Genomic DNA, 109,690 nt, shown 5'->3' on the forward strand with positions numbered 1-109,690 from the left:
TATCAATTTTTATATTCTTCATACTCATAACACACCTGGTTTTCCACAATTTTGCACACACAGCAGTTATAATAATTTGAAATAATTCTTTATCTTTATAAGGTATGTTATTTTCTATCAAGCCATACATAATAGTAATATAATTGACATCTATTTTAAGTCCAATATCTTTCATTATTGCCCAGACTTGCTGAGCTCTATTACAATCCATCAATAAATGTTGCTGTGTTTCATCCTCTGAACAATTAATCATAGGACATTTTTTCGTCTTTACAAAGCCTGCCGACAGCAATCAACCATCTTATGTCTTTCATCCCTTCTGGGATGATAGTATTTTTTTTGTTTAAAATGCGGACAACTTCCGTACACTGATTGCTATCTAACAGCTTAAACTTTACATCACCACCATATCGTGCATCATTTATTTTTTGAAAAATCATTTTACATGTTAAACCATTCCAATCCAGTTTCAAGTGTTCATATTGGGAAACAAAATCACCGAAGACTAATTTATATGTTGGGCCCTGTCTGGCTCTTCCTATTCCTTTTTCCGAAAGGGCTAGATCACCAATCCAGGGAGCTTTCCTAGATATAGCCAAATACATATTCTTGACAAAAGCGATTTGGAGTCTGCAGCCCAATTCCACAGCTCCAAGGCCTCCAAAGTTCCTTCCTTTGAACAGGAGTTCCCTTTTTGTGACTTCGCGTGTTGTTCCCCATACCAAATTTACACAGGTCTTATTCATTTTAATAATTGTTTTATGGTCCGGAGGAAAAATATTTGCAAGAAACAAAACTTAGACATTATATATGTTTTAATTATATTTATTCTTAATTTATAGGTTGTATTTTTATTTTCCCATTTCTGAGTTTCTTCTTTGATTACTCCAAGTTTATCTTGCAAATTTATTTCACTACAGTTCTCATTACAAATAATTAGGCCCCAAATTTTTTTTTCTTGTTTAATTTGAATATTAATGATTTCTTTCGTTTCCGACCCAAACTGTCACGCCGCCACCGGCGTGACGGTCCATGCTTTTGTTTTGTTATCCATGTTTCCTGTTTTACTTTGAAAACCCTAACTCTCATCTCACCCCAGGTCACTTGCCCTTCCTGCCGCTCCATAATTACCGGTCCCGCCCTTGATTATCACCACCTGCCACCAATCACCTACAGCAATAAAAGCCACCTGCATTCTCCCCTCCGTTGCCGAAGTGTCACAGTCAGTGCATGGAAGCGTCACACAGTCCTTATGTCCTCGTTCATGGTGCCAAGTGGTTTTGCCTTGTTTTTGTGCCTTTTCCTCCCCAGTGGAGCGCCTTTTGTTACCCCTTTTTCCTTGTGCCCTTTTTCCTCCCTAGCGGAGCGCTTTTCGTTGTCCCCAGTACCTTTTGCCTGTTTTTTTTTCCTCACTAGTGGAGCGCTTTTTGTTCTCCACTTTTTTGCTTCCCTGTTCTCCTCTCAGCTTGAGAGGAGACACTTGTTGGCCGGAAATAAACCTGTTGCCTTTGTGCCCTACCTTTTATCCTGCATCTGAGTCCTACCTTACCTCGTCGTGTCAGTACACTTCGGCCAGCATGGACCCAGCAGGCAAGGTCGAGGCTGCACTGCAGAGCCAGGAGGCCCGGCTCGACAACCAGGACCGGATCCAGCAAACCATGCTGTCCCAGACTGGGGAATTGACCAGCCAGGTCCACGAGCTGGTGAGCCTCTCACGGCGTCGAGCGCCAGCTCCCACCGGACAAATTCCTCAGCCTGAGTTCTCCGTACCGACCACGGCATTCACCGGGGTAGGATTAAGACTGGCCTCCCCAGAACGATACTCCGGTGAACCCGGGCGCTGTCAGACTTTCCTCACGGAATGCGACATTCATTTCGAACAATTACCACAGGCATTTCCCACAGCCCGGTCCCGAGTGGCCTTCATGGTGTCTCACCTGACGGGACGGGCCAAAACCTGGGCGACCGCGGAATGGGCCAGGGGTTCCTCGGTCTGCCAAAGCGTACAGGACTTTCAAATCGCTTTGCGCCAAGTCTTTGATCCAGAGAACAATGACCGAGAGAAGGCACGAGCATTGAGCCGGCTTCAACAAGGCAAAGAGTCTGTCAGCGATTTACGCTGTCCGTTTTCGAACACTGGCAACGAACAGTGGCTGGAACGCCATAGCTCTTCAGGACCATTTCTTGAAAGGACTCTCACCTGCCATTCAAGAACTTCTGATCCCCGTAGAACTCCCCACGGACTTGGACGCTTTGATTTCCCTCGCCATCCGCACAGATCATCGTCGCCAGGAGCTGGCTAAGATCGGCGGACCTCGAAGGAGGGAGGAACCCACCCCCTGGTCACGGCCACCGGAGGCCGGAAGGCCGCAACCCATCCTTCCTTCCCGACCTGAACCAGGAGAGGTGGGCCCCGCCAGAGAGGAACCCATGCAACTGGGAAGGGCTCGGCTTACGCCTGAGGAGAGACAGCACCGCCGCCGAGAGAGCCGTTGCTACTATTGTGGTGGTCTTGGACACTTGGTGGGATCCTGCACCACGAAGGGCAGCTCACCGGTGAGTTCTCCATCACCCCGACCCGCCAAGAACCACAGACTCACGCAAATTCAGATAACCCACCACAATGTCACCACCGACCTGTCAGCCCTCATCAACTCCGGATCCGACGAAAGTCTCATGGACTGGGAGCTCGTAAGGCAAATACGAGCCTCCACCGAACCCCTTTCCTCGACCATCCAGGCTAGAGTGCTGAATGGCAAGGAGCTCTTCAAAATCACCCACATCACTGAACCTCTGGAAGTCCGAATCGGACCTCACTTCGAGACTCTCCGCTTCCACGTTTTTCATGCATCATCCCCCACTTTGGTTCTGGGCCATCCTTGGTTGCGTCTACATAATCCCAGAATCGACCGGAACACTGGAGTCGTTCTGGAGTGGGGAACGGACTGCATCTCTCACGGGTTGGAACAACCCGCACCCCGAAACTCCACAGCCCAGGTTCAACAGGTGACTCTCGTCCCACCGGCTCAAGAAGAGTACCCGAACCTGCACACTGTTCCCTCCTGCTACCACCACTTGCGGGAGGTCTTCAGCAAAACCAAGGCCATGACACTCCCTCCACACCGACCATATGACTGCCCGATCGATTTGATTCCCGGTTCCTCATCCGACCGTCTTCCTCACCTGCTGGCGCAGGCTTTTTCTTTGCGAGTAAAAAGGATGGATCCCTACGCCCATGCATTGATTACAGTCCTTTGAACGACATCACTGTTAAGAACCGGTACCCCTTGCCCTTGATGTCCTCGGTGTTCGATCAGCTGCAACAGGCTAAGATCTTCACTAAGCTCGATCTCCGGAACGCCTATCACCTCATTCGGATCCGCGAGGGAGACGAATGGAAGACGGGCTTCAACACTCCTCGGTAGGGGTGTCAAAAAAAAATCGATTCGGCGATATATCGCGATACTACATCGCGCGATTCTCGAATCGATTCAATAATCGGCAGAATCGATTTTTTTTTTTTTTGTGATATTTTTTTTTTTTTTAGGATTCACACCTTGAGCATGGAAGAATGTTATATGAACGGCACATTAAGCCTTAATATTTTTATTTTAATGCTGTTCAAACATGAAACAGATTACAACCTCTATAAGACTGAAATTTCAGATAAATAATACATTTTCATATAAATCTTACACTCTACAAGCTTACTGATTAGTATTTTCTAAATATGAATGAAAAAAAAATCGCAACAATCGACTTATAAATTCGTATCGGGATTAATCGGTATCGAATCGTGACCATTCGTATCGGGATTAATCGGTATCGAATCGTCAGGTACTAGGCAATTCACACCCCTACTCCTCGGGGACATTATGAGTACCTGGTCATGCCATTTGGCCTCACGAATGCTCCAGCCGTCTTCCCGGCCATGATAAATGAGGTACTCAAGGACTTCATAGATCACTTTTGTGTACGTTTACTTGGACGACATTTTGATTTACTCTCCTGACCTAATGAGCCATCGAGACCACGTAAACAGAGTACTGCAACGTCTTCTGGATCATCATCTGTACGTGAAAGCTGAGAAGTTTGTTTCACGTAAACACCATCTCCTTCCTGGGATTTATCGTTTCACCAGGGAAGGTGGAAATGGACTCGGACAAGGTCAGCGCCGTACGAGAGTGGCCCACGCCGGACTCTCGGAAGAAAGTTCAACAGTTCCTCGGATTCGCCAACTTCTACCGTAGATTCATAAGAAACTTCAGTACCATTGCCGCTCCCCTACACGCTTTGACCTCCCCACAAGTTCGTTTTTTATGGAAGCCGAAAAGGCCTTCAAAGACCTAAAAGCACGCTTCACCAATGCCCCAATCCTCAGAGTTCCTGACCCCAAACGCCAGTTTGTGGTGGAGGTAGACGCCTCCAGTATTGGAATTGGGGCGGTACTGTCCCAGCGTTGTCAAGAGGACGGCAAGACACATCCCTGCGCATTCCTCTCACGTAAATTATCCAAGGCTGAACGCAATTCCTCAGTCGGAGATCGGGAGCTTCTCGCGGTAAAAGTGGCCCTAGAAGAATGGAGACACTGGCTGGAAGGCGCTGAACTTCCTTTTGTGATCTGGACCGATCACCGAAATTTGGAGTTCTTACGCCAGGCAAAAAGACTCAATCCTCGACAGGCCAGATGGTCCTTGTTTTTTTTAACCGCTTCGTGTTCTCCCTTACTTACAGACCAGGCAGCAAAAACGTCGAGGCGGATGCGTTGTCAAGAGTCCACGAATCCGAGCCATTGGAAGCCGAGCCTGAGACCGTCCTCCCCCGGGACTGCAAAGTTGGAGCCATGAGATTGCAAATTGAGGACGATGTCAAGGAGGCACTGCGCAACGTCACTCCTCCCACGTCTTGTCCACCACGTCGACTGTTCGTGCCTGAAGAGCTAAGGTCTCAGGTGATACACTGGGCTCACACATCACAGCTTTTTTTGTCATCCTGGAGTCCGCAGGACCATGTATGCTGTTGCCCGGAGATTCTGGTGGCCGGCAATGGAAACCACGATAAAAGAGTACGTCGCTGCTTGTCCAACTTGTGCCCGCAACAAGACTTCAAATCAGTCCCGGATGGGCCTTCCCCAACCGCTACCAATCCCATCCAGACCATGGGCAGAAATATCATTGGACTTTGTGACCGGACTACCCCTATCCCATGGTAAAACCACAATTCTCACCGTTGTTGACAGGTTCTCCAAGATGGTTCACTTTATCCCACTATCCAAGCTCCCATCCGCCAAAGCTACAGCCGACATCATGATCCACCACATATTCCGGTTTTATGGTTTCCCTCTGCACATCGTCTCCGACCGTGGACCACAGTTCGTCTCCCGCTTCTGGACACAGTTTTGTAAAGCCCTAGGTGCCAAAGCCAACCTGACGTCTGGATACCACCCTGAGGCCAATGGACAGGCAGAACGATTAAATCAGCAACTCGAAACCGGACTGCGATGCCTTGTCTCCCAGAACCCGACCACCTGGAGCAAGTACCTGGTATGGGTCGAGCTTGCTCACAACTCATTGCCCACATCTGCCACAGGTCTCACCCCGTTTAAATGCGTCCACGGCTACGATCCACCATTCTTCGCTGAACTGGAGGAGGAGGCAACGGTCCCCTCGGTCCAGGCCATGATCCGTCGGTGCCACAAAGTCTGGTCGGCGGCCCGGATGGCGCTTCAACGCCAGGGAGACCGGGTGAAGAGGGCCGCCGACCGGAAAAGGAGACCGGCACCCGAATACCGCCCAGGCCAGCGGGTGTGGCTATCAGCCAAACATCTCCGACTCAAGGTACCATGTCCAAAGCTGGCCCCGCGATTTGTGGGGCCTTTCCCAGTAACCAAGTCCATAGGTCCCGCCGCCGTTCGACTCCGCCTGCCAAGATCCCTCAGAGTTCATCCAACATTCCACATCAGTCAAGTCAAGCCGGTCCACGAAAGCCCACTTGTGCCCTCCGAACCCGACCCACTCCCCACAGAGATGATTGAAGGCGGCTCTGTTTACAAGGTCAGGAAACTCTTAGATGTGCGTAATCGGGGCCGCGGAAGACAATACCTTGTCGACTGGGAGGGGTACGGCCCGGAGGAAAGACAATGGGTCCCCTCCCGGTTCATTGTTGACCCCTCGTTAATTGATGACTTTTACTCTGAGCACCCTGACATTCCTGGGCCGTTGAGGGGGGGGTACTGTCATGCCGCCACCGGCCACCATGCTTTTGTTTTGTTATCAATGTTTCCTGTTTTACTTTGAAAACCCTAACTCTCATCTCACCCCAGGTCACTTGCCCTTCCTGCCGCTCCATAATTACCGGTCCCGCCCTTGATTATCACCACCTGCCACCAATCACCTACAGCAATAAAAGCCACCTGCATTCTCCCCTCCGTTGCCGAAGTGTCACAGTCAGTGCATGGAAGCGTCCCACAGTCCTTATGTCCTCGTTCATGGTGCCAAGTGTTTTTGCCTTGTTTTTGTGCCTTTTCCTCCCCAGTGGAGCGCCTTTTGTTACCCCTTTTGCCTTGTGCCCTTTTTCCTCCCTAGCGGAGTGCTTTTCGTTGTCCCCAGTACCTTTTGCCTGTTTTTTTTCCTCCCTAGTGGAGCGCTTTTTGTTCTCCACTTTTTTGCTTCCCTGTTCTCCTCTCAGCTTGAGAGGAGACGCTTGTTGGCCGGAAATAAACCTGTTGCCTTTGTGGCCTACCTTTATCCTGCATCTGAGTCCTACCTTACCTCGTCGTGTCACAAACACCTTCAGATTTAGAATGGTTTAACATGGCCCCTGATGCAGTTTCATACAATTTTAAATGAGCCGTTAAAATATCCATCTCATGATTATCTCTAATAACAGTAATGTCATCAGCATATGCAGTTGCTACTACCCTGTGAGCATGTCCCACATATGTACCGGTAATAATAAGCCTTTCTCAACCATAGGTTTATAAATGACTTCCCTTAGAATAGAGAGGTTGTCCCACATAACACGTCCTTTAACAGCACATGTCTGTTCTCTTTCTATTATTTTATCAAGTATATCATGAAATCTATTCATTATTATTTTGGCTAAAATTTTATAATCGATATTCATTATGGTCAGGTGTCTAGTTATTCACATCTGTTTCGTCTCATTTTTTATATAGCAAGCACATAACACCTTCATAAAAGGTATCGCCCAAACATCCTCTCTCTAAACCCTCATTTACCATACTGGTAAATAAGTCCACAAAATCATCTACAAACAATTGATAAAATTCCGAGGGGAGGCCATCAGGGTCCGGGTTTTTATCAGTATTAAGTTGTTTTATTGCCTGGATCACTTCATCTTTTTGAATTTCACCAATTAAAGAACAGAAATCCAAATTTCTATTTACAGGATTGTTTTTTAAAAAGGTTTGCATTGCTTCAGGCACACAATTTATTGCCTTATAGGAATCTATGCACAATTCTCTAATTGAGAATCGTTTCTCTTTTTTAGTGTTTACTAATTTACCATTTTTATTCTTTATTGAGTGAATAAATTTGCTTTGTTGCTGTTTCTTCATCATATTAATATATGTTGTATTTCCTCTATCATCGGTATTGGCTTGCTTATATATATTATACAACAGTTCATTATTCATACAATCTATTTGTGATTTTATATCTAACATATCTTCATCAATAGTCCTATTTTTATTTTGAACTAGATCAACAAATTTATGTACTAATGTTATGTATTTTTCATTTTTAAGTTTATTTAATTCTTTACATTTAAATTTAAAAAAATCTTTCACTCTATACTTCAATACTTCCCATAGTTTGATGTTTGATTTTGTTAAAACCTTTAACTGAATTATTTTATTAATTTCTTGTTTTAACTCAGCTATTATAGCTTTATTTTGAAGACATTGTATATTTAGTTTCCAGTAGCCTCTGGGAATAGAGGCCACAGTGGAGATGAGGGTGGTAACCAATAAATGATCGGTAAAATCACATAAGACAGTAGCGTAATTTTGAACTCTAAAATGTGAGGAAACATATGCACGATCGATACGCGTTTTAGTTTTAGAATCATATCTTGTAAAATCATTTCCCAAGGGGTTAATTCTTCTATACACATCTATCAAATTAAAACCAAGACATGTATCTCTCAAAAATTTTCCTTCATGACTCAGGTTAAAAGCAGTAGTACAGACTCTATCCTTTTCTTCAGTTACAGTGTTAAAGTCTCCACATACTATCACTTTAAATCCAACAAACAAAAGCTCTCCAAGTTTCCGAAAAATATGAACTTTCCCACTCTTGTCCTGGGGGGTATACAGGTTTATAATCCTGTATTTCTGCCCTCTATAATACAAGTCCAATAATAAAAGCCTTCCCGGAATAACATCTCTCCTTCTATATATCTCGACGTCGTGGGTTCTAAAAAATATTCCCACACCATCAGCTTTGCTTTCACCAATAGATATTGCACATTTGCCCTTAGGCCATAATTTCATCACTCCCTCCACATCAGTGTTTGTTTTCAATTGAAGCTCCTGTAGACATAATACATCAAAATCAGTTTTCATCAGATAGTCCATCTTATATTGTCTGAACTTCTGTGATTGAATACCACGTACATTTAGTGTTGCGATTTTTAGACAGCTCATGATGCAAATAAAATGTAATTTAAGGAGTAAGCTTATCATCTAGGCGTTTTTCCTTATTTTTGGATAGACACTTCTTTCTTCTCTTTTTTTGAAACCTTATCCTGAGTATCGCTTTGTGACACAAACATAGATGGTGCCGAAAACTCAGGAGTCGGGGAGAAAGAGCCTGAGTTGTTGTCTAAAGGTGTACTGACTCTCTGTGCCGCTGTCAAGTGACCATCACTTGATTGTGGACTAGGATTCTCGCTGGCACTCTCTAATTTCTATACATCATGATCATCAACACTTTCATTAATTATTAGACTATACTCGCTTTCATTACTTGAACTCGCTTCATTGGTAAAGGGAGAAAAATTGTCAATTGCAGGAAGTGGCTCAGATGATGAAGAATGAGCTTGGAAAGCAGATGACGGCTGACGCTTACCAGCACTGCAGGGTGGACGAGAAGCCAGATGTTGATCTAGAGCAGAAGCAGTCAGAGGCATATCCTGGAGGGAAGAAACTCGAGGCTCCTCCTCATCCTGCTGACGTGCAGGCTGGACACTGCGCTGATGTTGATGCTCTTCTGGGAGCTGATGAGGAGCGCCAGCGCGAGCACCTGATGACTGCTGAAGACTGTGGAGCTGGCCGCGAAGGTGCTGCCGTTGTTGAGCCCCATCATGGAAGGCAGGAGGCTGAAGACGATCCGCAGAGTGATGTCGATGCCGAAGCCCGTCGCGGGAAGCTGCTGGCTGAAGACCATCCGCGGACTGGACTCGGGAACGCTGAAGAGGCAGTGTCTGCTGCGAAGCCACATGCTGGAGAGGCTCAGGTTGGCCCCGAGCCCGTGACTGCTGAAAAGTAGCAGGTTGTGCACGAGAAGCTCGCTGCTCATTGCTCATTATCTGTAAATTTTAGCTTCTTAGCTCAATAGCTTCCAGGCCATGTGACCTATTGACCCCAAAGCAATGCTGCATCATAGTGCCATGTCTGATAGATGAAGCACACCTTTTAGTTTTTCATTTTAGACCTCCACTTATTTGTAACAATTTTTTTTCCTGTATATCTGTAAATTTTAGCTTCTGAGCTCAATAGCTCTAGGGCTATGTGACCTCTTGACCCCAAACCAATGCTGCATCATAGTGCCATGTTTGATAGATGAAGCACACCTTTTAGTTTTTCATTTAAGACCTCCACTTATTTTTAACAATTTTTTTTCTCATTATCTGTAAATTTTAGCTTCTTAGCTCAATAGCTTCCAGGCCATGTGACCTATTGACCCCAAACCAATGCTGCATCATAGTGCCATGTCTGATAGATGAAGCACACCTTTTAGTTTTTCATTTTAGACCTCCACTTATTTATAACATTTTTTTTCTTATCTGTAAATTTTAGCTTCTTAGCTCAATAGCTTCCAGGCCATGTGACCTATTGACCCCAAACCAATGCTGCATCATAGTGCCATGTCTGATAGATGAAGCACACCTTTTAGTTTTTCATTTTAGACCTTTATTTTTAACAATTTTTTTTTCTTATTATCTGTCAATTTTAGCTTCTGAGCTCAATAGCTCTCGGGCCATGTGACCTATTGACCCCAAACCAATGCTGCATCATAGTGCCATGTCTGATAGATGAAGCACACCTTTTAGTTTTTCATTTTAGACCTCCACTTATTTATAACATTTTTTTTCTTATTATCTGTAAATTTTAGCTTCTTAGCTCAATAGCTTCCAGGCCATGTGACCTATTGACCCCAAACCAATGCTGCATCATAGTGGCATGTCTGATAGATGATGCACACCTCTTATTTTATTTTTTTTCATTTTAGACTTCCACTTATTTTTAACATTTTTTCCTATAAATATTAGCATTTTTTGCTCCATAGCTTCTAGGTCATGTGACCTATTGACCCGAAACTAGTACTGCCTCAAAGTGGCATGTCTGCTCGATGACACACACCAATTTTTTTCTCAATTTCAACCTTTCCTTCATTTTAATTTACCGGTAACTTGATATTGTACATATCAATGTTATTACTCAATATCACCCCACAAGAGTGCATTCCCAGTGAAATTTGAATTGGTACTGTTATTGTGAAACATCTTTTGAACTATTAATAATAATAATAATAATAATAAATAAAAACAAGCATACTTTAAACTGCGTTTGAATTCAATTTTATTTTTGAAAACTGATCTTTTATTTTGAAAACCGAATGTTGTTCTCCATAACATTCTCCGTGCCAGCGTCTCTTCGAGCACACTACCGTAAATCCTAGAAAAGGGTGAACAGAAAAAATGAAGTGCGGCTGACTTGACCGCGTAAAAAGAAAAGGCGACTAGCTTTACCTCAGTGCAGCTCTCAAAGGGCCACGGTGACTATCACATGGTTGATACGAAGATTCTGTTCCAAATCATCCACTTTTTGTTCCAAGGCAACAATGCGTCGATCTTTTTCCTGTGTCTCTTTCTTTAATTGCCGTATTTCCTGAAGAAGTGGCTCAATGCTCTTCTTCATTTCAAGCAATTCGGCGACCATTCCACTGAGTTTTTCAAGAGAAGATTTTATCTCCTCATTCTCGTCAGCTTTTTCCGCCTGGCATTCTGCAACAATGTAGTTAAAAATCCCAATGCAAAAATCAACAAGTAGTTAGAATCACGAGCGAGTGCAGGAGCAAGTACAGATGCGACTTCCTCAACAGATGCATCCTTGAAGTGTTAAATGTCTGTTACAATATGAATCTTTTTTTAAAAATGAATAACTGAGCACCACATCATGAGATTTAGTATAATAAATGGATAATAAATACAAACCGAGTTGATACATAGAGGAATACAATTTATTATAAGAGCAAATTTCATGATACCTAATGCAAAAAAAAAAAAAAAAAAAAAGCCTAAAACTTCATCACTTTGCTATCTGGCATTTTAAAATGGATATATTTATATGTATGTACACTTTTTTTTTTCCTTGCCTTGTAAGGGCATGCTACAAGGACACGACCTCGACGTGTGTAACGAGACAAGAGGACAAAAGTCATTTTTTTCCGGCACAGGCGAGACGTAAGAAAGGAGCAGAGGAATTTACGAAGAAATGAACAGTCTTGAGTTGCTGCTATCCACAGGAAGTCTTAAGTATTCAGTCTTCACAACACAAACAACCCAAATCATGAAAATCATCATCTCATAAACATTTTTCAAAACCTTCTTCAGAGTTCCAAGCACTACAATACCGAGGACAATCAGGAACACTGAAAAGGAACATTAATACTACGTACTTGATTAAAAGTCTGATATTTTCTTGGAGAGGGGGGGGGGGGGGGGGGGGGGAAATCAAGACAACAGTGGTATTTCTCATAAAGAAAAATAAGATAATAAATCACAATAAAATAAACAATTAATAAAATGAGCAGGAACGAGATTTTTTTTAAAAAAAAGGATACTTTTGCAAGAACAAAGACATTGAGACAGATGTTTAATCATATTTTTGAAAAATTTCAGACTTTTTGGAGTATGTTTTTCCAGAAAAAAAAAAAAAATGAGGGGATTTTTTTGGGGGCGGGGTGGGGGTGAGGGGAGGAGTGAAATATAATATATATATTTTTAGAAGGAATTCTGATATTTCTACAAAAACTTAGTTTGAAATTTTAGATTTTGGAAATGTTTTCACAAATAATATGATAGTCTTAAACACGCTGGTTCATCACGTAGTTGTAATGTTTGCTCCATTATCTGACGACGAAAGAATGCAGAGAACTTCAAGTTGAATGAATAATGTAATTGCAATTTTTTTCTGACAAATTCCCTGAAACATTATTTATCTTTTATTTCTTGTGGAAAACATGTTTTAAAGTTCTCAAAAATATTTTTTTAAATTGATATTTTCCTGCTAAAAAATATAAGACCAAAATCTTGTAGAGCAATAATTGCTTTCCTTGTCAGTGTGGAGCTGAAGTTCCTCAGTACTACAAGACAACTTATGTGGAGAGCAGAATAAATAAAGAGCTGGAACACACAAAATAGAAGAAGAAGAATGGCATCACAGACAAAAAAGCCAGGCTTATTGCGGAGTCGTCCACTCCAAACAGTTCACTCAGGGCCCACTGAAAGAAGGGGGAAGCCCTCCTTCCCCATTCAGACACGCAGGATCTCCAGACAGTTGTTGTAGCAGATGGCGATCCAGTCGGGCTGCGTGGACGCCCACTGCACGTTGTTGATCTCACCCTCAGCCGTGTATGCCAGGATGGGATCCTCGATGGCGCGCGGCATCTGCTGGATGTCCCAGATCAGAGCCTGGTGGTCGTCGGCTACCGCGGGAGGAAGAAAAAGCAAAACGAGAGGTAGAAGAAGAAGTGGTTTTTACGTGTGCATGCACTCCTACACATATTTACTCCTCACATACAGGTACACAAAACAAAGTCCCACATACGCTTACAAAGCACACATGGGTGCAAAACAAATGCTAAACTGAGCGCGTGAGCACAGACTCTCACAACACCTACACATAATACACACAGTAGAAAGACAACAAAAAAAGTGTGTAGGTGTGTGATTTACCTGCGGTGCATATGTGACACGAGGAGTGCGGCGCCCATGCAATGCCATTGACGCAGGCGCGGTGGTTGTTGAGGCGAGCCACGGGCGTGCACGGCACACGCACATCCAGGATCACAACCTTTTACAAACAAACATGATGAGATTTGACGAGAGGAGCACTGACATCAAGCGTATGCACTAAAGCAATTCATGACGCTGGCTAAAAAGAAAACCTCATAAATATTTCGCTGGTGTCAGGCCAAAACTTCGTAAGTCACAATTGAGCAAATTTCATATTTTTTTTTTTCAAAAATCTACACTTTTGGTTATTCCACACGTGTGGAATTTTTTATTTTTTTTTACCAACTATTAACTAGAACGTCAGATACTCTGATCTGCTGAACGAATGAAGTGGTGGTTGGTGAGTAAGACTGACCTCCATGCCGTCCATGGCCATAGTGGCCAGGTAGTTGGGGTCCTGCTTGTTCCAGCACAGGCGCAGCAGCGGATGGTGCTGGGGGTCCTCGTAGATGATGGTGCTATGCTCCAGGTGCCGCAAGTCAAACATGCGTACCGAGCCGTCGGCGCCCACTGAGGCGAACATGTCGCGACCGCCGCCCGCCCGGCTGAAGGCGATGTCGTACACCTGCAGAGACGAGAATCCCAATTACACCACAGCTGGGCGATATGGCACCTCAGATTTGACGTTTCCCTCTGCACCCCTTCACACAGACAAATGACAGTGATTCACTCATTCACTCCCAGGCATTTTCACTGAAGCAGCCCCCTTTGCTCCTGACTGTTTTACTGGATTTTAACTGAGGCCCACAAAATATTGTGTTCTATTGCCATAAAAACATGGAACATACCAAAAGGAAGATTAGAGTCTGTTCTTTCATCAGGAAAAAAAAAGTATATTTCTATTTGTGTCCATTTTGCAGCAATTAGCATTAGAATATAGCCAAGTTTCATCATTATTCCCAAAGCTTTTTAAAATAGTGTGGAAAAGAGCCTTGTCCAATATGGCCATGGTTGATATCATACTCTGCTGCCACCTGCTGGCCGGATTTGTAATAACTACCATTGCTTCAATCATTTTCTTCAGTTTAGGGATGTCCCAATCCCAATCACGTGATCGGAAACAGAGTCCCGCTCACGTCATTTTCAGTTTATCGGTATCGTGAGAAAATGATCGGGGTTTTCATTTTTGGCAATTTTGTTTTCATTATTATTATTATTATTTTAGGGGCTACAAAGCAACAAAATCATCCAGCGGTAAACATATTGCCAAAAAACCCCGTTTTATTTATTTTTATTTATGATTTTGTGCACTTCTGATGGCACCCACCAAAATTACTGGGATGGTTTTGTTCAAATTTTAAAAAATAATAAATTTGGAAGCACTCCCCGCCAATACTTTGCCGAGGAATCGGCTCGAGACTCGGTATCGGCAGATCCTCAAAATCAGGTGACTCGGACTCATGCAAAACATGTGATCGGGACATCCCTACTTCAGTTTGTATGCACTAGCAATAAAAAAAAACATTTTAAAATGTTTAAATACGTCTTTGGGTGCGTGGTAATATTTCAAATAGAAAGTATTTATACACTTTGAGGAGCAAATGAGTTAAATATCTAAATCAGTGGTGGCAAACTGCGGTCCTCGAGGGCCGGAGTCCTGCAGGTTTTATAGATTTCCCTACTCGAAGTGCAGCTGATTCCAATTAACAGGCTTGTTATCAGGGGCTTCTGCAGAGTTTACTGGTGAGCTAATCATGAATCAGCTGTGTTGAAGAAGGGAAATATCTAAAAACCTGCAGGGCTGTGGCCCTCGAAGACTGGATCTCGCCACCCCTGATCTAAACAAACCGTTGCTGCTTTGTTTTTGTTCCTCCTGCTGGGATGATTGCTTTGAAGATGACACCAACCTCTTTGTCGTGGGCAATGAGCTGCGTCTTGACGTGTCCCGACACCAGGTTGACGCGGCCAAGAACCTGACCTGTCTCCAGACCCCAGATGGTGCAGGTGGTGTCGATGCTGGATGTGCCTGCACGGGTGGATTACGGTTACGGTTATTTCTATAACACTGCCCCTCAGATTCCTCTTCTTTTTCTTACCCAGCAGGTTAGGGTCCACCTCGTTCCAATCGAAGGACGTGAGCGGTGCACAGAAATCTGAGTTCTTGTTGTTGTTCAGCAAACATTCAAGACGTGTTTCCGTGTCACTAACCTGCAATGTGAAGGACATTTTTTTTAGTAGCTTCTTCCTATAAGGTAACTCTAACACCCGAATTTCCCCTCTGGGATAATTAAAGGATTCTCTTGTATCTGTTGCATTAACTTGGCTGTTTTCTTTTTCCTCAATAATTGGTTTGTAAAACATACTCATTTAGCTCTTTTAATAATTTACTGCATAACATAAACAGACCAAGAAAACAAGCATGTTGAGTTTGTTTGACGTACCCTCCAGATGCGCAGGTAGTCGCCGCTGGTAGCCAGCAGGTCCGGGTAGACCCCTTTTGTGTCTGGGATCCACATGATCTTGGTGGTGGGGTACGGGTGGTCAAAGGTGTTCCGGCACACAAACTCTGAGCTCTCCTCTTCCAGACCCACCAGCTGGACCTGAACACGCGCGCACACACACACGACAGGTTACACCATATGCACACAAAAACAATCGCCAATTATGTATAAATACTTCCTAATCTCTACCTACCAGTAACACCACCTAAAAACAGGGATTTCTGGAATGTCCCTAACATTTCAAGCAAGGTGTCATTTTGAACACTGCACCAAAACGTAAAGAAAATTCATATTGTCATTAAGTTACTAAATATTAGCAGGAAGATGGCAGCAGCTCTAGTAAGGTGAGACTAAAGCCATGTAATATAATTAGTGATTACTAGACCTACGATTATATAAATATATAAAAACAAATGCTTTTGCGACACATTTTTTTTCAAAATATTAACATAAACAGTCGTTTTTAAAAATAAATAAATTATTAGCTCACCACTAGATGGTGCTAGGGATCACTGAATGTCCCTTTAAAAGCACTCAATTTTAAAATCCTGACACAATAAAAACAAGATTTTCTTCAAAAACAACATGTTTGTGAACTTCCTCTATTTATACATTTGAACTTCAAATACAAATTCTGTAATGGTATATCAGCTTGTGGCGATGTGGGTAATTAAGCGCTTGCCCCTCTGAGGTCGTTCTTGCAATGAGTAGGAGTTGTAAACGAGCCGTTTTGTTTGAAGAATTGGACTGCTAAATCTTCATGAGTCACGTAAGACCACATTTGAGAAGTTAATACTGCCGTGATGGAGTTGAATTTGCTCTGCATTGATGAATTTTCCACATTCAAAGAATTAGAAGATGCGATTGCTGCATGTGAAAAGATGCAAAGTATGTCCTACTCCCTAATAATGCCGATAACAACCGATTTTTGGAGGCAAAACAAAATGAAAACTGTGAAACGAAACAGAAGGCAGTAAAGGACCAGAGGCGGTAAAGTAGTCAAAAATTTTACTCAAAAGCAGCGTTACTTCAAAATAATATTACTCAAGTAAAAGTAAAAAGTAGTCATTAAAAAATGTACTCAAGTAGAAGTAAAAAAGTATTCGCTGAAAAGAATACTTAAGTACTGAGTAACTGCTTGAACATTGTCTGATTTATTTTTTAAAAACAATGTAATCAGACAGACAAAAACATTCATTTTGTTAGGGGGAACCCTCTGTTGACACAAAAAATATCAGGCTATGAGTTTACAGGCGAGTAATCATTGAAATCACACATTCAGTTTAATTTGCAAAGTCAAATTAAGTTATATTAGAGTAGGATTTCTGGTAATTGATGTATTAAATCTGAAAATATTGCGGTCACTAAATTTCTGTAAATACCCATGCAGCATAACAATTAGAAACTTGTACTTTTTAGCCTAAATCTTTTTTGTTTACATATGCTATCATTGCTACATTCAATAAGATGTTATGTTTTCTTACCAGGTTCTGGCATTACATGGGGTCTAGTGTTTATCTGTTACCAAAAATATCTTTACCGTGAATAATTTGACACTTAGAGGCTACCGCCAATTCATGCCTCCATATAACGTGTCGCGATCGGGCCCGCCCACCGGGCCCGCGCCCAAGGCTTCCGTGCTCACCGCGGCGGCCTTCCTACTCGTCGCGGCCTAGCTTCCCCGGCTTAGGGGTCCGAGTGCCGGCGACATTTACGGCATTTATGGCAACAGTAAATAAAGTGTTTGCAAAAGAATCTATGTGAAAAGGTCCTTTTCAACACTTATGCCAGGTCAGACTACGCGATTTTTTGTCTTACACTGACAGTTGCGCTGTCACATTACCCGATAAAATCGCTCCGCGTCGTGGATGGGGCGTGTAGTCACACTACAAGTCTGAATGCGACAAGACACCAGCCGATCATCGCGTGTTGTCTTGCCAAGAGAGACGCGTCGGCACTGTTTGTCAGGGGGTTGGAACAGAAAGAAAGAAAAAAAAAAAAAAAAAAAAAGAGGCACGGACAGGGAGCATTTGCGTGAATGGAGCACGCATGGGACAAGTGTGATGTGAGCGCATTGCTTGCGCTCCCTGCTTCACAATAGTGTTTAAAATATGATTTAGTAGCCAACACTGTACTTTAATTTATTTAGGCCTACATGCGCCGGGTAAATATAGCCGATTTTGTTAATTAATTTGCAGGATGTCATCTTGTTTTATTTTATCAAACACTGAAATATTATAATGTTTGAGTATTTTTTATACTGCCTAATTTATTCATATTTGACTTGTTTTAGTACGGTGCATTGGATAGTACGCCACTCACTCGGAGGGGGGGGGGGGGGGGGGGGGGGGGGGGGGGGATTTCAAGTGAGAGGGCGGGTGACAAGTAAGGCGGCCAAGGCCTGGCCCAACTTCTATGAAAATGTGATCGATCCTCATTAAATATGTGCCCATCAATACTCATATGCCCAAATCTCTGAAATTATTAGAACAACAGTCACAATATGTATATATATATTTTTAGGTCCTCTATTCATGTCACCGTTCCCTGACGATGGGTTGCACGGATGCGTGTGCGCTCCATGCAGCTGCGGGGCGCTTCCCCCCCCCCCCCCCCCCCCCGAGTTGCACCTGTCTGAAGTCATCCCAAGAGATATCAAGGGGATAAATAAATAAATAAATAAATAAATACATAAATAAATAAATTAAAAGAGCTATAAAATGCTGTTCAGTGTGTGATTGACGTTTCGTTCCCTCTCGCTATTGGTCAATGCTGGGGAACCAAACGGACGGCGACGTAGGTATGTCACATTATGCGTCAAGACGAGCAAAAATGCTAACACGCTAGACTTTCGTCGTGACGGTCGTGAACCGTCCCGGACAACAGGCGACCAATCGTTGAACGTGTCACACTACACGGGCGACGCTACGTCAAGACAACCCAAAATCGTTTACGACATGCCCCGTTTGTCCACGACACGTCAGTCGGGCTAAAATCGGGCTGTTTTCGTATAGTCTGACCAAGGCATTAAGACAAATACCTGCCTAAATACAGCAAAAAGGGAATTTAGGTCAAACTTACCGCAACATGTTAACTCGGGTTCGATGTGAAATTTTTATATGCCGAAATGTCCGTTTATTTCGGCAGACACATAAGACACCGCATTATAAAGCTGTTATTCCGCACGGCGTGTAGGGGAAACATGGTAATTATATGGGGGGGAAAGAAAAAAAAAACGGCATCGAACGGACCAATCAGAAGCGAGCTACGTCCCGCCATCTACGTCGTTCAAGGATTGGCGACGTGTGCACCGCAGCCGGCCACAAGCTACGCGGCACGTAAAATTCATGACCGGCGTAGATCACATGATCATCAACATCATGGTCCGATCATGGTCATCAACGCGAGAGCAAACGTGGAGGCATAAATTAGGCTTGAGGAGGGGGACCCACGTTGCCTTTTCGGCCGATCCACCAGACGCTCGCCTTCGAGCCCCACCTCCAGGCCTGGTTCCAGAGGGGGCGCCCGGTTACCCGCATCCGGGCAAGGGAATACTAGATCAATTTGTCGTCATCATCATAAGGGGTCTTTTGAGCCATGCTTTGCCTGGCCCCTCACCTCGGACCTGTTTGCCATGGGTGACCCTACCAGAGGCATAAAGCCCCAGACAACATAGCTCCTAGGATCATCTGGACATGCAAACCCCTCCACCACGATAAGGTGATGACTCACGGTCCATTGTGGTGAAGAAGGAGCTGAGTCGAAAGGCGAAGCTCTCGATTTACCTGTCGATCTACGTTCCAACCCTCACCTATGGTCACGAGCTGTGGGTCGTGACCGAAAGAATCAAATCCCGGACACAAGCGGCCGAAATGAGTTTCCTCCACAGGGTGTCCAAGCTCTCCCTTAGAGATAGGGTGAGAAGCTCGGTCATCCGGAGGGATTTCGAGTCGAGCCACTGCTCCTCCGCGTAGAGAGGAACCAGTTGAGGTGGCTCGGGCATCTGGCTCGGATGCCTCCTGGACGCCTACCGGGGGAGGTGTTCCGGGCATACCACACCAGCGGGAGGCCCCGGGGACGACCCAGGACACGCTGGAGAGATTGTCTCTCGGCTGACCTGGGAACGCCTTGGGCTCACGCCGGAGGAGCTGGTTGAAGTGGCCGGGGAGAGGGAAGTCTGGGCTTTCCTGCTAAAGCTGCTGCCCCCGCGACCCGACCCCGGATAAGCAGTGGATGGATGGAAAGTGTGTCCTACTGCCCTATTACCCTGCTATGAGGGTTATGGTTAGTTAGGCTGGAAATACTGGATAAACAGTCTATTTTCAGTGGCGATAAAAAATGAAAACTTCGTCAAAAGAGAAGCGAGGCGGGAACCACGCCCAGTGCATGACTCGGTCCGGCGACTGACCAATCAGAGCCGTTCACGGCAAAATAACTATCAGGACAGTTGCCAGCCACTGCAAAATATCCACTGGTAGTGCCAACATTTGAACATTTATAAACTGGCATTTTGAACACACTTTACAACTTAAACAATTATTTCATCATTTTAAAATGTGATAATTAATTTAAATTCAGAGTAAAGTAACGTTATGTGACATTTTCTATTGAAACGACATGATTTAATTACGTATTGATGCTCCTCTGCACAAAACAACTAGCATTAGCACTAGCACTAGCATCCATCGCGTTACTATCTTTAGCCCGGTTTTTATTAAACGGCCCCCAGTGCAGCAAAAATAAATAAATAAAAATAAAATAAAAGACACCATGCACACACCTTGTTATTGTATTCTTCCACAAAGCTTCCCAGGGCCAAGCGAAAGCGTTTGTCCGGCCGTACGCTCCAGTTCATGGCGTAGACCGTCCATGGCGCCTCGTATTTGTAGATTTCTTTTCTCTTGCCGTGCAGCGACATTCTAGCGGAGCGGAGCTAACACGTCCGAGTTAGCTAACCGCGAATAAGTCTCTGCTCGGGAAACAACCACGACCACTTTTTTGTTTCAGCCCGTAAGAATAAGTAGTAGAAATTACAATAGTGATCGACGTCCTGTCGCGAAAACGGTACTATAATACAATACTACGGCCACTTTAGTCAACAAAGAGTGTCAGCCATAGCTCGTTCAGAACGACAAAGCACTGTCAGGTTAGCGGACTCCAACTGGATAACTTCCGGTTATGTCTTTCAACTTTACAAGCTATGTTTTGCTAAGTTCAATATTTCCTTCACACCAACAATTACGTTGAACATGCAGCTATTATTGACACACTTTATAAACTTTTTAGTAATCTCCCAGGAACATGTTTCCCTGCGTCAATTTTAATATTGCACTTGATTTGGTGTCACCTGTCAAGAGATTAGAAATTACATTTGAGGTGTAGATTTCAAAATAAAATATTCGCTCATCCTCTTTATTTTAGGTAAACCTTTCAATTTAAAAGGTAATTTTTTAGTATTCTGACTGACGTTTCATAATGAGGTGCTATTTAAGAGCCACAAAAAACGGCGTCTTCCGATGCAACTAACGCTACACGAACGAATGTGTGTTCTCTTGCTAACGTGACGTCAGCTCGCGTTGCTAACGTACACAAACTCTCGCGTTGACATAGGAAGTCTCGCCGCCTGAGTTTTACTTTGAGAGGTTAAATCCGTGTCAAGATTCTTCCAGCCAGCCGTTGCAGTAAATCGAGATATTTGGGGGCTGTTGAGGCCAGAAAACGGAACGCGAACTCAGCGGTAAGGTCCCGGTAAACTGTTACGAAGCTTGTTTTTTTTACTTTGAACATGGGATGGTGTCACTTTTCATTGGTGAGCTGGGGCTCGTGCTAGCTAGTTAGCATGCTAGTGGCAGGACTGGCTAATCAGAAAGTGATAGGGGGCGGGGGATGGTAGGGCACTGGGGTGTGCTTACATGAGGACTGGGGGTTGTTGTCCATGTGTCCAAGATTAATTGCTACGCTGTTGTTATATTAGTAATTATGACAACGTGTTTTCGTCGAATATGTTGCTACAGTGGCGCATGCGACACAATGTGAGAGCTTAAGTCAATTCGTCAAATGGGATCTCTGGTCTGTGAGCTGTCAGGTGACAGACACCTGTCTGGTCTACATGAGACCCCTAATCCGCTACTTAAAACTAAACGTTTAAAAACAACCTTAAATGCGGTCTTTTTTTTTTTTTAAATACTCCCTAACCCCAAAAAAGTCAATTTTAATGGGCCCCTAAACATTTCAAACATGGTATTTTCAAACATTCCCTAAATTCTTTTTTAAATGTTCGGATGTGACGTAAACATTTGAACGTCCCTAAACATTTAAAGCAAACTCATAATGTAGCCATTTTTGAACGACCTGAAAAAAAAGTCATGTTTTGAAATAATGCAACTTAAAATTTATAGTTGTACCTTGAATTATGAGCGTCCCCAACTATGAACTTTTGAGTTAAAAGGTGTCACTTGCTGACTTTTTTTGTTTGTTTGCTTTATTTCATGAGCAAACTTCACAAGTGTCTTGTGCAGGTTAGCAGAAAGCAAACGGTTAAAAAAAAAAAGAAGTTTTTTTTTTCTTTTCTTTCGAGTGTTAACATGTAACGAGCAACCACACTCGAAGGATTGCAGAAAAATATAAATGCAGTATTTGAAGATTTACATATATCACTTTTCTCCTTTTTGTTTTGTCAAAATCCTGCTCAGGCACTACCATGCGATATTTGCCCTTCCTCCTGCTGCCCCCGCTGCTACTCCTACTCCTGGCCCTGCCCGTCTCCAGGGGGCGCTACAATGACGACTTCGATGACGGTGAGGACCTGGCCGACTTCGACGACAACGACTTTGCCGAGTTTGAGGATATGAGCGAGGACGTGGCGCCCGAGTCGGGCACCGTCCCACCGCCGGCTGTTCGGGCCAGCCCTTTCTCGCAGCCTGACGAAGACGAGGATGAAGACGAGGCCACGGTGGAGCTAGAGGACGGCCAAGACGGTTTTGACGACTCTGATGCACAGGTAGGGTTTCCGTGTGAGGGAGTAGTGTAAGCTAATGTTGATAGAGTACAGTCCAGTCGTGTATGATCTGAATTGGTGTGTGTGTGTGTGTGTGTGTGTGTGTGTGGTTTCTTAAACTTGGATAAGAACGTTTCAGAAATTCTATTTAGTATAATTTCATGTGATGTGTTCCTCAGGATCAGGACATTTACAGTAAATATGACCAGGAGGAATTCGAGGGCATTGGTGACATGGATAAGACTGGCCACCCCATGAAAGACCCCCTCATAATCCATACGGTAAATCTTATTTAATGCTCAAAGCCTCCCCTCAGATTATTGCAGGGCTCTGCACTAACTTTTGCACCGGTGGCACTGGTGCTACCAACTTTTTCAGTTGATCGCACCATACAGGTTTTGGTTGCACCTTTTTTGAGGGAGATACAGCATGATTGTATTCGCTGAAGTAAAGTTGTCTCAATTTGCATAGCGTAGTTTTAGATGACGTAAAGATTGACATCGACTCAACATATAGCTGCAAAATATTTGACTGGAACAAGATTTGCCTGCAATAAAACAGGTCAAGTATTTTATATTAGCCTACTTTAAAAGAAAGTGAAAAACTAGAATGGAAGATGGAAGCCGAGACTAGAAGATGATTGGGTATTGTAAACAGACGTTGACTATTGATTGTAATTAAGTAAAAAAAAAAAAAAGTGATTTCACATCCATCATTCTTCTTAAAGTATGCCCGCTTTTATACAGCCTTTATTGTTTAGATATTTGCAATTATTAACAGTTCATGCATTCAGTCTTTTTTTTTTTTTTTCCCTGAGTTTGAAATGTCCAACAGTATTTGAATACAGCTCACGGCTCGCCCAACGCTGTCAGTTACCGTGGCTAGTTGCTAACGCTGGAGACTTGTGCGTATCATACAGTGACATACTAATTAACTTTCTTAGCGTCTTCAATTGACAATTATAATTTCGAGGTGGCGTTGTGTTGAAGTTGGAAGTCGACAGTCACTTGAGGACGAGTCGAGCTTAGCCGCCGTGAGCTGTAAGATGTCATGCGCAGTGCGTTAATTTCAAAATACAAGTAAAGAGGCAATTGAATAGACATCCATGTATGAGTAGGACGGCTTTCATTTTGAAGTTGGCTTCCGCAGCCCATTCCGTGGATGTACGACCCAAACTGTGGCACTTGATGCATACAGATCACCACTCAAAGATGTGCTGGCCCGTTGCACCACTCATTAAAAACATGTTCTCGCACCATGCGACTAGATTAATATTTCACCAGAACAGGTTGTACAGTTGGCCGCATTTGCGGGTGAATTGGTCGCAGTGTCGAGCCCTGTACTGCCATCTCTTGTCTTTCTTTTGCATGCTGAGTCTAGACGGCTAGAACGTAGACCCTACATACAGTAATCGTGCTGGATGCGCCCAATTCATAGGAGTCATTGTAGACACTGAAAAAAAGACAGTTGTACTGAAACAACTTTGTTTCCCAGATTGTTTATTATTTGCTCTTCAATATACCTTTAAATACAAAGTACAGACAGCTTTTTTTAAATCCGTCCATCCATTTTCTTAACCGCTTATTCCTAAATAAAGTTGAACCGACTACCCTATTAAATGTGATATGGTCAAAAATATGGGGAACCAAACTTTTGTGCTGGCACACTCAAAAAAAAAAGTTTGTTGCACCAGTGGAACCACTGCAAAACGTTGGTATAGCCCTGCTTTAGCCAGTCTCCTTCTCTTTGCACGCTTCCGGTGCAATAAGAGAGATCACAGTCTTGTTCTCTATGGATGTGTTTAGAAATGTGCTCCAAGTGCAATCTGCTCCTCCCCTAACATTCGTAAACGCAGAACATTTTTCAAAAGTGCCGTTTGGTTATGCAGACTGCCACAACAAAGGAATGACGTGCTCCGCGTTTGGGAGTACAGATGGAAACAGAAAAAATAGCTGATATAGTTGTGTGAATAATTTTGACAGAAATTTTTCTATGAGTTGTACAAAAATGCCGGTAATGTTCAAATAAAAGCAAAGCCTCTGGTGGGTTTTGTCTTCTTTTTAAGAAATATAAAAGCTGCTTGTTGAAGGTAAGCTTCAAGTTCTTACAGTGAAGTGTTTTACAAAAAATGTACTGCATCAGTGTTTGTCATACAAAACAATGCTATGGTTATTCAGGCAACTTTAATTCAGCAAATGTAGTCATGCTGTACCTCCCCAAAAAAGTGTGCACCGAAATCCTGTGCATTTTCGATCAACTGAAAAAGTTGTTCGTAGCAGTGCAAATGGTGGTAGTAACGCCCTGAATTATCTTCAAACATGTATAATACATAACAAATGGTTTTTAATTAATATTACGGCTCTTTAAGTAGTACATTTTTAATGCTGCCTACTGCCTAGTGCCTACTAGCCTGACCCTTGCGTGCAGTGTGCATTTTTTCCATTTATGGCGATGCTGCCTCATGGAGACTTTGTGATGCATACTTGGGTTTAGGTTCCGGCCCATCTTCAGAACAGCTGGGAGAGCTACTACATGGAGATCCTGATGGTGACGGGCCTGCTGGCCTACATCATGAACTACATCATCGGCAAAAACAAGAACAGCCGTCTGGCTCAGTCATGGTTCAACTCTCATAGAGAGCTGCTTGAAAGCAACTTCGCTCTTGTGGGTGAGTTGATCGTTTTCACTTTTTAAAATTTTTTTTTTTTTAAGTAATCTATTATGATGACGCAACAAACTAGTGTTTGTGCACACAGGCGACGACGGCACCAGCAAAGAAGCAGTGAGCACGGGGAAGCTCAATCAGGAAAATGAACACATCTACAACCTTTGGTGCTCCGGACACGTCTGCTGTGAGGGCATGCTCATACAGCTCAAGGTAAAGGACTGCATGCGCATGTGTGATAGTGTTTATGGTGTGTGTAGTTGGGCTGAACGATTAATTGCATTTGCACTTAAATCGCGGTTTGACAAAACCCGATTATGTAATCGTGAAAAGCTGCTATTTTAAATGTTCATTGAAACAGCGGAAGGAGGGAAAGGGGGAGGGAGCAGAAACGTCACCGCTGTAACTAAATTCTGGCGCCATAAGTGCATGTAATTTTGGTGAGGGTCTTTTTTTTTTTTTTTTTTTTTTTTTTTTTTTTCCCTTCCCCTGTCATCAGACCTTGAGACGAGTTTCTAACATGTTTAATCTGTTTGATCTTGGTTTTAAAACAACACATCACCATTGTGAGTTATGACTTTTCGGCTGCCATAGTGTCACTTTTTGTAAACTGATTGTACAAGCAACTGTGTGGCAGCAGCTGATAAATTCGAGTTGTCCTATATTTTGAAGCTAAATATGTCTGTATGTGGCCATATGTTGTGTCGTCCGATTTCATGAATGAAAATTAGGACGGACAAAATTATTGCTCGTCATTACTCACCATCATTTAGGTGCCGCCGCCGCAGCCTCTTGTACATGTATTATAGCATTGGTGAACTAATCAGGACAAGCTGTGAACAAACAACTCTTTAATGACAATTTGCCAGTAACTGTCAGCCACAACCACACCAGAACACAACAGCTACGAACGCGCTTAGCTTACCAAAACAAAAGTTTGTGTCCCTGTGGCCCGTCAAGACCATGGGAAACTACCTAAACCGCGACCCCACCCAAAGGATTGCTACAGAATGCTAGTTGTTTTTGAAACCAAATCGGTAAATGTTATGTCATATAAGCAGGTATAATTTTAATTTGCCTACACTTTAGCATGTGTGAGTTTACTGACTGGAGATTTCTATTTTTTTATGTTTTAACAGGAAAGGTTGCTGACCCTGGTGTAGTACACATGAGGGGGAGGGGGTGGGGTGTAGTTTAGTGACTTGACACATTTTACTGTGTATGTTGGTGTGCATGTGTTAACACTTAATAATGTTTTAAGGTGCATGTTTTTGTGCTTGCAGTTCCTGAAGAGACAGGACCTGCTCAATGTTCTGGCCAGGATGATGAGGCCCACCTGTGACCAAGTGGTTGGTATCAACCCAATAAGTGTTTGCACTTTTCCCACTACACACAGTGTAGTTAGTGGGAAAGTGCTAATAGTTGTGCTGTTGTCATATAAACGATGTGTCTTCCTCTATTTGTGTGTAGCAAATTAAAGTGACTCTGAATGATGAGGACATGGACACATTTGTGTTTGCTGTGGGCACCAAGAAGGCGATGGGCCGTCTCCAGAAAGAGATGCAGGACTTGGTAAATACCCTTTTCCTACAGTAGATGCCGTACCTTAATTGGTCGCCATGCGCGTCATCAAAATAAATAAATAAATAAATAAATAAAGAAAAGAAAAAAAATCTTAACGTTACATGAACTATCAACGGCAGCTGGGATTGTTGTTGTTTTTGTGTAGAGTGAGTTCTGCGGTGACAAGCCAAAGTCCGGAGCCAAGTTTGGCCTTCCAGACTCTTTGGCTATTCTTACGGAGATGGGCGAGGTCACGGATGGCGTGATGGATAATAAGGTGACCTTTGTTCAAATACTTAAAAAAATAAAAATAAAAAAAAAATTAAAAAAATAAAAATAAATAAATAAATCTATCTTTGCTTCTTTCCGTCATTCTGTGTGCTTGTATTTCACAGATGGTTCATTATATCACCAACCACGCTGACAAGATTGAGTCCATCCATTTTTCGGACCAATTTTCTGGTCCAAAAGTTATGCAAGAGTCAGTACCGTGTTTCTTAAAATCATTTTTTTTTTAAATAATTTATTGCTGTTTTGTTAGATATTTATATCCTGTGTTGTTTTTCAGGGAGGGTCAGCCGTTAAAGCTACCTGAAACAAAGAAGACATTGTTGTTTACATTTAATGGTCATCATTTATCCGCCTTTTACAACACTCCCTGAGGAGCTACGCTATTTGGTGTCATTGACATGGTCCCTCATTTGTTTTTATGTGTGTTGTGTAGTGCCTGGAATGGGCAACACTTCTCCCAAAGACATGGACGCTCTTCTGCCCCTCATGAACATGGTTATCTACAGCATTGATAAAGTCAAGAAGCTGCGTCTCAACAGAGAGGTCAATACACACACTCACACAGCAAACACATGCAACACTGAACACACAAACTACACGAGCACACAAACAAATCTACATACATATGTATTATGGTCACACAACACATAGAGTGGAGCGAAGTATTTCGTCAGTCACTAATTGTGCAAGTTCTCCCAACTACAATGACAGAGATCTGTAATTGTCGTCATAGGTACACTAAATAGTGAGACAGAATGCAAGTGGCTGACTAAGTACTTTTTTACCCCACTGTACACATGCAAAAAATACAAAAGAACACATGAATGACAAAAAAAAAAAAACAAATGTAGAATTAGCATTACACTACAGTCTTTCTGCTGTCCCCCATGACCCCGCAGGGTAAAATGAAGGCGGACCGCAACCGTGCCCGCGTGGAGGAGAACTTCCTGAAGCAGACGCACGCTCAGCGCCAGGAGGCCGCACAGACACGACGCGAGGAGAAGAAGCGGGCCGAGAAGGAGAGGATCATGAATGAGGAGGACCCTGAGAGACAGCGCCGCCTCGAGGTCCCGAGACAACATACCATGTTTTTAATATTCTGCATGCTGAAACATAACACAGTCACTGAAAATAATCATTGCATCCTCTTTGTTTTTTTGTCAGGAAGCGGCTCAGAGACGAGAGCAGAAGAAGATCGAGAAGAAGCAAATGAAGATGAAGCAGATCAAAGTGAAAGCCATGTGAAATTGGCCCATCACCGTCAACGATTGGACATTACAAAGGATGTTCTATTTTGTCCCTCCCGACCGCCAGATGGCGGTGCTTTAAGCACTGAATGTTCCTTTCGCGCATGCACGGTTCGAGTAATGCATACCAAATTAGTCACCTGTGACCCTAGAAGGGTACAAGTTCCGGTGTCACCCAAGGTTCGTTTCCTCTTTTCTTCTCGCGTGGCGTATTCATATGTCAAGACTCTATCGGTGACCCGGCACGATTGGTGACTCGCATGTGCAGAAGATCCCGCCAACTACGGCAACTTTACTAGAACAAAATACCTTTATATGCCTGCGCTATAGTGCGCGGTCATAATAACATGATACAACATTGAGAAAAAAATTTTAGATTCTTGATGCATTATAAAGAATCTATTTTAATTCTACAGGTTTTAAAGACGAGCGTTTTACTTTTGACCCCATTACATTCGTCATTGTGAGAATTTACATTTAGTCTGCAGTATTTTTATTGTCTTTAGAACAATGTGTGGCCAATATGATAGGATAGGTTTTGAGGGTGGGTGAGGCAGGGGGTCATTTAAAACACACACACGCCCCAGACTTACTGTAAAGTGCAACAATGCAGACTCACTATAATGTAATGAGGTCAAAAGTAAAATGTTCATCTTATAGGATTAAAATTTACTTAGTTACTTTAAAATGCATCAATAAGTTACTTTAAAATAAATCAATAATCTATGGGTTTTTTTTCCCTTCATATTGTATCGTGTTGTTACGAACGCGCACTATCGCTTACGCATATAAAGGTATTTAAGTGTGGGTGCCGTAGTTGGCGATCCAAGATGGTGGGATCTTCTGTGCATGCGCGTCACCGATCATGCAGATCACCGATGGTCTTGACAGCATACAACACATTTTCGAAGAGTGGAATGCTGCGTTCTCACCAAAAGTGGGGGAAGGCGTTTCGGCGCCGCGTTTGCATTGTAGTCAATGGAGTTCGCGCGCAACGGAACGAAAGTGCGGAGGACGCGGTTCGCTCGCTGGGACACGGTGCGCAGCAGCGAAAATCCGCACAATCGCATATTCGCCAAAGTAAAAAAAAAACAAAAAAACTTTTTTTCGCTTTTCGCCTCGCGACAGCCAATCGGCTTCGAGTCCTCTCTACTGTCACCCTTAGCGCAACAACAATGGTGAGCAAAGAAGTAGTATTCAAGTGCTGGTAAATCTGTTTACTTGCTAATGAACTGTACCGCAATGTTTATCATCCATGTCAAATGCCGGCCGCCCGATTGCCACTAAAAAAGCGAAAGTGCTATCACGTACCTCAAAAAAGGAGAAAATAGTGCTACGGCTGTTTAGTCCCAGGAAAGAAGTGAAAGTAGTTGGCGGTGCTCACTTTTTGTTGACTCGCTAAAGTGCTCCACTTCCTTGTTCACCAAGGGACAGCCCTCTTCCGCTCCGGTGCACACGAAAGCGCGAATGACTATCAATCGTTCCAAAAACACACTACGCGGTGAAACGCTTACGAAGGAAGCGTTCCAGTTCGCCTTTTCGGATTTGGTGAGAACGCAGCATAAGGATTTGTATTTATCCTCTTGACCGTGCCGCTTGGGAGCCTTGTGACCGAATTGGTCAGAGCTGCGTGGTTCGCCTCCAAAGGCTACGGCGACTGTTTTTCTTTCTTTCGTTTGTGACCCGATGTGGTCGCGTGCTCTAACCTCCCATGGGGTAAGGTTATTGACTTCTTCTATTTGTCTGTTTTGGCACTAATTGCCGCGTTTGCTGCGGTGTTTGTTTTTTCATGTGGCTAGCCTCGCGTTAGCGCCCTGGCTACCACGACGCGTGGTTTACCCTATTTTTCCGCCGCTGGCTTTGGCAGCGTTCGCGCACTTCTCCTGGTTTATTAGCGCCGGTTTCTCCGACGGTGTTACCGTTTGGTTGTTGCCATTCTTTTTTGTGCCTTTGCTGGTGAGAGCAGCGTCCGCGTCCCCGCTCCCGGCTTACAGCGTCGCGTTCCTCGCTTGATTGATTGGCTATCTTATTTACTTTTGTGCGTGTCCCGCCTGCGGTGCGCACCTGGCGTCGGCTGTGCAGGTTGCGTCCGCGCGCCTTCTCTCAGTTTATCGCTACTTTAAGGACTTGCTGTCTGCCCCGGCCCGCCGTCGGCTGCTTGTGTGGGTCTGCTGTGCAGGTGGCGTCCGCGCCCCCCTCGCTCAGCTTCCCACTGATCGCTGTCTGGGCTCCCTTGTGTTCGCGATGAAAGACTCCCATTGCTACGTGGACTGTGGTATCCTCTTTGAGGCCTCCAATGTTCTGGACGATTGTTGCCCAAGATGCCTTGTTTCTGACGGTGTCGGAGATGGACAGGCCTGCAATCCTGGTGTCAGTGACCCCAGCCCCCTGGGTCAACTGTCGTCCTCCCTACCAAGGTGCCGGAAACGTCTCGGTGTGTCTTCCGCTATGTCTGGTCCCCCCCCAAGAAAAAGGCGACGCAGCGGCAACTCGCTTTGGAGGAGGGGCGCCTACAGGCTGAGTTAGCAGAGGTGAGGTCTCTTCTGCAGGACTGTCACCCTCCCACCCTTACGGAGGTGCCGAGGCCACCTGCCCCGCCCGTGCCCTGACCGTCCGCCCCACCCATGCCGGTGCTTCTTCCGGACGGCATTTCCTTGGCGGCTTCAGCGTCCTTTTTTTCATGATGTCGACCATGACCTGGGGTCTGTGATTTTGTGACCGAACTCTGTCATCCGCTCGGAGCTCGTCCAGTGAGGCGGGGGATCATTCAATACAGGCTGTCCTGCGCAATGCCTTGGACCTCCTGCGTTTGGAGGTGCCTCCACAGGCTTAGTCGGCGTCTGAGAGCGCTTTCTTCCGGCGCAAGCGCCCTTCCTCTGCCTTTTCTGTCCCCGCGTCTGGGGACTATTTGCAGGAACTACATACTTGCTGGAGGGATCCTGGGGCTCTCTCCCGTCCTTCGGCTGATGGCCGTGATTTGGCAACTCTGCATGATGCTGCTAGTGCACCGGATGCCTGACGTGGAAACAGCTGTCGCATCCGTCATTGTGTCCCCCAGAGGAGACCCTTCGGCCGTATAAACATGAATGTGCTAGATATGTTTTGGAAATGGGTTATTTTCATTCCAAAATGATCAACTTCAATTTATCCTACTTGCCTACGTGTCTGTTCGGTGTCCTCGACCCCAATGTCGTGTAACTGACGACCTTCTCACACGCACCTATGGCGCTGGTGCGCGTGCTGGTCGCATTGGGAAGTCCTTGGCTCACCTCATGCTTGCTCTCTCTACGTCCCTGCAAGCGGACAGCATGGATGCTGCTGTGTCCTTCGGTGACGCGGCCCTCCAGGCTTTTGCCCTCATGACCAGGGAGCACGGCCGACTGATGTCCTTCCTAGTGCAGGCGTGCCGCCAGGTGTGGCTGGCGCAGTCCCCCTTGACGGAGGCCTCTAGAGGGTCCTCCGTAGTCTTCCTGTGGAGCCGGGGGAGCTTTTTAGTTCGGCCGCTGTGGGTGCACTGGAAAGGACTGTTAATGCTCATGAGCAGGTCTTCACTCTGTTTGTGAAGTCTGCTCTTGCGCCCCTGCAGTTTGTGGGCATGAAAGTGCTGCAGTACCTTGACGACTGGCTCCTCTGCGCGCCGTCGCGGGCTCAGGTGATCCAAGACACCTCCGATCTCCTGTCACGTGGCCCGGTAGAGCAATAGGGTCAACTTTCCCAAGTCCTCTCTGGTCCCCCCTCAGCGGACAGTCTTCATTGGTGTGACGTTGGACACCACGATTATGAGGGCCCACCGTGTCCTCGCCGAGTCGACAATGCTCTTCGCCTCCTCGCACTCTTTCGAGGGGGCAGGCTTTTGCCTTATGTCGCCTACTTGCGGCTTTTGGGCAAGCTGACGTCCATGACGGCTGTGGTCCCGCTGGGTCTGCTGACACTGTGCCCATTACAGAGGTGGCTGAATGGCTTCCACTAAGATGTCAAGTGGCACCGCCACCGGAGGCTCAGGGTGTCCCGTCGGTGCCTCCTCGCCCTGGCGCCTTGGAGAAACAGGGCTATTCTGTTGAGCGGTGTCCCGCTGGGTGTGGTCCCGGGCCGCCGCGAGACAGTCACCACGGATGCCAGCTTCACGGGCTGGGGTGCTGTCTGACAGCACAGAACGGCTAAGGGACGTTGGTCTGTGCACGACAGGGTCGATCACATCACCTGGCACTCATGCGCTTCTTGCCAGACCTGAGGGGCAGCATGTTCTCATACAGTCGGACAACACCATGACCGTGTTTCACATAAACCAGCAGGGCGGCGTCAGGTCGGTCCGCCCGACTGTTGGAAACCTCCTAGCACCTTCTCAAGTGGGCTGCTCCCCGTCTGGCCAGTCTACGGGCCGCCTATCTGCCGGGGGATCGGAACCAGCTCGCAGACTCTCTCTCCCGTCAGGGTCCTCCTCCGGGAAAGTGGCACCTCCACCCAGAGGTGGTACGCATGATTTGGAGTCGCTTCGGCACGGTGGAAGTTGATCTCTTTGCCTCTGATGACTCGACCCACTGCCCGCTTTGGTTTTCCCTGAGCGAAACCACCAGCCCTCTGGGTCTGGATGCAGTGGCACAGCCGTGGCCGGGGTGCCTCCTCTACGCCTTTCCACCGCTCCCTCTGATATGCTTGACGCTTCGGAGGGTTCTTCAGGAGGGGCACACACTGTTACTGGTGGCCCTCTTCTGGACGTGATTCCCCCTGCTCAACTGTGCTCCGGCGAGCTGTGGCGTCTCCCCGACAGGGAGGACCTGTTGTCTCAAAAGGGAGGTCGTGTTTGGCATCCCGACCCTCGGCGCCTCCGCTTGTGTTTGGCCACTGAAAGGCCCCGACCGCTGCTGATCAGCTGTGCAGAATCGGTCAGGCGGACCATCCTTAATGTGAGGGCACCATCCACTCCACTACAGTATGCCAACAGGTGGAAGTTGTTTGTGGCATGGTGCGGAGACAGCGGGGTGGACCCTGTTTCGTGTTCGGTCCACACCATCCTGGAATTCTTGCAGTCCCTCCTGGATAAGGCCAGGTCTCCGTCTACTCTGAAGGTGTATGTGGCAGCTATTTCTGCCCGACACGTCAGTGTTGATGGCAGCTCCGTGGGGAGCCATGAGCTGGTGTCCTTGTTCCTCGGGGGGGCTCTGCGTCTTCGTCCCCGCCCGGCTCCTCGGATACCGGCGGGGTATCTGCAATTGGTGCTGGACGGACTGTGCGGGCCTCCCTTTGAGCCCCTGGCAGGGGCGGACCTTCTGTGGGTGTCGCGCAAGACTGCACTCTTGCTCGCCGTTGGCCTCCGCCAAGCGTGTCAGCGAACTACACGCATTGTCGGTTAGCCCTGAATGCCTGCAATGGCAGCTGGATGGCGCCGGCGTCAATCTGTGGCCGAGCACTGCCTTCATTCCCAAAGTGTTGTCTGGCTCTCATTCTAACCAGCCTCTACGGCTTACACGTTGTGTCCCCTTCTGGTGAGGGCGGGGACAGGCCGTAATTCTTGTGCCTGGTGAGGGCCTTGCAGTGTTACATTGACGCTACGGCGGGCATTCGTACGTCTGCCCAGCTTTTTGTTTGTTATGGTGGTCCTGCAAAGGGCTCCGCTCTCTCCAAGCAGCGCTTGTCTCACTGGGTCGTGGTTGCCATTTGCCATTCCTACCTGCTTTTGGGCCGCCCCTGCCGTCAGGGGTGTGCTGTCACTCCACCAGAAGGTTTGCCACTTGGGCAGCCCTGAGGGGTGTTACCCTGGAGGATGTCTGTGCTGCTGCCTCATGGGCGACGCCTTGCACCTTCTCCAGGTTTTATAGCGTGGATGTCACCTCTCCCCATCCGCTGGGCGTGGTGTTAGGTCCTGCTGGGGCTGCTCAGTGAGGTGTGTGTCTGGGATCCCTCGCGACTACGCCAATATTAGTCATTCAGTACTTAAAGCACCGCCTTCTGGCGGTCGGGAGGGACGAACTAGAACGAAAGTTACTACTGTAACTACAGGTCTATGAGTCCCGGATGACCGCCAGGGGGTCCTGTCGCTCGGAATCTTCGTGTTCACTTGAGAAGATTCCGTAGGAAACTAACCTTGGGAACTTTGGAACACCCAGGGGTCACAGGTGACTAATTTGGTATGCATTACTCAAACTGCGTATGCGCGAAAGGAACATTCAGTGCTTAAAGCAATGCCTTCTGGTGGTCGTCTGGGACTCATAGAACCGTAGTTAACAGTCGTAACTTTCGTTTTTTCACCATCTTATCAGCACAACTCACTGCATAATCATATTTTTTGTCTTGGTGGGAGTTTAAAACTGCACCTGCTTTTAATTTTAAAGTATTGCCACGGGGCACCATTAATATGTAATAAATACAATCTTCAATGACATTTTAACTTATATCTGCTGTGAGGTTGCTTTCCTGCAGGCTGTTTCTAATGAATATCTGAGCAAAAGTCAAATAAATCAAAGTGCACTGGAGTCTGCTGTTTTGTTTCATTGACATGAATACATCTACAATTTAAGGAAGACTGAAAAGGGTGTGGCGGTGTGCTAAATTTAACCATTGTGTCAACACGCTGAACTAAATTTGGTGTCATCACACCACCACCCTGCCTCATGGACAACATGATCACATTACAATATATTGCATATTGTGGGAAAACCAAGCACTTGAGGTGTGTGTGTGTGTGTGTGTGGGGGGGGGGGGGGTGTATATATATACATATATATATATATATATATATATATATATATATATATATATATATATAAAATATGTATATATATAAATAATATAAAATGTGTTTTTCCGCTACAGTTTTCTGGCCCGCGATACCATACCGATACTTAAGGTTGTTTTTTTTGTTTTGTTTGTTTTGTTTTTTGTTTTTTTTTTCCTCGACATGAAAAAGCTGTCCGGCCATTGGTTCAGAGCATTCAAGGGCCAATAGGATATCTTCGATCGGCATGCAGTGAACATGTTCACATATCAGTGAATGTCGTGCACGAGCAAGACACAAGATGCTCGGGCTGGGAATCTTTGACTGTCTCACGATTCGATTCGATTACGATTTTTGGGTCTACAATTTGATTCAGAATCGATTCTTGATTCAAACGATTTTCGATTCAAAATTATTTGATTGACAAATGATTTCTGTTTCAATTTACAGATATACACAACATTGTCATGATCTACTCCAGTCTGTTTTGCAAGACAAAATGACAAATAGAAACATTAAAGTGTCTTTTTTTTTTTTTTTTTTTTTTTAAACATTAATTTTGTATTGTAAGTGACTTTTTCCACAAAAACAGCATGTGGGCTACAACTGCCTTTTCCCCTTCTGCTTCATTTCTAATTTAAATAAAATCGATTTTTGGATATTAATATCGATTCGATTAATAAATGAGAATCTCAATTATTTTATAAATCGATTTTTTGGCACACCTCTACAAGATGCTGCATCCAAAATCCTATATTAGCGTTGGAATTAATGGTACGGCATCATACTTGTGAGTACTCACCGATACCACTGTTTAATGCAGTATCGGGTATCGGTGAATCAGCCGATACCAGTATCGGTATCGGAACAACGCGCACACACACACAGACCCCCCCCCCCCCCCCCCCCCCAGCCGATTACATCGTATTTTTTCATTGTCAAAATTTACCCTAAAAAAAGTAGGGTCAAAATGATAAATAAATAAATACTCGCATGTTTAATTTGTATAATTTAGGCGAAGAAAAAAATACACACAGTCGTTAATTTAAAAATTTTGATGAGTTGAGATAAAATAGTTATGTTATTACAGTACTTCATTTTAGCAGATAGCCGCCAGAGGACGCTCCGCTGTTCTAGAAAACGCACATTCGATCACAAGTTAAATTGTGTTACTGGCATGAACAAAAACAATCAAAATAATAATCAAGTCGTTCAGTTATAAACATATCGCGATGAACAACGTCAGTGGATTGTGTTTTTTTTTTCCTAATACATCTGGCAGCTTCGGGCTTTTTTGATGCTTGTTGATTTGAAAACGCAGATTCGTTATAATTAATGCAAACAACATTTTATCAAACATAATTTTCAAGTCACTCACATAGGAACGTTTCGTCGATAACAGTTGTTAATTGGAATAATAACTGGTAGGTTTTTTAGCTTTTTATTATTTTTGAGTGGAAAGTGCGTGTGAGAAACTGCTGCGTTCGCTTACCCTGATGGAGAACAGGCGAGGCTTGCAGGTTTGTTACGCTATGGCCGCTCTCTCCACAATATTGGGCTTTTAGAGGGCAAAAACAACTCCCCGGTGTTCCGCGGGGGCTGGCATTTACATTAACTATCAACCGGAATGTTAGCGGCATCGTTTTTGCCCGCTACTTTCACTTGAGTGCGGGGCTCGGAGCTGTCTCGTTTGTGTTTTGGTGGGTGGACTGTGTTTTTCTTGTTACCCGGGCGGGCCTGGCGGCGGGCGGGCTGCTACTCTCAGATGAGCCCGCTCTAGGACTCTCGGAACTGGGACTTGCATTTTCGAGCGGAAATCCAACCCCACAGTCCCGGAAAGTCTTAGATAACACGGTCGCTGTTTATAATATGGTATATACCGCAGAGTGTGGCTAAAATGACCGGTTTGGCTTCCGAAGTTGACGCTTATGCTAAATTAGCACTAGCCGACGTCCGCGATAACTTGCCTTAGCATTAGCGAAAAAAAGCTAACTAATTTGCCGCCGTTTTAGGACACTAGAATCTCATATAATGTCATATTTATGCTCCGTTTGAGAACCCGGTTCGAGTGTTGTTCATTTCGAACTCTTATTTTGTGACAATAGGTCAACTTGGTGGCGTTTTGTCGCTGCGTGTTAGCATGTTAGTAAAGCTAGCTGAACTAACAAGTGCTCTGTGACGTAACTCGCTCATTGTTTTGACAGCGTCTTACTTGGAGCTTGCGAACGTCAGCCAAATATCACGTTGTTTGCGTTTCACCGTGTTTATTTACGATATATAAGTGGTTACTATTCACGCTTCATGCTTCGCTACGCTTCGTTGTCTTTAGGTTTGTTTGTTTGTTTTTGTATTTGCAGCACGAGTTGTATATCGTTACCCAGTCCAAAGCTGCGCACATACTGATACTTCTTTGTGGTTTTATCACTCGATACACACCATGTAAACATACTTGTTTTGGCAGCTGTAGGATGGATCAAGACAGCGGTGCAGACACACAAAAAGCTGTGAGTTTGCAGTGGAAGAGCTTCAAACTGGTCCAGGACCCGGCCACCAGACGGGTGGCACAGAAGATCTACAGATACGATGGAGTGCATTTCAGCGTGCCTGTGAGCATTTTACAATTTCACACGTGAATGTGACTAAACACAATTGAGTTACAGTGTGTGTGGTTCTACAGTATAACAGGCAGCATTCCCAATCAGTAACAAACTGAGCGTGAGGTCCAGAGTTGTTCACCTGGCTTTCGGCCTGAGACAGCTGGGGTAGGCTGCAGCTCCCCATTACATGATAAGCAGTTTAGAAATCTAGTTCTATAGACAAGCCTGAACTCACTACAAAAAAAAAACAAAACAAAACTTTGTGGGCCCTTGGTACTACGGTCTTACAAACATGCATAAATTCATCAACTTGACTCTTTTTGTCCGTCCAGTTTCCCATTTGTGTTGTGAAAGATAATAAGATTTTCATTTGGCACCATGATTGACTGCTGTTCTGGCTGGATTTAAGCATGTAGTATACTTAACAATGTAGTGTGTGATTGTGTAATCCCTTCTCCGTAACAGTGTATGTTGCGATCTAAGCTTAATTGTAGAAATTGTAATGAAAGACAACAGCAAAAAAAAAAAAGTACTAAAGTACTATTGAGGACATTTGCACTGCAGATCCCAAAATAACATTGCTGATACTATAAGTATTTTATGTTCTATAGTAATACTTTTGAGTTAATAGGCTCCTCCTTTTGCCTGACGTCTGCAGTAACGTTCTGAAGCTGCTACCAGTTTTTGGACGTGTGCTTACACTGCAGTGTAGTTGTTCACCGTACCAACAAAAAACAAAGTCTTGTTTTAAGTAGGTAATGCACGATAATGCTATTTTCAACCGATACGATAAACCAATAATTTAGAAGTGCCGATGACGATAACCGATAAATAAGTCCATAATTGTTTGCAAAATTAACTTGAATACAAATATACTTTTGAGTACTACTATAAGTCTAATAAATACATTGAAACATTGTATAAACTTTGCACAATGTTTCAATGTGTATATAAAGCACCATGAAGCTGAATTTTATTGATATGAGCCACAACCACAAGAGATGGACCAACATGGCATGTCTATAATTATTGCTGGATTTCGCTATTATCTGGTTTATCTGTTTGACGTCAAATTGGTCGATAATTGCCGATAATTATCGGCCACCGATATTATTGTGCATCCCTACTTTTAAGGCTGTGGCTTGGTTACACAACAAACAATATTTTCATGTTTAAAAATGGCATCCAATTAGGGCTGCGCAATATATCGAAAAAAATATCGATATCGCGATATTGGCCCTTGCAATATGCATATTGCAAAGACATGCAGTAAGTTTCAGTCCATGGGGGGACTGTTGGGGCACACCCTGCCTACAACATTTTACAGACTTGATTATTGTAATTCTTTGTATGTAGGCATTAGTCAGACTGCTATTGCCCGTCTGCAGCTTATACAAAACTCTGCTGCTCGTCTGCTTACTCAGACCCGTAGGCGTGAGCATATTACTCCTATCTTAGCATCACTTCATTGGCTCCCTGTGCACTATCAAATTAATTTTAAGCTTCTGTTGTTTGTTTTTAAATGTTTGAATAATCTTTCACCTCCCTATTTATCTGAGTTGCTTCACCCAGCCCACCCCGATTACTCTTAAGATCAGCTGACCAGTTGCTTCTGGTAGTTCCTAAAACAAGGTGGAAGCTTAGGGGTGACAGAGTGTTGGTGACTGTTGCTCCCAAGTTGTGGAATCAATTACCACTATATGTTAGACAGGCCACTTCACTCCTAGTTTTTAAATCACGTTTAAAAGCATACTATTTTTTTCTGGCCTTCAGCACATAGTAATACTGATATTTAAAGCAACAAACTAGCATGAATCTGTTTATATTATTTTATGTTTGGTGATTTCTAAGTATGTTCTTTTTTCTTTTATCTGGTTTTATTTTCCTATTTTATATGCAGCACTTTGGTTCCCCTGTGAATTTTTAAATGTGCTATACAAATAAAGTTGATTGATTGATTGATTGATTGATTGATATGGAAGTTTATACTTTTATCTGAATTTGATCAGTCGGCTGCTAACTAAAATGTACACCGGCATCCAATAGTTGAACATTATCGATGTAATTACAATTAAATAAGATTGTATTGCGTTTGCTTATGTTGCTGCATGAAAAAAAATGTAATTATTTCATTAGATAATAAAAATGGCATTTCTTTTGGTACATATTAAATATCGCAATAAATAATATAGATATCACTATATTCAGCAACTCTATCGCATATAGCATGATTTTCAAATATCGTGCAGCCCTATATTCAATCCAACTAGTATAAAATAATACTGGAGGCACTTTAAAACACTGTTTACCAATAAAGGTTCCATCAAGTTGGGATGAACGTTAGTTGTGTATGGGTCAGTTGCCGTCTGTAATTTGTTCGCGATTGTCCAGGTCCATCTAGTTCAGCTGCATCACTCAGGTGCTGCGGGTTTTAAATATGTTGCACTGACTCCAATACAATGTGTACAAAATGTCACCAGGACTCTGGATTCCCGCCTGTCGGTGAACTGCGGGACCCGAGACCCCGCAGATTATGGTCCAGGTATACAGAGATGGTCCTGCCGGTGCCAAAGTTTAAGGTGAGAAGGCCTCCACACATCCCAGAGCTACATTCATTCTGATGCGGCATCCCTGAATCGTATTCCCTTCTCGATTCACAGTTGGACGAGTTCTACGTGGGTCCGATCCCCCTCAAGGAGGTGACTTTCGCCAGGCTCAATGACAACATCAAGGAGCCCTTCTTGGCTGAGATGTGCGCCAAGTTCGGCGAGGTGGAGGAGATGGAGATCCTGTTCCACCCCAAGACCAGGAAGCACCTGGGCCTGGCTCGTGTGCTGTTCACCAGCACACGTGGTGCCAAGGACACGGTCAAGCAGCTGCACAACACCTCCGTCATGGGCAATATTATCCATGCGCAGCTGGACATCAAAGGTGAGCCTGGGGGGACTGTTGGGGCACAGCCTGCCTGCAACATTTTACAGACTGCTAACAAGAGTAATCCTGAAATTGCAATTCCAAGCACTCTGGGAATTCCAGGTTTATCGTGCTCACTATACATACAAACATATGAAGTCCAAATATTTTTTGTCTGCAGGCCAGCAGAGGCAGAAGTATTACGACCTGATCGTGAATGGCTCCTATACGCCTCAGACAGTCCCCTTGGGGGGTAAGGCCTTAGTTGACTGCCTTACGCCGCAGACACCTACACAGCAACAGTCTGATATGGTAATTGTCGTAAATATAATATCAATTTTATTTTATTTCCAAATTCTAACACGTCGTTCCTCTCCACGCAGTCTGATGACTTCCGGCGGCGGCTCTCCACTGAGTTGGCTGCGTTGGCGGCGGGCGTCCAGCAAGTCCTCAAGTCCGGTAACATCACTCCTGGTTCAGCGGATACCGGTTTCGGTGAGCAGCGCCTGGACACACCTGCCTCCTCGTCCGTGACAGGCTGTTACGCCTCGGGGTCTTCAGCGTCATCTCAGAGCGGAACACCGTACAGCTCCAGATCTGGGACGCCGTTCTCTCAGGAGTCCGGCTATTCTGGAACAAGGTGGGTTGTCTGCTCAAACTAGCAGTTCTAGCTCGTCAGCAGCGCATATGGTGCTGTTTTGATTTTCAAAAATCAAATTAATTTAAAAAGATTTTATAACACTAGCAGAGGGAATATGGTAATGGCAGTACTGTGCATCCCATTTAAAGTGTACTAATTGCAGGACGATTCCAAGACTTACGATTGTATAAGGATATATATATGTATATGTATGTATGTATATGTATATATATATATATATATATATATATATATATATATATATATATATATATATATATATATATATATTAGGGGTGGGACAAAAAAAAACGATTCGACCGAACCATCGGTCGTCAAGGGGAGCTAAACAACCGTATCGGTAGCAGACTTGTCAACCGATACAAAATCCGCCGGGAATCCTTAGATACATTGCTTGTAAAGCTGTGGACCGGATATCGCGTGGCTGTGAATCGGTTGCGAGTGAGGCTTTATGGTTTTCATAACAATAGCAAGAGTTCTGCACCGTGCTCTACTTGTTTTGTTTACATTTCAGTAGCAGCACTATTCAAGCTACTTCCATGTTTACAGAGAGCTAGCAAAGTAGCGCTCAGAGACGCTTCATTCCCCGGATGCTTTAAACATAATGCAAAGACGTTACGCACCTTTTTTGGGGGGGAGGGGGGCCGCCTACCGTCAACGCCGTGCTCGCGACACGGCATGCGCGCTCGCGCGCAGTCGCGCACAACGAATGACAACATGCAAATGGAGACAGTTAGCAGAAGCCGGTGCTGTACATCTCGGTATTTCCCATGGCTATCGAGTCCTCTCGGTGTACTTGTATGTCCCGGGCCGGCGTTGGTACTGCGCGCGAGCCAAAAAGAATAACTCCCGTGACGATCCAATGCATGGATTCAAACGACACAGGTATGCCCCACAGCCAACACACCAGCTAAGCTAAAAAGCACACTGCAAGTATCTCATTTCTCAGTTTGTGGCTCCCTGTCAATGTCTACAACTAGCATGAGCAGCAGGGAACTGAGACGTGCCCACAATTACGTCATCAAACTCAAAATGAACGACAGCCCAAAAAACAAAACAAACAGTAGTGATTCTGTGGTCATCATCGTGTCTCAGATTAAAAAAACAAAAAAGATGTCATACATTAACCAAAAATGAATGTGATGGCAAAGAAAAACAAAAACACACACTTTTTTTTTTCCAAGAGTTTTTTTTTTTTTTTTTTTTTTTTTGTGGGGGCATTGTTTAATTTTTTTTTAAAGCTACTGTATGGAGGATTTCCTCCCAAAATATCTTAACAGTAGCCTTTTAATCTGACCATTTATGACTAAAACATATTCTAATTAATTTATCAACATCTTAGCTGTTTACAATGGGTACTCCTACAAGCCTCTGGACAATATTATTTAGGAAGCATCCGGTCCAATTTGTTCGAATTTCCCGCCCTCTGTCTGCGGATGTGACGTCATGCGCGTTCTCGTTCATTGTGTTGTGGAGTCGCGAAGTCGGAACTAGTACAGCGTTTCGCTATAATGGAGTCTCAAGAGACCACCATCTGCATCTAGCGTGTCCCAGACACCAGCAGTTACTCCACGGAATGGTAAAAAAATGAAAACAATGTCAAGTGCCACGAAAAATCGATATTTGATAGTGACTAGGGATGTCACGATACCAGAAATGTAGTAGTCGATGCTGATACCATTGAAATTCCACAATTCTTGATGCTGTTTCGATACCACGGTAAAAATAGAAAATAAGCAATAAATTCCATGTACTTCAACATATACTCCTTTATTAGAAGTGAACAACAAACAATGAAACTGTGTGCTTAAACAGAACAATTGGCTGATACTGTGAAAAGATTAATAATATTGACATTTCAGTTAGTAGGTATAGCTTATTGACTATGAAAACAGCAGATGCTGTACTAATACACACACAGACAGACAGATTGCAAGCAGTAATTCACAGACATGGTGTGGTGAAACCCTTTTTTTTTGTGATAGCCGATTAAAAAAAAAATGCCAGAATGACAATAGATAGCCTATTATAACCGCGCGTGCGCACACGCACGCACACACTCAACAAAATAACAAATAATTTGATAAGTTTGGTATATTATTTCAGGGTTGTTTAATTAATGTTACTTTAGGTGATTCAGTAAATTAGCTGCCCGGCAACATGACCTAACTTTATTATGCGGGACAGACAAGGTTGAACATAACACTAACGTTACTTCGCCAAGCAGCTCATTTAGTATGGAGGTCAGCATACTAACGTTATTAGTTTACATATGGGCAACAATGATAACACGGGAATTCAAATGCACTCACCTTGAATTCTTTGTACGTGTCTCGATGTCAATCTTTTAGCTGTTTCGCTAAGTTGGATGTGTTCCCGCCCTTTCGTCTGGAAACGGTTTCGGCATCTTTTGCATACTGGTATTTGAGGGTCGATTATGAATCCCTGCTCATCAACCTCAAAACCAAAGTACTTCCATACGCGACTTTTGGCGTTTTTCTTCTCAACTAATTGAGGGCCAGCTGCCGCTGCAGTTGAAGACGACGCAGATGTGCGAGTATTGCCATGTTGCACGCATTGACTGTTGTTCTCCTTCCTTATTATTGTCTCAGCGGCAGCGTAGTCATTAGACGTTGTGTGGGTTGCCAGCTAACCACTCATTTACACGCCCAAAACAACACAAAAGACGCAGGCGGATCTGCTGCCTCGGGACCAATGCTACTTCGGGCATTGTAGAAAAGGCAGTACCGACAAATTTTCAGAATCTTGGCATCGACTTGGTACCGAAGTATCGATTTTCATGACGAAAGTAATAGTGACCGACGGCGGGCAAGAACGAGAGTGAACATGGGTTTGACATAGGGGTGGGCGATATGACGATATTAGATCGTTAAACAAAACGCGGGGCTCACGATGTGTCATTTCTGTGGAATCGTCTGATCGCAAAGCATTTCAGCACAAATTCGACCGTCAGCTCATTTTTTATTTTTTTTGCCACTGACTGATGGACAGCGATGTAACTGCTGCCTCCACTCCACTGTCTCCGGAGTACCTATGACGGCCATTCAGTGGTGTTGCCCACACACTTCGCCCCCGCCCCGCCCCGCCCCGCCCCACCCCACGTCTTCCCACCCTAAAAATATGCGGGTTCGTGGTGGAGGATGCTGAAAGAGAGTTTGTTTTGAAGAGAAATTAATCATCCGTATTATGGAACTGTTTTGGCTTCACGCCATATGACAAAGACCAGGCGTAAATCATATGCAAAGTGTGCAAGGAGCGCGTGAAGGCAAGTTACGGCGACACTACAAACGTGTTCAGCCACCTGAAATGGCAGCGCACACAATGAGGGCCAAAAACTCCAAATCAGCGACAATGAATGCTCAATGCATGCATGCGCCTCCAAAACAGCAGCGTGTCACAGAAGCATTCACCAAAATCACGCCGTATGATATGGGTCTGCGTTACGAGCTACCAAGTCGTAAGTTTTTACCCACAACACCGCCATTCCTTGCATGTACGCAGATTGCAGAGACATAGTGGCGCAAAAAAAAAAGTGCATTCCCCCCCCCCCCAACAAGCACCCAGCATCCAGCCGTAAGTATTGTAACGTTTGTGAAATGATCAGGCTAACCAAGCAAGAAAACAACACGCTAACGTTAGCACACAATAAAAAAGTGTGTTGTATTCATGGACCATGGGAAACTACAAAACCTGCCACCCACAATGGTTGCTAAAAAATTGTGATCTTTGCTTATAAAAAGTTGCTTTTTACTTACCCACTAGCAGCAGTTTTTTTTCAACTTTGTTTACATGCTGCTTTTTTTTTTCTTTAATCATGACTAGCAGCCAAATTGTGTGCAAGAGATTCACTATTTTGATTAGACTACAGTACTTGAAAACAAAAATGTGACTATTGTTAATGCTTTACTCAGGTGTTTTGCAGCTTTATAATTTATATTTTTCTTAACAAAAGGGGTTTATTACGTGATCATTTTCACAAATAACTGCATTTATTCAATATCTCTTATTTCATGAGTAATTTAATTTGTATTTTTTATTAATAAAAAAAAATCGTTATAGAATCGAAATTGTGAATTTATAATTAAAAAATCGGGATATTTTATTTTTGCAAGATATAACTTTATAAAACTTCTTGCCTCTGAAAATACATATGAAAACATAGTTAATTGGATATGAAGAGTCCAGCCTCTGAGTCTTCAGTAATGAGGTCATGCGCGCAGCGTGTACTAGCGTGCAGTTTGTTTTTGGCCACATGTGGCAGTAGCGATTTGAAATTTTAAATCTTCCACATAGTAGCTTTAAGTCTTACTCTTCTTGTTGGCAGGCACAGCAGCTACAACGCAGGCACTTTGTCAAGTGGTTACCCCCCTCAGGACATGCTTCCTTCTTCCTCCTCCTCCTCTGCGGTGTCGTCTACGGTCGGCAGCGGATTCAAAGTGTCCCGCTACTCCGAGGATGTTCACGACCCTTCCTTGTACCACCGAGGTCGTCCCGGGTACCTCCCGCCCGCCTCATACCGTCCCAACGAGCCGCTCTGCTACCCGCCGTACCCCAACGCGGGAGGACCCGGCCCCCACATGGCGCACCACTCTGCCATGCCCCCACCACTTCTAGGGTCCCAGTATGATCAGCCTCTCATGACTGAGCGGGAGCGGGACAGAGACTTGGTAGGGCGCTATGGGGCGGGGGGCGGCATCTCAAGGCGGTCGTCTTACCACCACCAGCAGGACGCCAACTCCTCCTCCTCAAAATACCATTCCCATCACTCGCACCACCACTCGGACCGCCGGGACGAGCGGGGCTACCGACGGGACAGCGTGGGCTCTCGGTCAGGTGAACACGGACACCAGCGGCACCGCAACCACCACCACTCGCACAACCACCACGGCAGCCGCAGGAAGAGCAGCCACGACCGCGACCGAGATCGTGACCAGGACCGGGAGCGGGAAGGCGACCACTCCAGCAACTCAGACCCCAGATCCAATTCCAACTCTTACCGCTCCTCCTCCAACAGCATGTCCCCGCCCCCCTCGTCGTACTCCGCATATTCTGCTTCCAAAGAGCCCACCCCGGTCCCTCAAGGATTGGATACGTCCGCTCGTCTGGGGGGCACGAGCCTCCCGGAGAGGGGTCCTGCACCCTTGGCAGGTGCTCTGCCACCACCCCCTCCCCCGCCACCGCCGCCGCTACCACCGGCATCCGTCATTGCCGCCGCTGTGGCTGAGACACTGGGAGGGCTTGATTTCAACCAGGATAGTCCCACCCGAGAGGAACAGTGGACCAAGCCCAAACGCCGCCCCAGCACGCCACCGCTCCCACCGAAGACACCACCACCACCACCTTTGTCCCCTTCCCATTCCTCCAGCGCCTCTTTATCTACTTCCTCTTCCTCCACCTCCCTCCCCCAGCACCCTGCCACTTCTGGTAGCTCGCCACCTGGTCGCCGACGTGGTTCTGCCTCTCCGGAGCCAGATTCCACCAATGAAAGCTTACCATTTGCCTATCACGGCAGCAGCCTGGACTCACGCATTGAGATGCTCCTCAAGGAGCAGAAGGCCAAGTTTTCCTTCCTTGCCTCTGATGAGGAAGATGAGGATGAGAAGCAGAAGGGTACTCGCTCTGAAGGTGGGACAAAAAGAGGGCGAGCGGGCAATAGTGTGGGCGAGCACGTGGGCACCAACCAGGTAGACAACGGTGGGGACAAGGAGCGGGACCGAGACAACCTCAGGAAACGAGGGAAAGGGGCTGAAGGTCGGAAAAGTCCCACCGAGCCACCAACTTCTACTCCACCTTCTTCCACGTTCTCACCTCACATACCACTCCCGGATGAGGCCTTGCCACCACTCCCGGATGAGCCCTTGGCACCGGTCGACCCAGAGGGGACGGACGCAGTTCCAGAGGAGACAACGCAGGATGTGAGCATTGACATACAAAAGAGTACCGGAGCACACACGCCACCTTACAACGGACAGAGTCAGGTAACTGCCTGTCATTTAGCCATCTTCTATTGCAATTATTTTCTTATTTGCTCAGAGAGGACAGACATTTTGCCTGTCTATCAAAGGACTCACACAGAATTGAGTTAGCAGTCACATGTTAAGCAACCTATCAGTTACTGTGTGAGCGCTGAAAAAGCCACTCCTTGTCAGATGCTCTTATGCCGTGTACTGGAAAGTATTCACACTAAGACTTTGATTATGCCTCAGATTCATTGTCCTTCTAAATTGTCCCCATTTCTTAATTAATTCACACCATTCCAATGTCAACATTTTGAGCTCCTTTGGGATATTCAGGAAGTAGTTTTATACATCAAGGCTTGAAATAAGTGGTTTCACATCACAGTTTGTAAGGCAAAACTTGCGACAAATAAGCTGCACTTCTGACAAGAATAGTTCTCAGGATGGTATGATGAGGAAAGGCAGAGAAACCATGCTATTAAGCAAAGTGCGCATCTCGAATTCAAGGTGCATTATGGGTAACGGCGTGGTGCATTGTGGGTAGGCGAAACTACCAAACGGTCATTGAAAATGAATTGGATCTGATGGAATTGGCTCTGATAGAAAGGTTTCAACGGCTGGAAAGTTGCTGTTTTTTATTAACATGCATAGCATGTGGTTTACCGATATCGGGGAAGGTGACTTGCAAACTTTATAGTGTACAGTTAGGCAAAGATTGTCACCACTCTAATCTCCGACATTCAAATTGATAGGGGTAGTTGGTAGCCTCGTTTTTGTCCCCCTCTCGCATGCGCAAACTTAATGCGCACTTCCCGTATTGTTAAACTAAAAAGATTAACATATAATCGAGAGACACCGGATTTAAGTAGATGATCGAATACACTTTTCATAGATGTCTAGCTGGAACTGCATTAAAGCCGAGCATATCCAACTTGGAATAGCAAAATAGTAGGAAAGTTAATAAGCGGTATGGATTCTGGAGAGAAAATCTACTTGCTAAACAGAACCGGAAACCACAAATAAATTTCCATTGCACCGTACCAGGAGGAGTGGCATATGTAGAAGCTTAAAAAGTATCAATATAAATATTGTATATGTAAGGGAGGTGTGCACCGATCGATCGGTCAGGGGGTTGCTATTAGCCCTGATTTCCTTAAATTGGAGAGGGATCGGTGATCAGCTGGTCCCTTATAATAAAACCAAACTTGTTTACCAATCTCATCTCCATCTGTAGAGGTCTGAAAAAGTCTGGCACTGACTATGTTTACATGCTGTCGATATTCGGCTTAAGGTCAATATTCCAGTTTCTAAAACAATCGTATAACCTGTTTACGTCCTTGAGTTACTCCAGTTAGTCCCGTAACTGTTCAAGCGAGGTGTTCCAAATGCATTTATGAAGAATTGTGGTTACGAAAGACCCAGAGGTAAAAACACGGATAAGAGTATATTTCGTTTTTTGCATGTATTAACATGGCCTTTCAAAACCCAAATATTGTCCATATTCAGGTTTTATAAGGTTTATTGACTGCATGGAAACATACCCGCTGCGATGGAGGGAGGTCTTTACTATGTTTCATATTTTCTATGAGAATGAGAAGATTCCCAAAGACATTTTATAAATTCACCTAATCCTTCCACTAGGGCTGCACAATATATCGAAAAAATATCGATATCGCGATATTGGCCCTTGCAATATGCATATCGCAAAGGAGTGCAATAAGTTTTATATAGAATTTTATGCTTTTTATATGAATTTGACCAGTCAGATGCTAACTAAAATGTGCATCGCCATTCAATAGTTGAAAATTATCAAGACATAATTACAATTAATTAACTAAGATTGCATTAAGGTTGCTTATTTTGCCACATGAAAAATGTTTTTCTTTCATTAGGTAATAAAAATGTAATTTCTTTAGGTGCATGTTAAATATCGCAATAATATCGATATCGCGATGTTCAGCAAGTATATCGCATATCGCATGTTTTTCCAATATCGTGCAGCCCTACCTTCCACATTTCTCGACCATTTCAAACTATTGCAACTTCAAAATGTTCCACCTCATTCAGGAACACATTGGAAACTAGTTTTCACATTCCGAAATTCCCACTTTCCTCAGCGTTCCTAATTTTTCATTTCTAGATGCCTGAATTAGTAGAGGTATCTTACAATTTTGCACAGTCTTTGCAAATTTCTCAACCCGTTAAAACAATTCTAGTATTAAACATCTGTGTTTCCTTTCAGTCCCCTACTCATTCTTCGGGGGAAGACATGGAAATCTCGGAAGAGGAGGAGGAGGAGGGCGAGGTGACCATCACGACAGTGACCACCCACCAGCCCTCCATCACCTCCTGCTCCTCGCCGTCGTCTTCCCAGGCAGCGATGCCGTCACAGGCGGCGGCAGACCCCTCGTCGTCATCGCCCCCACCTCCGCCCATTTCAGAGTCAACACAGCACTTTGGCACCTCTATGCACCCGCCCATCCCGTCCTACCCGCCCCACCTGCCACCCCCACCACCGCCGGGCTACTCCCTGCAGCCGCCCCCGCCTCCTGGGATCCCGCCGCCACCCCACATGGAGCTTCACCCGGAGTATCCTCCGCCCATGCCTCACCATATGTATGACTATGCCAGCTCAATGGAACTGATGAACCAATACACTGGTGGGGCCCCCATGTCCTTCCAGATGCAGACACACATGCTCAGTCGCCTGCACCAGCTGCGCATGTCGTCTTCTAATGGCACGCCGGGCGAGGCTGCCACAGGGGACTACTCTTCATACCACTTACACTCACTGCCACCAGCGCACCACCCCTTCATGGAACAAGAGGGAAGCGAGGCGGCCGCACACTACGAGCAGGATCACCGCTATATGCCGCCCCACATGCTTCCCTACCCTTACACTGACCCACACAGCACCCAGATACCACCTCCTTCACACCTTCCACCTCCGCACCCAGCGTGGCCGCCACACATCTTGGCTGCACATTACCCCTCTTACATGCCACCGCCCGCCTATGGCACCATGCCAACTGGCGTGGGCGGCGGGTACCAGACGCCTGGCGAGGAAATACCCCTGGTGGCCGAGAATCCTCACGAAGCCACCGTGCAAATGGCGTTGGCCACGCTCATCCAAGAGATGAAGAGCATCATGCAGAGGGACCTGAACCGCAAGATGGTGGAGAACATCGCCTTCGCCACATTTGATGAGTGGTGGGACAGGAAGGAGACCAAGGCTAAGGTAAGGAAGTATCTTAGTTCTTATTTCTAATTTATTTGGCTTATCCTTAATACAAGCTATTTTTGATAACCGCCGCCTTGAAGTCAATGGCATGCAATATGATATACTATACATCATTAACATAACTACACTTCTGTTCCCCTCTTTTTTTGGCTTCTGCCTTGACAATCGCACCATGTTTTCATGGTTCAATGAAAAAATGATAATGTACAGTACAGTAAAACCTCCGCTGACGAACGCTTAAGCTCACGAACTTTTCGCCTCAAGAACATTAAATTCGCGAGCATATAGTCTCTGCTGACGAACTAGTTTTCGGCGGACGAACCAAACCACGCGGTCGAACAGCGCCACGGTGGCGGCCACGAGAAGCTGACGCACGCTCACGGCGTCCCAGTTCGTCACCCCCTTTCTTTGAGTGCGGACGTGGTTTGTGTTTGATAGACATTTTGGACCATATTGAGTTGGGGTGTTTAAAAAAAAAATCGATTCGGCAATATATCGGGATACTACAGCACGCAATTCTCTAATCGATTCAATAGGCAGCCGAATCGATTTTTTAACATCCATTTTTGATGAAAAAATATTCAACAAAACGTCTAACTTTCACACCTTAAGCATGGAAGAATGTTATATTAATGTAACATTAAGCCTTAATATTTTATTTCAATGCTTTTCTAACGTGAAAAAGGTTACAACCGGTTTGTTAAATACAGTGGCTCACAGTTATGACACTGAAGTTTGGGATCAATAAACAATACATTTTCATACAAATCTTACAGTGTACATGTACAAGTTTACTGAACGGTATTTTCTAAATTGAGTAAAAAAAAATCGTAATAATCGACGTGTGAATTCATACTGGGATTAATCGGTATTGAATCGAATCGTGACCTATGAATCGTGATACGGATCGAATCATCAGGTACGAGGCAATTCACACCCCTAATATTGAGTGTACTTTTGCTATTATGGGACCGAAAAAGACCCCACCACAGGCTAGTGTTAAGCCTAATGCTGTGTTCTCACCAAAAGTGAGGGACGGCGATTCGGTGGCGCGTTTGCATTGTAGTCAATGGAGTTCGCGCCACTAAAAAAAGCGAAAGTGCTATCACGTACCTCAAAAAAGGAGAAAATAGTGCCACGGCTGTTTAGTCCCAGGAAAGAGGTGAAAGTAGTTGGCGGTGCTCACTTTTTGTTGACTCGCTAAAGTGCTCCACTTCCTTGTTCACCAAGGGACACGCCTCCTCCGCTCCGATGAGCACGAAAGCGCGAATGAGCGGCAACCGTTCCATAAACACTCTCCGCGGTTGAAACGCTCGCGAATGAAGTAAGTCTACCATTGCTACCATCCTTAAGAACTACCATCACAAAGGTAAATAAAACGACTTTATTATACAGTACAGTTTATTTCTTTAATTACAATACAATAGCACATTTATTATACATAAAATAAGGTATATTTTTGTGTAGTTTTAAGGCTTATTTAGTAGAAAATTATGTTTTATAGGGACCTGGGAACGGATTATTCTCATTTTAATGGTTTCTTATGGGAAATAAATGTTCGGAAGACGAACCTTTCGCCTTACACACACTTTCTGGGAACCAATTATGTTCGTGCGCTGAGGTATCACTGTACAGTACAATATTTTATATGGAGCCTGAAAACTTGAAACCGCTTTACACTTTTTCTGTTGCATCATGTCGGCCGATGTGCAGTGCTCAATCGCCTGGTGTACGATGGAGAGTCACAGACTTTTGCAATGTGAATGTGAATTTTTTGTAATCTCACACTTTGCTCGGTGTGTGACGGGCCTAAGAAGACCAGGGGTCGCCGTTTCTTAATTGCAGGGCATCGTAGGTGTGAGGCATGGACTCGCTACTGCATGATGGTTGGTTCATGATTGTTCAGTTCAGTCAGGTTTGGCCACCACCTTGCGCAATAGAAATAGATTACAAAGTATTTTTCAATGAGCTTTATTGTTTTTGTATTCAGCCATTCCAGACAATGTCAGCCATTCGCGACGAGGAGAAAAAAGAGGATAAGGTGAACCGTCCTCGTGAGCCCTTAATGTCTCTGGTGGATTGGGCCAAAAGTGGTGGTGTGGAGGGCTTCTCCCTGCGCGGAGCACTCAGGCTACCTTCCTTTAAGGTAATTAAAACTGCACTGTCAGAGTGTAACAAGTTGCACAAACACAAAGATCTATAATAATAATTACTAAAAAAAAACATTTTTTTTTTGTATAGGTGAAGAGGAAAGAGCCTCAAGAGCTCACGGAAGGAGACATGAAAAGGCCGCGACCATTGACGCCGCCTGACGAGGATGACGAAGGTTTGCTGAGCTCATGTCATGTCGTTCTAGAAGTAAGCTGTCTGACTCTTGTCTGGTTCTCAGGTGCTGACAGAAGGACACCGGATGCTGGCCGAGCGGGACGAGACAACAAGAGGAGGAAAAAGAAGCCTAGGAGTCGAAAACCTTGGGAGCTGGACAGCGAGGGAGAGGAGACGTCTGACGGCTCCTCCTCTGAAAAGGTTTGATGTTGGGCTCCCTGTGTTGATGGCTTCGAATGCAGCAATTCAACTCACTTTTCTGATGGCAACTTTATCTTTTCTAGGATGATGAGGAAGTTGAAGCGAGTGACAAGTCTGATGGTAAATAACACTGCACAAACCATGCAATGTTTGCAACGGCTTGTTATGAATGATGCAATGGCTCTTTCCATCAGTCATTTTTATAATCCCCCATGTGGCACAATAGAATAAAATATAGAAGACTACAATGGAATACAATAGAAGAATAACAACTTTAGAAATAATCCACAGTCATACCTGGGCATTTTTTTTTTATAACTTATTTTTTATTATTTCCAACACAACAATTCAAAAACACAAAAACAAAATGAACAAATGGTCAGTTGTTAGTAAATAACGTCCACTTTTCCCAGTAATCTTCATACTCTGCTTGTCGCAACCTTATGATAAATGTGAGTCTCTCCATCATGTGAATTTCTTCTACAATGTCCTTGAGTGTAGGTGGATCTTCTTTATACCACTTTCTGGTAATAGCTTTTTTTGAAGCTGCAAGCAAAACCTTTATCAAATAGTGGTGTTTATGAGGAAAACCTTGTCCATTAATATGTCCCAAGTAGATCACCAAACCCGTTTGTGGCAATTTGTAACCCAAAATATTTGCAGTTTCTTCCCCATACCTGGGCATTTTTAATTACATGATTAACTCATTCAATCCCCAAAACGTATTTATACATTTGTTTGTTTTTTTATGCTAGAGCATATATAAAGCTTTGATGCAGCTTCTGACCTGAAGAGGTGGCTTAAAGCAGGGGTAGTTATTACAACAACAAAAAAAAGGAAAGAAGGTGGCAGCAGAGTATAAGAGCTCAACAAGGGCCGTGTGGCAGCTAGCTCTTTTCCCCAGTGATTTAAACAAGTTTGTGAATAATGATGAAACTTAGCTATATTCTAATGCTAATTGCTGGAAAATAGAAACAGATACAAACATACTTTTTGTTCCAGATAACAGAAGAGACTCTAATCTTTGTTTTGGTAGGTTCCATGTTTTCATAGTAATAGAACACAATATTTTGTCGTCCTTGCAAAATCAGTCAAAATACATTAAAACAGCTGAGAGCAAAGATGGTTCCTTCAGTGAAAATGTCTGGGAGTGAATGAGTTAATGTGCATTAAGCTGTCCTGGCCAGTTGCACAATTTAGCCACCTTCTTACACAGTAGAAATGAACAGAATGATTAGAGTTTATCTAGTAATTAATCAATTAATTTTGACACCTTTAAATTCATCCACAGTTAAATATGTTAATGTTATGTGCAGAGACCTGCACATGTGCATTGTAGATGTCATGGATGATACGATTGTGCTGCTCACTAGTTGTATTTATTGACCTCCACCTTGTACAATAGAAAAACAATACAACTGCAAATAACCCAGAGTCCAAAAAATTCCTCGCATTCTTAGCCACACCCGGGCCATATGTTTAATTTGTAATTCCTCTCTTCATTTATTAGTGGTAAATGCAGAACAGAATAATCCACATTAGTGATGGGTGGATGATACCTCAAGGAGTATATTGACGCTATCTTGATACTTTGGTCAGTCAATAGTGACCTCTGCTGTACATCTAAAATCATTGCAGGTAAACAAAATGTAAATAAGGAAAAACTTGCATGCTGTAAACCCAACATTAGCCTGTGAAATAATTTAAACTTTATTCAATTGCTTGTTTTTTACTTAAAATCTAATTTCATTTTTGTATAATTTCATTTGCTCCATTTAACAGAGTCATACATTTTTGAGGGACAAAAGTTTTGAAGCGTCTTTGCTCCAAGCCAGTTTAATCTATCTATCCAACAACCTCACAATACGTCGTTACAGTTTGTTTCCTTATAAACACAATTTGGTGCACCACTTCCAAATGACACACTGCCTTTATCGGTCACATGATTTTTTTCTTAAAGCGGTAAACGCACCAATACGGGGTTTCACACTTGTGTGCTCGGCACAGTGCTGAAGCACCAGTGTTGTTCGTCCCATAACTAATCCACAGAGTCAAAAAAGTGTTTTGCTTATTTTTAGACGATGCTCTTAGCGCCGACAGCGACGACGAGAGCCTCTCCTCGTCTTCAGAGGGCACTGGCTCTGAGGCGTCATCTTCCTCATCGTCCTCCGAGGAGGAAGGGGAAATGCTTGACAGCGATGGACCGGACATCATAGACGAGTCCACTATGGAAAGCACGGTGGAAAAAGACGCCAGGTATGCTACAATGTTTTTTTGTTTTTTTTGTTTTTAAAAAAAGGGTTTAGCTTTTAATCCCCAGAAACTACTGTTGATGACATTTTGATTTTGTGCTGTTATCAGGGAGAAGATATTTACAAAGGCAGAGCTCAAAATTGGTAAGTGATCATCTTTAAGTTAAAACATTAAAATTTTGTTAACACCAGCAAGAAATGGAGGTTGACTTAGCGATAAATAGCGTTTTATGATTCTATGTTGTGGCTGGATGTACTTTAAAGCCTCTGTGGATTAATGTGCAGTTTCTCCATCAAGTACTGAAACTTTCTCTTTTTAGCATTTTACTCAACACATTAATACTAGTCTTAATAGTCATGACTGATAAACCACTGAAATTGGTGATGCTGGGTTCCTGTGGCAGCAGTTTTCTTACCTATTACGATCAGTTGCCATGTGGTTTTGAAGCACTTTTATAAAGGTGACTTTTTCAATGAGTGGTGCTTTAAATAAACCATTTCACCACATATTAAAACAGTTGTCTTGCAATACACCTGTACACAAATCTGAATTGGACTTTAATGACACTACTTCCAACAACACTGCAGCTCCGCTTGGCTTTTTTTCTGCTTTGAAAAAATAGCTTAAGCCCAGTTGTTGCTCTAAAATAAGGGTTCCCGCGGGGTCTAAAAAAAAAAAAAAGTCAAAAAAAAAAAAAGTCAAAAAAAAAAGTCTAAAATTCAGAAAGTTAAATTTTAGGCCTAAAATGTCTTAAAAAACAGCCATATTTTCATCCTAGGTCCAAAATTTTATTTATCCAAGTCTAAAATTCTTAACATACGCTCCTTACATTCCGAGAAGTGTCTGCTCTGTTGAAAGAAAGAAAAAGAAGGAACATAAAATGTGTGTGTTGCGTTGTTTCTATTATTTGCGTGAAGCGAAGAAGACATTTGAGGGGGTGCGTTTGCATTGTAGTCCAATGTAGTTCAGGCGGGCGGGAGCGAAGGTACGTGGGGCGGTGCAAATGAGATGTTTGGTGAGATTTGACGAGCCGCGGCTTGTTTTGCCGTGAGATACGACAACAGGAGGGGGAGGAATTATCGTTGTTGCTTTCTGCGGACATCCCGAGCTCAACATGTCAAGCTAACACTACCGTCCTGGTAGTGTTGGTATGTATTCACTTTTTTGTTTTTGTTACATTTGCTGAACTGTGTACCAAAACAACAGAAGACATCACAATTGATATTAGCCAAAGCATCATTAGCACAGTGGTGACCAGTTAATTGCGATGCTGAAACTTTTTTTTTTTTTTTCTGAGAGGATTTTTACCATAATGTAAGTAGGCTGCGATAGAAGTAAAGCAAAGCCCCTATCTCCGGTGTGTGCGAATGTCAATGAAGCGGCCGCGTCCAGAGGTGTGAACACACTGTACAGCTCTGACAATGAAACGCTAGTGATGAGTATAGCTAATCAAAACATTTATTTTTTTCATTTCCTTATTTTAATCAGGCAAGAAACTCATTGAAAGTAACAATCGCTAATCCAAGAGTGATCTGATCACAGGCTTCGCTATTTGTGTGAATGTAACATTGTTAATTAGGTGGCTCGGTACTCTGTCCACTACTGGGTACCTACCGTACATTTCAAGTTTACGTTCCCGACTTTCCGCCAAGATATTGGAGTTAGCTTGTGCGGACAATTATTTTTTAGAGAGTCAGAACGGAAAGTGTGGACAGTCTATTTGTAAGAAAATGGGTAAATGCCAGTTCAACAAGAACTGGCTCGAAGATGGCTCACCCGATTTCAAAGTCTAATGCCCTAAGAACCCACAAAGAAAAAGTTGCTCAAGTGAGCAACTTGAAGCTGAGATCAGTGCTAAAGGGGAGGACCTCTTAGAGATATGGTTGTATGTATGTATGTATGTATGTATGTATGTGATTATCTCATTCACTCCCGGTGACAAGTGTACTTGTCAATTCTAATTTTTCAGAGTGAGGATAGATGGGAAGAATCTGATTATGCTCCATTGTAAATGTCAAACTTGGAAACAACTTTACTGATGCCCAACCACCGGTAGATGACATCATTGCCTCATTTTATATGAAATAAACACAGTTTGAGAGTCCATTGGAGAAATGGCTGTATTTTGGCAAACCTACATTTTTCTACTGTCAATTATAAAATAACGGGACCATTTGGTCATTTGGTAGATTCGGCTTATATATAATTATTGAACGTAGTAGCGCGTGGGTATTGGAAATTTTAAAATTTTCTAAAATGGCTGGTAGTGAAAGAGTTAAGTACATTGTTTGAAGAATTGAAGTTCATCTCAGGTTGGTCATTGTCAATATTGTTTATTCTATTGTATATGTTGTGTGCTTTTAGTACACTTCAATATGTTTGAAACCAATACAAGTTGACATGGTTTTGAGAATCAAATATGTGAAACCCCACCCCCCATTTTTTTTAGGTCTTCGGTCGGACCTGAAGTTGGTCTAAAATTTTTCTCAAAATGGTCTAAAAAAAGGTCTAAAATTTCACTGAGTGATTCCTGCAAGAACCCTGTAAAATACTAGATCAAGGCACAGGGTGGGGGAACCCAAGTGGGTAAAGGCTTATTTTCATTACTGTGAGTGTAATCAATCAGTAGGGCCAAAATATGAACAGCTGAGCAAAGTCGACATTTATTTTATTTTCCGCCGTAGGACACAAATGAAAAATGTGTATAATGTCTTCCAGGTGAAGCCAAAGACAACAAACCGGAACCCCCCTCCAAGCGGCCACCGTCCCCGCCGTATCCTCGTCCTCCGTCCCCTGTGGTCCTGGTGCCCCCTCTCAAAAAGCGCCGAAAGACCGTCTCTTTCTCTACCGAGGAGAACGAAATCAAAGCTCAGTCATCGTCTTTGCCGCCATTGCTGTCTTCGCCGCCCTTGCAAACGCCGGCAGATGCTCCCCCACTGTCGCCCGCCAGACCTTTGGACAATCGTGTTGCCGCTGGCCCGCGTCCCGCTCACGGAATCCAGCTTCTCCCCTTCGCCTCCAAACCAGGCGAGGCAAACGCGCTCATCGTGCCGCCGTGTGGACGGTCTCCAGATTCGGAGGAGTCCAAAAGGGTCTCCCCGGTCAAGGCGCCCGGGAAACGGGGCACAGGCAAAGACTCCCCCAAATCCTCTGCACCTCCCATCATGGTGTGCCGTACTGTGCAGAACCTCCCGCTGGACCACGCCTCCATGTGCAAGATGGCCTTCGAGGAGGCGCCCCCCGCGCCTCCCTTTGGCAAGCGACCCCGCGGAAAGTCCCGGACCGCCATCATTCCTACTTCGTTCCGAGAAGAAGACGAGGATGAGGAGAAGGAGCAGAGGCTGAGGCTCCGAGAACAGCTGGGAGCGTCTAGCCTGCTGCAACTGGCCTCCACCGCCGACTTGTCCGTGTTGGCCGACGTGGCCCTGAAGATGGATCCCGACGATGCAGACTCCGAGGAGACAGAGACGTCTGATGAGGCCGAGGAGCAGAAGATGGAGGACGGCCCCTTCTCGGAGGAGGCGCTGCTGCGCGTCATGAGCTCGGAGAGCCTGGCGGTCTTTATGGAGCACAACTACTGTAGGCCACCCATCCTCGCGGCACCACCTGGCTCTAAGAAGACCTCCAAGCAGGAGTCCTCCGTCCTGCTCCCAGCCGACCTCAACGCCATTTTGGAGGCGCCCGAGGAGGTCATCGGCGAGGCGCTTCCCTCAAGAGGCGACACGGGAGAGTATTTGGAATTGCTGTCGCAGGAGACGAGCCAGGCCACCGCGACACTTCCGCCAACCAAGAGGTTACAGGCAAGCAAAGTGCTGGAGCTTGAGAAGAGTAAAAAGAAGAGAAATAAAGACAAGGAGAATCTGGAAGTTCTTCCTGCCAAGCAACCGAAGGAGACGCCCGCCATGAAACAAAAGAAACGCAAACTGGAGGTGTGTGCTTTTACTCTTTTGGAACCTGTCTAGCTAAAACAATTATCCAAAATTACTGCATTCATAAAACGGGAACCCAATACGTGTACACGTCAACATTTACGCCCGGCTGATGTAGCATATATGGTCTGCTACAACAACGTATTAATTTTTAGAATCTGTAGCCCAGTACAAAATGGCCTGGTATTTGGGGACCACTCATTTAATGTATCTCCACCTGGCCACACGTTGTGTCAGGCTGGTAAATTGGTATTGGAGTGTTACTGTGTTTTTTTAAATAATCCATATACAAGCAATACTGTATCTATGGGCCATGGGAAGTAAGAAACCAGTAGAACTAGGAACGTATATAATGCCAATATTGTGATATTGCGACATTAAAACTGCCACAATAAAGGAGGTTTAGAGGCACCAAACTTTATGTACTATTATATAGCTAATCAACTACAATATCTTGTGCTATGGACACAACCCAACAGAGATACTAACTGTTGGTTGGAATTGGAGCAGAAGGATTGTAATAATCTTAGACTGTTAGATTTACTCTTTATTACAAAATCAATAAAACGACATAATTGTTTTAAAAACCCAATGATAGCCGCCACCCTGACTGCCTGGTGGAAGGCATTAGAAATTACAAACTCCCAATTGGCGCCCTGTGGGCTCTCTCCCATTTGGCATAACCCCGACTTTCAACTTAATAATCAGTCGTTCCATTTAAGCTTATGGGAGCAGAAAGGAATTACACACCTTCATCATCTTTTCTCAGATAATAAGTTTATATCGTATACAAACTTGGTCCAAAAATATGAAATAAAAAACGGAAATTATCTGCAAGTTAAAAATATGGTTAAGAAACAAATCCCAACACTTCAGGATACGCTCCAACTGCCTGTCTTAGCTAAAGATATTATAAAGCTTTCTACAACAACAATAAAGAAAATATCAAAAATATATAAGTTATTTTTATACACAAATAAAACGTATTTACCGACTTTAAAATGGGAAAAAGACTTGTCTATAGTTCCGGAACCAGACTTTTGGACCCAAATCTGTGAAAATGTATTTAAAATGACTAAACAGACAAATTTGCAACTTATCCAATATAAGATACTTCATAGAACATATATTACACATATTACACATTATGATGAAAAATATGGGACTCTCTGACTCCGACATTTGTCTCCAGTGCTCACAAAACACTGCCGATACTTATCTTCATGCTTTATGGTCATGTACTCCAGTGCTGCATTTCTGGACTAAAATCTTGGGAAAGCTCGCTGATATATTAAACTGTAGGCTTCCTTTATCTCCAAGATTGTGTTTACTAGGTGACTTAACAATAACTGAGCTACCATGTAAACAATCTCAATCTATACTTATAGCCCTTACTATTGCTAAAAAAATAATCCTTGTCAATTGGAAAAATAAACAATCTCTAAATATCGACCACTGGTTAAACTTACTAATAAATTATATCTCAATGGAAAAAATCTCTGCCTTAAATAAAAATCAAGTATCAAGATTTAAACAAATATGGTCTATGTACATAGAATATTTTAATCTTAATTTGGCAACTTAATCCTGCCTAGATTCTGCCTGTTAACGAGAGCCACCACATCGTTACAACTTTTGTTTTCGCTGCTTCTGTATTTGGTATTTTGTATCTGATTGTTTTTATTTTTATATAGTCAGGAACCTAGTTGCTGCTAGTGGGCTCGAGCACACCACACTATACGACACTATACTCACTAACGCCTTAAGATTTATTTCTAGTGGGCACTAAGCATCAACACTTGGTGTTACGGCATGCTAATTAGTCAATTTTCTTGACGCCGTCCCCCGTGGTCAGGCGGGGGTGGCTCTGCCCCCCCCGTTGTCTGCTCGGTAGCGGTTGCATCTTGGCCGCTCCCTGGGCCCCCTGTGGGGTGCGGTGTTGGGGTGCTTTCCCTGGTGCCCGGAGCGGTGCTGTCCCGGCGCGGTCCGCTGCTCTGTGCCCGGCGGCGCGGTTCGGGGCGGGTGGGCCTCTGGTGTGCCCCGTGGTTCCCTCTCCCCCTTCCTCCCCCTGTCGCCTCTCCCTCCTCGCCTCCCCCCGCCCATCCTCCCGGTCCCTTTTCCCTTGTCGCCCCCCCCCCCCCCCCCCCCCCCGCCCTGCAGCCGCCCTTTCGCCTTCTTGTCGTCTCCTCCCCGCTTCCCCCTCCCCCCTTCCCTGTTTGCCCCCCCCCCCCCCCCCCCCCCCGCCCCTCTCCCTGGGCATGGGGCTCCCTCCCCGGCCCGGGCGTCGGGCTCCGGGGGCCGGGCGGGGGTTTGAGGCCTGCCCCACTCAAACAGAATTTGCCTCTCCCTCCCACAGCCCCTTGAATCAGTGGGTGCTGGTGTCTGTGGATCTCACTTTGCTTTATCTATCCTTCCCTCCTTCCTCTCTTTAGTTTTTCCTCTGGTCACTTGAGATCTCAATTTATTGGAAGTTTGAGGTTTCTGGGGTTGGCATAAGACTCTGGTTTTGTAACCACGCAGGAGGGGTTTGGTTGGTGCTGGATTTCACTTTGATGGATTGGATGTACTGGCTTCTATGGATCTCACTCTGCCTCATCGATCCTTCCCTCCTTCCTCTCTTTAGTTTTTCCTCTGGTCTCTTGAGATCTCGCTAATTTGTTGGAATTTAGAGGCTACCGGGGTTGGCGTAAGACTTTGATTTTGTAACCATGGGGAAGGCAGGAAGTGTTTGGTCGGTGCTGGATTTCACTTTGATTTATCTTTCTTTTCTCTTTATTTTTTCTGACCTTTTCTCTGGTCTCCTGACCATTTGAACCTCACGACTCTGGCAAGATTCTGAAGTACCTGGTTAAGGCGAAGGGTAATGGGATATTTATAAGGTTTTAGGTGAATTCATGAGTATAAATTTATACGTATTTGCACGCGCACGCAAACGCACGCACGCACGCGCGCACACAAAAAAAAAAAAAAACTGCCACAATATATTGTCATTATGTCACAATATAAAAAGCAGCACTTTTTTTATGGTTGATTTCCATTTGTGCAGTTCTAGCACCCTCTGGTGGCTATTTTTTTTTTTGTGCAGTTTAATTTTCACAAGGCATGTTTTGGCCCTTCTATGTTTAAAATCCACGCTTTTAGTCAGATGAAGCGGAACATAATATGATTGTGAGGCGAGTCAACATGTGGAGGAACTCAATGTGTGCGTGCATTAGCAAGTAAGTGCCTCAATATTTAGTCTTATTGGAGATTGTAGGTTGTTTATATGCATTGCATGCATGTACAAAAGCACAATATTGTGTGTGTTTTTTTTTAAGTATGAGCAAATTTTTTTTGTTTTTGTTTTTACAGTATTACCTTTTTTGTATCGCCAACCTCCCCACAACATCGTGATAATTATCGCATCGTTACCTTCATACCGTGTTAATATCGTATCGTCATGTTTGGATATCACCTAGAGACCAGTCATGTCAAGAAAGTACTAGGACCAGACCCGTGTTGACGTTGCCTCGCTATATGCAGGACTCTGAAGAGGACGTGGATGTAGAAGAGCTGGAGTCCGGCGAACTGACGAGCACCGACTCTGAGGGCGAACCTCCCGCGGCGGCTTTGGAGGACGTGAGGAAGAGCGAACGGCTATTCCTGCAGGAGGCCGGCCTGACGTCTGCCAAACCCGCACCATCCCCTGAGCCTCCTGCGATCAAGTATGAGAACCGCAGTGAATTCGAGCAGATGACCATCCTATACGACATCTGGAACTCGGGCCTGGACAGCGAGGACCTGATGCTGCTGAAGACCACGTACGAGAAGCTGCTGCAGAATGACCACAACTCCGACTGGCTCAACGACACCCACTGGGTGCAGCACACTGATATCCTTTTCACACTGTTTATCTAGCCTACTGTTAGACTGCAGGATGTATTGCCAATCTGTCATATTGACCTTAACGCTGAGCTGCACTGACCAACTTACCGAACCCTCGACGGAAGAAAAGGAACGCAGACGGGCAGTTGCGCGAGCATGTGACAGGCTGCGCCAGGAGCGAAGGCTACTACGCCATCAGCCGCAAGGAGAAGGACGTCTACCTGGACTTGGACCTCCCTGAGCAAGTCATACGGGAGGTGGAGAACGTTGACACCTCGGTAAGTTTGAGCCTCTTACACTTGGGTACTGGTGCTGGCTGATATTTCGTGAAGCTGGTAGAAAAGTTTTTGTCATGTCTTTTTTTTTTCCTATCGTGTGTATTGTCATTTACCACTTGCAGCAAACGGTAAACAATATAAGCGACAGACAGCTTGCTTTCATTATGCATGAATGTTTCACACTGCTGTTATTAGGTGACAGACCGAACAAATATTCTTTGCAGTGAACCTTGATACATAGTCAGCAAACATTACAAGCTTTAAGTGCAAAAGTCAATGATGCATGCAAATAATGAATATACTACTAAAGTTAACAACAACGACACACCCGTAGTTATTACTATTTTTTAAAAAAAGGCACCTGAAGGCATTCTGGGTGCTCTTTTTGAACTACACAAGGCTGAAATAAGCAGTTTTGTACAGCAGATTGCGCGTCTAAATGTGCATACATTTTTAGCCTCATCAAAACATAAATATTTTCCCAAAAATTGAACGGCAAAGATAGCCCCAAAAAGCTTTGCTGGGATACTTATGTCACCTACAAGTGGGTACTCGGGTTGCGATCCATTCTACTTCCGTCACAGCATCTATTTGTAGAAACGAGCTCCAGCTTGCTACTGCTGCGCATAAACACGTTTCAACTCGCTCCAAAGTCAGTAATCACTGCATCCAGTGGTAGCGTATAAGAAGCACTTCATACACGTATCGTTCTCACAAAGAGATTTTAAGGCGTGATTAACAAGACAGAAAGACGGAGATGTCATGCTAATTAATGTGCTTTTCTAACCAGCTAATATCGTGAAACTGACATTGAGTACTTGGGTGATCGAATACTTTTTTAACAAAAGTCTCGCTGGAACCACCTTAAAGCGGAGTGTGTCCATCAGCAAAATAGCAAGCAATTTAATGAGTCTCCGGAGGGAAAAAAAAAAAAATGCTACACACTAAGCAAAATGATGCCACACACTTAGCTAAACAGGAAGTGTTGTGATTGTACTACGTACGTCACATACGTCAGAGTGGCCGAGAATAAAATATATTAATAGTGAGGATAAGTGATTCAGAAAATGGATATACTACATATTTAATGTATCGCTGTTTTTTGTATTCACAATACAGTCCTGAGTTTTGATTTTGGCTTTTGAAATATGCTCAGGAAATGTTCTCAAATTACATTAGAGTAGAGCTCATCTTAATTAAAAAAAAAATCTTTATTTTTAATCAGTTTCTCCCCGAAACATTTCTTATGCCTCTTATTTAGATTGAAATATACATTTGTGAAAAATGTCAGCTACTGTTCTGTTTACAGTTGATAATTTTTATATAGCCGCACTACTGGATCTATTTCTCGTTTTATACAGATCTTTGATGTCACTTCTGGTAAGCAGTCATAGTGCATAATATAATTTTTTTAATGGAATCACTTAGAATGTATCATCATGGTTTATGGTTATTGTGTTCTAAAATAGGCTATTTCGTGCAAGATTTTTTTTTCCCCATATCGCCCAGCACTACTTTGCACCAGAGCAGACACTAGACTAGATAGGGTATGACACTGTGTTTAAAATAACCTTAAGTGGTTGTTCCCAAACTTTGACACATTTTACAATACACATTTTGAAAATTTCACTGCATGATCAAAAATGTCACAAAAAGTACCAGTACTGGTAAAGAAGGGGTAGGGAACCTTTGAGAATAATTGATGCATCCCAAATAGCTTCGTAGTTCCCAGCACAGGCCACAAGATGCCAGTAAAACACTTTCTTTTAGTCATGAATGACATTTTGAAGTTGAAAATGTTTGAAGAGTAGTGGGAAACTAATTAAATTGAGAAAATGTGTCCTCATTGCAGTAGGATTTTTTATTTTTTTTTATTTTTTTGTCATGGAAAAGTGAGAATTTTTAGAACAGAAAAAATAGTGTCATGCTCTTCAGCATTTACAAAATTATTGCTGGAGTTCCTAATCATAGTGGAAAATGTAATTGATTCCCCCTTGTTGCCTATATAATCAATCCTCCACCTCAAGGCCATCTGATAACATCACAAGTCCTCCTTTTAAAGATGTATATTTTTTTAATTGTCAGGGCACCAACCGCGTGCTGTCGGAGCGACGCTCGGAGCAGCGCCGCCTCCTCACCGTCATCGGCACGCCGGCTGTCATGGACTCTGACCTGCTCAAGCTCAACCAGCTCAAGGTACCGCCGACAAAAAACGTGTGCCAATAACCACACACTCTGCTCCACTCTACTCTTACCAGACGTCAAACCACATGACGTCTTATAAATGTCACGTCAGCTGCCTCGTGTTGCACAACCCAGTTGTCACTGCACACTGTGGTAGTGCGCACATGCAGGAAATTGTCACACATCTCGCACGAATGGCCACAGAAAACTGCACGCAACTTCACATAAGGAAAAAAAAAATAGTATTTCCGTTTTCATTATTTGATATATTTTGTATGTTTTACTTAATCGATCATTAGATTTGTTGTATCATTGTAAGTGTATATATTTCATTGTTTAATATTTCTTATCATGCAGCTTTTTCTAATCCAGAAGACAAAACTCGATTTCACGATTTAACAAATTTTTCAACGATTCGATTTTTTAAAATGACGATGTATCGAATTCATTCGATTTATTGCCCAGCCCTAATTCCGCCTATGGAGAAAGTATCTGAAGTCACTCATACACTGAAGATTATTTGTCGTAAATTAATTAGAGGTGCATCAATTATAAAATTAATCAATAATTATTGTTTTTTAAATTTAAAATAATCCAAATCCTCGGCTGTCCGGCTTCTCAACATTCTCCAATTTCTGTAGTATTTCATGAAAGTAGACCGACCATGTTTGTATTTTGCGTTTATTGGAAAGTAACATTTTTCAGACCAAACTAGTTACTGTTTTGAATGAAGTGGTCGAAATCGACTGAGCAACAGATTAATCAACTCTTAAAATAATCCCCAGTTCCAGCCCTAAATGAAGTATTTTTCGTGAAAATAAAATGAGGATGCGAACGTGTATTCTTTTCCACAGCATACTTGAGCTCTCACAGCACATTGTCTCGCGACACAATGGATTGGAATCGCTGTTTGACACGCGTTGCTCATGTTGACGTGTTTCTGCAGTTCCGCAAGAAGAAGCTTCGATTCGGACGCAGCAGGATCCATGAGTGGGGTCTGTTCGCCATGGAGGCCATTGCTGCCGACGAGATGGTCATCGAGTATGTGGGTCAGAACATACGGCAGGTGAGCCTCTCAGTGAAATGCGTCAAAGTAGCACCAGCGCAAAATGTCAGCATGAATGGAATATAATGCGTGTGCGCAGATGGTGGCGGACAATCGCGAGAAGCGCTACGCCCAGCAGGGCATCGGCAGCAGTTACTTGTTCCGAGTGGACCACGACACCATCATTGACGCGACCAAGTGTGGAAACCTGGCGCGCTTTATCAACCACTGCTGCACTGTGAGTGGATACGCTCGCACACTGATGTTTATAGTATTTGCCCGCTATATCATATTTAATTGTTCATGCCACCACCAAATACCGTTCTTCTTAATTTTATTAAGACTATTTCCCGTTTAAAACGTTACCGAAGAAAACCGAAGTTTCCGACGCTGTGGAAATACCCTGAATGCACCATTTTGCTTGCGTGGCATTAGCAACTAGCAAGTGTGTAGCATATGTTATTCTGGTTATTCTGTTGTCCCTAAGCATCCTTTAAGCTGTTTAACTCATTTACTGCCAGCCATTTTAGAAAATTTCTAAATTTTCAATACCCACGCGATATTACGTTCAATAATTGTATATAAGCCAAATCTACCAAATGACAGCATAGACTCCCTACTTTTTGCCCTGTCCCGTTCTTTAATAATTGACAGTAGAAAAATGTAGGTTTGCCATTTCTGCCATGGACTCTGAAACTGTGTTTATTTCGTATAAAATGGGGCAATGATGTCATCTACCGGTGGTTGGGCATCAGTAAAGTTGTTTCCAAGTTTGATATTTACAGTGGAGCATGCTCAGATTCGCCCCCATTTAGCACCGCTCTAAAAAATACAATTGACAAGTATACTTGTCAAAGGCAGTGAATGAGTTAATCAGATTCTCCCCCATTATCCCCGCTCTAAAAAATACAATTGACAAGTATACTTGTCAAAGGCAGTGAATATTAAGTGTGTACGCCATGGATGCACGGCACCACACTGCCCCCAAGAGGCCAAAACACACAGGAGCACTCAGTATTTGTTCTTACTGTTTTTTCAGTTGCTATTATTTTAGCTTATTCTATTCTTATTTCACTTTTTTGTTTTTATTTTGTCATTGACCTTTCAAGTCATATTATATTATGAAGCTAATATTTCAAGGATTCAAAGACTTTCTTTTCTCAAAATTCAAGGCCGCAAGCATCCAAGGATTTTTTTTTTTTTTTTGTCTTAACACACATTTCTGCATGAAATGCAATCCCCGAGTTCCCATGTTAGCCCAGTAAGTCCCAAGACTTAAAAGAAAAGGTTAAGGCTTTACAGCAGTTGTAAACAGGTAAGAATGTTTTTTATTATTGACACATAAATCTATACAATAACATCGTATACTTAGTGATTTTTTTTTCTAATATGGACACCCAGTGAAAAGGAATTAAGGAAGGGGCTAATTTTATGTATTATATATATTTTTAATAAATAATCGGCAGATTAATCGGTTATCAGTATTTTTTTTCCCCTGCCAAAAATCTGCATCGGCCTAAAAAAATGTGTATCGGTCGGGCCCTAGTATTCATTTATTTCCAATATACTGACCTTGTGCGTCTTTTTCAGCCCAACTGCTACGCCAAGGTGATCACCATCGAGTCCCAGAAGAAGATCGTCATCTACTCCAAACAGGCCATCGCAGTCAATGAGGAGATCACCTACGACTACAAGTTCCCGCTGGAGGAGAACAAGATCCCGTGCCTGTGCGGCACCGAGAACTGTCGCGGCACGCTCAACTAACGCTCACGCTGCCATCCCACCACCCGGAAAACACGTCCACGCCTTGCACTTTTGGTGGCCATTTTGTCCTACCACACCCACCCACCCGCAGCCCCTACCCCAAACCTTTCCCTCTTGTTACTCTTACATGAGTGGCGAGTGTAGGCGGGACCTCGGTTCGGAAGGTCCACTCAGATCCACGCACAAGGAAGTTAACACAAATTCAGGGTTTTAAAACGTTTTAATCCCACAAGTTCCGCTCCGTTATACAAGCTTTTTCTCCTTGTTTTGGGATTGTTTTTGATAGTATTATATAATATTACTGTTCCGGAATAGTGTTTCAAGCGTCCTTGTTATCCAGACCCTTAAGTTATCTGCCATTTACAGAAAAGAACACAATGTCCTCCCTGAGTTAGTGGTAGTCTTTTTTTTTTTTTTTTTTTTTTTTTTTTTTTTTTTTTTTTAGTGGCGTTCCTATGTCCTCATTTCCTTTTTATTTTGAATTTCTTACACCAAATTCCTGCAGGTTTTGTTGTCACCGTGTATTTGCACAAGTGTTTTTACCAAGCACTTTTTTTGTTTGTTTATTTTTGCATTGGGTTATTTGAAAAAGGAAAAAAATGGGTTAACTAGAGGTTATTTTTTACTGATGGGATATTTCAAAAAAGGCAACTTGTCCAAAGTTTATCTGTTGAGTAGCAAAAAGGCAAAAGCAAAAAAAAAAAAAAAAAAAAAAAAGTATTTTTCTGCTTTACAGGCTAAAGTGAAGAAAAAAGAGAATGGATGTAAATACAAGTGTTTGTTTCTCGTAGAAACACACTGACCTGTAAATAAAGACCCCCTTCCCTCTTTTTCACTCCCTCTCCCTTGTTCTTTCTCCACGCCAGGACACATGTACATACCTTCAATTCAACTTGTTTATTTTGTATGTTTCTTCCTTGTTTTAATATTATTTGCAATCTTGTATTAATGCGTTTGACCCTTTATTAATGGTGCATTAAAATATTTTTTAAAGAAAAAGTCGCTTGTGTTTTGTGTGGGAAGGAGCAAATGGGAAGTAGTTTAACGTGTACACTTCCTGCCTCTTGACATGACGCACCTGCGCTGCGGCAACGGGAAGTGATGGAGTGTGACCTAAATTGAATAAAACAGGTGATGCACGATGACAGCAAATGTGGTTTGAAAGTGGATATTATGCCTTTTTGCACAATTTAAAACCATTGCCAATTGCCTTAACATGTCTGAGGCAAAAATAATCCCTGTACGTCAGTGGAATTACAGGCACTTGTGTCAAAATATTGATTCAATTTAAAAAAAAAAAAAAAGTACAGAATAATGATTTCTTGCAGTATATTACACAATACCCATTTTGATAACCTGACAATGAAAAACAACTGGACAAAAGTGACCCTCTTTGCTTACATAGTGCGTATTTGTAGTAAGAAGGAAAAAGAATCGTAAGGTGTTGCTCAGACTTTTTTTTTTTTTTTTTTTTTTTTTTTTTTGTGCTAACAAGTCAATTTTCCATAATACGTTACTTGTTTGCATAGACGAAACATGGAGTTCAACTTTTTTGTTTGTTGGTCTGCAAGTGTTGCGACACCAGTGAACTCTGATCTGAACTCCAATCACAGCAGGCTGTAACCTTGAATGACGGTCCAAAGTAGAGCAGTAAGTTCAAATACACAAAATCATGAATTAACACTAGTGTTATGCCTGATTTGACTTGTTATAGTGCACTTGTTTCAGAGATTCTCAACTCATCATGACTTTGTGGCATACAAGTAGCCTATTTTTAAAGAGACAATGTAGATATATATATATATATATATATATATATATATATTTCAATGTCCATTAAGTTTCAATAATAAGCAAAAATAAATTTTACGCACTGTCTCTTTAAAAAAACAGTCTGGTCAGTTAAAGAAAACTTCCATCCATCCATTTTCTTGACCACTTATTCCTCACAAGGGTCGCGGGGGGTGCTGGAGCCTATCTCAGCTGGCTTTGGGCAGTAGGCGGGGGACACTCTGGACCGGTTGCCAGCCAATCGCAGGGCACACAGAGACGAACAACCATCCACACTCACAAGCACACCTAGGGACAATTCAGAGCGCCCAATTAACCTGCCATGCATGTCTTTGGAATGTGGGAGGCGACCGGAGAACCTGGAGAAAACCCACGCAGGCACGGGGAGAACATGCAAACTGTTTAAAAACACTCATATATAAAAATAAAAAAAAATAAAAAGGAAACATACATTCATTATTTAAAGAGCTATTAAGAAAAATCTAAGAAGGAACAAAATAGCTGCATATACAAACTACTTAAGACAAATGTATAAATAAATGTGTAAAAAAAAAAAAAAAAAAATCATACCAGGCTTTCCCCCAGCGTTTTATTAAACCGGCGGCCCACCAGGCGTTCCTTGCTCCCCCACCAGGCTACGCTACCCCCTAACCCTCCCACAATAATAATTTTGAACTTGTGCACACTGACTTCCCTCGTCAATGAACGACGAAGAGTAATCGCTGGATGTTTTTCGCCGGCCCCCCCATCCGCACTTCGATGAACATGATATATGATTCAGGCATGTAATTCATCGTCCTCAACCGCCGCCAACTCCCCGGACCAACCCCCAAAGATCAACTTTGTCCATCTGCCCTTAACCACCAGGCTTAGCAAGTTTTCTGGGGGAAACCCTGCATACTATTATTCAAATTTTAAGTAAATGTACAGTCAGGTCCGGCGCTAGCCATTTTGGTGCCCGAAGCATAAATGTATTGTGTTTTTTTTTTTTGCTAACTGTGGTCATGTAAACGTAGCTGCTACAAAATAAACAAATTGTCATACCTGCGAGTGACGCGCGGGCATCATCTCATTGTTTTTTCTTTTCCGCCCCCAATTCTTGATGTCTTTTTGATGACATGTCCAGATATCCAAGAATAAACTTCTGCCAAATTTGCGATTGAAGCATAAAGTGCACCCCACCCCCCTCCCCCTTTCCCTAGTAGTTTGCTTCGTTGGAGCAAAAGTGCACCCCGCCCCCCTCCCCTTTCCCTAATAGGAACAAACTACTAGGGGAGGGGGGGCACAACGTAGACCAGCGATACAGCTCGTCGAGTAAATAATGCTACGTTATTTTTTGTATTTATTAACATGCTTTACAAGCTTTTATTTTAAATATTAGACACTGATATTATAATTACTAATATGATTATTTTTACGGGCTTGATTTGTTTTTTGGTGCCCCCTTAGGCAGTTGGTGCCCTACGCGCAGTGCGTGATAAGCGTATGCGGAGCGCCGTGTCTGTGTACAGTATACAGTATATACAGTATATGATTGGTGGGTAACCTACAGTCCCTCTACCACCTGGGACCTAGCATAAACTTAAAAAAAATCTAATAAATACAGTAAAAACAAGCACCTAATGCATAAAACCTACGAATGCTTATGACAAACATTTTGTTCGCAATCTTTTCGTAGGGCCTCAGCACAACATTTGACTTGTTTCAACACGTTCACGTTGCAATATTTTTAGATGTTGTCCACAGCAGGAGGGTACAAATAAATCACACACATACCGCACAAGTGGTGTACATATACAACCCACAGACAGACAGACAGACTCCTCCTCATACTCCTCCTCCCCATCATACTCAGCCGAACCGAGAGTCGGACCGCACGTCACCATGTCGGACCGCCGCTCCGGGCTCTTGTACCTTATCACGGGGGGCTGCGGCTTCCTGGGCCGGCACCTGCTCCGACTCTTGCTGGACCAGGAAGGAGACGCCGTGGCGGAGGTTCGAGTGTTCGACAAGCACACGGAGCCCGGACTAAGCGAGGTCGGAACCGGTAAGTGTGACTGAAAAGTGGACCGTAGTGTCACGACACGCTTGAATTAAGAATCTCGTGGATAAGCGGCTTTTTAATGACGTTATACAACTTGTGGAGAGCCTCTGAAATCACTTTTACTGTCAAGCATAAAAAAACAAAATAGTGTGGCGCTGCGTATTTTTGCTTGCAGTCTTAGTCAAGTCTGTTTAGCTTTACCCTTTATGTTAACCATTGCGGAACGCCATTGACGGGCAAATAGCACTTGTGTTTTGGTATTGTAGCACTTTAAAATTGATTTTTGAACAGAAGCGGGAGGCAACACATGCAGACTAATAATAAAGTTGACCCCCGCATACTCGCGGTTTGGTGCCCGCCGAATTCACATTTTCGCTTATTTTGTTTTCAATGTTGTTTTTCAATATAATCAATATCTTTGAGATATTTTGTTGTTGAACCCCCCCCCCCAACGTCCCCCATTTAATGTGGTAAATGGAAATTGAACGTTTATCAGCATTTTTTGCTGATTTTTTTTTGGGGGCCGACCCTGTCCTTATCCCCTGTGTATAATGGGGGTGCACTGGATAACAATGCTCAAAGGCATATATTCTTTGCCCTCTCCATTGAAAAACTAATAATACTATGGCATACTGAGGAGTTTTAATTTGCTCAATGTGTAGCCATGTAGTACTGTCCACAGGTGGCCAAGGTGCACACCTCAGAAGAAGCAGCACAATGTTCATTGAAATGAAGCACAAAAATGTGGCAAAAAATAATGAAGTGCTATTGAATTATTAAAAACAACTAAAAATGAATAAATTAAAATGCATTCATTAAAAAAAATGGGTAAAAATTAAATGAAAAGTCGAATGGTTTTTGGAAAAAAATGTATGTTAGCTTATGTCAATATTCAAATAAGACATTTGTAAAGGTATAAAGCTAAAATGAATGTAAATAGATTTTGGTGGCACTTGAACAACGTGGTTGCAAGTGATTAAAAAAAAAATATATTTGTTTCTTTTATTTTGAAGTGGTACATAAAGTATAGAATGTTCATCAAATAATTTTATGTAGTAATCATTTCAAAAGCACACTTGTTTGCAAGTGTTGCACTTTGCACCCACTCCGAGCAAGCTAGCTCACCTTTAAACCTTTGGCAAGCAATCAAACCTGCAACTGGAATTACATAATATTTATATTTTTTTTCTATTTTCATGCGATTTACATAGCCGCACCAGTTACAAATACGTGAAGCATGTGGTATTTGTTTTAAATATAAGAAAAATGCTGCCTGTATTGCATGGTCACCGCACAGGGATCCTCTTCAGGAAGTCCTGTTGGTTTCCTGTTGGCCTGTCACCATCTGCCACCTGTGTCAACGGGATACTGAAAGTGTGTGTTTTGTTGCCCGGCGACAAGGCTGTGTTTGACATTCGCTTGCCCACACAAAGAGAATAAATCCATCAAGAAGCGGTGTTTCCCTGTCAGGGTAGCGTGAACATATTGCGTGTCGGGAATCCACTGACGCGGACGTGATGCCTTCGTGGAAAAACGCTTTGTTCAGGCTTTCATTGTGTGTCGACAAACATGCTTGAGAACCCCGAGGACCCCGAGGCTCCCTGTAACCAGAGATCTCAGCCCACACCCACCGCACCCATCCTAGGCCTCACCGATTCTCAAAACTATAACACAAAACACAAAGCATGTGGTACATGTGAAAAAAAAAATCTTTACAATAAAATGTTGTACGTGCCCCCACTAAACACAGCATTGAGATTATTATTGCGTTTGTGGAATATAAATTCAGTAGCAAAATCCGCCCATATTTATCCTTCTTTTGAGACTTGCTGTTCACTGAAAATTACATCACAGTTTCTCAGGTAACGACCAATCATGGCTCAGCTTCAGAAAACAGGTGAGCTGTGATTGGGCAATATCTAAGCCCTGAGCAACTGTGATGTCATTTTAAGTCGACAGCAAGTGGCAATACGAGACAAAATGGCCGCCCCCTGAGATGGATAAAAACGTGTGGATTTTACTGGTTCACTCGTGTTTAGACTAGTGGGTTAAGTTAAGTTAACTAACACTTTAATAAGCGCTTGTCACAGATTTAAAAAAAAAAAAATTTTTTTGGTGTCATTAGAAGTCAAAACCACTCAAATGCCCCTCAAAAAGCTTCTGGCAATCAATAGAGTTTTGACATATTAACTTGAAACTACAAATATGGCCGCCAAGAAATTTGGCACATAAGTGTTGCTGTCTTTACAAGTAAACCACTCTATTTGGACAAGAATCTGTTTAAAAAGTTTGTGGCTTTCAAATCAGTAGCTGTTCCACCCACTCATTTGGTACAAAAGTTTGTTCACATGGGACTACAAATATGGTCGCCAAGAAGTTTGTCATAAAAGAGCTTTTTTGTTTCTTGCTGTCATTAGCAGGCAGACCCACTACTAATGGCACTAAATATGACAACTAAAATGTTTGGTCTTGATACTACAAATATGGCCGCCAAGAAGCTTGTCATAAAAGAGCTTTTTTGTCAAAGTTTGTGGGGGATTGAGGACCCAAGTGGAGGGGAGGCAGAGTGAGAAGGCCGAGGCAATGCCGCAATGTACAAACAAAAAAGGGTTTTATTACTTATGTAAAAATAAGGTGGTGCACAAGGTGCAGACAGGAAACAACAAAAACAAAAGTCCTAAATCAAAGCAAACTCAAATAACAAGGCAAGACTGGAGAAACTGCAAAACGTGGAATCGACAATGGACCAACAAGACCTGAACTGAAAACAGGTGACTAAATACACACAAACTAATTACACAACAAGTGACACCTGGACAAGACACACGTGGGTGAGGGAACTGATTGGCTGAACACAAGGGTGTGGGATGACAAGCACAGGTGAACATGATCACACTAAAACGAGACACTGCCAAACAAGGAAAACAACTGAAGTGATCAACAAAGAAACTATAACAAAAACCCAACCCAAACCATGACATTTTTGCACTCATCAGAAGACTCGGAAGACACTCTCTTTGGGCTACAAAAAGGCCTTACAATACTACTGTTAAAAGGTTTGTTGCCATCATTAGAGGTTTGACCCATTGACTTGGGGCTACTTCGGCTACCAAGAATCTCATCGCTGTGTCAGACTCAGAACAACTAACATGACCATTCAAGTTTGCTGCTACCATTAGAGGCCCTTCCAGTTTTGCATTGGACTATGAATATGGTCGCCAAGACGTTTGTCACTAAAAACTTACTTGATGAGTTGAGGCCTTTCAAAGTCACATGGGATTAGGATTTATTATTACAATTATGGCAACCAAGAAGTGTGTCGGTAATTCTCCCAGGAAATGTGCCACTTAGTGGGTGCATCATAGGTTGCTTAGTAAATGATGTAATCTTCCGGCAATGCCATAACATTGTTGCAAACTTGAATCTCGGGCACAAACTCCGAAGGAGGGTTTGCATGAGTTTGCTTACATGCTGGCGCCAAGACTGCCATTGTTATCTTCCCGCAAAGGTTCAAGGACGTGGCTGTGATAAAAGAGAGCGAGATGGAAGAGAGAGAGAGAGAGAGAGAGAGAGAGAGAGAGAGAGAGAGAGAGAGAGAGAGAGAGAGAGAGAGAGAGAGGTCTGTAGTGTGATTGCTAACAAGAAGTACGAGACACAAGTTTTGTAAATCATGCTTTGCCAGAAACTCCGATATTGTAACCTCGGCAAGAGAAAATATACAGGAACCCCTACTTTCACTTTCTGATATGGTCAGCCATGCTTTTTCTTTCTGAAATGTGTCAAACCTTAACAACCTAACCGTTAGAAATTTCCCAGCAGCCCTGAATGCAACAGAAACCTTTAGCATTAAAATGATATACTGTACTGTCAAATACAGTAGCATCTTAACTGACGAGTGCCCCAATTTAGGATTCTTGCAGGTTACAAAGTGATTACTAGATTTTTTTTCTCCATTTTAGTTATTTTTTTATGCAATACAATGCTATATATTTTTTATTATTAATGGGAAAGTCAACCAAAAAATGTCTTTGTAATAATGGTTGTATGCAGCCCCACTAGTCTATTTTGATTAATAATTGTGAAATATGAATTAAACAGTAAAATCCATCAATTTTTATCCATTTCAGGGGGCGGCCATTTTGCCACTTGCTGTCGACTGAAAATGACATCACAATTGCTCAGGGTTTAGCACAGGTGAGCCGTGATTGGTCATTACCTGTGCACTTAGCAAGTGTGATGTCATTTTCAGTCGACAGCAAGTGGCAAAATGGCCGCCCTCTGAGATGGATAAAAATGGAGGGATTTTCTCAAGACACCACTGTCGTAAAAATGCTTTTTTGCAAGCTTCAGGAATTTTTTTCTGATCTTAACTTTTTTTTTTGTTTTTTTTTTGCCATTACCACTTCCTGTTTGGTCCCTCAGGGCGCACCAAGGTGACAGTCATCCAGGGCGACATCACAGACTACAACAGTGTGCTGGAGGCGTCCCGAGGCGTCCATGTCGTCATCCACTCCGCTAGCCTGGTGGACGTCTGGCACAAGGTCCCGGAAGATCGCATTTATGCTGTCAATGTTACAGGTGAGTGTCCAATCATTCAGGACTATAACTACAGTATGTCTATACACTAAAAAAATTCTGGCTTGTTAACCTAACCGACTTAATGCGTAACTATTTTGAGCAGATTAGGTTAGGTTTACCCACACATGCATGTTTTTGCGCCATTATCAACACCTGCACTAAAATGTACAGCAACACCTTCTCATCGGGCCATGAAAAGAAAACAATAAAAGTCTAAATGACATCATTCTGTGCATAAATCTCACACTCTGCATGTTTGTGTAGTGAGACAGCTACTAATGAGCCTCTGTCAGTGCTGCCATTCAGCCAGACTTCAGCTGGGGGGCCCTTTTTCCAGCGGCCCTCGAATGTTCCATGCTGACAGCTTCATGACAGCTTCCACACAAGGCTGTCAATTCCTGGCACGCATAGCAATGAGGTCGTTGTTACCTCCACCAGGGAGGATTCCAAAAGCTCAAATTCAATTTGGTGGAAGGAAATGCCATTACACTGCTGTCAGTTTCTCCATGATCTAAAAAGAAGGCTTTTTTTTGGTTGTTTTTTTGGCCTTGTTGGAGATCTTCATTTTGGTTTATGCTTTTATGGTGTGCTGTTGCAGATTATTTTTTTAACAGTATGGCAGGGTCATGCACCCAGAATTCCACATGAGGGGGGACATCAACTCCTCCCAGTCAATGAAAAATTTTAGCTCGGTAGCAAAATTACTTTGGCCAGTCAAGATAACTGACACATGAATCAACAAGAAAAATGTCCGGTCCTTTCTTTATTGATAGCAACTGTAAAATCTGAATAAAACTCTGATCACCGATTAATCGGATGATTAATAAAAAATATATATACAATGAATAAAATAGCTCAACTACAACATTTGACTGTTTTATAATGTTTGTTTACCATTACAACAGAGAGAAATCATTTTGGGGGAATGTTTGAATGTCATTATTTTTGTCTAAAACTTTTAATGTTAATAATATATTTTTTTTTTTAAAAGCTGATTTTTGATAGTTTTAGAAGAGATCATATCAGCTGGTTAAATCATCCGACTGATTAATTAGTCGGGCAATTAGTGTATGTTTACACAGAAATTAAAATGTAATTTAATAGAAAAGAGCACAAATTAATCATTTTCCTCCAACTACTGACAATTACAAGCCTACCGAGAGCACCTGAACGTAACTCGTCATACCCACCAGTCTTTTTTTTTTTTTTTTGCCCTCTTGAGTTGTTTTTGTTTTTCTTACTTATTGCTTTTTCCAGCCTGAGGTTTGGTCACATACCAAAGACATTAGCATGTTGCAAAAGCTGAAAAAAGAAAAGCTGTTAGTGGTGTTTCAAAACCTGCTTTTAGGAACTTTTATGGTGACATTTGGCACCGTTTATGTACTTGACTAGAATCGCAAGAACTGTCGATGTCGCATTTAATGAGTAACTCTTAGGTAGGGATGCCTCTTTGTGGGATTTTTGTTGCGTGGTTGGAATAGTTCAGCTCACAAGCAAGCATGCTAACCCTTCATTATCATTGTTAAAGAGTGTTCACGCATATTTTTATACTCCCTCTCTTGACCAAAAGACTCCCATGTGTTCACATTTTGCTTTAGAGTATACATAATTACTCTATTCATAATGAAGTAATTTTGCAAGATGTATCCACATTATTAATAATTTCATATGTAGCGATTGTTCCTGTATATGTATTATTTTGTAAAAATACAAATTTAATATTACTTAAAAAATAAAGTAATGCATTTATTATTTCACTAGTTGATACTTTTGTTATTATTTAAATTATTATTTTATTGATTCAGTTACATCATTTATTGCTAAATTAATACAAGTAATCATGATGCAATTATTCTTTTTATTGTTTGAAACATTTCATTACAGTACTTTACTAATTAAGGATTAGGATGTACATAATTTATTGCTAAATTTATTATGAACAATGCAATCAAATTTGTAAAATTATTTTTAAATGTTTTATTGAAACATTAATTAATTTATAACTAAAGATTAATACAAATGGCTTGATATTTTATGTCAGTAGTGTCCAAACTCGGTCCTCGATGTCCATAGTTCTGCATGTTTTGGATGTTTCAATTCTCCAACAACACCTGAAGCTCATCAGCAAGCTCTGCATAAGCCTGATAACGATCTTGTTCATTGGAAACAGGTGCGTTGGAGCAGGGAAACATCCAAAATCTGCAGGACTCCATCCCTCAAGGACCGAGTTTGGATACCACTGTTTTATGTGTACTAATTCCTCCCATGTATACGAATTCTTTACTGTTTTAGTAGCACTGTACAGAATGTATTGATAAATTCATCCTCGTGAACGAAGCAAATATGTTTAAAATTATTGTTAATTGATTTCAGGTTTTATTGATACAATAATGTATTACTGATTGTGAATTATTGTATGTAATTTATTACCAAATTAATATATTATTTAGTATAGTGATGACAATACAAGTAGTATTTTATTTATTTTTTTCTTTTACTACCAAATTAGTGCTCGTGACTAATGCAATATTTTATCATGTCAAATAATTTTAGTTTATACAATTTTATATCATGTCACATAATAAATTCATTATAAAAGTAATTAATTCATATAATTTATTTCAATAATATTGACTAGTTTTGTTAATTACATTTTATTAGTCCTATGTTTTGTTTTAGGTTTTTATTTAGGCCTATGTACAGCACTTTGACAAAAGTTGAGTTGATATTTACATTTTATTTTATTCCTATATGATTTTGCAGAACAAAATTGACGGATCTCACATATGGATCTCATCTCAGCTGTCTTCCCTCTAACAACAGGAATGTAGTAAGCGCTGATAACCATCATTTCTCCATTATTTCTTTTTCTTCTGTCAGGAACAGAGAACGTGATTAACGCCTGCGTGGACAACAACATCTGCAGTCTGCTGTACACCAGCAGCATGGAAGTGATCGGTCCCAACATGAACAGGGAGCCCTTTGTCAGGTACAACAATTGATACATTGTCCTTGTCACATTACTTCTTCTTTCCTTATAAATGTTGCTATCCCACCACTGTGAAGGTTACCACAACAGAAGAATGCCAAAAAAGTGATGTAAGTCCGTTTTTGTGAATCATACCATACCTTTCGGTCCAGTAAGGCAAGGCAAGGCAGCTTTATTTATGTTATGCATTTCATAAACAAGGTATGGTAAATAACTGTGTGTGTTACATAATTAAATATACAACATTTGAAGGCATTTACAAACAAAATAATTTAAGACTTTTAAAAGTATAGAAAAAAATAAAAAGTAGATTACTAAAATAACATATAGACAAGGAACATTATTTTCTAAATAAAAAATTATTAAAGAAATGTTTTAAAAGACCATAGTCTATATCCTCAACAAAAAATATAATCACAACACTTATGGTTTTGCTCCCATTTTTTATGAGCTAAACTCAAAGATCTAAAACTTCTTCCACATACACAATATCACATTTTTTCTCAAATATTATTCACAAACCAGTCTAAATCTGTAATAGTGAGCACTTCTCCTTTGCCGAGATAATCCATCCCACCTCACAGGTGTGCCATATCAAGAAGCTGATTAGAGAGCATGATTAGAGCACAGCTGTACCTTAGACTGCCCACAATAAATGGCAAAGATAGGTACTGACTAGTTTTCTGAGAACCCAGACCCCCCCAGACCCCTCCCCCGATAAAACAAAACTGCACCTTTCAGAGTGACCTTTTATTGTGGGCAGTCAAAGGCACACCTGTGCACTAATCACGGTGTCTAATCAGCATCTTGATATGGCACACCCGTGAGGTGGGGCGGATTATCTTGGCTAAGGAGAAGTTCTCACTGACACAGATTTAGGTTCGTGAACATATTTGAGAGAATTGGTGATATTATGTATGTGGTAAACATTTTAGATCATTGAATACATCTAATAAAAAATAGGCGCAAAAAGTAAAGTTTCCGTTAATATTTTTGTTGAGTGTATATTTTTTTAAGAATAGAGTTTTAAACTTAGAGTTAAAAAATAAATACACTTGGGGCTGACTTCACTTCCGTTGGCAGCTTATTCCTTTTGCATGCAGCATAACAGGTAAATGCTGATTCAGCATGTTTGCCTTGAACTCGGGGCTCCACGAGTTGACCCAAGTCTGCTGACCTCGGAACCCTACTGGGTTTATATTCAATTTAGCATTTCTTTAAAGTTTAACAGTATTATGCCACTGTGGTTGGTAGCACAAATTTGCACTCTCAACAGTGTGACAAAAACAGTTTCAGATCTGTTTTTTTGGTACTGTTTCCAAACTACAAGTGTTTCAAATGAATGGCCAAAAAGTGGTAGTGATCCTTTTTTATTTTTATTTTTTTATTTTTTTACGACATTTACAATGCTGGCAAGGGAAGAGTACTAATCTAGCTCTGCCCTTTGGTACCTCAAGAGATTGCTGAAATGTGATCTTTGAGAGCCTTTTCAACTTTTGGCAGAAGAACCATAACAAACTAGGGGGTTTGTCCCCACTGGAAAAGTATCACTTATCATTTTTTTGCACCCTTTCCAACTTTTGGAAAAAGTGGCAACGACCCATTTTTACATACCTCCAGCAATGATGGCAACAGATGCGTACCAAACAAGCTCCGCCTTTTCTTGCTACTTTGTTTGGTCCATCAATAGGACAGTGCTGAAAAGTGTTCTGGAGCATGTTTTTTGGACCCCTTGTAACTTTTGGCAACAGAAACATACTAAACTAGTGGTGGGTACTCAATTTTACAGGACCAAAATATGATAGTGATCCATGTTTTTTTGGAATCCCTTTTCTGGTCATCCTGGAAGGGGGATTTCCACATTTTCAGGCTCTTATCAATGTTTCTTATTTTTACCGCAATGTTTTTTTTGTTATTTTTGCATTTTTTTTCTAGCCATCTTGTGGTTAGATCAGTGGATGTTGTTAATATTTGTCAACTGTGGGCATGTGAAGCCCTTTGAAACTCTCTTGTGATTAAGGGCAATAGAAATAAACTTGACTTGAGTTGCAATGTTAGTAATACATGTTTTCCAAACTAACTCTACCATTCGGGTACATTTTCACTTTGGTTGGAAGTTGGAACCTTGACAGCAGAGTGCCAAAAAGTGGTTTGCATGGTGGTTTTGATTTGACAACAGAAGCATCCCTAATTAGTGGTTGCTATTTTTCGTGAGTCTTAAGAACTTGTGTAAAACTCTCAACCCTTTAGTTGCCATCCAACAGTGGAGTGCCAAAAAAATGGCATGGATATCTCCCCCCCCCCGCACTTTTAACCATTTGCCCTTCGTGTCACGAACGAGGTGTGGTGGTGGACCCAAATGCAGGGAAGCAGGGCGAGGAGGCAAAGAATGAGGTCAAAAAGAAGTTTAATAAACAAAAACGAGGAGGCAAAATGAGCTACAAACTAAGAAACAAAAACAACAAAGTCCAAAAGGGTAAAACGAGACAAGACGTGTAACAAAACTGGCAGCATGACATGAGGAAAATGACAATGAACCGACACGGACAGAGGGGAGACAAGAGACTACACACACACACACTAATTGACACTACAAGACACAGATGGGCATAAGACATAAGTGGCAGAGGGTTCTGATAGGTTGACACACGAGGAAGTCAGGCAAACACAGGTGGGCAGGACAGTGATAAGACGAGACAATGGGATACATACAAAGAAAGTAGAACATAACAGATCACAACAGAAAGGAGCATGATGACAAACTCAAACAAAACCCACTCAAACTAGAACCCTGACAAAAGCAAAAAAATAAAAAAAATAAAAACCAAAACCCAACCCAAATCATGACATCAGGTACCCACTGTCGTTGTTGGTACCTCAACAGAGCAGTACTGAAAAGCTTTCCAGATCTTTTTTTATTTTTTTTTTGTCTACCCTGTTTATTACTACACAAGTCAGCTATTTGACTTACTTCTTTTTTCCACTGTATTTATTCCTTCCAGTGTGTCTGGCAGGTCAGCTGTGTTATGCAACACTCCTGTGAGCACACTTGATACCCTTAATACACTTAAATACTCATCCTGGGTTTACTCATTGAGGCGCCACAAATATAAGAAAAGAAGACTGAGAAGTGACTCATCCTCAACCCTTTTTTACCTGAGGAGACATCTGCAGCATTCTCAAAATTCCTTCTCCTGCAACATCTAGTTACCCAGTGGCACTGGTCATAACATTAGGTACACTATGTGCTCAAATGAGATGTTTGTGGCCTTGTGGAGTTGCGTCATCGGGGTCATCAAACTTCACTGCACCAGATGCAAGGACATACACTAAAAATATTCATTTTAAAATGACTGTACCTGTTTGTTTAGTTTATGGTTTGAAGGCTGGTTGGAATGGTCACTTCACCACAAAATGGCAGACTTCCTGTTCCTGAGCTACTTTTTTAGACACTATTTCAGACCAATCCTTTATAAAGAAAGATTGACTCACATTTTCTTTGCTATCATCTGTCAGTTACTCACTTGATGTGCCATTAATAAATATTGCAAAGAAATGATTTAAGGCGGATGGGATGACATCCCTGAAATCCCTTAAAACAATTTCTTGGCTGTTATCAGTTTAAGAATTTTTGGCTGCGCCTAGTAACACTGCCCAAATAAGCACAAATACGTACATGAATCAATACACTCATATGTGCATGACTTAATCCTGTGATTGTATCTGTGTAGGGGTAATGAAGACACACCCTACCAAGTGAAGCACACCATGGCTTACCCTAAGAGCAAGGCGAAGGCCGAAAAGATCGTCCTGGAAGCCAATGGAAAAAAGGTAGCACCTTGGTTCAGTTTTGTGTCTTAGGGCGAGTCATCAAATTCCACTCAAATTTAATTGCCTCACAATTTACTAGTACTCATCTATCTTGTATGCGTGGTTCAAAATGTAATAGCAGTCAGGCAAAATTACTTGGACAAGCCAGTCATTGATGCAGCCCTGAAAATGGCCAAAATGAGCTTAAAATGGTTGCCTAATAAAATGGCGGATTTATTTTGTCATTTCAGGTGACTCAAGATAGGAATGCCTACCAGAATTCATGTTGTTCAGTGAAACTGGCATTAGGAGCTGAAGTTTAAAAACTAGTGCTGTTAAACGATTATTTTTTTTAAACTAAATAATGGCACAATGTTCTGTAATTAACTCATTTGCTCCCCAAAACGTAAAATATGTTCTATTTTAAATATTACCAGTGTCCCAAAGATGTATTTGTACATTTTCTTAAATAGAATATTTTTGTAAAATACAGCTGTGAAACAGAAATAATAAAGTGATCAAGGTGGACTCCATTTGAATTTGGCTCTGCAAAGTGCACAAATTAATTTAGAGTTGTCCAACAAGCATCAAGCAAGATCATAAATCAAATCAGAAAATAAAAATACCATAGTCCAAGTTTATTAATCTTTACGCCAGTGACTCCTCCAAATTTGTCTGCAGACCGAGTTAACTGAGTTATTTTTTGAAACACTTGAATAAATTAAAATCTTCAAAGTTACGCTTTAATTTTGACAGACCTATAATAAAAACATTCTACTTTTGGCATCTGAGACAAAAGAGCCGCCTCAAATCAAAATGGCACCCTTGCTATATCTTTTCGGCAGATGCGACAGTGAAACAAGCTTTGGATACTAAATTTTTAAACCATTCAACAAAATGGATGTTTCAGATCAAAATGGTAAACTTCTTGTGGGTCTACTTGTGATAGAAATGCCTCCCAAAATTTCTGTTGCTGAGTCACACTGGCATTCAGCGCTGAATTTTGACCAAAATCGGACTTTCTGCTTCTTGCTGCGTAGGTGCGGAATGGCGAGCGTTTGCACACGTGCTCTTTACGGCCGACAGGCATCTACGGCGAGGGCCACGAGCTCATCAAAGACTTCTACAAGCTGGCCGTGAAAAGGGGAGGCCGCGTCATCGGCGGCGTTCCCGATAGCACCGAACACGGGCGAGTCTACGCCGGTGAGTCCCAGAATAGTTGCGCAAAGTTGCGAGAGAAGCATTTCCAACTTTCCCTGTGCGCAGGCAACGTGGCGTGGATGCACGTGCTGGCCGCCCGAGCCCTGCGCGAGCGTCCGGAGACTGTGGGCGGCGAGGCCTTCTTCTGCTACGACGACTCGCCCTACAAGAGCTACGAAGACTTCAACATGCTCTTCCTGTCCACCTTCAAGTTCCGGCGTGTGCGCATGCCACTGCTGTTGCTGTGGTTCTTGGCCGTGCTCAACGACATTCTGCGCTGGATCCTGGCGCCTTTCTGCAACTTCACGCCGCTCTTGAACAGCTACACTCTGGCCGTGGCCATCACGTCCTTCACCGTGAGCACGGACAAAGCGCTGCGCCACTTCCAGTACCGCCCGCTGTACGACTGGGAGCAGTGTCGGGAGCGCACCCAGAAATGGGTGGACACCTTCCCCATGGAGGACCCGAAAAACACCTAATTAGGCTGTTGCCCGGCTGCTACGTGTGTGCACGTGATTTTGTTAGTGCTCACATTGTCACGTAATAGTATGCCGTATTTTAAAAATATACTACACTCAAACCTCGGTTTTCGAACATAATCCGTTCCAGAAGGCTGTTCCAAAATCGAATTGTTCAAAATCCGAAACAATTTACACAAATTAAATTAGCGCAGTTAATAGCGTCATTTAGAACATCACTTCCGGTACACACTCTTATTGTGAAACTAAATGGTGACACTTCCGGTTTCGGGCTTAGCAGCGCAGCATCAACTTATGAGTGCTATGTGGTAACATGCGGATGAGGAAACACCGCCCAAACATTCGTAACAAACATTTTAGAAGGAACAAGCTACAGCTGATTCTGGCAAGAAGGTTACAGAGAGAAATAAGGACAACAGGTCCCACCAGTCATTGACGCACATGTTAGCGCCAGATTTCCTGCTGCTTTCGCTGCTGGCGAAGATTGATTCTGTTCAGGCGTGAACGTGTCACGTGAACTCGCTTTCCAATGAACAGACTACAAATTATGCAAATTAGGATTCGTCTCAGTTATGCAGTTAAAGTTGAACATATCAGACTTAAGGAATAGACAACTTTGTAGCCTTTTCTACACTCGGCGAGTGAGTCGCGTTCAGGTACACTCGGATTTTTTCAGTTCGAGAGACGATTTTTTGGACGAATTCTGAGACATAAAATTCCAGAATTTTCTGGTTAAAACCCGATTTGGTCGAGAACAGAAGCGTTCGAAAACCGAGGTTTGACTGTATCTTTAATTCCGTTATTATTTAAAATGGGTTTGGGGACCCTGCGTTATGGCCTGCCAGAACGAATAAAAAACAACCGAATAAAACCTCAGACAAACTGTTAGCACTGATTTAGAGCACATTTCCACCAAAGAACTTTACAACAGGTCGAGGAACTTCTTCAGTGTTTAGACCACGGGAGCTGTTGTCTATTGTTCCGCTGTACTTTATTGGGGCCCAAATGAAGACCATGCTACTTTCGAGAGGAGCAGGACCATTTTTTTTAGTGTGGGATCTGCAGCGCTGAATATATCTGATCGCAACCTTTTTGTTCCAGGAGCTACAAGTACCAAGAACTATGTTCCTGGAAACAAAATTTTGTTCTGTGTCATTTAAAATAAGTCATTGCATGGGGAGTAGGGCGTAGTACTTTCAAAATGTCCAAGAACCTTAGAACTTAGACATGCCAAAAACTAGAAGTTCTGGGAACTTTAGGTGGAAATGCAGCGTGAGTCGGGCCAGAGCAGCACAGCACAATCAAAAGCATATTTTGAACTTTACCGTAGAACTGGGAACATTTAGAAGACATGTGTTGGACCATCTATGGCTATATGATGGGAACGTTATATTCTAAGTAGCAAAAACATACTACATCAGATACAAACTTCTACTAGTATTTTGTACTCCAGACCAACAGGGGGCAGTAAAACACCAAATGTCTGACAGTCACTTGATTCAATTCGGTAAACAGGAACCAATGACCTGTATAAATGACTGGATAGCCAATAGCCGATACACACCAGTGCAAGCCGCTGGAACTCACAGGGCGGCCATCTTGTGACTCCCACCTCACGGGCAGACGGTATATGTATAGATGAGACATATACAGCTCGTAGGCAGTTAGTATAAGGCCGGATGGTATGTGGTCACTGTTTTTTAACAAGTAAAATATATAAATAAAGTTGAGTTGTTTATGTTTAACAAATTTAAAACACCATAAATCATGCTGTTCTACCTCAAATATTCTCCAGTTTCAATACTGTAAATATATAAGATCGTATGCCGAGAAACATTTCTTGGGAGTAGCAATATGGCGGACTCGTGACCTCAAAAGTCTTGGCCTATTGGTTATCCAGTCAGATAGATAGATAGATAGAAACACAATCACAAGCCTCAGAGAGAGAGAGAGAAACAAGTTTCCGGGATGAAGAAGGCAACTGAAATAATGTGGACGCAAATGTTTCCTAACTGAGTATCTTCCCATCCACAAGGTGGTGATGATGGTAAACTTCAACTACTCACTTAAATCTAGGATCAACACGAAATGGCTGTACAGTATTCCAATGAAGCTGGATGTGTCAATGGAGGCAGACACCTCAACAATAGTTTTCAACGTTGCCAGTGATCAGACTCTATCTTGTGTTTATATTTTGAAGATAAAAAAAAGGTTACAATGAATTAAGTATGACAAATAATAATAATAAAAACATTTACAAGCAAGAGCCACATATCTTTTCATGTGAAATGATATTGTTTTGCACTGTAATTTAAAGAATTCTATTTTTCTCTTATCACCTCATAAAATGGCATGTCTAAAATAAAGATAACTTAATATATTTGAACGAGTTATGTTTCATGTTTTTGTTTCTTTTGTGATTCCATGATCTTGGATTTTTGTCTTGGGGAGTTCCCTCTTGGTGCAGGCACGCCTTGTCTTTGCTCTCATTCTGTGGTTTTTTTTTTCCATGGAGACTGACACAACATTTACATGCTTCTCACTGATGTGTGGAGAGACCAGCTACATTTTCTCCAAAATGGAAATGAGGCCCTTGTTACTCCTGATTTGTTCAAAAACAACATTTCAGCCATCACTTTACCATGTGGTCCATGTATTACTTTTGGATTTATTATTAGAACCTTACTGCCTCAATGCAAATTTTGTTTCATACGGGGCCATAATTAATTTCATAGTAGGTTTCAAAGAACATTTAACATTTTGTATTGTCTGTTATTGTATTTGAGCACCAGGCATGTAATGGCCTCATCTGGTCCTCAACATGCCTGAAAAATCACCAGCGTACTCTACATATGAGAGGATTTGGCGCCATCTGTCGATCAAAATCATTAAGTACATCATTCACGTAATGACGCCATCAGTCAGTCTGCTCGATCTTCAGTTTGCCAGCGAATTAAAAGTAAAAAAACAAAAAACAAAACAAATCTAGAAATACTTATTATTGCTTCCGGTGATTTGTCCTAATAAAAAAAAGAGGGGAAGAAGTGGCTTTATAAACCTTTTAATGGCATCGCTGCCGCGCGTCTGCGTGCTCGTCTCCGCCTTTGCGGAGGCGCGCACGTACGGACCTGTCAATCGGAAATGCAGGCAGCTGGCCGAGGATGTGCCGCGCCGCTCAACTCGGATGAATTAAATAAAATAACTTATTTGTTTCGCGTTTTAGGGATGCAGGAATAAAATAGACCGGTGAGCAGGTTGCTCCGGTGAAATAGTCGGCGAGGTAACGCGGGCTAACAAGCAGTGATAACACAGACGGACGGCTGCTGCTAGGAGAAGCTAATAACTAGCTGCTAGGCTAGCTGGCTAACACCACACACTACCAACCATCATCACCATCCACAGCCGCCGAGTCTCCTCATCATCGCCGCTTCTCCGGTGGGTCGCCTTCGCCGCAATTTCCCTTCCTTTCCACCGAGGACCTTGGCGGAGGAGCCGTCGCTGTGGCGGGCCAACGCACGCCCAGGAACCCCGTGGACACCCGGGCGGACGCGTCGCAGTGACAACGCCGGGCGTGGGTGAGTCGAGCTTTTGACGGGAGGGGGCGACCGATCGGGGTAAGCCGAGTGGCGAAGGCCGCGGACCCTGCTCGACCGGGCCTCCTGGCACGTCGGGTGCACGTTGGGTAATTAGCCGTGCGTAAATCGTCCTTGCTGGGCGGCTAGACCTCCCACTGGGGAGGGCATTTGAATAGTGTCGTTAGCTTAGCATGAAGGCTCCACACTGCTCGATCAGCAGAATAGCGGATCGGCGTTATGTCGATAAGAGTGTTGTTTTGAAACTCTTGACACGCACATTTTAAAAGAGTCATTCGTGCAAAAGATGTTACTCTGGTCATGCGACCCGCACAGTGCACTGGCAGTCTGCTACAAAGTGGAATTACTCATCACATCCTTTCTATTTATAAAATCCTGGCTTGCATAAGAGGAAATGCAGCCTGGCATGCATTGTTGCATTGTTACGTTTGAGAGAGTGCAATTTGTTTTCTGATTGGAATGAAGAGATATGCTTTAGAAAAATAATTGTGTTATTGTAATAGCAGGTACTCATCTTGTGTGTCCACTTATAAAAACAGTAGATTTACATGACAACATTGATAACAATAGAAAAGAACTAGAAATTATCCATCTGTCATAATGAATGCTTTAATCCCTCTTGTCATTTGCTTGTGATTGGCGCATTAAATGATTGAAACCATTCTGGATAGTATTAAATAATATCATGGCACATTTGACCACACCTAACTGTCATGATTAAAGTGCTTACTCTCATGAAAATGGCTTCCTTGTACAATAGAAATAAACACGATTAGAGAGAAATTGCAAGTAATCCAGTAAAAATGCAAGTCCTTGGCCATGTACAATACACGTGTCCTATTATTAATGCAATTGTTTCTCTGGCCAGTTATGAAGAATGTCATGATTAATGCATTGGCATCTTGCCAATTTCTCATGATAAAACAGCTTGTACAAAGTAAATAATAAGGCATAATCAATAGTAAAAAAAAAAAAAGTCCATGGCACTTTCCTGCACATGCGTACATGTAATATACTGTACATGTCTTCGTTAATATGATCGCTCGTCTCACCAGTTATGAAAGACGAACACCACCTTGCGCAATGGAAATACAACTTGCAGAAATAATCCACTGAGTAACAAAAAATAAAAATAAACGTGTTAGTGCTGTCACAGTGTAATCATTATATCAAAGAACCATGTTAGCGGATGTGCCTTAATATTGTTTGGTATGAGCTGTTTTTTATTTGCTTATTCATTGTTGCAAAATGTTCACCCATGTTACAGGAGAGCTCTCGTCAAAACATGGCTGAACTTTCCGCCTTGTCGTCATCACCGCCGTCCGCCTTGGCCGACGCCCACGCCGCTCCCGCTGCCTTGTCGGTGGCGACCAAATCTTCCCTCTGCAATGATGTGAATTTGATTGGAGACACTCCCGACGCACTGTTGACGCCTCCACTGCCGATTTCAGTAAATACTGAGACCTCCGTGGGCGATGATGGATCGGGGACGCCCCAGAAAGAGGACGTGGCAGAGTATGGTGCTTCCGTTGAAGCAGATGTGCCGCAACAGGCTTCCCCTTCTCCTGAACTCACCCCCGGTCCTAACCTGTACCCCAGCGTGCACGTCACACACAACCCTCCCCCCACCATGGCTGATATGCCTGTGGCTCACCCAGTTGCGGCACCCCCAGTAGCGGCAGCCCTGATAGCGGCACCCCCAGTAACGGCACCCCCAGTAGCGGCACCCCCAGTAGCGGCAGCCCTGATAGCGGCACCCCCAGTAACGGCACCCCCAGTAGCGGCAGCCCTGATAGCGGCACCCCCAGTAGCGGCAGCCCTGATAGCGGCACCCCCAGTAACGGCACCCCCAGTAGTGGCATCTGTGGAGGAGAAACCACAGCAATCCCCCAAGAGTCCTCCCCCGCCTGTGTCCCCCAAACCTCAAAGTCCCATCAAAGCACAGCCACCGTGCACACCGCCTCCACGAGCAGGGCACCCAAGCCCCACGGTGCCTCTCATCCAAGAGCCTGCCCCCAGTCTCCCCCCGCCCTGCACCCCGCCACCAAGAGTGGGGCACTCCAGCCCCACAGTGCCGCTCATCCAAGAGCCCAGCCTCCCCCCGCCGGGGGCCCAGCGGCCGGCTCCCGACACCCTCAGCTACCTGGAGTCCGCCAGCCTGATGTCGGGGACGCTGGAGTCACTGTCGGGCCTCGGGGACGACGGCAGTTCTCTGGGCTCTGACTCGGAGATCAACGGCTTGGCGGTGAGGCGCACAGACAAGTACGGGTTCCTGGGTGGCAACCAGTTCAGCGAGGGGAGGTCAGTGCAGTGTCATCAAAGTCTTATGTGTGTGCGTGGGTGTCAGTCTGCATTGCCAGCTTTTGTTGCATTTATCTGTTGCTATTCATGGTGGTGACCTTGTTTTCACTAGTGATAATTTCGTAGACGAAAAATTTTCGGCACATTTTTCTTCACGAAAAGAGGTTTTTCACACCAAAATGAAACAAAAAGTAAAATAGAATCCATTCATTGAGACAATGACGATAACTAAATTGACTGACAATTTCGTCAATGACTAAAACGAAAACAACGCAGTGACGAAAATTCACAAACTCCAATCCGAAGAAGGAATGAAACTCAGGTGGTGGAAAGAACCACTCAGACACTGTTGACTGCGCTTTATTTTATGTTTAAACACGTTTCCATTCATTGTGCACCTGTAAAATTAATCCCAATCTCAATCGCAATTATGCACTTTTTTTTTATTTTTATTTAGGTGAAAACTAAGGGGCATATTCACTAAGAATGTGCTGCGTCCAGTAATAGCGCGAAATATTGCACCACAATTGCACCTGCAGTCTGCGCCCAGTTACCAACCTATTCACTAAGGATATTGCTCTAATGATATACCGGCGCAAACACGCCCACAAAACTGACAGCTTGGAGCAAATTTGCACCTGATTTACCACACATGGCAATGGATTTGCGCCAACAACATGGTTGTTATAGTAACAGTTGCGAGAAAGATGACATTTTTAGAAAGCGAGGTTGGACCAAGAGTAAGCGTTTAGAGCGCCATTAAGCTGTACAGAGCAGAGAGGACGACAACGACGTCATTCATTCATAAAGTACAAATTATTGGTGCGATCGTGTTTCAAAAATATATTTTCAGAGGTTGGCGTGGCCGTACACCCCTCCGTGAGCCGGTACCTTAACGTGGTGGAGGGGTTTGCGTGTCCCAATGATCCTAGGAGCTATGTTGTCTGGGGCTTTATGCCCCTGGTAGGGTCACCCATGGCAAACAGGTCCTAGGTGAGGGGCCAGACTAAGCACGGCTCAGAAGACCCCTTATGATGAGAAACAATAATGGAAGCACGCTTACCCTGCCCGGACGCGGGTCACCGGGGCCCCCCTCAGGAGCCAGGCCTGGAGGCGGGGCTCGCTGGCGAGCGCCTGGTGGCCGGGCCTGCACCCATGGGGCCCGGCCGGGCACAGCCCGAAGAGGAAACGTGGGTCTCCCCCTTCCCACGGGCTCACCACCGCTGGGAGGGGCCAAAGGGGTCGGGTGCAGAGCAGGCTGGGTGGCAGCCAAAGGCGGAGACCTTGGCGGACCGATCCCCGGCTACAGAAGCTGGCTCTCTTGGGGTCTTGTTCACGAGTGAGGGTAGGATGGAGCGGGAGATCGACAGGCGGATCGGTGCAGCGTCTGCAGTGATGTGGACTCTGTATCGGTCCGTCGTGGTAAAGAAAGAGCTGAGCCAAAAGGCAAAGCTCTCGATTTACCGGTCGATCTACGTTCCGACCCTCACCTATGGTCACGAGCTGTGGGTCGTGACCGAAAGAATCAAATCCCGGATACAAGCGGCCGAAATGAGTTTCCTCCACAGGGTGTCCGGGCTCTCCCTTAGAGATAGGGTGAGAAGCTCGGTCATCCGGGAGGGACTCAGAGTCGAGCCACTGCTCCTCCGCGTCGAGAGGAACCAGTTGAGGTGGCTCGGGCATCTGGCTCGGATGCCTCCTGGACGCCTACCGGGGGAGGTGTTCCGGGCATACCACACCAGCGGGAGGCCCCGGGGACGACCCAGGACACGCTGGAGAGACTATGTCTCTCGGCTGGCCTGGGAACGCCTTGGGATCCCGTCGGAGGAGCTGGTTGAAGTGGCTGGGGAGAGGGAAGTCTGGGTTTCCCTCCTGAAGCTGCTGCCGCCGCGACCCGACCCCGGATAAGCGGAAGAAGATGGATGGATGGATGGATGGATGGATGGCGTGGCTGTACAGTATGCATCTGGCACGTAAAAATGATCGTAAAATGCCTCCCCGCCATTGCCGATCAGCCCGGGTTACGCGATGTGTCTTAAACACGGAAATATTTCCCCCTCGCTCTCTTTTTCTCTCTCTCTCTCTCTCTCTCTGCGTGATCAGCCGCGCATGTTGTGCATGCAAATGGCATGCACTGCCGGAGATCGAGGCGTGTCAGGTTAATACATGCTTTCCAAAAACGTTATTTGCGTCACGCAAACGAGGTGTTGCTATTTGCGCTGGCGTTAGTGAATTAGACGCTGCATATCAATGAGTCTCATTTGCATTGGGGTGGGCATATTTTGCGTCAAATGTATGCAAATTACCTAATTTATATACGCGCAAATAACACTGGCGCACTGTGACGCAATCTGTTCGGCAGAGCACTTAGTGACGGATTTCCCCATCTGCGTGTGTTTAGTGAATTAGGTGCTCCCTAATTGCTCCATTTTTGCCGGTTAGTGCGGTGCAAAGGCAATGCAAACCTTTAGTGAATAGGCCCCTAAGTTTTACAATGTTATATTGTCAGTTCAACATGTTTCATTGAAAGAAAGTTTAATCAAGACACTGTTGTGTTAAATGTGTCTTGCGTGTTAAACTACAGTTACAAATAGGTGTTGTAATTTTCTGTATAAAAGTTTAAATGTTCACTGATTGGTGAAGGAAATCGACTAAATTTTCAGTTAGTCAACTTAGATTGCTCTTTATTTTGTCAACTAAAATTGGATTAAGACTTAAAATACAATCAGATGACTAACTTATTACTACAATTATTTGATTTGATGTTTTTTTTAAAAATTTGTTTCAACTATTAATAATAGTTAGCTTCTTTTCACCCTTGACAGTTAGGAATGACGAAGCATATTGTTTTTACATTAATGTAAATACTGTTGACTTTACATATATATGATAAATATTATGCTAAAATGTGACTCAAAAGTTAAAGCATTGTCTTTACATTTTTTAAATGTTTCATGTTGATGTTAAAAAAAAAATGCAACATGTTAGATCTTCAAACACCCGGAAAGTCAAAATATTGTAGTAAATAAGAACAAGAATTAACTACTAAATGATAGTAGTAAAAATAAAGTGTCAGTGCTTTGCCTGTAGACTTAATCAGATGGTGACAGTTTTGTAGATTTGTAATCTCCACTGCAGTTCCACTCTTCCACCGACACTCTTGACTGTTCTTAATGACCAACACCCACAGAGCAGCTTCATGCAAATGGACGCACTTTCCGTGTCATCACTTTGCCTCGCCATCTCTTTCCTGCCTCTTTAAACTTCCTTATTAATTTGCCTGTGCTGTGATTCACAGACTGAGTGTTTGTGAGTCATCAACATGCACTCAACTTCTATGTTAGAACCTCTCAGCTGCTCTCTTATAAGTTTGATAAGCTAATTGCTCCTCCACTCTACTGCCTCTTAAGAATGTATCGCTTGTATGCTTGTATCAGCTATTGTGTCAATGTGACATTGTTGTATTGTTCATTGTGGCAGTGACAGGGAAGTGCGAGTGGAGGTGGCTCGGCAGAGGGAGATGAAATGGCTGGACATGTTCAACAACTGGGACAAATGGATTAAACATCGCTTCCAGAAGGTACTACCACACACACTTAGAGCTGCTGAAGCACTTATAGAGAGTGATAATAATGTTAGTAAAGTGAAACTGTAAACTCATTCACTCGCAGCCATTTTCACTGAAGCAACCCCATTCGGTCCTGGATTTTGACTGATTTTGCAAGGCCCACAGAATATTGTGTTCTACTACTATAAAAACATGGACCAAAAAAAATATTAGAGTCTCTTCTTTGATCCGGAAAAAAAAGCACATTTCTATCTGTTTCCGTTTTGCAGCAGTTAGCATTAGAATACAGCTACGTTTCATCATTATTAACAAATCTGTTTAAAACAGTGGGGGAAAGAGCTGTTTTTGCAACATGGCCCTGGTTGAGCTCGTATACTCTGCTGCCACCTGCTGGCCTTTTTTTTTTTTGTAATACCTACCATTGCTTTAAGCAACCTCTTCAGGTCAGTGGCTGCATCAAAGCCTTCTGTATGCTCTAGCATTAAAAAAAAAAAATATATGTTTTTGAGACCATGGCAATATTTAAAATAGAAGGTATTTATATGTTTTTGAGAGCAAATGAGTTAATAAAGTGTATTTGTTGTAGGTGAAGATGCGCTGCCGGAAGGGGATCCCATCGTCGCTCCGCTCCAAAGCCTGGCAACTGCTGTCCAACAGCCAGGAGCTGCTGGATGCCAACCCTGGAAAGTTTGAGGTACAATACAGTAATACAGTTCAGTCTTTTGAGCTGCTCAATCAAGGTACACATGCATGTACACAACCAGATAATGAGGGAAAAAAGCATTGTAAGCAGAGTGACCTATGGGAGGCAGCTAGGTTAACTGTTAGTTGATCTGATAATTATATTCAACAAAGATATAAACACAACACTTCTTGTTGCTCCCATTTTATATTAGGTGAAGTAACTAAAACTTTTTCCACATACACAATATCAACATTCCTCGCAAATATTGTTCACAAACCAGTCAAATCTGTGATAGTGAGCACTTCTCCTTTGCTGAGATAATCCATTCCACCTCACAGGTGTGCCATATCAAGATGCTGATTAGTGCACAGTTTCTGAGTCCCCATGAAACAAAACGAGCTACTCCTCTACAACTTCAGCGAGCTTCTTGATTGGCTATTGTTCAGTTTCACATCACAATCACAAAGCGTGGTCGAATTCTAAATTCAAATTCTGCCAACATGGTGTTGACCACACACATAAGGGACGTCTCCGATGATCTTGCTTAAACACACACCAAACCGCAGGCTAATCACGCATGATAATCTCAGAGAGACATCTGATAATTGGGCTTTGCTGACTGCTAAATTTCGTGCTGATTATCGGTGTGTGTACTTTGCTTAGGGGGAAGATATACGTTTGTTCCCAAATATGTCTGAAATTCTTAAAACATGCTTGACATTCTATTCTATATTGCAATTTTGTTTCTTTGGGCATTTCTTAGAATTATTGTAAAAGTGATGTAAATAGTTTGGCCGAACTACAAAACTAGTGCTGTAAGTATTATGTGACAACTTCATTTAGCAATTGAATCGCTGCTCTGTGTTAGCTATAGAAACGGTATCAAAGTGACAACCTGGCAAAGGGAAGTTGTGGTGTAGGCGTCTGCGGGGCGCAGGAAGCTGTAAGCCTCTTATCATGCCACCTAATCCCGCCCATCAGACCTCGACTTCGTCTCGCTTGCTGGAGGGAGGAGGCCTTCTTTCGTGTTCCGTATCCACTTCCTGTTGTGTCATCGTAAGCACTTACGAACTCTGGGAAACTACTCGGGGGTTTTGTCTTGTCTGCAGGAGCTGGAGAGAGAGTCGGGAGAGGCCAAGTGGTTGGACATCATTGAGAAAGATCTTCACAGGCAGTTTCCCTTCCATGAGATGTTTGCTGCACGGGGAGGCCACGGGTCAGAATCAAACCTAACTTTCTTTCATGGATGCCTTTCAGTATCAATCAAAATAATAGTGATAATACCCCCCACCCTAATAATTGCCAGTCCTACTCCTACTACAACCTTTCAAGACTCCAAAATGTATTAATTCTAGATTGTTGTGGGTCCCTAGGCAACAGGATCTGTTCCGCATTTTGAAGGCGTACACCATCTACCGGCCCGATGAGGGCTACTGCCAGGCGCAGGCTCCCGTGGCTGCCGTACTCCTCATGCACATGCCCGCTGAGGTGGGTTGAGCGTTCTAAATAAGTGGCAAGAGGAGCTGTATCATAAATCATAACCACTTGCATTGCTCAAGTGATAGTATGCCTCAACTTTTTTTTTTTTTTTTTTTTTTTTTTTAAACTTTGTCCACAGTATGTGGCTATGATGCACTTTCTTACATTACTGTGTTTGCTCAAAATGTCATGTGTCTAGTCACAAGATGGCTGTCGACAGTAATGCATGTGTGCACTTGTGATCCGCAGCAAGCCTTCTGGTGCCTGGTGCAGATATGCGAGAAGTATCTCCCGGGCTACTACAGCGCCGGGCTGGTGAGTCCGCTCAAAAAGCTCAATGTCGTCATCACCTTGTGTCTTCTTTTGCTGACTCGCGTGTTATTCCCCCTCACACCCTCCAGGAAGCCATCCAGCTGGACGGCGAGATCTTTTTCTCGCTGTTGCGCCGCGCGTGTCCCATGGCTTACAGACACCTGAAGAAGTTCAAGATTGACCCCATCCTCTACATGACCGAGTGGTTCATGTGCATCTTCTCGCGCACGCTGCCGTGGGCGTGCGTGCTACGCGTGTGGGACATGTTCTTCTGCGAAGGTACCAAATACGAGTCCACTTGACACGTTTGACTTGACGTTTGTAAGTCGGCGCAATAACTGACAAGAGCCATAATTGTGGACTTTGTTGTTTCTAACTTTGTGGAGTTTTGTGGTCTTTTCGAGGAGTGAAAATCGTGTTCCGCGTGGGCCTGGTGCTGCTCAAGCAGATGCTGGGCTCGGTGGACAAACTGAGGGAGGTGCAGGGCATGTACGAGACTATGGAGCGCCTCCGGGGCATCTCGCCTGACAACATCAGGGAGGACAACCTGGTCCAGGAGGTGCGTCATTCCTCCTGTCACAATTTGTCCATGGCTCAAATTGAAGCACGGCCAAATACCTTTTTGATTAAATTCTATGGACATTTTGGTTCACGAATAAAGACGAGATGAAAATTATGATTTTGTAAAATCCTGTCTCTTTAACGTTAATGCAACAGCTACAACGTTCCAACAATAATGTAAATCCGACCGCTAACTAGTCCTGGCTAATTTATTATCTTGTGTCATTGCCACCTATTGATAAACAGTGTTCCCTCGTTTTCCGCTGAGGTTATGTTCCAAAAAATACCTGCAATAAATAAAATCCGCCAAGTAGTTGGCTTTATGTTTTACATTTATTATAATTTTTTAAGGCTCTAAAACCCCTCACCACACAGTTTATAAACTTTTCTCATTGAGGCATTTACATTTTTTCACATTTTTCTTGTTGAAACATTTTCAATATTCAAACCGTTATAAATTTATAAAATAGGTAATTTACTGTAAAAAAAAAATAAAAAAATGCATGCACCAAAAAACTCCACGCAACAGCGAGGCCGCAATAAGTGAACCGCATTATAGCGAGGGAACACTGTACTGCAATTGTGTGAACTTGTTTTTCATCAAAAACACAAGAGAAAATTTTGTGTGAAGTAGTTTTATATTAATTTAAATATTTAATATGATCTGCTGACAAAAACATTGTAAAAGCGTAAAATGATTATCCTGATTAAAATTAGACTAAAATGTTGACAGTTTTTGTTGACTAAAACTAGATGAATGAAGTGATGTTTTCTTGGACTAAAAAACTTAAATGCTTGACTGATAGTCGACTAAACAGTGATTACGGTAATAGAAATGGGAAGAGGTGGGCTAAGTATAATAAAAGAACAAGTGTGATTGAAACAGGACTAAAATTGAGACTACATTTCAAATTGGCTGATAAAATTCGCGCCGGGAATGACGTCATGCAGCCGACAAATTCGTCCTTCGGTGGACCCAGCCTTGTGAATTTGGACACAGGGACAGTCTCTGCCCACTTCTTTCTCTCGCCTCCTTAGTGAAATATTTCCTCTCACATTGCTCTCTCTGTCGTCCAGGTGATCCTTCTCCAGGTGACGGAGGCGCTGATCGAGCGCGAGTGCACGGTCCAGGTGAGGAAATGGCGCGAGTCCCGAGGGGAGCTAACTCACCAGCCCGGCCGCCGCCTGCACGGCACCCGAGCCATCTTCGAGCACAAGCGTCGCGCTTCCGCCATCAGTTCGGGAGGCAGCTTCTCCTTCCTGGCCAGCTCCATCCCGCCGCCGGGACCCCTGCGGGCGTCGTCCTCCCTGCTCTCGCTCCCGGGCTTCCGCAAGTCCAGGACGCCGTTCCACTCGCACGGCAAGAAGAGCTCCTTCTCGGGGCCCTCGTTTTCTGACGCTGCGCGGTCACAGTCGCCCCCGGCTATCGGCAGCCAGAAGCCGCCCATTCCACCCGGGGCGGCGCAGAGGGCGCCGCAAGTGCAGAGCCCCCTCGTGGGGGCCGGCCCACGAGGCAATCAAAGTTCACAGACGCCCAACGCTTTATCCCTCTCCCCGAGGATCGTCTCGGAGCAGATCACGCCCGCCATCCCCTCACCCACCGCCAACAACGCCCCCCTCATGCCCAGCACAGACGCCAACAAGAAGACGGCGGCAGAGTCCCCGCCGGCCACGCCGCCGCCACCTCCTCACGCGGAGGAGGATGGCCGGAAGAAGAAGAAGAGCAAGGAGGACAAGAAGAAGGAGCGCGAGGATGAGAAGAAACGGCTGAAGGAAAAAAAGGAGAAGGACAAGGCAGAGAAGGAGAGACTCAAGAAGGAGAAAGAGCGTCTGGAAAAGGAGAAGAAGAAGGCGGGAAAGAAGAAGGACAAAGTGGGGGCGGGGGCGGCACCACCGGGGCCGGACCTTGACAAAAATGGGGCGGCCGCTGCGGCAGCCAGAGATTCCACCTCATTGCCGCATGAAAAGAAAAAGGAGGCCGAGTGAGACAAAAACTATTAGGTTTACATCAGAGACAGAATGACTGAGTTAAAAAAAAAAAAATCAAAAAAAAATCGCCTAATAGCACAATTGCCTACTCGTCCTTTTGAACATTTTCAGAAAACAAGAAAAAAAATAAAACAGAGTCCAGTTGTCTCGATTCAACCTTTGACCTGATGACTAAGAATCTACACAAAGAAAAATAAAATTTTTAACAAGAACATTAATATTGTTTTTTTATATTATTATTGTGACAACAAATAATAGGCAATTATGCTATTAAGCTAAAGAAATGGGACTTCCTGGATTGGGGTGGTGTTCATCTTTCAAACAAGCAAGGATGTGATCTCTCACAATTTAAAAAAAAAATAACTTTATTATAAGTTAACCATGACGAACCACAGAAGATGTACATAATAATAATAATAAGAAGAAGAGTTAAAGCCCCGCCTCCAAAGACATCGAGTCGCCTCCAGGAAGGTTTCCGGGACATGCGCGAGCTATTTATTGGATGTTGTGGTGCGTGCCTTAGCGTAGAGTTACTGCAGTGTGCGCGTCTCCCCCTTGCTGCCGACGGAGAGTATTGCAACCACGTGGTGGTGCTTTTTGTGCGTTTTTCCCAAAAACAAACGAGTGGGGGGAAATTTTTTTTTTTATCTAATTGTTTGTAGTTTAGGCCTCGGTGCTTACACCAGAAGGAGGTATTTAATTGATAAATTAATCATTAAACAGCAGTGTTGGACTACACTAAGGAGGGTTAGGGACACATGGGATAGAATAATAATGGACTATGAGAATAAAGTTGGAATTTTTTTCCCCTTAATTTCTTTTCTCCAATTAATCCAGATTTATTCTCACCATAAAACTTTTCCCTGTTTTTTTTTTCTGGAAAAACAGATTTTCATTTTGAAAAAAAAAGTATGATTTTATTTTTGTAATATGTTTCCTTTAAGAAGTTTATTTTTGTAAAAATTACTTTAAAAAGATGAAGATGACCCTTCTAAAAATGACGCTTCTTGTAATGTCTGTTTTCCCTTGTTTTTTTTAAAAAAAAGTTCATTAACAGTGTTGTAAATTAAAAAAAATAATAATAATCCTTGAGAAAATGCTATTTGCTCTCATAAGTACAACCCTTTCACCATTGGGAAAAAAAAAACTTTTTTTTTTTTTTTTTTTTTTTTTTTTTTTTTTTTTAATATAAATAATTCATACTACCGGTACATTTTTCCTCTTGAAACGTGCAACTGTGTTCTCACAAGGTTACTTTTTACCGTTTCCTCTAGAAAAAATATGGCTTTATTAGTCTTTTGCTAGTTCGTCTTTTTTTTTTTTTTCACCTTGAAAAACAAAATCTACTTAACTTTCTCTCCTCAGAATTGTTTTTCCTCATATTGCCACTGTAGCCGCCAGGAAAAATGTGATTTTTGACCATTGAAAACAAGTTTTGAAGTACTTCATTCTAGTAAAAATCTGACTTTAACCTTGGGGGTTGGGGTTGACTATTATGATTAACAAAACAGTTTCCCTCAAATATATGCATTATTCTTAAAAAGAAATGATTTTTCTTGCTTTTTAAAAAAATATATATTTATTTTCTCCCTTTATAATCACTTTTTCTTGTCATATCCCTGATCCTCCTTTGTTGTAATTAGACCAGTGAGTATTACTTAAAGACTAATATGCATTTAATTTATCCAAATGTCGGACTGTGATCAGAAGACGATGAAGGATGATCTTTGCACTTGGAGTCCCAAAAAAACATCTCCTGTCGGACTTGATACCAGGCAGGTTTCCGCACTCCCCCCACCCCGCTTTTAATTAGAAGCCACTTGAGCGTAAGATGCCCAGAGTGCCCATGTAGCATTAACCTCTCTCACATTTTGATGTATTTATGTATAAAGTGGTTAATTTAATCAAATATAGTATATAATGATTCTTAATATTATTGCTATTATTTTTCTATGCGAGTTATCGGACGCCTGGTTGACTGGAAGGTTGTTGCATGTTGTCATTTATCCACGTCAAATTCTGGAACGTTTTGGGAGTGGAAGCGCTTAACTTCCTGCTAATTGTGATGTAACTGTGTACTGTTAACTTGTTGCCATGACAACGACCCATCAGTGCAGGATGAGCAACACTGACTCCCTCTTCATCATCGTCCTCTTGTTATTGTTGTCTTCGTCGTGAAGGACTTTTGTGTATCCAGTGTGTTCTCTCATGCCAGCACACACCTCCTCACAAATATATACACACACAGCGTTGACCTGAATGATTCTATGCAAACTATAACTGGACGTCAATATCACAACATGTTACCAGGTGTGGACTTTAAAAGAAGTGCATTTCTGTCAGGTCCTTTGTGCATTTCTTATCTGTAAAACATCTTCCACCGATGCATCGATTTACTAGGTGTTGTCTTTTTTTTTTTTTTCTTTTTTTTTTTTTTTTTTGTATGTGTGTTTTTGAGTTTACAAGTCACTCTCTCTGAAGAAAGTGAATTAATTGAAGCTAATTGAATTCATTCCCTCACATCAACGTGATGTATTTAATTGATGATAATGACATTTGTGATGGATAAAAAAAAACCATAATATATTAAATTAGTCTTACATCAAAGGTTGTTTTAGTTTTTCCTCATAATGTGCTTCTGTGCGTTTTCTTGACAGCTAAATTTTCTAATGTTTATCCTTTTGAATTTAATCAAGGCTCGACATCATTCTTCAGTTTTACAGATCTTTAATGTTGTCTACATGTTTTTACATCAGTTCTTTGCTTTTTTTTTTTTTTTTTTTCTTTTTTTTTTTTAGACCCACCAACCCACCCTACCCTCAAAAAGAAAAAATTTGGCCCTCTTATAGTGTTAGTATATGAATTTATTTATTTGTAAGTACACTTCTGCAGAGGCGCTAGAATTCCTTGTGCACTCTGACAATGAGAACACCACTGTCACCTACTGTAGTGGCTATGCAATTACAGTATTTTAGTCAGGCCAAAAACACACACACAAAAAAAAAACGTGTTAGAAGTGACAAACGAAGACACTATCCCCCCACTGCCCCCCCAAAAAAAAGAGGACTAACAAACAAAACCCAACAAGGCCAGCAGAGAAACAAAAGAGCAATATGAAACCCAACTAGCACACTAAATAAGGAAGATTCACATGAAACAATTAGGAAAGCAAATAGCAAACATGTGCTTCATTGACCACATTCACTGATAAAGGAATACAAATCTCAACAGAAAAACAAAAACAAAAAATGTGTGTTATCATTCGGGCAAACTCCTAACTTGTCTTAATGGCCACTTGTGGCCAGTGCGTCATTTAACTATGTTCCTTAACAAATACAGGACTAGCTCAGAAAATAAGAATATTGTGATAAAGTCCTTTATTTTCTGTAATGCAATTAAAAAAAAATGTCATACATTCTTGATTCATTACAAATCAACTGAAATGTTGCAAGCCTTTTATTATTTTAATATTGCTGATTATGGTTTACAGCTTAAACAAAACTCAAATATCCTATCTCAAAATATTAGAATATCATGAGAAAGTATACTAGTAGGCTATTCAACTAATCACTTGAATCGTCTAATTAACTCGAAATACCTGCAAGTGTTTCCAAGTGAATCCAAAATGTATGACATTTTAATTTTAATTTTAATTGCATAACAGAAAATAAAATACTTTTTCACAATATTCTAATTTTCTGAGACAGTCCTGTATGTGAACATGTAGGAAAAAATGTTCCCGTTCTGCAATGTGTTTTTTCCCCCCAAATAAATGAAGGAAATAAAGAGAGAGAGAGAGAGTTTCCTTTGACGACAGCTACAAATAACATAAAATTTTAGCACTAAGACTGGCTTTATAATTTCGAATTTTTGGGGGGCGTGCAGTTACATGCAGCTCCACTAGGTGTCGTCAAACCTGCTTTACGTCAGGGATTTTCAGCTCCTCCCAAGGTCGTACTGTGAAACACAATTTTTGAGATTTAAAAAAAAAAATGGGGGCTGATTTTTAGTTTCTTTCTTTGTTTGCTTTATTTTTATGTTAACAGTTTCTATGATAACAACCAGATGTTAGTTCTTGTCTCCGAGTAGGTCTGACATTTGCTTTGGAAGAATAACCGGCTGATGCAGTAGGTATTTTGGGGTGGATAAATGTCACGTTAATGGGAAATTTGCCCGCTCAGTCTTATCTGTCTGCCTGATTCTAAATTTCATATCCTTTCTTTCCTTATTACACATAGCTCAGGTTCTGTGTTCATTAATCATATTGTCGCTACAGTCCCTCATTTAACCTTTATGCTACTGATAGTTAAAAAAACAAAAACTTGTTTACAGTATGTGTATTTGGACACATTTTTTTCTTAAATGTTAAGTGGCCTTTTAGTTTCTTATGGTTGAAATTATGGCCTATGAAAATAATTATTATAGGTGTTTTGTAATATTTTAATCCAAATTATTATTTTGTATGTAGCATAACGGTAACTTAGTCGAAATTCATTGCTTCTTTTCGGAAGAATCTGAAGCTGCTTTGTATATACTGTAGAATCTGTAAACTATGTTGAGTGGCCTGTTGCCCAAAATATTGACGCTGTAAAGGATTATGAGTAACATAGTATTTCCTTTCCTTTGGAAAATGTTTGTCAGCTACAATCTATGCTAAAGGTGGGTTAATTAACAGTTGCATCTTTAGAATACAAATAACTTTTCCTCCCAGTAATTTGGGGTCAATTTGACATTGGATAGGAAAGGAAAATTCCTAAGCAAAAAACGAGAACCGAAAGATGCCCATTGACTTTCAGTTTCAAACCTAGTTCATCCTATAACTCTCAATCTCCAAAATGGTTGACGAGCAAATACCAGTTACAAGACTCAAAACTATCTATTGTCCTGTCTCCACCCCCAACCCTCCTCACATAAAGCCACTGAGCACAGACAATCTTGTACAAAAGGAAAGAGGTTTTATTCACAGTTTGTCCCTTTTTATTCAGTACAGAGGAAAGGTGAGGATGAGTAGGGACATAGTGGACCAGTTTACGGAGGAAGAGGAGGCTGACGACCACGCCGGGAAGGGCAGAGGAGGAAACGTCGCCGAAGACGTGAATGTTTTCTTTCGGGGATGTCCCTCCTCCCCCTTTTGTGTGTCATCCCTTCCAGCCCCAGAGGACCTCTTCGGAATGGGAATGAGGGCCCCCCCAGGTGGCCTCAAGAGGACGCGTGGAAAGAAGATGGCTGGCGTATGTGAAAGGTGTTGTCATTTTCTTAATTTAAAAGCATCCCCTATCCCCCATAAGCCGACACAGACATCCCGTGAGCCCCCACAAGTCTCTGCTTTGGATGAGAGAAGGGGGAACTGGGCTGGGGGTGACCCCACGGGTACACACGGAGGGTAGGATGGAGGGAGGCAGGCAGGGAAGAAGGTGGGAGGGGAAAGGCAGGAAAAAGCGAAGGGATTTGTCGTCTTGCTTCCTGTCTTCTTACTCCTTCTCCTCTCCGTGTGTGATGACGTAGCAGATGTTCTTGTAGTCAACGTTGCCCGCGACGTCAGGGGGGAAGGCGGCCCACATGTTCTTGATCTGCGAGGAGCGAGACAAGAAGTTGCTCAGGGGATGCTAGTGGATGTAGCATTAGTAGGCTAATAGCTAATGTTAAAATGCCCTAAGTGTTTTGTTTTGTTGTTTGTCTTAGTTATGCACTGTAACTTGCTGCCTGTCTCTTTATTTTTGTAAATGTCTGGAATGTTAAATGACTTTGTTGTGTGTTCTTACGGTAAAAAAAAAAAAAAAAAAAAAAAAAGAGCCACTAAACATGTGGCTCCTCCTTTTTGTGTCTTCCCTGGTAGGGTAACAGCACCACCCATACACAGGCCAGTGTATGTACTACAACGTTGTGTCAAAAGGACTTTATGTGGACCAGGCTATCTCCTAACACTGCTTACATGTAACTTTTTGCCTGGTGAAATTTACATTTTGAACACACCACGTTTGCTAAAACCTCCATAAATACACAAAATAAAAAACAGGCATCCATTTGTACCTCCTCCTTGGAGAACCTGTCGCACTGAGTGGTCAGGAGCTCCTCGAGGCTGAGGACAGAAAATGGACACCAATAATCACAATAGAATCAAATATATTCATTCACAGTCACTGCAATACATAACAGGTACGCAAACTATAACAATAGTTGGCAAGAGAACCTCTAAAATACACCACTAAACCTTTGTGATATCTGCTTTCAGTTTAGTGAGCATTAGAGGAATCTTTGGCGTTTTTTGCAACACAGAAGCAGCCTCAACAGCAGATTTTGAGACAAGAATAAACAAATATGCACCAGAAGCCTCAACAAGTGTTTTGTTGTTTTTGATGACAGCATATGGTAAAAGTTCAAACTCACAACTGCTTCTTGATGGTTCCGGTACCCTCGGGGTCCAGGACCTTGAAGGCGCTAAGAATAACGTCCTCGGGGTCAGCACCTGTAAAGGATATGAGGTCATTCATTCATTCAAAAAAAAAAAAAATTATGGTAACATCCTGTATTTTGGTGTAAACGATCCAAAAACCTACCCTTCAGCTTCTCGCCGAACATGGTGAGGAAGACGGTGAAGTTGATGGGGCCGCTGGCCTCCTTGATCATAGCCTCCAGCTCCTCGTTCTTGGTGTTCAGCTGGCCTGCAGCCAGGATGGAAAGAGATCGGGATTCAGTAGTCAATACCGGGAAACACATGCTCCTTGGAGGGAATGAAAGCTAAAGCGATGTCAGCAACAACAAGTATGCAACAAGTCATCTGTTTTTTGGCCTGTTTTACTGTCACTTCTCCCCTCTTTCCTTTCCTGCGCTGATTCAAATCAGGCTGTTTCTGTGATGATTCTGCCCAAACAGACCGGAACAGTTCCGGCTGTTTTACTGGATTTTGACTAATTTTGCAAGGAACCTACCAAAAGAAAGATTAGTCTCTTCTTTCATCAGGAAAAAAAAGTATATTTCTGTCTGTTTCCGTCTTTTTCAACAATTAGCGTTAGAATATAGCTAAGTTTCATCATTATTCACAAATCTATTTAGAATTGTGAGTAATTGAGCTTTTTTTTTCAACATGGCCCTCATTGAGCTCGTTTGCTCTGCTGCCACCTGCTGGCCGTTTAAGAAATTAACTACTAAAAAACTACTATTTCTTGAACTGTTCTTTGCTGTAGCATAAAAAAACTACATGAAAACGTATAAATACATATTTGGGACACTTAGAACATTTAAAATTGAACGTATTTATACGTTTTTTGGAGCAAATGAGTTAAATGGACTTTTATGCTAATGTTGTACAGCATCATATCATGTGATAAATGTTGCATGGAAGGGCGATCGTTCTATTTGTTATCCTTCTGATGTTTTCTTTGCCTAGATTGGGGTCTAGACCAGCTGATTTTGTTTGTTTTTGTGAACTGTGGGCTTGTGGCGCCCTTTGAGACTCTTTTGTGAAGAACTACAAAATAAATAAACTTGTCTTGACTTGAATATGGCAAAAAACAACAACAACAACAACTCACCCAGAGAGGCCAGGACGTCCCTCAAATCATCTTTGCTGATGATGCCGTCTCTGTTCTGGTCAATGATTGTGAAAGCCTGCAAGGAGAAAAATTGAGGGATTCATGAAGGACACCGAAGATATATTTGGTGCTATCTTGCGTTCATGTGGAAAGCTAAAACCCTCTGGGTGCTTGTCAATAAGAGTCTCCCCTTTCCGGAGCAAGGTCCTTACAGTACAGTAGTCACATTCCTAAAAGCGCCTGTGGTGGCTTTCCTTACGGGTTAATTTGGGATGGCCAGCGAGCAGCTGCGGGATCTATCTTCTCAGCTGAAACTCAAGATCTTTGATTCGGATCTTGGCCCCGCTAATCATTCCCGGAAGATGGTGTCATGATCGAAGTTAGTCATCTACGTGACGTGTGTTACTGTCCTTATCGGAAGAGGATTTATGGGCGGTGCTGTTGTAACGGTAACAGCTGTATGGTGGAGGTCAAAGGTAACCAAAACAGGAGGGAGGTGTGGGACATTTCATCTCAGTGCAAACGACATGCTTGTTGAAGTGTCAAGAGGACGGGTTGCTGGTGTTTGGGGTGTGCGGGAGCGACTGCGGTGAAAGTGGATCCGGACTCAAGTCAACTCCAGTTCAGTATTTACGGAGAAAATGAGGCGTAAACGGGTGGATGGAGTGACAGGTGGACAGATGTTTGGGGGATTCTCACCTCTTTGTACTCCTGAATCTGACTCTGCTCAAACATGGAGAAGACGTTGGAGGAGCCGCTGTCTCCGGCTGCCTGCCTCCTCTTGGCCTTCTTGGGTGCCTGCACGGCAAATTCAGGAGCGGAAAGGAGAGGATGTTACTTCGTTACCTAGTTATGGATGAGAAACTTCTCCACTCAGATCATTATTTAACATCTGCAAGGTTCAAACTTGCTTTATCTCACATTAGCTTGCTTATACGTTACTTACTTTTACTTCAACACTTACTTATTTAATTTGTTACTTGTCATCTTTGATTACTTGCTTTCACTTATTTATTTTATAGACTTTTACCTGTTTATTTTTTATTTTCTCATATTTTTTTTATATTTTCGTTTCCTCGTATTTACTTTAGCACCTTAGTAGTTACTTACTTTTACATACGTATTTTTACTTACTTTCTTCCATGTATTCCTGGTTAACATTTCTTGCTTCCTTCTTCACATTTATGTTTACTCGTTTGCTTTTATCTTTTACTTGGGTATTTATTTATACTTGCTTACTCACTTGCTTTTCCTTTCTTAGTTATTTTTTACTTGATTACTTTTTGTGTACATTCTTGCTGACGTTTACTATGTGTGTTTCCTTATTTACTTGCGTCCATGTGTATGCTATATTACTGTAGTACTTTTATTTACTTACATACTTGTACTTGCATGTATATGTATATGCTTTTCTTTACTGGCATATTTACTTGCATTCTTTACTTATGTTTGATGTGAATCATGTTCATGCTTATTTATGTGCTTATTCTTTATTTGTTTACATTGTTGTTTATAATTACTTTTATTTACTTTTTTCCTTGTGTCTATTTAATTATATAAATAAACGTCTTACGTTCACCTCTTTTATTTATTTATTTATTTATTTATTTATTTATTTATTTATTTATTTATTTATTTATTTATTTATTCTAAACTTTTTTTTTTTTTACTTCAGTTAGTTACTTACTGGATTATTTGTTTGCTTACTTCTGATTATTTTTCTTATTTACGCACTTTATTTATTTTATTACACTTACTTTCCAACGAGTCTTACTTTCTTGCATCCCCTAACCTTACTCCTTTTAATTAGGCTGCCTTGGAATATGAATGTTAAATGTAGGTCCTTGTTCCTGTGGTCCAACACGTCTTATTACATTTTGCATCCTCGAAGGAATACACTTGTTCCAAAGTATACAACGACAACAGGAAAAAAAAAAAAAAGAAGAAGAAAGAATTCCATAATGCAGGCCGTAAACGCAGACAGATTAAGTCCATGTCAGCGGGGCAGCTACTCACCATCTTGAGACGCTGAGAGCGGAGGTTTGGGACGATGAAGAACGAGAGGAGAGGGTGAAACCGCGTTGGTCCTCCGCCTCCGGGGGGCTTATATAGCCCCGGGCCCCCTCGTCTAACTTTAGCTACAGCCACAAGTTTGGATGGAGGATAAAAAAGAGAGCGAGAGGGGAGGATGCTTGGGGACGAGCGGATGGCAAAAGCCAAGGAGACAGAATGGCGGCGTTGGCGTATCCGCTTACAGGCGAGCCGAAATAGACGCGGGGAGTCTTGGAATTAAGTCAACCTGATAGCCCAGGGAGCTTGCGGAAGGTCCTCCGTCCCACGTGGACTAATAAGGACATTGAGGACACG

The 109,690-nt window shown here is 43.0% G+C and overlaps 6 protein-coding genes across 9 annotated transcripts; 4 read left to right on the forward strand and 2 right to left on the reverse strand.

The window, feature by feature from the left end:
- Positions 1-11,470: 11,470 nt before the first annotated feature.
- On the reverse strand, positions 11,471-21,262 carry dcaf7 (ddb1 and cul4 associated factor 7). Of its 2 annotated transcripts, none has more exons than XM_077541824.1 (7): positions 20,485-21,262; positions 15,645-15,803; positions 15,300-15,411; positions 15,111-15,229; positions 13,619-13,828; positions 13,204-13,321; positions 11,471-12,956 (listed from the first exon to the last, which is right to left on the reverse strand). In XM_077541824.1, the coding sequence occupies exons 1-7, from the start codon at positions 20,620-20,622 to the stop codon at positions 12,781-12,783; spliced, it is 1,032 nt and encodes a 343-aa protein (XP_077397950.1). In that variant the 5' UTR covers positions 20,623-21,262; the 3' UTR covers positions 11,471-12,780. The 2 variants fall into 2 exon arrangements, with proteins under 2 accessions (XP_077397950.1, XP_077397959.1); XM_077541833.1 differs by having other exon boundaries at positions 11,471-12,953; positions 20,485-21,260.
- Positions 21,263-21,274: 12 nt separating this feature from the next.
- ccdc47 (coiled-coil domain containing 47) lies at positions 21,275-34,937 on the forward strand. The gene is made up of 13 exons (XM_077541813.1): positions 21,275-21,441; positions 22,397-22,704; positions 22,881-22,982; positions 25,195-25,369; positions 25,458-25,579; positions 26,650-26,715; positions 26,837-26,938; positions 27,096-27,206; positions 27,325-27,410; positions 27,498-27,556; positions 27,654-27,763; positions 28,120-28,287; positions 28,385-34,937. Exons 2-13 carry the CDS (start codon positions 22,405-22,407, stop codon positions 28,463-28,465), a joined length of 1,482 nt encoding a protein of 493 aa, XP_077397939.1. The 5' UTR covers positions 21,275-21,441; positions 22,397-22,404; the 3' UTR covers positions 28,466-34,937.
- A 1,711-nt stretch (positions 34,938-36,648) lies between these two features.
- setd1a (SET domain containing 1A, histone lysine methyltransferase) lies at positions 36,649-69,411 on the forward strand. 3 transcript variants are annotated; one of them, XM_077541845.1, is made up of 20 exons: positions 36,649-36,699; positions 37,641-37,785; positions 40,257-40,355; positions 40,437-40,707; positions 40,871-41,001; positions 41,073-41,329; positions 45,696-47,349; positions 49,571-50,566; positions 52,560-52,715; positions 52,811-53,095; positions 53,179-53,215; positions 55,174-55,351; positions 55,457-55,491; positions 58,067-59,277; positions 62,800-63,148; positions 63,238-63,419; positions 65,505-65,615; positions 66,550-66,669; positions 66,749-66,886; positions 68,239-69,411. In XM_077541845.1, the coding sequence occupies exons 2-20, from the start codon at positions 37,648-37,650 to the stop codon at positions 68,410-68,412; spliced, it is 6,522 nt and encodes a 2,173-aa protein (XP_077397971.1). In that variant the 5' UTR covers positions 36,649-36,699; positions 37,641-37,647; the 3' UTR covers positions 68,413-69,411. The 3 variants fall into 3 exon arrangements, with proteins under 3 accessions (XP_077397971.1, XP_077397985.1, XP_077397977.1); XM_077541859.1 differs by lacking the exon at positions 36,649-36,699 and having other exon boundaries at positions 36,709-37,785; positions 52,811-52,895; positions 52,959-53,095; XM_077541851.1 differs by lacking the exon at positions 36,649-36,699 and adding an exon at positions 36,709-36,879.
- A 2,614-nt stretch (positions 69,412-72,025) lies between these two features.
- Positions 72,026-87,689, forward strand: hsd3b7 (hydroxy-delta-5-steroid dehydrogenase, 3 beta- and steroid delta-isomerase). Its single transcript, XM_077541869.1, has 6 exons — positions 72,026-72,250; positions 76,670-76,825; positions 79,706-79,814; positions 83,546-83,645; positions 84,665-84,827; positions 84,891-87,689. Exons 1-6 carry the CDS (start codon positions 72,088-72,090, stop codon positions 85,301-85,303), a joined length of 1,104 nt encoding a protein of 367 aa, XP_077397995.1. The 5' UTR covers positions 72,026-72,087; the 3' UTR covers positions 85,304-87,689.
- A 707-nt stretch (positions 87,690-88,396) lies between these two features.
- On the forward strand, positions 88,397-100,426 carry tbc1d10b (TBC1 domain family, member 10b). The gene is made up of 10 exons (XM_077541882.1): positions 88,397-88,878; positions 90,164-91,197; positions 94,678-94,777; positions 95,352-95,459; positions 96,560-96,666; positions 96,824-96,938; positions 97,179-97,244; positions 97,331-97,520; positions 97,646-97,800; positions 98,880-100,426. Exons 2-10 carry the CDS (start codon positions 90,182-90,184, stop codon positions 99,786-99,788), a joined length of 2,766 nt encoding a protein of 921 aa, XP_077398008.1. The 5' UTR covers positions 88,397-88,878; positions 90,164-90,181; the 3' UTR covers positions 99,789-100,426.
- Positions 100,427-104,726: 4,300 nt separating this feature from the next.
- On the reverse strand, positions 104,727-109,456 carry mylpfa (myosin light chain, phosphorylatable, fast skeletal muscle a). The gene is made up of 7 exons (XM_077496415.1): positions 109,340-109,456; positions 108,023-108,121; positions 107,324-107,399; positions 106,349-106,453; positions 106,179-106,257; positions 105,822-105,870; positions 104,727-105,361 (listed from the first exon to the last, which is right to left on the reverse strand). Exons 1-7 carry the CDS (start codon positions 109,340-109,342, stop codon positions 105,263-105,265), a joined length of 510 nt encoding a protein of 169 aa, XP_077352541.1. The 5' UTR covers positions 109,343-109,456; the 3' UTR covers positions 104,727-105,262.
- Between the last annotated feature and the right edge of the window lie 234 nt (positions 109,457-109,690).

The sequence above is a fragment of the Festucalex cinctus genome, chromosome 1 (assembly GCF_051991245.1).
Source record: "Festucalex cinctus isolate MCC-2025b chromosome 1, RoL_Fcin_1.0, whole genome shotgun sequence".
NCBI lineage: Eukaryota > Metazoa > Chordata > Actinopteri > Syngnathiformes > Syngnathidae > Festucalex > Festucalex cinctus.

What these genes read in the sequence shown, in the direction of transcription:
- hsd3b7 (XM_077541869.1), top strand. Translation starts at nt 72,088, where the DNA reads ATGTCGGACCGCCGCTCCGGGCTCTTGTACCTTATCACGGGGGGCTGC. An exon ending in TTATGCTGTCAATGTTACAG is followed by an intron (nt 76,826 to 79,705) that starts GTGAGTGTCCAA and finishes TTCTTCTGTCAG; the next exon opens with GAACAGAGAACGTGATTAAC. An exon ending in TGGAAGCCAATGGAAAAAAG is followed by an intron (nt 83,646 to 84,664) that starts GTAGCACCTTGG and finishes CTTGCTGCGTAG; the next exon opens with GTGCGGAATGGCGAGCGTTT.
- tbc1d10b (XM_077541882.1), top strand. Translation starts at nt 90,182, where the DNA reads ATGGCTGAACTTTCCGCCTTGTCGTCATCACCGCCGTCCGCCTTGGCC. An exon ending in TCATGCACATGCCCGCTGAG is followed by an intron (nt 96,939 to 97,178) that starts GTGGGTTGAGCG and finishes TGTGATCCGCAG; the next exon opens with CAAGCCTTCTGGTGCCTGGT. An exon ending in AGGACAACCTGGTCCAGGAG is followed by an intron (nt 97,801 to 98,879) that starts GTGCGTCATTCC and finishes TCTGTCGTCCAG; the next exon opens with GTGATCCTTCTCCAGGTGAC.
- setd1a (XM_077541845.1), top strand. Translation starts at nt 37,648, where the DNA reads ATGGATCAAGACAGCGGTGCAGACACACAAAAAGCTGTGAGTTTGCAG. An exon ending in TGCGCAGCTGGACATCAAAG is followed by an intron (nt 40,708 to 40,870) that starts GTGAGCCTGGGG and finishes TTTTGTCTGCAG; the next exon opens with GCCAGCAGAGGCAGAAGTAT. An exon ending in TGGGTCAGAACATACGGCAG is followed by an intron (nt 66,670 to 66,748) that starts GTGAGCCTCTCA and finishes GCGTGTGCGCAG; the next exon opens with ATGGTGGCGGACAATCGCGA.
- ccdc47 (XM_077541813.1), top strand. Translation starts at nt 22,405, where the DNA reads ATGCGATATTTGCCCTTCCTCCTGCTGCCCCCGCTGCTACTCCTACTC. An exon ending in ACCCCCTCATAATCCATACG is followed by an intron (nt 22,983 to 25,194) that starts GTAAATCTTATT and finishes ACTTGGGTTTAG; the next exon opens with GTTCCGGCCCATCTTCAGAA. An exon ending in GGCCCACCTGTGACCAAGTG is followed by an intron (nt 26,716 to 26,836) that starts GTTGGTATCAAC and finishes ATTTGTGTGTAG; the next exon opens with CAAATTAAAGTGACTCTGAA.
- dcaf7 (XM_077541824.1), bottom strand. Translation starts at nt 20,622, where the DNA reads ATGTCGCTGCACGGCAAGAGAAAAGAAATCTACAAATACGAGGCGCCA. An exon ending in GGTGGACCCTAACCTGCTGG is followed by an intron (nt 15,230 to 15,299) that starts GTAAGAAAAAGA and finishes CCACCCGTGCAG; the next exon opens with GCACATCCAGCATCGACACC. An exon ending in TGGCCATGGACGGCATGGAG is followed by an intron (nt 13,322 to 13,618) that starts GTCAGTCTTACT and finishes TGTTTGTAAAAG; the next exon opens with GTTGTGATCCTGGATGTGCG.
- mylpfa (XM_077496415.1), bottom strand. An exon ending in GGACGTCCTGGCCTCTCTGG is followed by an intron (nt 106,454 to 107,323) that starts GTGAGTTGTTGT and finishes TCCTGGCTGCAG; the next exon opens with GCCAGCTGAACACCAAGAAC. An exon ending in GTTCGGCGAGAAGCTGAAGG is followed by an intron (nt 106,258 to 106,348) that starts GTAGGTTTTTGG and finishes TATCCTTTACAG; the next exon opens with GTGCTGACCCCGAGGACGTT.